The sequence below is a fragment of the Lichenostomus cassidix genome, chromosome 8, assembly GCF_008360975.1.
Source record: "Lichenostomus cassidix isolate B80296 chromosome 8, HeHo_3.0, whole genome shotgun sequence".
Classification (NCBI taxonomy): domain Eukaryota; kingdom Metazoa; phylum Chordata; class Aves; order Passeriformes; family Meliphagidae; genus Lichenostomus; species Lichenostomus cassidix.
In genome coordinates this window covers 30,077,718-30,214,757 of record NC_139489.1, presented here as the reverse complement: position 1 = coordinate 30,214,757, position 137,040 = coordinate 30,077,718, and the positions used below count along the sequence as shown (strand labels likewise).

Genomic DNA, 137,040 nt, shown 5'->3' with positions numbered 1-137,040 from the left:
ATTCCCAAACAGCTGGGCTTCATTCCTCCACATCTATGTGGTAGAGGGCAGTTCTGTAATGGGAACACATTGGATTCCAAACATTGAAAGCTCAGCTGGCTGCCCAGTGTTCACAGAAGTGTATTGACACAGTGGGGATAAAAAGCCTTCCAGCCCTGTTCCATTACCGCGTTTGATAAGATTCACCTTCCCACCTCCCCACTAAAGCCACTGCAGAACCAGTAATTATTTGTGCTTAATGGGATGTGGGAGATGGTGGTGGTTGCAAAGCAACTCCAACATTTTTTATATTCTTATGAAGAGTTCTTAAAAACTAGGTAAGGGTGAAGCATTGCTTTTTAAATCCAGCTCTGAATTACAGAGTATCGATAAGAATCTCCAAATTTAATTTTACTGGAGAGTGTGTATCATCTGCATGCTCTGCTGCAATAAGTCTCACAATCCTTTCTGCTGATGCAGGCTTTCCTGTATTTTGAAGAATGAACGAATGAAGAACTGTCACGCCATGCCACCATTACCAAAAGCATAATTATTTTCCTTTTCCATTTTGGGCCCATGAACAACCTATAGGGGGGTCAGCAGGAATGGACTTTGGAAGATGTGCTGTAGCATTAACCACCTTCCCTTTGCATATTTGTAGTCACTGCATCGAGACAAAACCTGCTTTCCTTGTCTTGTCCCACACACATGGTGTTCTCACTCACGTTACTAACACCAAACTGGAGGCGTGAAGCAGAAGTCCAGTGGTTTTAAAGACAGCTATATTTAATTTTAGTATCAAATTCACAAGTCTGAAGTATGATGTAATATCTGTTAAAGCCTTCTAATGTCCTCTGGCTGGTACTGGTCAGCATTTAAACAGGAGGCAAGAGATGGTTGCAAGGGGAGGAAGTAGCATTGGATACCAAGGATTATCAAGTATGTGTACAATATTCTATGATACTAGCAAAAAATGGTTTTACTGGGGTATTTGATGTTAAGTCCTAGCTAAAGAAATTCCCTTTTTAGAGTAAAGTTGATCTTTCTCTGGTCTATTTACAAAATTGATTCTAACCATAAAGCTATTATTTACTATTACTGGGAAAAAAAGACCAAGAAAAATGTTACCATTTATATCCTAGTGGTTGTCCTGGGAAGTCTTGCTCATTCTGGTACTGATGCAGTGATGACTTTTATAGCTCCCCAAGACGTTTGTGCTTCTTGGGTAGAGATCAACACCACAGGCCCATTCCATTAACATAAAGATCTAATTTGTGTGATCCTTGAGGTGTCCTATGCAAGGCCAGGAGTTTGGCTCGGTGATCCTTGTGGGTCCCTTCCAGTTCAGGATACTCGGATTCTAATTTCATGTTGCTTGTAAAAACTGGTAAAAAGGTTAATGGGCTCTCAAGGGAACAGTGAGGAGTTATAACAAATGGAAGTTTGTTGGTCACAGCCCTGCCCTGGGAGCTCAGCCACAGGTTCTGGAGGGAGAAGGAGCCATGGACTTCTTAGCATGTACAAATGATAGCTTGTGGTTTTATTTATGTGCTTAGTGCTTTACATATTAAGGAGTGTTGCGCATGAAAGTACTGCTTAACAACATTCAGTCTGGTTTTTAATATCTAATCCATCATGGCCAGTTAAGTGGGGAAGCAATAATCCTTGCCTGCACTTGATGAATAGCACAGTCTAAACAAGGATTGACATGCTAATGAGGAGCTTAAGCAGCCAGGATACAGAGAACCGAAAATTAACCTGAAATGACATGTATGCTTTTCCAGTGAAAATGGAGCCTGCAGTGAAGTTTACTGTGCCAGTGCATGGATCTGTGCTTTGCTTCAAAAAGCCAGAGTGCCAGAGCACTCATGGCTCTTGTACACCATGTTGAATTACTGAAATTCAAGAAGAACTACCTGAGCCATGGCGCCATTGACTGTTCTCTGCTGCACCCACCTGAGGCACCTTGGGTTTGAATATCACATATATCAAATTTTTTTGGCTTGTGATATCATAGAGTTCTCATAAGGGGATTTGGAAACAATCACGATTTCTTTTGGTTTTCCAGTTCCAAGTGGAAAAGGAGAAAAGTAATATTAACAATAGCCTCAAAACCATAATACAAAGGATAACACTTGTCAGTTCCTTGAATTTTTATCTTGCAAATGAGCCTTGCAGCTCATTAACTGATCTCTTTTTTCTGCCTCCAAATCAAAAGAGGAGTGAGGAGTGCTAGCCAGAGGAAAGCAAAGTCACAGGTGCAACTTGACTAAGGTGAGTGGCTTAGCATGGAAGATCATGAGGCTTTATTTGTGTCTGGAAGCCAAATGACTGAGATGACCCCTCTCATCTGGAACTGGTCTGTTCACCCAGAGCTTTGATGGGAGCAGTTTGTCAATTCAAACATTGTCATAAACATGTTATTTGAAACAGATTTGTCACTGATTTCCTGTTCTCTGTATTCCAGCAGCACAGTATTTTTTGCCTAGGTAATAGCTAACAAACTCCTCTGCTGTGTATTTTCTCACTGAAAGTTTTTTATCCTGTTGAAAGCCCTGGGGAATTTAACAGTTCTGTATCATTTGCTGAGAGCCATTAATCAGGGCTGTTTTGAGCTATGGTTCATAAAGGTAAATTAGAAGAGAATATAATACTAAGGCCCAATAATAATGTGTTTAGTTAACAGGGCTAAGCTTACAGCCTCATGTTACCCTGCGAAAATGACCTCATGGTCTCCAGGCTACCAGCTTACTAAAGCCACATTTAAATTATGTTGCTGAAATGGAGAGTGTGTAGGAAAACCTTTCACAGGGAAAGTTGAGCACCACTTCCTACATTTGAGTAACTAAAAACAAAAAGCAAAAGCAAAGTTTCCAATTCAAGAGCAATCTATAAATCTGCCCTGCCCTGTTTCCTGCAGTCAGCTCCTTTTGCAGAGAGGTTTTAGATACCAGAACTGTATTAGAGAATTCCAAGTTTTCCTCCTGTCATCTGCAAAGAGATATTCAGAAAGACTATACTGGAAAATACACGAAGAACTGGGTTTTTTTCCCATAACTACTGGTTTCATGCGTATCTCAACACCTGGCCTATAGTCAGTGCCTGATGTGTATTTCCTCACTTTCTCTCTTATCTTCTACTAAAGGAATTAGTAGCCACCTGGGTGTTTTGGGAGAAATGGGAGTAAGAGATGTCTCAACTGTATCAGTGCACTTTCCAAAGAAGGCAAGTGCAGAAAAGGAAAATCTCAATTATGGTAAGCAGAAAGAATAACAATATCAAGAAATAAAGTCATGTGGCTCTAAAGTCATGTGGTTCTCTATAATGATGGCCCAAAATTCCTACCTATGGATGGAGAACAGAAAGTCGAAGGTCCAAGTCATAAATCATAGAATCACAAAGTGGTTTGGGTTGGAAGGGACCTTAAAGATCATCCCATTCCACTGCCCTGCTGTGGGCATGGACACCTTCCATGACCAGGTTGCTGAAAGCCCTGTGCAACCTGGCCTTGAAAAGTCCTACCTAGCTGTCCTAGGTTACAATACAGATGTATTTATTATTCTATTACCACAAGGTGTGGGCCATTAGCTGTTATCTCCTGCTATGGTTCACCCCTGATAACAGACAATGGGCCATCAAGAAGCCACCACGGTGACTCATGGATTTATCCTATTGTCAGATGCTCCATCCAGGAGGGAGGAGCCAAGCATTCCCACATGGATATAACCTGGTCTTGGAACTGCCTAAGTTAGCCCTGTCTACTGGGTTCCCAGAGGACAAGAGTTACCACTGGACCTTCAGCTGGAGACTAAACTTTCCACAGGATCCCCACTTCAACTGAACTACTTCAGCTGGACTGCTACCACCACCCTAACAGGGTATCAGGTTGTATCTGACTTTGTCAGCGCTTTTTCCTTGTGTTATTTCACTTCTTTTTAATTTTCTCTATTAAATTTTAATCCTGACTTGCGATCACCCACAGGTTTGTTTTCAAACTAATACACTAGCCCTACCAGTCCTGAAAATAACTGTGGTAAGTGGTACTCAGGATCTTAGGAAGGATTCCAAGGAGGTAGAAGAGATACTTCAAGTGTTGTTTGTTTGTTTGTTTTGGGGGTTTTGTTTGTTTTGATGATGTTGCTTGTTGTAAAACACCTTAGAAAGTAATTTTTCTCTCAGTGTATAATTCCAGCACAACGACTTCAGTTGTTACTCATTTTGTGCTCAGCTGCTCAGTTGTTTGACAGATAGGACCAAAGTTCTTTTACGGAGTTTGAGTATCATATAACCCAGATCACCATTTCATAGTGGGTTTATTGGGGGGTTAATTCTATGCTTTCCCACACAGGGACTCTGCCCCATTCCATGCACTGAGAGGTGACCTTCCTGAAGAATTTTCTACATCTGTTTTCTGCTTGTCCTCTACTTTTCTCCCCTTTGTTCTGCAGGTCTGAGCAGTCCTGGGATTTGGTGGCAAGAAAGAATTTGAGGAGTTCATGTAATCCAAAATCTGCACAGTGGGAACAGTACAGCCATGTACAGGCATGACATGCGGGATGGTCTCAGACCAGAAAACTTCGGTGAGAAGCTCCCAGTGATGTCATATTTTTCCAAGGCACCATTATAAACTCTAATTTTTTAAAAATCTTGGAGTGAACTCAGAAATCTGGCACTGTCTGAAGTACAAGTTTGGCTGGTATGGGATGAGCATCTGCAGTAGGAGGGAGGGTAGGCTTTGACATTGGAAGTTCTAGTCCAGCTGAAGATGAATTTAGGGCACCAAGGTAAAAGAAAGAATTCATAAATACCAGGTGCTGGATCAGAGCTCAAAAGTCTCAGAACAACTAGAGGTCATGAATATAAAAGTTATTACTAAAACACGGTATGTTACCTAATACAAGGATATATTAAAGTAGAAAGAAAAAAAAATCTTTTATTACACTGTGCCAGAAACTAAATAGAATATTTTTCCCAATATATTTCTCCCCCACATCCCCCCTTAAAATACAGAAAATTTCTGGTACGTAATGACTCAAGTCATAATTAAGGAATTGATATGCTTATTTACACGAGAGAAGAGATTTTTCTCCCTGACACTGCCAAATTTCCCATGTAATTCCCAATAATGGTACATCTTTTATATTCTGTATGCTATGTGCAAGTCACTTGCTTGTTATCCCATGGATATGCAGGCAAGGAAAACTGCAATTTCAGAGTACTTATGAAGTGCTAAATAAACTGGAAAACAAGCCTCAGACTATTCAACCTAAACAATCTTCTTTCCCATGGAACGATTTTTACCTTAATCCTTACCTCTAAAATGATGGCAAAAGCACCATGCTCACTAGAAGTGGTGGAATGATACATTTCACTTTCATCTGAGAACTACTGAGAGATGATGCTGGAAATGTTAATTATATGTAATACTGCAATGAATGTAAGATTTATTTATGGAAAATATGTGAGGATGGTAATAAATCAGTGGAGCATTTAGTGAGTACCATGCAGGCTCTGTGTTAAACAAAGCAGACGTGATTAAAAAATGCATTTTTTTAATAGATCTGGGCACTTGTTAATAAGAAGTCCATTTTGAAAGATAGTAAGTGTTAAATGTACCTTGGATTTTTTACTTTTTTTTTTCTTATTATTTTTCCCCTAAATTTTCAGGTAGCTGATGACTCAGAAGGATTACCAGAGAAAGACATAGTTCCTCCACATCTTCAGTTTGGAGAACCTGACTAGGTCACTTTTTGCTGCATTTATCAGCTTCTCCAGCTGCCAGTTCTTCTTTACCATTACTCTGATAATTAAACCACTCCAAACACCAGATCTTACAGGTTTCCAGATATTTTTAACTTGGGACCCGCTGCAGCATGAGGAGTTCCTCAACCAGAACTGATTATTTCAAATTCCATCACCATCCCAGCCCCTCCAAATGATGTCCCTGAAGAATGCAAAGGGTATCATGGGTATCATCACATCATGGTAAGGGATACAACAGCCACAGAGAGTGGGAGAAAGTTGTCCTTTTTTTTTTAATTTATTTTTTTTTTATTTAGCTGACATAAAAGCTTGCAAATAATTTTCCTAATATGGGAAGACTGCAAAAAAAATATAACCAGATGAGATAAAATTCTGGCATAACTATCAATTATGGGGGAAAGGGAAGAGCAAGAAGCATTTTAGGACAATAAAACTTATCTGTTCTACTGCAGAACACAGTCAGTTGCACACAAAATAAGCAAAACTCTCTTAAAGAGAAGAATTTGAGATCCAGTCACATTATTGGCTGTTCCAAGGCTCTCCTGAATACATCTCTGGAGAGATAGAGGTGAAGAAAGTGAGAACCCATAAACACTCTGCAAAAACCACTGTGGGGGCAGAAGGAAAAGGCTACTAAACTCATAATACAAAAATAAGCACAGCAATGGAAACTGCCTGGAAACCTCCCTGCTCTTAAGGGAAGCCAAATGAGAAGTTTTCTAGTACATCCCTGAATGTGAGACAACTGTAGACTTTTAGATATTTATGATCTCCTGGAAGGCCCTATGCTTATAAATAAAGCAAGCCCCAAAGCCCTAGGCTTTGCAGGGATTTATGCAGGAAAGGCAGAATGTGTATTTTAAGTCAAAAGTTTTCAAATGTTACAGGTCTTGAGACCCATCTCAAACAGAATAACCACTGCATAGAACACACCCAAATTAATTAAATTAATTAATTAAATTAATTAAATTTTGCTGATTCTCTAGTTTGTAATGTGAGTCTCACAAAGCCAGGAGAGAATTTTGCACCTCTGGCTCTCATGTAAACCATGCACACATCTGAGCTGCTTGGATCACTGGGAGAGCAGAGGAGCAGTAGCCTTGCTACTTAGTCCGTGGCCTTTTACAGCTGCCATTAAATGGTTCATCCCCCTCCCTGAGGGCTAGTGCAGGCATTTGCTTTGGCTAGTGGAGCTGACAGTCTCTTCACGGGAGGCTCAGCAACGTTTCAGGAATGCAATTTGGCTTCGCTCATCCTTTGGGCATGGCAGCAGTCTGCCACAAGAAGAAAGAGAGAGAAGAGGGGGTAAAAAATATGACACCTGTGTCTGTAGAGGCCGGTTTTGGTAGAGTCGTGTGGGAGAGATGCTATTGTACGAGGCCAGCAGAAGCCCAGTGGCCCTGCTGTGCTGCTAAAGAAGATGAGCAAGGGCAACGAAGTAAAGATGGGCTAAGCCATGCTGACCAAAAAGAGCAGACCAAAAATAGACAGCAGTGGGTCAGCGTCTTCATCCTGCACCAATCCAGCCCTCGGCAAACAGTGCATTTCCAAAGGCTTGCTAAGGAACTTGAAACTTTCCTGTCCCAGGAGAGGCACTGGAGAGGCTGTCAGCCTCTTGAACATCTCTAGCACATCAGTTATGGAAGATACCGTTGTTATGTTGGAAACAATATAACTTTTAAAATTTTATTGTATCTCTCTAGTTAGTCTTTAACTTGACTTTACCTGGTGAAAAGGAGTTTTCTTTAGTTTTCTAGGAGATACAGTATTACCCTATGGAGATGGGATTAACATACCACAGATTGGGAGTGACCCCGAAGATAACCAGAAAGATAAAGATCATTAACAGAACATCCGCAGGGCATGTGGGCTATCAACGGCAACATCTGCAGGACATCACTGGCTATCACAAACATCCACCCCATATGGCACCTCCAGCAGGGATGAAGGCATCTGATCCGGAAAAAGAACAATAAGAAAAACTGAAGAATGAAAAATCTAATTAGCATCAGAGGCGAAGAGATTCGGATCCAATGAGAACCTGAATATCAGAGGTTACTCAACTCCGGTCCAATGAACTTTAAAACAATGTATCTCTACGGGGTTTTGACTGTATAAAATTCAGGCGAAAATTCTCTGAAGGCATGTGTTCTTGGAATACTTTCCTAGGCACATCCTAGCCAGCAAATAAAGTAATGCCTGATTCTCTATCACTTCAAATACAGTGTTAGAGGGTTTTTCTTTTTCCCTCAGATTCGGTGACAGTTATATAAACAAAGATAACTTTGCTTCCAAAGTATTTTCCTTGTTTTCTATAGGAATGCCTGTGTTCACACAAACACACCTGTAATGGTTCACAAAGCATTTACACCAGGTGACGGATATTAGGTAAAAGTTGAAGATGCAACACGCACTGATTTCGGTTTGATGTAAGTTGAGATAAACCATGCAGAAAGATGTTCCTCTGCACATGCTAATTACTGCTAAGGATCACCCTCATCACCAGACAACGGGACAACCAGAGCGAGCATTTACCTTTAATATCAGTTTGTCCCCAAAACAGCAACACTTCTCTGTTAAACAGATGAGTAGAGGTGCTGTAGGGCCCTTGACTGCTCTGCTGTGAGGTTTTGCAAGTTTTGAAGCTGGCTGTAACATATAAGAAAGAGAGAAAAACAAAGCCAAACCCTGAGCAGAAACATCAGGTTACAAGTTGCAGGCTGCTGTTTGATAATCTGTAGGGGTAGACTCCGTGGGGTTTAGCTATGGGGGTAAAAATAGAGACAAGAGATCTCCAAAGATGAGCTTCAGAGCATGAGGGTTTATTGCGAAATAGCGTGGGTGTGAGAGGCCTGCTGAGCCGCAAGACGCAGCTCTAAACAGGCCAGCAGAAAGGGAAAGGGAGAGACAGAAAGAGAGAGAGAGTGAGAGAGAGTAAGAGAGAGAGAGAGAGAGAGAGAGTAAAAGAGAGCGATTTGCTGTTTACAATGCAATAAATCATCTGCTCTGTTGAATATTCTAATTCCCTTTAACCAATAAAAGACAAGCTACAAACCCTACAGCATTTACATACAACCTATAAGAATCATCACATTACCGTATGGGGTCATGTCTCAAACCTTAAAAAAACTGCTTTTTGGGATCTCCACCAGGCAGGCAGGGTCTGCTTCTGACCTTTGGACTTGCCTGGGCAGAGGGCATTGTTCTATCAAGAAGGGGGATTACCTTCAGTAACCATCCTCTTTCATCTTCCCCAACAATAATCTTTATTCAAAGGGTGCAGCACCAATAAGCAAAACTAATCAACAGCTGAATGCGAAAGAATTTCCAGGTTTGCAGACTCTCAAGAGCTTTAGATCAATATTTCTTTTTCTTCCCTCACTCAGGACAAAGTCCAAGAATAAGTTTGAAATCTCAGAAGTTTTGTGTCTGAGTGTTCCCAGTCACATGCACTCAAAAAAGTTTCAAAACAATTTAGTTTTAATTTTTTCCCCCTAAAGAAACATCTCTGGGATTCAGACTGATTGTGTCACTTTAAGTGACTGTAAAGTGACTTTGAAGTGTCACTTTAAATTTATCGCTGGGACAAAGCCAATGTTACAACAACCTTTATCTCCCTGAATGGCTCTCAATCATGAGAGTCATCAGGATCCACGTCGATGTTGCCTACTTGATATTTTTGACCAAAAAGATGTTTGAAAACGTCCTGTCAGCTCTCGAGATGAATTGCTATGGCCTTAAAAATGCCATGCACTGAGCATACTAAAGCAACATGGAACAATGCCTCTGGAATAACAAGAGTAAGATGAAAAGACACACAGCTGGAATGAGGAGATTAAGGGCAGAGATTCCCGTACAGCCAAGGATGGAGCAACTACAAGTTAATGGGTATTTCTACAGGTGGCCAGTTGAGCCAGAGAAGTTTCTGAGCAGTGTGATGTTAACATGGCCAGGCACAGGAAGAACCAGAGAGTTGGACATAGCTCTATGATCTTGTGATTCAGCTCACAAAGATAATAATGGTCTATAATTGTGAAAAATACATATCATAATGTTGGCTTTTTGCTAATATTACGATGGATACTATGTGTATGATTTTAATTCTTTTCTTACAAAGGTAGCCTTGCTGTGAAAAATTGCTGTGTAATGATGACTAATGTCTTTCTTTCTGGTGCTAGCTGAGCTTAGACGAAGTAGTGAAATAGCTGTTATAGTTTTGTTAGAATGCTTGAACTGTCTACTTGAACTGGATAACATCCCACACACGGACCCTGCCACTGACACTGCAACTATCAGCACCTGTCGTCTGCAGAAACCACAATCTGGGAGTGATAACAGAATCAATTAAAGAGGGCTGCGCATGCTCCGAGGAGGCGGATCCAAGGTGGAGCTAGGCTAAGCAGCTCCCAGAGCATGCAAACTAGTTTGGAGGAAAGTATGAATATGCATAATTGTTTGTGAATATGCATTAGGCTGAAGGGTATGTAAAGCGTTTCTCTGTCCATACTAGGTGTGCTTTTTTGGCTGAATGCCAAAGCACCCAGTGCTGACCTTTTATCTGTTCCCTGTTGTCTTTTATTAAACCTTATTAATCCTAACAGGAGAGTGGACCCCGTTTTTCACAATAATGTAAACTACAAATCACATTGTGAGAACAGCATGTTACCCTCCTGCAATTCTTTTCAGGTAGAATACTTTTCCAGACACAAAAATATTATAAAATATATATTAAAAAGAATGGCTACATCAGATAGCCATAGAAACCAGTATCTACAAGTGAGTAACAAAGAGCTTTGAAGCTGTCCCACATGCTGGTTTTTGCGTTTACTTTTTAAAGAATGGCTCCTTCCCTCATTGCCTGTGACTTCACATATCCAAAGTTGTCTCAGCGATGCAAGTAACTTACTTAGCTTTCCCACACTATGTAACTTACTTTGCTTCCAGCTTCCATGGAGTTTCAGACTGAAGATTTCCAGTTTCAGCCTTGGTAAAGGTGACATTTAGACTGAGTAGAGACTCTCTAGAAGAGACCCATGGAGGAGGAATTACTGTAAACCTTATTATGGACTCAGGTTTGATTTGTAAATGTAAATGATCTGTTTCAGGAAATCAAGTTTAGTAAAATCACATCTGCAGAAGGCATTCTCTGAAGAGGGCTTAAAAATCATTGTAAATAAATAAGGGAAGACCTTATTTATGAAATTATTTTATTTAAAAAAGACCTGAACACATAGTGGCTGCAAAGATGTGTGTATAAAACATTTATTATATATAATTATATTACATTATATTATTACTTCTAAAATGTACCCAAATCTCACATTCAGCATTTTACACTGTTAAAAATTTGGAGAGAGTTCAAAGTGGTCACAAAGGATCTAAGGCCAAAATATATCTAACAAAAAGACTTCAGCCTCCACGAGAAGGCTGGGAACTGAATCTTGAGCTGGAAGTGTTTACATAAGAAAAGTCTTAATAGATAACATTAGCTGTCTTTCTAAGAAAAAAAGAATCTCCACCCTGTGCTTGGTAATGCTCATTTTATGCCAGGGAATTATAACTTCCCTCACTGAGAGAGACCCTTGGTGAAACCCTGTTCTATTAAATACACTACAGAGGTCATTAGCCTAATATGAGTAATCATGGATTGTCAGGATATGGATCATCACAGACAGCATCAAGGATACATGGGAGAGAGAGCCAGAGAAGTTATCTCCACAAGCGCTCCACTCTGCTCTTGTATTAACCAGGTGGTATCTTCCTATTTTAGGACTGGTACTGAGTTGGGTCCTGCCTCTCCATGGCTCCGGGACTGCCCATACCTAACAAGGGTGCTTGTGCAATGCCATACCTGGTAATCTTTCCTCAAACTATCCATTTACTGGAGAATTCTGACTCCACCAGCCCCAGGAAATGTGAACAAACAGGAAGTTAGATATGGTGTACAGAACCTGTAAAATGCTTGGAAGCATCTTGATGGCATTATACAGCCTCATGGCTTGAAAGAGCATTATGGGTTAGGCTAAGACAACAACAAAAAAGACAATTGGCTATTATCCTTGTGGTGAGGACTGGAATATTTCCAGTTCCAGACAGCACAAGGACACAACCCATCTATTAGCTCATCTCTTTGTTCCTTTTCTAAGCTGCTCCTAAAACACATACCAAATTGTCATTAGTTGAGATACTCAGCTGAACAATATCAGTTTTTATCAGTACAGTTCATCAAGTGTTTTCTTTCTATTAGAACCCTATCAAAACTCTCTTGGAATGTCTCAGGATAAACCTGTACATGTCTTATCTAGCAAAGAACTTTGAGTTTGTCTGTTGCAGTTAATCACACTAATCAATTTATAGTGAACTAGAATTGATGAGTCCCTAAATGCCCCAAATATACAGCAAAAAGAATTAATGGCATGTTAATGACCCAATAAAGAGTATGAACTATTTTTTCCTAGTGCCCTGTCAGTCATGCAGGACTGCAGGAGGCATTTTTACTGAGAGCAACTGCATGCACCTCTTGCTTTGCTCCACCAGATATGCCCTCCACCTCTTCACATTTCAGCTTCCCTGAATCAAGAGTCCAAGCGAAGCTGCAAAATCACCTAATGTAATTTGTCGCGGGATGAACAATTGCTCCATTGAGCTAATTCCACTTTGCACTCTGGAACCTGAATCAATCAGCAATCCCCACCACAGGATGCAAGGAGAGTAACGTACTGGGAGAACATCAGCCATCCCAGCTGTGACCTGGAAGGGAATGAGAGTGAGAGCATTTGGGTTCAGTATGAGAAAAATGCTGAATGTCTGCTATATACTTCAAGGGACTAAAAAAGTTACGTGTCATCTGTTTGTGCTGCATTGTTCATTCTGTTTTCTTTGTTTGGAAAGCCAGATGTTGCTAAACTGGGACCTGGCCATGTGGCTTCCAGTAAGGGAACCGTTGTTGTTGCCTCTTGTCCTGAGAAATGGAATTTGTTAAAACAGGGGGTACCTGTACTTGTCCACAGGTGAGCTGGAGATGAGGTGAAAATGAGTAAAAGCTTTCCAGCCCGAGTTCTACAGGTTAACTAACCAGAAAAGTCTCCTGCTGCTTGGCTCCTTTGGGACTTATGGCTTCACATCCAGGAAGAGCAAAGAATGGCCGGAAGACACAAACAAAAGGTGGGGCAAAAAAATAAAGAAAACTTAAAATGTTTTAATAGAATCATAAAGTCCCAGAATGATTTGGGTTGGAAAGGCCCTTAAAGCTCATGTTGTTCCACCCCCTGCCATTGGTAGGGACACCTTCCAGTAGACAAGGTTACTCCATGCCCGTCCAGCCTGGCCTTGGACACTTCACAAATTTAGGTGAGCTGAAAAGAACTCTTGATGATTACCTGGAAGCTTATGATGCTTTCAAGTACTGTGTGGGGAATTGCATTTATATTTGTCTAAATTAATTGGAAGGGAGCAACCCTGAGGGTGGTGCTGGCAAAACTCATTAAATCAAATTCACCTGTTGTGTGACCAACTTGACTGTATGAAGCAGCACAGATAGTTCAGCAAAATTAGGGAGAATCTGAATATTTTCGTGGATTTGTAAAGTCCCCAAACAAGGGTATAAAATTAATACAATTGTTATCTGGTGGTGTCAGCTAAATCAGTATTGAATCAGTAACATTCAATAAGGCAGCCTTCCCTGCTCATGGGCACACCTAGGGATATTTCCTGATTTTAGCTATAGGAAAATGCAGGACAAACAAGTATAAAATTTCCAGTACTATTTTGGAGCTTTGGGAGTCACACCAAAGCATTGGTGGCAATGGTATGCTAGGTATGTATTACTGCATAAAGATGTTTATGCTCTGGAGCCTTTTTGTTTTCTTAATCTTTGAAGCCAAACAGTTCAGGTGACAAAAACTTGGTTGTCACAAGCCAGTGGCTGATGGGGAAGTGTGAAATGTGTTTTGAGAATGACTCAAGTCAAAAAGTAGACCACATAAACTACATTCTAGGTTAAAAAAACATTGGGCAGTCACAGTGAAATGCTATTTTAAAGAGCATTCTGTGCTCTTCAGTATCCAAAAATCTCCAGTGTTGATTCAATGATAATTAAAATACCTTTCACTGACAGGAATCTGAATCTTTGTGAGAAAACAGGAGCAGAAGAGATTGACATTGTCATCCTATAAAGATGTAGGCTCTCCTCTGCAACCCCCCCGGTGTTTATTGTAAATTAACTCCATCACAACCAATCACAATTCATTGTTTAATAAATCAACATGCTATATCCTGATTTTGTTTCTTCATGTGATTTCAAAATAACGGGCTTATAGCTGGAGGTAAATTACTGTATCAAAGATGAATGTTGCAGTTGATCTACTTGGATAAATTATTTTAATACAATTAATATAATGCTTTTAATATAATCAAGCACATGATGTAAACATTTTCCTGAGCTACAAAATGGAAGAAATTAATAAAGTTGTAGAAGCTAGAGATTTTCTATTCTTTAAAGATCTGACAAGTAAAAGAAACAGAATACAGGGTTTAGAATTTCTCATCCCTTTGCAACCATTCCATTTTGCTGAACACCTGACTTTGTTCCTCTGATATTTCCATGAACTGAGCATCAGGGATGAAAATGTGTGTAGTACACTGAGGTTCCCAGAAAACAAAATGCAGCTTACAGCTATGAAACCTGTGTTTTTCTTGCCTATTGAGTTCTTATTTTAATAAGAATAATAATTTTAAAATCTCCTCCTTAGGTAGTTTGCTAGTGGAACTTCAAAAAGAAAAAAATGAGACTTTAGCAGGGGCTTCGAGTTCAGAGAATGTCTCTTCTGTCCTCTCGACTTGGTCATTGTCTGTCCATCCAACAGAATGATTCAGGGGAGGATGTACAGATCTGGGGATACCAAGACTAGAACTGGGACACACTGACAGACAGCCAAGGATATGGGTATGTACGCCAAAAGCTGCCCTGTAGGTCAGATTCCTTGAAGGTGTTCACCCTTCATTGTATCCTTCCTGTCATGTGTCAGAGAAGCAGCTCTGCCTTAAGTCCATGTGGGAGCAGAGACAAGTTGTTGAGGAGATTTGTGGGGAGGGACAAGCAGTTGCAGCAGATCAGTGATCTCCAGATCCCAAAATTACATGCTGGTGTTCCCAGCCTCCAGCTGGGCATCCAGGTTTAATTCTTCTGGCATAACAACAACCCATAACTACAGCTTGCTTATCAAGACATTTATTTAGAAGGAGAAACACAAGTGTTTCTGCTCATTCAAAGTCTGTCACCTGAGAGACTGGCCTTCTCAATTCACTGTCAGAGAAGCACAGAGTGATTTGAGTTGGAAGGGAACTTTAGGCCGTCTAGTCCACCTCCCCTGCAGTGAGCAGGGATACTAGATCAGTCCAGCCTGACCTTGAATGTCTCCTTGAATGCCTCCTCCATTGGTTGGTTGAGCTGACCTTGGATGAGTCCAGTGGCTGAGAACTTAGGCTAAGAGCATAAAGTATACAAGGCATTACAGGTTTTTTACAGGAAAATGAAAGATCTAAAAGAAGATGGAGTTTCTCAGAGACTGCTTTTTTTCTTCTGTTTTTGAAAAGCAAATGAAAGTTCATGAAAATTAGGCATAAAGAAAATCAGACTGACAAAGGTGAGCTCTTGTAATGAGGGAGACATTTGAACCAAGGTTGTTCTCAGTAGCCATCATGTCTGAAAAAACTAAGGGTTTTACAAATGATAGAACACCACAAATCACTGTTGATGAAATTATAGTCATGGCAAGACTGATCATCAGACAATGCCACAAAAAGACAGGCTGTGACCATAAATTCTAAAGAACTGAATGGGATGAAAATTTCACCCCTATGCTTATTGGGCAAAGGAAGTTATCCAGCTTTTTGTTGAAACAATCCTGGGAATTCTGCTGGAAAGCCAAGAAGGGTATGTGCTAAACAATTTCATTGCGGTGAGATACCCATGACTATCTCCAACACACACTCTGCTTCCTCAGGTGCATTTTATCAGTCTTGAAAGACAGATTCACTGAGAATGTTTTGGTGTAGTGTATACAGCCCCAGCTCATGCATGCGAAGGATTTACGTAGCTAAGCAAGTCGATGAAGAACAGGAGTCTAGCATTATCAAAATGGATTTGTGTAAAGGAGTCCTGCTCTTTGCAAAGCAAACTTCATTGGCATGTTGGAAACCTAAATATTGCTGGAATTTTTGGTGGCAGAGAATCCACCAGTGGACCCTTTAGTGCAAGGAGGTTAAATTCTCAGAGAATTTAAATTTAATACTGTACAGAAATAAATCAATTCCCCATGTGCACTTTCATCTGTGCAGTGCTGGTGTATGGGAAAGGAAAGGAAGGGAAGGGGAGGGGAGGGGAGGGGAGGGGAGGGGAGGGGAGGGGAAGGGGAGGGGAAGGGGAGGGAATGCTGAGGAACATCACTTCTCCAAGAGACCCATTGGATGTTTCAATGCTGAATGCACCTTCCATGCATGTCTTTTTTTCCATGGGAAAGGAACAGGACAGGCGAGGGAAGAGCTTGGAGTGAGGAAGGGAGTATAGTTTGGGTTGGCTCGGGTCCTGATGTAACTGCCACAGTCTAACATAGACTGCAAAATGTGTTTGATTAAATTCAGTGCAGGGCTACTTGGCAGAATAAAAGCAGAGAGTAAAGATAAAATATACAAATCTATTTCCTCAAATAAATCTTTTTCCTCTACTAGGAATAAGAGATTACAAATTCAGTTCATATACATGAAAAAAGTTAAAAGGATGGGCTGTGCTTGTATCCAGAATAGGAAGATGAAAAGCTGCACGGGCCTTTCATGTTTTATTTTTGTTTCAGCACATTTTCCCCAACATTACCAGTATTAAGAAGAGAAAATGATGCTACATCCTAGACCCCTTTGAGAAAAGAGATAAAATAATCCACTTATGTCTTTAATTTCTCCAGGGTTTGCAGAAACTTGTAAAGAAGCAGCTTACCTCACATGAACAGATTCAGAGATACATGGCTATTCACCTTTACAGCAACTACCCACAGTTGCTGTATAAGATTATTTAGGACTTTCTGCAAAAGAGCAATGAAGAAAGTCATACCTAAAAAAAAACATTTTATGAAACACCTTCTGCTTTCATGGCTGACGGAGTTTAGGGAAGGCCTGGAATTTTTGTCCATCACTGTTACTAAGCAACAAATAGTTGGGTGTTTTAGAGCCATCAAGTCTTTTGTAAAAGACAAAAGGTGTGCTTGGGCAGGGCAGGGTAAGGGACGAGCCGGCCCTTGGAACTCTCTCTCGTGGTTCAGACGCTGAGAGGAGAGGCTGCTCTTTGCTTTTTCGGCTATGACCAGAGGAAATCCAACTGTGCCCTGTTTTTTTTTTCTTTTCCTGGCTGGGTGAGCTTTGATTCAACCTTTTTTTTTTCCCACTGGGAAGTGCACGTTTCCCCGGGCTGTGTTTCCTCGCAGCTGCTGCCGGGAGAGTCCGGCTGCCTCTGCTGCCTGCCCCCGCCCTCTGCCGCACGAGACCGCGGCGTCTGCTGTGACTGCAGAAATCCTTGCTACCTCACTGGCTGGCCGAGAGAGAGAGCCGGCGCCCGCCCCTGCTGCCCTGCTTTCTCGCTGCTCCGAGCTGCTTCGCTGCCCTGCCTGCTTCTCAGCCTGCCCGCCATTACCAGCTGCCTGAGGCTGACCTGACCCTTCGCCACAGCGCCACCTGCAGCCGCTTGGCAGTCATCGCACCTGCCCTGCCTGGCCGGCAGCTCAACAGCGCCCCTGCTGCTTGCGACCGTGATTACACCACATGGCAAAAGGCTCGGCAGCTCACAAGTCATCTGCTATTGGTTTTCTGGTTCTAGTTGTGGTTGCTATTACTGTTATTGCTTGTTTATAGATACTAGTAAAGAACTGATATTCCTTTTTTCCCATACCTTTGCCTGAAAGCCCTTGATTTACAAATTAAATAATTCGGAGGGAGGAAAAAAAAAAATCACATTCTCTGTCCTAAGGGAGAGTTCAACCTCTCTTGGCAGACACCTGTCTTTCAAACCAAGACAATGGCTAACAGCTCTGTTTTTCAGTTCTATTGATAAGATTACAGTAAGTTTCTGCTTCCAAAAAATCATGATGAGATTTGAATATTTAGTAACTAGTATGATTGTATGACTTATTCTGTATTTGTATTGAATGTTGATACCTCAGGCCATTTACCAAACAATTTCACATTCCCTTCACACCTGCCCTTGATTGTGGAAGAATCTTTCCTAAGCAGAATGTCTTTAAGCCCTATTTTAATACAAAATTGCATATCTCATACATTGTAACATCAATCCTATGCTGTGTTTGTCCTCAGTGCACTACTGGAGACTGCAGAGGGGTTTCTTTTCACATCCCCTCTAAAACCATCTGAATTTTATCACTTAAGCCTTTCTGAATTTTGACTCTTCCACACTGACTCTTTGGTGGATCTGCTGGCTCGCTTTCTTTTAAGTCTTTTTGGCTGTTTGGTGGCCGGGAGGGTGAATGTCTCCTGCAATTACTGTTGTTTTGATTGTGTCTGTTGAGAAAAGCTGTGGGGCTGGTGGGAAGCCCCTGCATGACAGAGAGCAGGGCAGGAAGATACTGGACACTTCTTTTATTGCCCAAACCAGCCAGATTATGACAAGTGACATTTCCTAAGCTTGCTTATGTGGCTCCTATGCTGGCTGATAACTCCATGGAGCTGATGGCAGGCACGGGGCTTTTCTGCTCTTTATTTTTTAGTGTAAACTGACATCTATGTACTGGTGATGAAATGCTGGAGTGTACAACAGTTTTAATTTGTGGATCCTAAAACTATCTATTTACTTTTATTAGCAAGTGCAGGGTTTTCTCTGTGGGGATTACTTTTACCTATTCTAATAACTGACACACATGGAGCAACCAAGGTCTGCTATCGCAGTCTGAAATTTCTGAGGTTTTTCTTAGCATTTTCCTTTCCTATATGCATGCATATTGTCCTTGAACAAATGCTGATGCTAAATCAGTATGGAAAGACTGAAAATTAAAATGAGTGCTGCCCCATGACTCTTGCTAAAAACATTCTGGACCTCCTAAGCCCCAAATGGGTCAAATATCTTGGTGTATAGGTGTGCCAGCACTTGTTTTGAGCTGCTGTAGAAGGACAGAGGCCAACAGTGCTCTTAATTAATCCTTTCAACTTGCTTGTGGGCACACACCACATTGCTGCAATTTTTTGTTTTAATCAAAAGGAAAGAAAACATTGTGCTTTTTTTTTTTTTTTTTCTAAAAGGGGTCTGCTCTAAGAGTGAGACTGCCAGCCTTGGGAGTTCTGGCCTTCTGAGAGCTGACAGAATTTCCTGTGAGAGCTGCTTCTATAAAAGCTGTTTCCTATCAGGTTTTTATGTTGCTTTTCCTTTTTTTGCAATTCTTCTCTTTGTTCTTAGTTTCTCCCCACTTGTTCTCAATCATTTAACCCGATCTCTGTACTTCAAAAAAGAACTGAAGTAAGAACGTACCCATTTCAACAGCTAACTTGCAGTAACTATTAACTTACAGTCAACATCTGTGTCTGAGCCCAGCACAGTCATGAACCTTATCCACAAATACTCAAATTTTACAGCTGGTTAACAGTAGGCGTCCATCCTATCAAACAGTCCCTCCTTCCTTCTGGGCCACTCCAGCCACACAGGATGACTCACTCTGCATCAGGGGTGTTGCCAGTTGTAACAATTTATTTACCAATGCATTTTTGTTATTTTTCACCCTGTAAACATTGCAAAGTCACAGAAGTTCTAAAGGTTCTGTGCTTTAAGGCACAGTTTTTTTACATGAGGATGGGGTTTTTTCTGTGTTGGGAAGAAAACGGGTTTAAGGGGAATATGTTGCAATGCTTTGATAGATTATTTCAGTAGGTAAGATATGAAAAGGAAAGCACAAATCGTGTCTTCAAACGGATTCTGGTTTCAGTTAAATGAGTGTAGGTTTACTGAATGAAATATAACTGCATCACTTGATTTGTCAGAGTAATTTAAATATGTATGTTAAGGTAAAATTGCTTTAGGAATATGAAGTGGGTTTTGATGGCAAATAGTAAATATCAGCAAATATCTTTTTGTCAGCATTTCTTAGAATCACTACCATGGAAATGTCAGGGAGGATTTCACATAAACTGTGGAGCATGATTCTACATAGGTACTTTAAAATATTGGAAACTGAATAGTTAAAAAAGTCAAGTAAATTATTTGGTTTAGGTACTAAGACTGACTACCTTTAAACCCAAGAATGTTTTGTGAAGATGCATTTTTTCCATTACCTATGAGAACCTCCCACATATGGACAGATGATCTCACTGTGCCACTGGTAGGGACTTGTGGCAACGCCCTTTGATCCTGCTTGGAGTCCCTGCCATTTTCTCACCTCTATCTTAATCCTTCCCTTCTTCACACTGAGTGGCTCCATGTGCCTTCCTTGTTGCCCGTCCTGCCGTGTCCACTCTCATCTGTGGGCACCAGCCAGGCTGTTGCTGAACCTGAGTGCCATCAGCACACTGTTTACAGGACTTCTGCCCTGATGGCACCAGCTCAGCACTGCTTTCACAACAGACGGCTTGTTTTAAGAAAAGGAGGAAAAGCGGGGGAAGCAGCGGAAATCCAGCTTTCCGCTGGAGATGTGTCATTCCAGCACGAACAATAGCAAGGCAGTGGTGACTCTAGTGCACTGTGTCCCTTCTGCTGGTGCTTGGGGTACCCGGGGAACCCTCAGCACAGACATTCTCACCATGGCCAGATTAATGCTCTGTGGGGAGGCGAAAAGAGGAATCACCACACTGATGTGTAGCACCACATGTAATGAAAACATCTCCAGCAGCAGGATAATTTCCAGGCTTGCTGACCAGTGATTCGCCCCAATCGAGCTCAGAGACACTTCAGAGACCAAGTCAGAGAAGTGGGTATTTGCTTTATTCGGTGCACCGGATGTGTGGGAATTGTTTCCACCAAACACACACACACACCCCAGTACCTCTAAAGGCACAGTGTTATAGGTAAAATTCATGAATATTCATTACATTCTTCAGGATAGGAGTGGTTATACAAATTACTTCTCATAAGTCATTAATATTACTAGCGATTTCTTGTGCTTAGTGGCAAAAGGATTCTTCTTGCCCCCTTTTATCTTGATAAGATTAAGGGAATCCACAAGGCCAGAACTGATGGGCACCGTGCTGGTGGAAGGGGCAAAAGCTCAAAGAAACAAGAATGGTTGAAGTGCAAATAGATTTGGGTTTTCTATTTGACCACTCCTTTCTCACCAGTATGTGCTGTGCAGACCTTGTGAACAGGCCAGTTCAGGCTCTTAATGCAAGGACTTCTGTAGGATACATGTGTTTACTTTAAAATAGCAATGTGCATTTTTTCCCAGAACAGACTGTATTTTTTCAGTTCTCTCAGCCACAGGCTGCATTCAGGCTGTCTCAAGATATAACACAGTTTACAAAGCCTTTCCTTGACTCCCCTATCAATTTTGTCTCAAGGAGTTTGTTTACTGAGCAAGTTTCTGAAGGCACTTTCTCCTGTAAAAGAAGTTTTACAGATTCATAGAATGGTTTGGGTTGGAAGGGACCTTTTAAGGGTCATCAAGTCCACCCTCCTGCCATAAGCAGAGACATTTTGCATTCCTGGATTTCACACGATCTCTACACAATTCCTCAACCTGAAAAGTCGCAGGGAGATCTTATGATAACCAAAAGCAGTAATAGAGTCTATGGCCGGGTCTAACAGAGCTGATGCCTCTCAGCAACAGAGAGGTCTGGGTTAAGGTAGGGACATAACTAAAAGTTCATTAAAAATTACAGCAGCTGAGGTGGGTTCCCTCAGATCTGCTCCAGATCATGCCTTTGGATGGCACAAGCCATCCAGGTTTGGCCCAAGCCAGCTGGCAACCTGCAATCAAGAAACTTTTTTTTTTTTTCCTTATGAAAAGCATTTAAATGAAAAAAGGACCTGGGGGTGGTGTTTGACAGCTAGCTGAACATGAGCCAGCGTGTGCCTAGGTGGGCAAGAAGGCAAATGGCACCTGGAATCAGAAACAGTGTGACCAGCAGAACTAGGGAAGGGATTCTTCCCCTATACTCAGTACTGTTGAGGTACCTTGCATGCTGTGTCCAGTTCTGAGCCCCTCAGTTCAGGAACGACATTGAGGGGCTGGAGTGTGTCCAGAAGACGAACAGAGCAGAGAAAGGGTCTGGAGTACCAGGAGCAGCTGAGAGAGCTGGGAAAGGGGCTCAGCCTGCAGCAAAGGAGGCTCAGGGGGCACTTGGCTCTGCACAACTCCCTGACAAGAAGGGGCAACCGGGGGGTGGTCGACGTCTTATCCCTGTAAACAAGCAACAGGATAAGAGGACATAGTCCCAAGCTAAGCAGGGAAGGTCCAGGTTGAACATTAGGAAGAATTTCTTCATAGAAAGGGTGATTAGACCGTGGAAGGGGCTGTCCAGGGAGGTGATGGAGTTTTCATCCCCGGAGGTGTCCAAGGAAGGGCTCGACGCGGCACTCGGGGCTCTGGTCTCGTTGACAAGGTAGGGATCGGTGAAAGGCTGCACTCGATGGCCCTGGAGGTCTTTTCCAACCTGAATGATTCTGTGATTGTGTGAAAGGGTTAGCTTTGCGGATTGTGCCGGTGCGGAAGCGTTGACAAGCCCGGCGCTCTGTCGCGGTCACTCCTGTGCCGATTCCCGCGCTGCCGTGAGGCCAGAAACCTTCCCATCCACTCGGAGAGGCCCCACAGCCGCCATCGCCGCTTTAAGCCGGAGCATTCCGCGAGGCGGGGGCGGCTCCTGCCCCTCTCCTTCGCCGGACTCCGCTCCCGGCCTGCTCCGCGCCCGCCCCGCCCCGCCCCGCCTCGCCTCGCCTCGCTGGGCCTCGCCCGTCGCAGCCCGGGGCCGGCGCGGAGCAGCGGCGCCCGGCGAGCGAGCGAACTCCCCCGCAGCCCCGCCGGCTCCCGCAGCTGCACCATGGGGGGCGGCGGCGAGCGCCGCGCTCTGTGGCTGTGGGTGCTGTGGCTGTGGGTGCCTGCGCGGTGTGGTGGCGCCATGGACGAGTGCGCGGAGGAGCGGAGCGGGCAGGCTCAGCGCTGCATGCCCGAGTTCGTGAATGCGGCGTTCAACGCCACGGTGCTGGCCACGCACACGTGCGGGGCGCCGGCCGAGGAGTATTGCGTGCAGACCGGCGTCACCGGCGTCACGCAGTCCTGCCACCTCTGCGACGCCACCCAGCCGCACCTGAGCCACGGCGCCGCCTTCCTCACCGACTACAACAGTCCGGCCGACGCGACCTGGTGGCAGAGCCGCACCATGCTGGCCGGCGTGCAGCACCCCACCGCCGTCAACCTCACCCTGCACCTGGGTAAGGACGGGAAGCGGGGAGGGAGCGAGGGCGCCAGGGGAAGAGCGACTCCGGGCACCAGCCCAGGTTGGGGGTGACCTGCTGGAGAGCAGCTCTGCGGAGAAGGACCTGGGAGTCCTGGTGGACAACGAGCTGCCCATGAGCCAGCAGCGTGTCCTGGGCACAGTGGTGTCCTCGGGTGCATTTGGGAGAACACTGTCAGCTCTTTCGGGGCTGAACGTGCCTTTGTGCTCAGGCCTAGTGAGGCACATCAGGAATGCTGTGTCCAGGTCTGAGCTCCTCAGGAAAAGAGAGATGTGGAACTCCTGGAGCAAGTCCAGTGGAGACGATGGAGGGACTGGAGCATCTCTCACAAGGGAAGGCTGAGGGAGCTGGGGCTGTTCACCTTAGGAGATGGCTGAGAGGGGAGCTCATTCCTGTCTGCAGGGAGAGGCCAGAGGCTGGACCAGGCTCTGCTCCTTGGGACCCAGCAGAGGGCCATGGGCAGAAATTGATGCCCGGGAAGTTCCACCTGAACATGACGAAGAACTTCTTTCCTGTGCAGTGACCAAGCACTGGAACAGAGACCAGAGAGGGTGCGGAGTCTCTCTTACTGTGGATATTCTAGACCCATCTGGACACAGTCCTGTGCCATGTGCTCTGGGATGACCCTGCTTGAGCAGGGAGGTGGGACCCGATGACTCACTGAGGTGCCTTCCAATCTTCCCTGTTCTGTGATTCTGGGCTGACAGGCTGCCTGCACACTGGGCACTGCTGGGGCCTTGCCTGGATGAGTGTCAATAACAAGGCCTCAGATAGTCTGGGGTTGGGGGTGGTGTCAGCAAATCGCCTCTCTGCAGGTCCCCAGCCATGTTCGCCAGCTCTAAATCAAAGCTGGCCACGCCCCCCGGTTGTGTTGCAATGTCCTCAGCCAGGAGCCTGGCCCTGTGCTGGTTCTTCACCCCTCAGCTGATGGTTTACTCACATCTGCTCAGCAATGCTTGGTACACTTGATTTTCAACATTCTCCAGTGCATAATGTAGGGGTTGCTCCATTGCAGTCTGTATTGGAGGTGCTGTTGGTTTGTCAGAGGAGAGGCTGCTCTCCCAGAGGTAGCTGGCAGTGGAGTGGGTTGCAGTGATCATGTCCTACCCCATGCACCAGGAATCATAGAGTCATTTAGATTGGAAAAATACTAGAAAGAAATTCTTCTCTGTGAGGGTGGTGAGGCACTGGGACAGGTTGCCTAGAAAAACTGTGGCTGCCCCATCCCTGGAAGTGTCCAAGGCCAGGTTGGATGGCATTTGGAACAACATGGTCTAGTGGAAGGTATCCCTGCCCATGGCAGGGGGTGGAATGAGATGAGCTTAAAGTCCCTTCCCACCCAAGCTATTCTATGATTCTGTGAAAAGACCTTTAAGATCAAGTCCAGCTGGCAATCCAACGCTGCCAAGCCCAGGTTGCATTGTAGAGTTTTCCAGACAACAGGCTTGGGATCCAGGTGGGAGATGTTAGTTTTAAAAGTGTCAGGCACTGTGGGAAATCTGGGGGGCACATCTGCTGTGTATCCTCTTACCCCTGGGGCAGCGTTGTCCTTTAATTGCTTGGTGGGTTAGATGTGTCAACAGGCGCACTGCTGCTGAACTGTAACAACCAGTCGAAAAACAAAGGTGAATTTTCTGATCAGTGGCAATCCTAGAGGTTCCTTTGGGATAAAGAATTTTAGCCTTCGCTTTTCTTTGTGGACAAGCCTTTCTTCTGTTCATTCAGTGATTCAAGCTGTCATGACATGGAGGAAGGGTAATTGTTTAGAACTGGAAGACAAGCTGGCCAACAGAAAGTTTAAACCACAACTTCTATCTTCATGTCATTAAATCAAGTAAAAATTAAAGAAAGCCCCACTACAGCCATTCACAGCTTCTAATCGAGAGCAGCTGTTGAGCATTAAGTTCAGCATCAATAACAGTATAATTCAGGGGAAAATAGGCATTAGTGCTTGGAGAGCTGGATCTTGTGAGCACTCCCACCTGCATTGGTGGAATGGAGCTGACAGCAGCAGGTCCTGTACCAGGGGTCACCTGGTGAGCACATCCTAGTGCCACAGCAGCCTGGAATGCCTCTCTGCCCTGAAGTGTTTCTTTGTGTTTGGAGCTTCAACATAAATATACCACATAAGCCTCCTATCTAATTGTTCCGATAAGGTGAGGTAGTTACTAAGGCCTCTTTATCTTCTTTTCTTTGTACATTGGGAATTTTTTATTCAGGACTCCTGGAAAGCTAAGATTGGATCTCAACTTCTTTTTTAATAAGAATCATTGTAATTCTCATTGTCAAGGCAAAACTTACAGACCCATCTGTGTTACTGCTGTCCTTGGCTTTATGCATCCATGTGTATATGGCTGTTCTTTGAAAAACAGTATATTTCTAAAGTCCTGGGAGCAGTGTGCTGTGTCCTGGGCTTTGAAGAAATTCACACATTTCTTTGCTGAAAACAACTGCATCTTTGAAATACTGTAGTATTGCAACACTTTGACTTGGGTTCCAGATTCGTTTGCAGGCCCATGGAGCTTTGGGAATTTGCTTTACCATGTTTTTCGAGTAGAGTACAACTTTTAAGCAGAAGCTGCCTGGCAGACTTTGATATAATTGAGGTTTTTTTGGTCTCATTTTTACCTACTTCAGTTTTTGTGTGGGGTATTTTTAGTATGAAGCCTTTTAAGAATCAGGAGCTTGTTGTGGGCATGGTGATGGTGGAGAAGCTGGTTTTAAGACGACCAACAGCAAAGCATTAAGCATTCTGTACATGTACTGTATTCATGGCAGGTTGAAGAGCTATCGAGTACTGAAAATGCCTTTTTAGTCTGAAATGCCCCAAACTGCTCTTCAGCATTGCTCTTCCCTACGTTTGTGGGGTCTTCAAACCATCTTCGTTTGAATGAGCTGCTGGGTGCTGCGTTTGGGTTCTGTGTTCCCGCTGGCACTTAATTATCAATGTCACTAAGAGAAAGAGGCAGAGCGCTCGACAAGTGAGACAGTAGGACATAAAGGCATTCTGGGGCACAAAGCCCTTTTATGCTGTTAGTTCTGCCTGGTCTTTGAGGATTAAGTTCTGTGCTCAACCCCATATCCCTGTTTGATGCTGCAGTCATCCTAATTTCTGAAAGCACTGGTGTCCTGAATGGCTAGTGCTGCTTTGCACCTGGTCAGGACCATCTGCATCGACTCCATGGTTCATGCACATGCTGCCCTGTGCTGAGTTTTTTGGCAGTGTGAGATGTCTTGATTAACATCCAGTGACGTTCAGTCCATACAGAACAACATTAACATTTCAGAGGGGCCTGCAAAAGGTCAATAAGAACTGCAGGTCTGTTGCCAACATGCAAATATGGATTTCTTTGAATCTTTTTACAATTTGCAGTTCAAAACAAGTTTAAAAACCTTTAGTTTTGGGACTAGGTGCCAGCACAAAGCCTGGTACAGAAAAAGAGAGCGCAGATCACTACTACTGAGTTAAAGGCTCAGATCCCGGGAGTGTTTGGAGATGCGATCTGTGCCTGGAAGTTAGGGTGTTCCCTGGGGAGAAGGGAATTGGGGTAATTACCACTCCCTGCACCGGGAACATCTGGAGTTGTAAAAGCTGTTTCTCTTTGTATGAGAAGGTATTAAGACCCTCTGAGTAAGAGGCCTGGAGACATGGAATTTGAAGCTGTAAATCGGGAGAAGGGGGAGCTGAACCTGTTCACAGGGTGGTGTCTAGATAATCAGGTTAGTGAGTGAGAGGAGGAGGAAGCACTGCTGTGTCCTTTCTCCCACTTTTCTTAAAAGTATCCCTTGGCTTTCCCAATTTTCCATTTCCTCAGAATTGTTACTGATTTAGACTTGACCCAGCCAGTCTCTTTTTCTTCCAGTACTGCTCTCCCACTATGTTCCCATATATTCCCAAAATAAGGAACTCTGGGGCAGCGGTGCCAGCTTTCAAATAGAAGATGGAAGCCAAGGCCTTACAATATGTAGTTAGTTGTCTGCTTCTCTTTTGAAGCCAGGGTGTCATGTTATTTTTACAGTCTGTGCTGTTTGCTTGTCGTGGGAGCATTGGGGTAGTTCTGGCATCTCCCCAGTGTTTTGTGTGCGTATACTTGACACAGCATTGCTGTTTGGACCCCTGACACATGGAAAGAAAGCTGTGTGTTAAAGATGCTCTCTTGAACACTAGAAGGGGAAAAGAGACAGCATGGAGGTACATGGAGTATTTTTGGTGCTGGGTGCTCTTGATGGGGCAAAGGCTTGCATTTTTCAGAGCAGATTCTCACTTTTTCCTTCTGCAGCTTTAATTTCTGTGTGCTTTCTGTTGTTTCTACTTTTTTTTCTTTAATCCACTTCTTCATGTGCCTTTGCATTCCCTTCCCAACCAGCCCTGCTAGAGCCCTCTCTCATTTTTCCCCACTACTTCTACTTTCTGGCCAGATCTGCTTGATTTCAGCTATTGTGATGCCAGTGTTTTGTTCCTTGGACAAAGAGGCAGCCTCCTCAGCGTGCTGGTGGCTGTTCTGTAGTGGGGTGGCTCCATCTCCCCTAGGAGCAGCCATGCTTTTATCAGCAGCCTGTGAGCTTGGAGTAGTCCACTGGTGTTCCTGGGGCGCGTAACTGTCCGCTGCATCTCAGCGGGGATGGTGTCCAGATATGCTTGACTAATGATGCTGGTGGCCTCAGCTATGAATTCAGGACTATCTGGAAAGCAGAAAAGACCAATTTCTACCTCTTCTGTCATTGTCTCAGAAGAGGCAAAAGAGGAGTGTTTGGTGCTAGAAGTCGTCCTCTAGTAGGCTGCCTTTCAAGGAGAGTGATGAAATTGCTGGTTCCTTCATTAAAAACATGCCGGCTCCTGAAAGCTTTACTGTTGACCAGCCTGGCAACTCATGTCACCAAGCTGGATGGTGTCTTGTATATATAAAATACAGAAAAACTTGTGAAAGCTGTTAGTTGCTAGAGAAATGGATTGTCCGTCTCCTTTGCCTCCCCCTTTTCTACCCGCTCAGTCCTTTATTTGGCTCTGAGAAGAGCGATGACGCTTTGTTATTTATACTTAGTTGGCAAAGCGTGGTTTGGGGCATGACTGCCATTTGAAGGCATTTACAAGGAAACCCAGGCGAGTTGCCAGTTCTTTTGCTCAGCCCTGGTATGATTGGCCCATTGTTTGTAACAGAGAAGAGTTTTTTTGGAGTTAGTACAGAAAACCAGGGTTGTTTTTTTGGTTTTTTTTTTTTTCAGAACAGAGAGCTATAAAATGTGACTTAAATCAAGTAGGTTGTTTATACCACTGGGATGCATTTGCTCTGTTTTATTCAGTGCAGTGGTGCCCTCAGTTTGCCAGTTATCCCATTAAAATTTTATGAGGCTGCGGTTCACTGCTTTGCTTAGGGAACCGCTGTGGTAAAACCAAGTGCAAGCAAGCAGGGTGTATGCATGTGAAGCTTCGCCTAGCGTAGCTGCAATTTAAAAACTAAGAGAGTGGTAATTAAGGCGTTGGGAGAGCATTTCCGGCTCCAAGGCCGGTGTTTAGGGTGTGTCGGGAGCTTGGGCTTCACCGTGGTATTTGCAGAGCCCTGGGGGAGACACTATTTTAGTTGGTGTCGCAAAGGCTTGATTTACATTTTGCAGGTTTCAACATGCATAGTGAAGAGATCAGGGCTTTTCATGGCCAGCAGTTGTTCAGTGCAGTTATATAAAGGTATCACTTCCTGCATACTCTTTAAATTCCCAGGTTTTTCTCCTATTCTGTCTTGAGATACTGATGCCACTGCATGACACCTTTGGGAATACTGTACATGGCAGAGGACTTTTTAGGGGGTAGAGAGTGCTGGAACTGTGTGGTACTTTGCTGCAAAACCAGCTGCTATTTGTGGTGCTTGCCTTGAGTTGGTAGAAGGATTAATTGCTGGTTTTCACACACTCAAATCGTCCTTTTGTAGGTTTAAACCTTTGAAACTGTTTGCTGCTCAGAATTGTTAGTGGGCTGAAAAGTTTCTGGCTTATAAGGTAGCATTTCTCTTGTAGCCCGAAGCTTTGGGAGGCTCTTGCAGCCTCTCTGGGTCTGCAAGTGGAAATCTCAGGATGCCACTTCCCACGGAAATGAAAAACGGGATTGCTCTGCAAACAGTGCTTAGAGAAAAGAATTTCCAGTGCAGATGGATGTGATGGGAAGCTTGGATCTTGGGTTCACCATAATTCTTAAAAGCAGGGCTGTGAGCATTATCCTTAATCTTACCACCTTTTCCCAGCTGAGACCTCCCGCTTGTGTCCCACGGCCCTAATTCAATGCTCACCTCCACTGGTGAGGCCATGCTGAGTGATTTCACTGTCTGGCTTCATGTTCTTCTTGTGGGTTAACTGGAATATGGGGTCTGGCGTATTAAATGTCACATCTAAAGTCAATCTCTGGTCCATAAGAACCTTTGGAAGCTCAGCCTGGGCTGCTGCCCCCCACATAAGATCCTGCCTGTGAAGAACCATTCCAGCCTGCTTTTACACATCTCTTAACCATGGGACCTTGCTTATTGGTGGCTACCACTGGGTGTTTTGATCAGAAAATAACATGAGTTTCATAGTTTTCCTATAAACTGCAGAAATCTTGCTGGGTCTGTTGTCCCACCACACAGAAGGGAATATGTTTTTCCCCCCTGCCAGATACAGCATAGCCCTATGTGTCTCAAATCAAGCTTCACAGCCTTTAAATCAGGGAGTAACGTGGCTGTTTGTGCTGAGGACATCACTAGCTGTGTTTGAAAGTCTTTGTAATATTAGGATAATCTTAGCCATTTCCAAAGGATGTCCTGGGGATTGCTCTCGTCGTCCACAGTATTCCATGAGTAACATTGGGTTTTTAGCAGCATGCTGGTGATGTTGGTTGTCGCATCAGCATTGATGAGAGCCTGAGGTCAGATGCTAACAAAGCAGCTGTGCCATGAGATTAGAGAGCTGCTGCTAGTAGACATGTGCAGTTGTCAAGCACGACCAGGAATACTGAGAGGAGAAGCTGCCTTTTGTAGCCTGACAGACTTGTAGGTGCAAGCTGCTGGTAGCCTTGGTGGGCCTTTAGGTACTTTTGAGGTAAAACATAATGATTTCTAGGAATTTTTCTCATGTAGAAGCTTGGAAAATAGTGAAAACTCATCAGTTGTAAAAGGATCTGAAGTGACAAGGTAATTTTATTTAAATTTAAAGAAAGCCGCAGTCTTTAATCTTCTTTTCTACCAGCCCAGCCCTATTTGAGAGATCTTTCACCAAAGAAAAAAACCCAAATCTCCAACAACCCTCTCGTATATTATTCAGTGGTCTTCAGCATTCTGTTTTGAAACTGGGTGGCAAAGCACGTTTTGTTTCCATGCTTCTACTTGTTTTAGATATTCCAGTGTGATAGTCATCAAAGAGCTGTTTCCAGTGGTAATCATGCCTGCAGTTTTGACACAACACAGCTGTGTTCAGCAATGGAGAATTTCAAAATTTCCTCTTTTAGAAATAGTATCCAAAAACTATTATTGGACTTTTTTTTTTTCCTTTGGTAGGTAAGCTAGTACCATCTTGTACATGGGAGGTACATTTCCAGGGAGCTTGAGGGCTTTTTTGTACAGTTAGTTTGGGAGTTTGGTGTTTTTGTGGGGGAAGGGGAAGACTTTTAAGGTGTTTGTAGAGATGATATATTGAGAACTTGAAAAGACCAGGGTTTGTGGGTTCTTGGCTCAGCTTTCTGCAATGGTCTCATTTCTGCTGCAGACTTTGGTGTGCTTGGAGAACTGTTTATCTGCCTTGGCTTTGTAGTGGGTCCTGGGTTTTACAGGAGAATAAGGTAAATGGCTGTTTCATCCTCAGAGGCTTAAGATGCTCCTGTGGGAAGGTCAGGGTGTAGAACTGTTAAATGGCTTCAGGAGTGGCACCTGACCTGAAGTTCTAGAAAGCAGGCAGACCTGATCCTTACATTGCTCTTAACCCTCTGTCATGGAAAGATCACCTCTTAAAAAAACACCCCCAATCCCCTTAAAGCTACCAAATACTAAAACCAGCTTGATAACAGAGATTGTTCAGTACATTTGTGTTTAAGTGGTCAGTGGCCCGGCTGCATGTGGTAGCCCTTGACTTGCCAGTGAGTTAGTTGCCTGAAATGCTCATTCCTTTGGGTGCTCCAAGGCTGAGGGAGTACTGTGGAGTTCGGGCTTCGCCCGAGCCCAGTTCTAAGCACTCTGCTTTCTTCTTGCAAGTTTTTTTTCAAGGTGTGCTTTATAGCTCAACCTACTTGGCATGAGAAAAGACCTTGTTCTACCTCAGTGAGCAGCTGCTTGTGCAGCATGCTGCAGTTGGGCTGGTTTGGTTTATTTTGGTGGGGGAAGAATATCAGGGTTGCTGAACAGGTTGTTTTTTCCTTTTCAAAAAGAGATTCTTTCTCTTCTTTGTATACTTTGTTTCAGGAAGGTGATTCTTTCTTACGTTTGAACTAAAAAGTAATGTGTCTTGGAGTCCTTTTAAGGAAATGGTCGCATTGAACCTCTTCAAGCGGGATAAAAGGCGCTGTTTTCCTGGTGCTTTTTTATACTGTTACGATTATACTGTTACACTTACACACAATACTGATACACTTATACTGTGCTTTCTTATACTTATTACAAGGTTGTGGAGTATAAGCCACATGCTTTAAAAGGCTTGGTTTGTGTTGGGCGTATCTCTTACTCAGGATAGTGGAATGAAAAATCAGTCCCTTGTGGAAAAAGTACCATCAAATGCTTCTTGATATCAGTTTTAAGTGGGACTGCTTGACTGAGAGAAAAAAAAATGTTCTTGTCCTGGGACTTCAGCGGTCAGCTCTGACCATGATGATTATTTATAGTCCTTTCATCTGCAGTCCTTTGCATGCTCCCATCCGGTGGGGTTTTGCAATGGGATTTTCTTCCCAGCAGCTTGCAGGGTTGGTCCCTGGAGAGCAGCCCTGGTCAGGCTGCCCTGCCTGCTGCCCTTGCCTCTCAGCTTATAAAAAAACATGGTTTATTTGTGACGATTCAGCACGTCTTCCTCTGTCCTGTTCCTGCCTGTGGCTCTCGAGGTGCTGGGCTCGGCCCAGCAACCTTCTTTTATTGTGTGTCAGCAGCTGATACTTCCAGCTGCTGCTTCTTCTGCGTTCTCTGGCTGCCTTCCTGGGTCTTATGGCTCCTGCTATCCTGGCTAGAGTTACATAGGACAAAGGGATTTCTCAACACTGAAGCTACTTGATAAACTTGCTAAGAAGCTGTTGCTGAAATCTGTGGTTGCTCTAAGCTTGGAGATTCTTTGTTTGATTTACTTGCATTTTCTGTCCCCCTTCTCCCTTTCTTCTCTATTCTGAAGCTCCTTGCAGTCTTCCTGGACTTCCCCTCCTTCCCACTCCTGTTTTGCTGGTACTGAGATGTCCCTGGGCCATGAAGTTTGGGCAGGTTATCCCCTTCCTGGGATGAGGTTATTTAGCTGAGATCTCCTGCAGTTCTGGTCCTGGCAGCAGCTTTGGCCTGCCTGGGTAGCATTGCTGCTGCCCTCATACACTCACTGCTTTAATACATGTGTACAGACAAGGTGCTGGTGGTTTCATTTTGGTCAGACTGAGAAATACAATGCAAGTTCAAAATCCTTAAGTGCTCAATATTATTCCGTAGTTTCTCATCTTGCACGTGTTAGGGACTGGGGGGGATGGGAACCCCTCATCAAAGGACAGTTACAAGTTTTCCTCAACTGAAGCAATTTCCTTCATAAAAACAAATGTTTGTCCCTGTAGATTCCCAGCAGAGTTGTGAAGAAGGTATTAAAAGCTTGTACTAAAGAGATTTGGGGCTGCAGGGATGAGGCAGCTGCTGGAGAGCTGCAAGAGTGAAACGTGAACTCTTAATAAAGGGAGGACCCACCATCTTCGTGCAATGTTTACTTAATGAAATTAGTTTTTGCCCTACTTCTCCTCCCTGTTCCCACCTTGCTCTTCGGGGATTGCAGGCAGAGCTGGGAGGGTTGCTGGGCACTTCCATGCCCTCCATCCGCTCTCTGCAGGCATGAGTTCACTGATTAAATTACCGGTATTACACGAGTCACCACCCTTCTGCTCTCTAAGCAGAGTGACTGCACACATCCGTGTGTGTGCTGCCCCTTTCCCTCACCCTCCTTCCCAAGGGCCGGCCCAGGGGCAGCTAAACCCCATTTCCTTATGGAACAAAGTATGGATTATTTTGTAAGTCATGATACAGAGGTGAACTTTTCCAAAAGCTTCATAGCAGTTCAAGGAAATAAGAGCCTTTTTTACTGTTAGCAACTTAAGGTGTATTTTCTTTGCCACAGATTTCCTTGTATCCTTACTTTCCTGTAGTTCTACTCCTTGTAAGATGTAGGAGCTGTGTCAGGAGAAGCCCACAACTTTCTTGAAAGATGCTGGAAAGGCTTATGGGAATCCTGAACTTTGGGTACCCCTTGCACCCCAGATTGCTTCTCAAAATTCCCTGGCAGACTGCCACCAGTCTTTGAGTACAGCGCACACAGTTTCATAAAAAATAATCCAAGAGGCACTCTTAGATCTTTAATTTGGTATCCAGTGAAACATTTAGAATTCTCTAGGAAAATGCATTTGTCTGTGGCTCTGAAAGTATATGGGTAGCCCTGGTATCACAAGATTCCCAAAGCTGGGTTTGTTGCTTTTCTGTGTTTTGATTTTCTGCGCTTTGATTTTCTGCAAGTTTAAGCAAAAATGTGGCAGTAACTTGTTTTTTTGATGATAAGTCACGTTTTACTCATAATTCATAGCACCGTGGTGTTGAAAATTGCTTGGAGCAGCTATGGTGCAGCTCTGGCACTGGCAGCTCATGAGCACCAGTCACCAGCAGAGACTGACAACTTTGGGCACAGCCCTTGTAAAAACTCTTGTGTCAGGGAAGGTACTTGGGCTAGTTTTCTGGTGCACAAGAGGCAGTTGGCTCTGGTTTTGTTGTACTTATTCAACAAATTAATGGTTAATTAATCAAGGATTTGGATATGCAGTTAGAACTGTGATGTGGTCTGACACTTATCTCTGCCTGGACAGTGTCACTAACTATTATGTGGAAAAGGTTAAAAATGTTCATAGGAATCTCAGTTCTTCCTGTTGTGAAACCTTGTACTGAATATGTCTCCTTTTTAATTTGTCTTTGTATTTATCACCTTTTTCATGTCAGCCATTCAGTGTGTTTTGTAACTTCAGGGCTGTGGTATGTTCTTTTGTGAACTGCATGGTAGAACATTAACATGCTGGTCTGGTGGGTGGGAGGGATCCTGTCTTCCAGCCTTTCTGTCCCACAAATCCTGATTTTCTTTATTGCTCTCACCCAGAAAATGTCGAAGATGACTTGAAAGCAGTGGGAAGGAATGAAGTGGTTTGAAAGGGTGATCCCATCGATGGGAGTGGTAGTGATTGCCGGGATACAGAGAGGGGTTGTGGGAAGAGAGGTGATTCAGCCAAAGGGATAGAATTTGGAATTGTTAATCTGCATCATTAGTGCTGTGTACCAGAAAATTTGATCTGTGCCTGGCTCAATTGTGTGAGGCTTTGAAATTCACAGCTGTGCTGGCAGCCCTGCTGGCGTTTTTCCTTCCTGCAAACAAACACACAGCTGCTTGGGCCGGCATCCCTGGTGCTCAGCATCCGCGGTGCTCAGCACCCCACTGCTTCCTCTGGCCCCCTGCAGAAAGCTGCTCATGGCTTTTGGGAAACCTCAAGAGACCAACGGGAAGAAACGTCAAGAAAATGAGTTGGTCTTGCCATTGGACTCGTGGAGGATGTGAAAGCATGGAGAATTCGATTCACATCTCCACTCTCTGTGTGATTAGTGTAACAGGGGGAAACATTCTCTGTCACCCCATTCTGAGGAGTGACACGGGTCCCCGGGCTTGCTTAAAAAATTTACTGGTAGGAGTCTGAAATGTGAATGGAGAAATCAAGTGTGTGTTCCCATAGCAATCTCTGGTCTTGCTTTGTTCAGGTATCTGTGCTCAAGGGAAGCTTATTTTAAGGCATACTATTGAAATCTATCAACTTTTGCTTTTCTCTTGCTGGTTTTTTAGAGTCAACTTTTGGCAGAGGTAACTCTCCAGAAATGGTAATGGACTGCAAGAGATTGTGGCTGGAAAGTAGGCATGGAGCCTGTGAAAAGTGTCTAATGTGTAGCAGTAGCTCATCAAGTTACATGATGTTTACCCTTGGAAAAGAAGTGGCAGTTGCTTCAGTGGTCCTACAAGGTGTCTCGTCAGGTGTAAAATAAGGAAAGCCTCAAAAACAAATAGGAAAAAAAAATTCCATGATGTCTTTCTGCCTGTCCTGCTTCCTGAGGTAGATGCTGAAACCACTTTCTTATTCTTGCATCTGCCTGCAGAGAAGAAAGAGCCTTCAGGACAAGTGATGATGGTTTGTGGAGTGGAATATCATATGCTTTTTGTCATAGAGTTAATGATTAATTAATGAAGTTCTAGTAGCGGAGGTTTGCTTTGAAGAGTAAACAAGCATTTGTAGTTAAAAGAGTGTGTAACTCCTTGGTCTGTGTGCTTTCTTGGCATCCTTTAGAAAGGCATGTTTTAAGATTTCAAAGGGAAGATTCTTATCCTATTGGAGAAGATTACTGGTCATCCTGAATGAGTAATTAAAAAAAGATTAATAAATAATTGGTAAGGAATTCCTGGAACATCTTCATTTACCGTGCCTAAACAACCCATGCCACTGCTTTTCTGAAGTATATTACCAAGGTAAAAAAATTAAGTCATCAAACTTCTTTCTTTCAATACTTAATGGGAACTAATAAGAAAGGTGGGGACAGACCTTTTAACAGAGTCTGTAGTGATAGAACAAGGGGGGATGTTTTTAAACTAAAGTAGGGTTCATTCAGACCAGATATAAGGAAGAAATGAGGGTGGTAAAACAGTGGAACAGGTTGTCCAGAGAGGTGGTGGATGCCCTCTCCATGGAAACGCTCAAGGTGAGGTTGGATGGGGCAACCTGCTCTAGTTGCAGATGTCCCTACTTATTTCAGGGGGTTGGACTGGGTGGCCTTTAAAGATCTCTTCCAACCCAAACCATTCTGTAATTCTCCAAAATGAAATATAAGCTGTAATGATGAGCTGGCAGAAGCTTGGATCTTCAGTCAGGACCTGCTCCACGTTTGCCATGTAGCACTGTACTTTATCTCCAGATCATTTTCATGCTGCACATCTACTGCTTCCTCTCTCTCCTCTTCCACTACCCAAGGCTTTCATGCTGACAGTCATGCTTTGTGTTCGGTTGCTGTGACAACGGAGTACAAGGCCAGAAGCATTTTGTGTGTGAATCGTGCAGTGTTCTTGCAGAATAGCTGCCCTGGGGCTCAGTAGACTGCTTAAAATCTGGGAGTCAAGGAATGAAGGTGTGGCTTCACAGTCTCTCAAGGTATACTCGTGTCTCTCAGCCCTGCCCACCTCAGTGCAGCTGAAGGAATGGAACCAGGCAGCCCTTGGCTGGTTGGATCAGTTTGCTTGCTTAAGTGCCAGCATTTAATTTGATGGGAAGATAACCTTTTGGTGGCCTTGGTGATACTGAGGTGTGCCTGGGGCCATTTAAGTGCTGGCTGGTGGGAAAGAGGCACCAGGACACACAGCCCGGGACGGGGGACAGACTTACACAAGTTGCAGACGATTTTGAAAATGTCCTAAGCCATTTTTTAGAAGGATTCTTGTGATGAGTATTGAGGAAGAAATTACTTCCTGTGACGGTGGTGTGGCACATTCTTCCCAGAGAAGCTGTGGCTGCCCCATCCCTGGAAGTGTCCAAGGCTAGGTTGGATGGAGCTTGAAGCAACCTGGAATAGTGGGAAGTGTCCCTGCCCATGGCAGCTGGTGGAACGAGCTTTAAGGTCCCTTCTAGCCCAAACAGCTCTGGGATTCTCTGATGCTGAGACAAACTCAAAAGTGTGGACTTTGGATTATGAGAAGCTACTTTGAGCTCTCAAAACTCAGACTTCTGTAAAAGGAAGGAAATCAGCAATTTGAAATTTCCACTTTTATGTCTTGCACATGGAAGCAGCTCATTAGAGAAACAAGAAACAAGACAAGAAGGTTGAGAGAGATCAGAGAACATTGGTGAGCGAGGGCTTTCATAGGAAAGACATTCATATGTGTGTTTAAGTTAAAAAGCTGAATTCTTGTAGAGCTCTAGTTTACTCAAAACCTCTTTATTTGGAGACTTTGCATAAGGAGTAATAATGAGATATGTTTTTGTAAATTAAAAACCCACTAAGTGGGCAAAGTGATATTTATTCACCTGCTTGACTAGCCTGGAAGCAGATTCAAGGGCAGCAGATTGATCTAGAGTGGAAAAATCACTTGCTAGACAGTCTTTTTAAAGCTTTTCATTACAAAGAACTATTAAAAAAATAACATAAAAGTAAATATTTCCCATAAATGATGCTGAAGATGGAGGTAGTGCATTTCAGTGCAATTAAAATTACAGGCTTACTCATTTTAGAATTAATGACACCATAATAACTTGCTTTTCTGTTTGTGGGCTTGAAGTTCTCACGATAATGGATGAGGTAAAGCCCATGAAGGAGTTTTACACCTCTGATACTCATTGTATATTTAAGAGTTAAATATAAGGAGAGAGGGAGGCTGAAGTGATATGGGCTAATTACTAGAACAGCTCTCACAGTTGCATCAGCATTTCTTTCTTTCTTTTCATCTCTTAGGAAGCTTTTTAACAAAGGTTGACATATGAGTCTTCTAGGAGGAGGTTTTCCTGCAAGTCATCTGCTACCTGTACAGCAGGTGTCTCTGTTTGCTCTTCAAGCAAACAGAGACAATCAGTGAATGGTGATAAATCTTTGCATTTTATAGCTATAAAAATGGTAATGCCTTCTGGTTTTGGGGACAAAAAAAGTGTTCTTTGATCCTGCAAATGAACTGTATTTATTGGTCCTAGTGAGAGGGTTGAAGATTTTTATGCAACTTTCACCTACTTGCTTAATCTTCAGGTGCCTGGAGGAAGGGAAAACAAGTTTGGCATACCTGAGGGCTTTTCTTACTGAGGTCTCCCTTTAGTTCATGTCCTGCCCACAGAGAGATAATGAGCAATAAAACCCCCAGAGTGATGCATTTTTGCATGGGTATGCAACAGTTCCTGCCCAGTTGATTCTTGCTGGAAGGATCCAGCCCATCTGCTGGCCTGGAGCTGCCTCTGATGTGCTGGGAAGAGGTACTGGGATCACCGATGGGGTGTTCAAGTTGTGGGGGTGCTTGTGTACAGTGTGCACCAAGGACATTTCTGGTTTATTCCTGCTTGGAAGCAGAGCAAGTGGACAGATACTCTTGCATCAGATGAGGGAAAGCTCCTTTGTAAGGCCAGGCACAGTATTGTAGCGCAACTACATCTTTCCTTTTCCCTCCCATTTGGAGGAAAGGTGGTGAAGAGTCAGCTCCCTCCTCCCCAGATAATGCTTGAAAGCTGTCCAGTGTGGGTTTGGTTTCAAAAGCAGTGTGAAGTCACTGGGATATGTAAGCTGCAGGGTCTTGCTGGGGCTTTTGGAGTGTTGAGCCCCACTTTCTCCTTTCTGCTGGGAAAGACTGAAAAACCTCTGGATCTTTTTATTTTTGATGCTGAATGCATCATTACCTCCCAAGGCAGTGGGTTTATGACTGCTCTGGGGCAGGGTGTCTCCAGCACAAGCTGAATCCTGCCAGCAAGGCAAGCAAGGGCTTGTTGGCTAAAGATAGTCTGCACACTTGTACACAGGCCAGGGGGGTTAAAGAGCTCTGCAGGCACTCTGATTTTCAGTCATCCTAGACATACTCAGGGGACCAGATGCATCCAATAAATTGCCAAGCTTTTTAAGGTAAGCTTTGTCCTTTATAGCACCTATTCTCCGTGGCAGCCTTACCAGATGACAATTACTGCATCACATAAGCATATAGTGCACCAACCTTTGCATCAGATTCAACTCCACCATGTGCCCCCAGGCAATCAGGCATCGGTTTTTGGTATCTCTCTTGCCTCTGAGGCTGGTATATATGTGTAATTCAGTAATTCCTGTCACTCGTTTGGGCTGCCTGCAGTTGTGGCTCGTGCTCATGTTAATCAAGCTGGCCCTGAAAAAAGTTCTGTTCTGCTCTCTCTCACTGTCATTTGGTTATACTTCCTTTAGATTTATTAAATAGTTGTTTTTTGCATGGATGGAAAATGTTAAAAATAGAGCACTTAAGGCAGTGCTGTTGTGTTGGTGTTGACAGGTTCACTGAAAGCTGAAGCATGTCCTGTATTTTAAGAAGCACCAGCTTTTGGAAGCAGTTGTGCTTGCTGATGTCCTCTTGACCCTGTACTAAGGAGCTGCTTTTCTGAGCTAAGAAGAGACTGTCTCTTGGATAAATTGGGGTTTAGTGTGCTACCATTCACTACGTTGTATGATTATTGTAAGTAATTGAGTGGGCTTGGGATTTCTGAAGAACTGGGTTTTTTCTTGTCAATTGCTGTGCAGGCATATAAAAGGGAACAAGGCGCAAGTGATGATACAGAGGAAATAATGTCAATGTACTGATCTGTACCATACAGAAAATAAGTTTCTGCAATTTCCCTCTCCTCAGAAGTTGCAACTGCTGTAAAAAACAGATTATCTGTTTTCAGGACCCCTAACTTAGCCAAGTGTGCCCCAAACCAAAGCCGTGCTTTTCAGATAAGAAGGTAAAGGCAGGCAGGACCTTTATTTGGTGGGAGTCTTTAACTATGAAGCTGTGTCCCCAAACATAAACCTGAACCACAAGTATCTCTGGCCATTGTGGTTGCAGAGACAAGTTTCCAGATGTAAATAGTGCATGGAATGATGGAGAGCAATTTCCTCAGCCTCCCATCTCAGGCTGTTTTCTTTACAGCAGCAGTCAGCTGTTGGTATCTGTGTTTTGTCATCGTGGAAATCTAACAGTGACCACACAGCTTTTGTTGTGCTATGTCTGATGGTACGAGCAGATACACCGGCTTATCTCAGGCCTGCGTAGGCACTTGCAGGTATTGTCCTGTATTCATCTGTCTGTCTCTTATGCAGCTGTGAAAGTCACCTGTAACTTGCATGGAATTGCAGTTCTGCAAGAAACTGGGACATGGGACAAACATAAGGGAAAGCTGTGAGGTTGTGCTTTTTTGTTTTTCTTTTTTGTTGGCCTTCCTAAAATGGTAGAAATAAGGGGAGGTTTTCTGAAGTTCAGGTTTTGGCAATATAGTGATTGCTCTGTTCTTCCTTCCATTTCACTGCACAGATGTCTTTTTTGCTTCCTCAAGTGATGAGAATTCCCCCGATTTAGTAGGATCATCTAATCTTCCAACTCCCAGCTCAGCAGAGGAATGTGTATTTTGATAAGGAGCAACTAATGATGCTTCCTCACCCAGACTTGGAATGATCTCAAAATCAAATCATACATCATCAGGAGGATGCTCCTTTCTACACAGCTTTGTGCTTTGTGCAACAGATGGTCTTAGTAATATAAGGAGATGTTAAAAACTGTATCTGAAGAAACTTGATAAAAAGAATTGGCTTACTTTGTATTGCTTACTGGTTGTGCCTTTGTTTCAAAAGTGCCAGGGTTTATTGCTTTCTTGGCAATGGTTAGTGTGTGGCAGTGGTGGGGCTGGAGCTGGCGGGAAGCACTGCTCCCTGACTTCACATGGAGCACAGAATGTGCTCAGAGTGAGTGCATACATTTACTTTCCATCTTCAGAAGTTAATTGTAAAATGATTTCAATATATCTAGAGGTTGTTAGTTGAAGAGCATTCAACTTTAAAAAAATAGTAGAGACTATAGATTTCTTTTTATGAGAAAATGTTGTTATTCTGAGGCTTTTTTGGAGTTCAAACGAGGAGTGTGATTCTGTAAGCCTTTTTTTAAAGCTTCTATTTATCCTTGTGATTGTAAGTTATGAAATATTCACTGTCATAGGTCACAGTATTTCTGTACTAAATTTGGGAATGTAACTGGCAGCTTGTTTTTTCCTGGGAACTTTGTTGTCAGGTTGGTATAGCAAGCTTCAGCTTCTTAGTTGTTGGGGGGAAAGAGATTCTTCATTTCATTATTTTTTCTTTTAATTTTTTTCTTTTATGCTTCCAGTGCATTTCTATGCACTACCCTTTCAATAGTTGTGAAAGACTTTGAGACTTGAAGTGGTAGAGCTGTTGGAGCCACTTGGTTTTAGTGTTTGTCTTGCCTCTCATGTCCAAGACTTCCTTTCTTCTTCGTGGTTTCTTGTTGTGTTTTGCCAAACCCCTGTATTTCAGAGCTGCTTCCTGCTTGTGGCTTTGTACCAGCTTGGGAATCTCCACATAATTATTCTTTGCTTTTAGTGTGTGATAAAAGCAAAACTGTGCAGGAGGTGAAAGTGTAGAAAGCAATGGAAATCTGTGGAAAACACGGGTTTTCCGTGTTTCTTTCCAGCTTTTTGCATATGATTATTTAGTATTTTAAAACCAACAAATAACACTTCTGATTTTTTTTCCCCTATCATATGATAGCTAGCAAAATTTTTATTAAAATAAATAAAACTAAGAAAGGCAGACCCAGAGATCAGTGGTCTTCACCTGGCTGCGAGTGCCTGGACATCAATAGCTGTGGCAAATGATTTGGCTTCTCTTGCAAAAGCACAGTAAAAAGCCAAGCTGCTCTTCATGCCTTCCTCTTTTGTTTACTGGTGACTTCCCCAAAATTAATTAAGCGCTGCTGACAAAAGGGATTATTCAACACATTGAAGTGTGTGTCCCACTGGGTCTGTAGATGATCTGCCCTTCAGGCAGAGGCAAAGCAGAACACTTAGTGACCAGTGGTTGGCTGGGCCACAGCTTCCAGCTGGGGCATGTTGGAGGTGACATGTGGTCCAAGCACAGGTGACCTGGGATGCTCAAGCATGAGATGTTTTCAGGGGTACTCTGGTGTAAAAAGTGTAAAAACAGTACTGGATCAGCCTCAAGGCCAGGTTCATGCTGTGAGTAGATGGTGAGTGGAAAACCACCATCTCTGGCTTGGTGCCCAAATTGCATGGTGTTGGGTGTTCAAGTGTGCTGCAAAAAGTTCTTTATATGCTTTTCTATTCTTGGGCTTTCCCAAGGTGTCATCTTTGGCTGCTGCCAGCACCATGTTGCACACCTGGAAAAAAAGGCACTCAACCCCCCCAGATTAGGTTCACTTTATCCATAGTAACATAAATGCTGTCCCTGTTAGCTGGAATACCCCTTCCCAGGTTCATCACGGCCTTCAGAGGCTTGTAGGGTATGTTCCAAGGGTCTGCTCTCCAGGCCGGCTGCCCTGTGATTGTCCAGCACACTGTTGGAAGCTAATAGTCTTTTCTTGAGGATTTCTTAAGCACATAGGCATTCAAATTCTCTCCAAAAGCACAGGGAAGCAATTAGGGGTAAAACCTGGAAAAGGAACCTGGTTGATCCTATTGTTTCTGGGATCTGCAGCTTTCCTGTTTACTCGACTGAGCTTTCAAATGCTTGTCCTGCTCCTTAGATGTAAAGTGCAACCAAAACCAGTATTTAGTTCCTTCTATTTTTCTTTTTCTTTGTATTTCAGGGACAGCACAGCCTCTTGAAAGGTGGCTTTGCAGAGGTAGAAATTGCCAGGTGCTGATTGTTACTGTGCTTTTCTGCTGGAGACTCATTGCCTTTGAGGTGAATTAAAATGTTTAAAAAAATAATTATATGAAGTCTTCGATATGTATATATTGGGAATTGACATACAGATTCATTGCCTTATCCTGCTCTAAAAAAGTTTAATGTACAATGGAGAAACAGAAGATCAAGAGGACAGATTGAATGGCCTTTAGAGCTGTGTAGTAACTGACCATCAAAATAGCCTTTGCCCCTCTGATTGACTTGGTCTGTGTGGGCAAGGAGAAGGTTGTGATTTCTTGGGAGGTGGGAGTGGCAGGCAGCTCTGAAGTTGAAGGTTTTGTCAGCGAGCCAAGATATAACTGGGTGCTCTCAGCTGGATGCTTCCTTCCTAACCTCTTCAGTGGAGCACTCCCAGCTAAACTAAGTTTTGCCAAAATAAGCATTCCTACTTTATAGCAGTATATCACCAGGAATGAATCTGACTTTAGAGATGTAGGAAGAGAAGTTGGTCTGGACACTGTAGCAGGATAACATTTTTATGTACTTATTTTTTAAAGCACGAGCCTGGAATGCAGAGACAGGGTTTCAAGTTCTTGATCTGAAGTGAGCCAACAGGGAAAATGCCAAATTATTTTTCTGGAGTGAGAAATGTTTTGTACCTCTACCCAGCCCACTCATGGGGTGATGCCCCTGGAAGGAACAAGGTGCTGATCTCCAACTGTGAAAGCTCATTACAGTTTTGTTCCTGAAAAATGTCAGGGACATTTTGTTTCTGTCCCAGAAAAAGAACAGAAACAAACTTCAAAACCTTGGAGGTTGCTATGAAACAGAAGTATCTTCTTGGCTCTATTAATAAAGCCTTTTAATATAAACAATGCTGAGTTCCCTTGCCATTGCTGGTGGGGTACAGTGTCATGCCTTGCCATGGCTGGTAGGTACATAGCTTCTCTTGTCACCAAACATGTCCTTGGTTGTGGATTCATTGAACTACTTCAGTCAGAATTAGAGTCATGTGTGCTGCTTGTCCTGTGGTACAGGTACAGAGGAGGGTGGTTTTCTGTTCCTATTTTGTGCAGGTGGAGGAAAATAATTTTGATCTTCTAAAACTCAAAAATTTTTGAAAATATACTTATTTTAGAAAATACAACTCTCCTGCCCATAGCACTTTTGGTTTGGTTTTTTTTTTTTCTTCTGGCTCCCACATTTTCCTTAAAAGGGTTTCTGATTTCTTAGTGACTTACCTATGGAAAGCTCAATGCAGTTTGCAGGGAGGACTGTGTACCACAGACACTGCCCTGTGTATTCCCTGCAAGACCCAAGGTAGCTGACACTGCCTTTGCATCTGCTGCATGCAGACATCCTGCAGGGGCAGGTTTGGGTTTGTAGAGCAGAGATGAGCTGAGGGTTGTGGAGTGAGTGCAAAGGATGCAGCATCTGTTTCCATCTGCAGTGCTCAGCAGCAGTCCTGTTCATTTTGGATAATTTCTGTGAAAATCAGACCTGAACAATCTATGCTATGAAGCACAACAACCCAAATGAGGAAACCTCTCTGTGTGCTGCTAAAGTCTTTTGGAGCCCTGTGTGTACTCAGACATTTGTCCTCTGCATGGAGGGCTGTGGCAGTGAAGCATGTGGGCCAGCAGCTGTAATGTGCTCTGGTTGTGTTACTTGGGCTGGATCCCTTCCCATGGGTGGGTGTCCAAGTGGAGCTTAGGTGTAGCTTTTGGTCAGTGAACCCCAAGACCCCTTCAGCCAACTGTTTCAGTGTGGTTGCTCTCCAGTCTCCTGGCTGCTTCAACTTGGGTGCCACTGACTCTCACAGAAAATCAGTCACGTATATTCTGATGAATATACGTGACTGATAGACAAATATCAGTCACGTCTGATATTCAGGCTTTGCAGAGGTAGAAATTGCCAGGTGCTGATTATTACTGTGCTTTTCTGTTGGAGACTCATTGCCTTTGAGGTGAATTAAAATACTTAAAAAGTAATTATATATAGTGTTCTATATGTATATAGCCTTCAGCCTGGACCTTAATCCCTTTCTGCTTCTGTTCATAGGAGAGGTGAGTTTAGAAGGGACCACAAGACCTCTAGTCCAGACTTCTGCTTAGAGTAGGATCAATGTCAAATTCAGACCAGGTTACCTGGGATTTGTCCAGTCTCATTTTGAAAACTTCCAAGTCATCTCCTGATGTTTCTTCATGCAGTGATATGGTAACTCACATTGGTGTTGATGTCAAGGGCATCTCCCTGTGCAGTTGTGCCTCTCAGGATTTGTAGTTTCTTGCTCATGACAATAATGATTTTCCAAGTAGCAATCCCAAAGCAGACTGCTGAGCCCCTGCTTGTTAAGCATCAATTATAAGATGACTTTTCAGAATAGGTTGGTTTGGTTGCTTACATTTGTTTAACATGGAGATACTGCCTTAAGAGAAAACACTTAAATGACTGGAAAGAAGAGGAAAGGAGAAAAAGGAGTTGTTGAATTGGTGACCTCTCTGCTGAGTCACTCATTTCTGTAGCTGACTGCCAGAGAACATCTTATTCAGTGGTTGTGCAAAGCACTTGCTGGGAAGGGTCAAGGGATGGTTTGTTGCTCCTGCTGGCTCCCTTGGTAGGATGTGCTTGCTTTGAAGGTCTCTGGACTTGATGCTTCCCTACTTGTCAATTTATATTTTCTGCAGAGCTTTGTGCCTTCTTTCAAGGAGCAAACACCAAATTGATGAGTTTACAAAGCCACATTAAGAAGTGTTCTCTTAACCTTGGTTGCAGTAACTGAAGCAGTAGGTGAAAGGTGGGAATTGTCCTGTGCTCCTTAAAGAGTTATTAAAACCAACATCTGAAAGACAACAGTGGTGTTTGGGCCCTGGAACAAGAGATTGCTCCTGATGTGGCAGAGACTACCATGCAAGGTGAGTGTTGCACAACTGAATTTTAAGAAAGAGTAGATGGGGTTGACCCTCCTTATAGGTGAGTGTAAAGGAGCCACTGTTGCATCCTGCTACTGGAGCTTGGAGAGGCCGTGAGCTGTCCTGAGTAGCCTAAAAAGCCTTAATTCTGAGTCTTTCTTCAGAGCTTTGAAGTTTTAAAATGTTTGAAAGTAAAAAGAGTAGAAAAAAACTGGAATGAGATTTCCCCTTCAGACAGTTTAGAAGCCCTCTCCACATCACATCTTTCTGGGCTGGTTTCTACTACTGTCAGTACCAAGCTGATCTCTGAATTTGGGTTTTTCTACTGTTTTGCAAAGCAGAAACTATCGTAGAAGTAATACCTCAAGAAAAGTAGGAGGTGTGCATAACTGTTGCCCAAACAAGCCTGTACTTTGTGTGTGGAGGAGAATGTGATGCAGAAGGCACCTCTCCACATCGCGGGAGCCTAGTTGAAAGAACTCACCCAAGCTGGAATGGAGGGTTGAGTAGCCCAGAGGATCAGATGGTGCTCATTTCTGGATTTGCAGTGTTTCCTCCTCTGCCCCCACCCCCACAGTCATATGAAATTACTTACCTTATTAATTCCAGAGACTTCTCTGAACAGAATGTGTAAATACATATAAACATCTGCTTGAACTGCTCTGGTTTGCATGTCTAGGAGCAGTGTTTTACAAAATCTTGCTCCTAATCTCTGGGCAGAGGAGGAGGGGTGGGAAAAGGAGCTCAGGCATGCACTTCTGGTCTTTACTCAAGTCCATTGCTCTAAAGCAGCCCCTGAGCTGATCTGGTATGGCAGCCCTTGCTACCCAGGGCAGGGTCACCCCAGCTGTTTCAGCCGGGCTGGGAGGCTTAAAGCCCATCCCTTTTGAAGCTTGGGACAAAAATGGTCTGTTGTGATGGAGTGGGAATGAACCTTGGTCATGGTTTCATCTGCCTTCTTAGCGTTCTTGGGATGGATCACCATGTGCTAGTCTCCCTTTCCAGGTCACAATCCTTGTTTTTGCTGATATTTTGATTATAGCTGGTGATGTTGAGCTCATGAAGAGTGGATGTCATTAGTTGAATGGGTTTGTGCCACTCAGCACTACGGGTGTTGGGAGGAGCCCTACTGGGCAGATGCTGGGTCACTTTAGTGACCATCTAGTTGGAGGCTAGACTTGGTGTATGTAGAGCAAGTGATGCAAAAGCCGTTTTCTGCTCTTTGTTGCTGAGCCTCAGGTGGTGTATTCTGCCAGATGCCAGTGTCACCAAGGGAGGGTACTCACTGTTCTAATGAATTTAATAGGGTTTGGGTGCAGTTATCTGTACTGGGAGAGCAGAAGCATCACCTCAAAGTTGTTGTTCCAGTGGTCTTAAGGATTTTCAAAATGAAAGAAAGGAAAGCCCAGTCCCTTCCTAATCCTTATCTGCAGCGAGGGAGGTATTTTGGTGATCAACAGGTTTTCTAGGAGAGAGAGGGAAGAGGTTCATGGCCAAGTTGGGCTGGGACTATGGTATAGGGCAGATCATTGCAGTGATGCTTCTAAACTCAACTTGCCCCTTTTCAGTGAAACTGAAAAAATAAGAAGTTGTTTAAGGTGTGTTCTGGGATTAAAAAAAGTTATGAGAGCACTTGCTGGAGCATGGGGTAGACTTGGAAAGCTTTTACAGTCTAGGCTCTGCTTGCGGTGACGAGGGAAAAACTAGTGCAGTCACTTTTTCATTAGAGGTTAGAAATAGGTTTCTCAAGAACCTCTGTTGGCATCTGTGGTTTTTTATCTCTTTAGAAAATGAAGAGGTAATATTTTCAGATAATATAGCTACTGAAGTTACTGCTAATGAAGTTAGTTATGTGGTTTCTGAGGAACAAAAAAGGCTGCAGCCAGGATCAGATTGTTCAGTAGTACCTCAGCAGATAAAAATACCCCATGGACATGTTTTGTATGGCATGCTGGAAAGGAAACACTGGAGTTGTTCACTTCTGTTGACGAGATCTGAATTAACTTGAGATAAACACTTAGCCATGCATTATTTGGTGTAGCTCCAAGGGCAAGTAGGATTAATGGTATCTCAGCTCTAATGTTAGTAATTTCCAAGTGAGAATGGGAATGTCCAGTGGCTCAAAACACCAATGCCACAGTGACTGCTCCACAAGATTTGTGTGAAATCTGTAACTCTCTCAAGAGCACTCTGCTGGTTGGATTCAGTGACTGAGTTTAAGAAGGTTATTGGGGAGGTGAGGGAGGTGACAGCATGGATTCAACTTAAAGAAATTGAAGAATAAGGGAGAAAAATTAGAGAGATGGGAAGACCCAAAATGAAAACGTTGGTGTGGAAGTGGCAACCACCAGTATAGGATGTTTTTGGGAATACCAGAATGAGGTTGTATATCACTGGAGTCTCACTGCTGAGGTTACTGGGCTCTGGTAGCATTTGGCAGAGTATCTGGTGCAGAACACCTTATTTCCCATGGACCACTGCAGTAGATCATTTAAACTCTGCTGACTTCTTGTGGAATATCAGTTAAAGCTCCTTGGACTGATTCTTTTGAGAGACTATGTGCCTGTATAGTCTCAAAACTCCTTCCTACCTTCCTCCAAAATTGAGATGGAGTGGATGGTAACTCACTGAAAGGAGCAAAACATCTTAAAACACTGAAGGGCTCCAACTGTTAAGCCAGCAGCACAACACTCTGATATGCTGGATAATGCCCTAATAAATGTTAAACATTAAGTGTGTCCCGGGTTAATGATAAAACTCTCTCTCCTCCGAGAGCGAAGGGCCCCGACACCCCCTCCCCCACCCCCAACAGAACCTCTTAGATGGAAGTGAAGAAAAACCTATTTATTTAACAAAACCACGCAGAGTGCCCTGCAAGGCACAGGGGAAGGGGAAAACCAAGGTGAAAAGGAGTTATTCAACCTGATAAAGTCTTTTTCCTCAGACGCAGCCCCTCTCCTCTTCCCCCCCCCGGGGCCGGGTGGAGCTCCCTGAGAGCTCTGCTGTCCTCTGGCCCTCCTGGGTCTCCGGGTGACAAAGCAGACTGAAGAAAAGGGGTCCAAACGAGGAAAAAAAAATGAGAAGAAAAAGAAAAAAAAAAAAGAACCGGAACAGAGCTCACTCCAACCGCCGTCCAGCGCGCAGTTTCTGCCGAGCCAAGAATCCTCCCCCGAAGCGAGGCTTGGGGAAAAAGCTTTCAAAACAACCCGCGTTTCTGTCTGCAGCATGAATATAGTTAAAGCGACACGACCACATATTTTTCTTGAGCATATAAGCCAACGATAGGGGATAAAGGATTATCATAACATCAATCCGAGACAAGTGCTTGAATGAATACAAAGTCTTCTATTAATGTTTTTTGGGGGTAAAAAGGTCAACCCCACTACCGCCTACAAACACATCTCCTCAAAGGAGTTGGCCGTGAGGGCAAGCGCAAAAATCTCCCTTGGCTGTCCTGCCACTGCTTGTGGGGAATGTGCAAGCCTGGAACACACTCTGGCTATAGCACTGGCTGTTTTCCTGTCCCTGATCTGTACCCTGAATTGGCTTCAGCTCTCTGCGTGATTGGTAAAGGGCCTGCAAGCTGAAGCTAGAGGAAAAGGGAAGAAGCGTGTGCTTCTCATGTGCAGGGAGGGATGGGGCATGTCCTTTATGGTGACACCTCTTTCATTTAATCCCCAAATTTAAAGCACAAGTGATTTATCTCTTGCTCATGGCACTTGGCAGCTGCCCCGTGAAATGTGGTCCTGGTGTCAGAATGGGTTTTGGACCCTTGAGTGGGAAGCTTTGGATCTTGTTTTCAGTGGGGTGGGGTGAGCTGTGGATTTGGAGCTGACGCATGGGAGTAGAGATGCTGGATTTACTCTACGTGCTGTTCTGCAACTCATGGCCCGGTGGGGCTTCTGTGAGGAGGAGGAGAGACTTTCCGCTGCAGCTGCAAATTTAAGGGGTAAACAGGAGGAAAACCAAAAATATTAGTACAGTTTGTGCTGGATTGGGCTGTCCAGACTGTGAGCGATCAAAAGCGAGCAGATGCGGTGTGTCTGAGTGGATTTGGCAGCCCTCGTCATGCACCACAGCCCTTCCTGGGCTTGCACGCTCAGCTGGATGCAGGACATTAAGCTTCTGCCTTTGAAACACACTGCAAACCTGAACTGTATTAATTTCTTCTTAATTTTTTCAATACTTTCCCTTTGGGGGAATAGTGACTATCTTGAGGAGTGGTGGCGATTTGTGTGAGCAGACCAAAGACTAAACCAGCTCTTTGCCTGCAAGTTCCTTACCAAACTTTTGCTGTTTTATAATTTCCTTTTACATAGGTTTGAAGGAAGCCATGAATGATGTTTTGTTTGAGTACACTTTTAAGGTCCGTGGCTAGTGGTGGGTATTAGGCTTGAGAGATTATCTGGGGAGCTGTTGGAGCACTTAATTGTTAGACTCAGAAGTGGGAACAGGGTGAATTAGTTGCTCTTAAAAGGATTTAATAGCAGTGTGGGGAAAGGGGGAGCTGTGAGTTTTGTCTGTGCTGGCAACTCAGCATCCACCCAGGCCTGGAGAGCAAGCTCAGGGTTCTCACAACCAGGACTTACTGATAACTTTTTTTTTTAGGTTTTTTTTTTTTTTTTTTTTTAGTTTAATGCTCATTTAAACACTATGTGGAGGCTATCCTGTGCAAATAGACCTGGCACAGCACTGTGTTCATTTGCTATACAGATAGAAATATTTAGGAAAACTTTGCTTGGCAAATCCACCTTTTTCAGTTGTAAAAGTGTCTGTGTCACAGGTACCTTGAAAGCTCGGTATTTTTTGGAGGGAAGGAAGCTCTTCTTGAGAAGAGGTGATTACAAAAACCCAATTATTTTCTGAATTGTACTGTAGTATGTGACTGCAGGCAAACAGCACAATGATTTTTCCTCTGCATCTTCATGCTCACAGATTCACCCATTGACGTTCATCCTATTTCCAAAGCTTATGGTATGTCCATGAAAAGGCTGGGAAAAGCCTGGCTGTGTTTTCCCAGGAGCTGCGGGAGACTCAGCTGAGGGAACACAGATTACTCTTCAACCAGCAAGTTTGGGGGAGGATATGCTTATGTTGGGCAATGTAGTTTCAATTTGCAAGCTATTACTGTCTAGTCACTTGGTTAATGAAACAGTGAATAATTTGTGTACTTAATGTTCCTGGGAGATTGGAATGTCCTTAAAAAAGCTGATCTGTACAATTGGCTTGTCTTTCTGCAACATAAATTAGCATAGAGAGTAACCAGACCTGGTTAGGTGACCAGCTCAGTAATACCTGAGGAAATGAAGCAGTGTTTGATCAGCTTAGTTACTTATTTCTTTATCAGTGACCTTGACACAGATGAAAAATGCTTTGTGTAGACATTTTTAGCTGCACTCTCTCCAACTTGATTATTTTGTGGGTTTTTTTAATTATTTTTTTCTCCCTGCTCATATTTACTTACCTTCAGTATTTGGGGGTATAAGTAAAAGAAGACTGAGAGGAGGAAGGAAATTCCACTCTTGTAGCTGATGTGAGAGGTAGGCAGCTAAGCATGAATGCATCCTAAAACTCCCTGAAGGTCTCTTCCCATGTGTTATCCATAGTAAGCTCTGCTTAGTCTAGCAGTATTTTACCAGAGTGATATTGCACTGCAAAGTATAGGGGAAGTTGTTCCCTTATCTTCAGCAAAATCAGCTATTCCAGGAAAATGTTCCCTGCTAAGTTGTCAACCGTGTCAACTTCTTGTCCAGACTGTCCTTCATCTCCACCATCATAACCATCCTTCAGAAATCAGCAGCGCAGATCTGGGTTTCTTTATATACTTGTTAAAATAAATGTAAATTGCTGTGTGTTAATGGACTGAAAACTAACTTTTTTGTGCTATGCTATCCTTAGCTTGGCAAAAAGTAATTGAGATAAAAGTTTGAATAACTTCTTGTAAAAGTACCCTAATGAGATCTGGAAGTGATTAGATTATTGCTGGTATTGATTTAAGGCCTTCTTGTCATCTGCATGAAATCTAGTGTACCTAATCATGGGCCCATAGCTTTTTTTTTTTTTTAATAGCAGTGCTTTTCTCTTTGCATTGGCTTGTATAGGGAGACCTGAAATTGAACTAGACTGTACTTTAGCCTTTTTTTGCGTGTTAAGAAAATTCAGCAAGTATTGGGTGGTATGATGTGCTGGTAGTGGAAATGTTGAATGAACTTAAAAATTAATTTTCCTGACTTGTAAAAGAAAATAAAATATTTAATAAAAATTATTTTTAAGGTAAAATAGTATTTTTTAAAAATAGTAATACAAATAATCTACAACAAATATAGGGTCATCAGACCTTGGTGGAAGGAAATCTGAGCATGCGTGCAACTTGTCCTTGCATTTGAAGTACTTGAAACGTTCTTTTTTGGAAACTGGTAATGAATCCTTTTACTAAAACTGCTCTCCAAGTCTCCGGAGGAGTGAGACATCCAAGACAGTTATCACTGTCCATTTACTCATCCAGAGCGAGGCCATTCTCGCTGCATAATGTTTTATGCTGAAGCTGCATAACGTTTTATGTTGAAGCTTTTTTCCTGACGATGCCCTGAGAGGCTTATGGAGCTTTTGCAGTGACTCATGCAGGCATGGCTATTAGCTGACTCTTTGCAAACAGTAGGCAGTGTTCCTCTTGCTGGAATGCATTGCCCAATGGAAGTAACACTCACCTAAGAATTTGCTCTGCGCCCTGTCGTGTCTTACATAGTTTCTGAACCCTTTGCTCTTCTGATTGAATGGGTAGAGGGAAGAAGCTCTCTGCAATAGTGACAGTTCGTTTTAGTGTTAGGGAGAAAGTCAGCCAAACATGCATCTTCATCTCTCACAGCTTTTGGCTTCTGCAGTCAGATGTGACTCTGAAGATATTCTTGTTGTGGAGTTGAGAAGATGCAAGACTTCCCTCCTAAAACTCAACCAAGAAGCTGGCACATAGGAAGCCATATGTCATTAATTCCTCTGCTCCCAGGGCTCCTTCTCACCCACCTCTCCTCTTTTAGCAATACCAGGAATTGAATATTATTTTGGGTGATTGGCTGCAAATGTCTCACTTTGCCCACTTGGATCTTGGCAGTCATTTGCGGCAGCGCGGTATCACGATTCACAAACGGCCACCCCACGCCGCAATGTGGAGGGGGCCGCCCGTGGCCAGAACGCGCCAGGCAGACACGTGGCTGTAGCAGGCAGTGGAGCTGCGGGGGACGCGAGACTCCGTGAAGGTGAAGCGATGGAAGAAATGCAGGATCACCATCTGAAGTTTCCAGGGATTTATTAGGGTCCACAGTTGAGGGTCAGAGGAGGGTGGAGAGGGGCGGATAGGCAGGGGAGGATTCGGGGTGCTGGAAAGCCAAAATGGTGAACCCCGAGGGAGGTTTTCGCAGATGGTTATCAGGAGAGGGAACACAGGTGGTTACTCAGAAGAACCAACTAGGGGAAGCCAGAGGCGCGGAGCCAGGGAGAAGAAAGGGGTAAACCAATAAGATTACAGCATGGGATGGTACCGGTTTCTGCTAGGGAGAAGTCTCTAGAGCAGCATAAGCACACTACAGCAGTTACTGGTATTTCTTCTGTTTGTCTTGTGTCCATCTGCTGCCTTGAATTTAGGATGGACTCCTTCAAAAGCTTTTAATCTCTAGCAACTCCTCTTTTCAAACTGAAAACACTGTAGAGCAAGGCTTTTCACTTTTAATTTAGTATGAAGTTCAATAAGGAGAAGTTTGAGGGTAGAAGGCAGTGTCAATGTTACGTGTGTTTGTGATGAACCAAGGTCCTTCCCCCATTGCTCCACTGCATTTGCAACATTGCCTTTACATGCACAGACCCTGGGTTTGACTAATTTTCTCCTTTCAGAGCCTCTTGCAACTGATGCGTCTCCTGTTTTGTCTCTAAATTTTATGTCATTGAACTAGAGACCCAATATGAAATGCATTGTGCCAAAAGAAGACAGCTGTTTACCATGGCTGATGTATGCTGCTGTTGAGGGTTTAAAATTAGGTTTTGGGTTTTTTTGAAAGTGCACAGTTTTGCCCTATTAATTGCTTTAAGGATGAGGACTGGTATTCATTTGATATCAGTTGATATCAAAAGAAGTTAACTGGGAAGTGGTAAACTTTAATTTTCTGATCAGGCCATGAAGGAAGCAAACCTCTATAATTTGTACCATTTGGTATCTTTTGGATTTTGCTCCATTTCTATTGCACTGTTGTACAAATTTTTTTTGAAGTGTTACTGTGAAGATTAATGTTTGGGGTTGTGTGGTGGTAGCTTGCCGTGACTCCTGAGTGAGGTACCTGTCTAGGCAGGTATAGAGGAACGGAGACATGGAATACTGTGGAGCCTTGGTAGTCTGAGCTTTCAGAGAAGCCAAGCTCTGAACTGCAGAGGTAGATTGAAGAGTGTGATGCTCTTTAGCTTTCTTGGGATGTCTGTAGCTTGAAGGACCACAGGTAGGTTAGTTTGGGTTTGACTTGTCACTAAATTTAAGGATTCAGTGAAACCAAAGCCTTGAGAGCACAGTATTGTTTGAGATTTCACAAAGGCAGAGGCTTTACAGATGGGCCTAAGTGGCTGTTTCTTCCACTTTCCCTAAAAAACGCTATCAAAAGTGTCAGCATGCAAACTAAGGACCCTGAAAGGAGAGAGAAAAAGAATTCTCTTGACCCCTACTTTGTGGGCTTTTACTGATGGGTAACAAATTACTTGAAGTTTTAATGCATGTTATTTTACATTACAAACTGAGTTACGAGAGTTGTCATCTAACTTTAAAAAAAAAAAAAAAGCTTTCTCATTACCTAGGGATTCAGCATTTTTAAAATGAATGTCACTGCCTTTGCAGTACTAATCAGAAAATGAATTTTTAAGTTTCTCTCCTGAGAAAAATACCTTCTCTCTGGTAGAGTTCCTTTAGGCTTCACAGTAGTGTAGTGGGCCTGAAGGGAATCTCATCACTTGGCATTGAGTGCAGATGGTTAAACTAATTTTCTGTGCAATCGCCCTCTTTTGGATAATGCTGTTACCTAAGGAAACCCCAAGATGTTCTGCTTGAAGAAGATGTGCGGGACTGGGGAGGGTGTGGTGTGATCTAACAAGCTGTGGCGTGTGCCTCTCAACACAGGGCTCAGGGAGGGGAGGTTTGTCTTCTTGTGTGTACAATGCTTCTTGGCGCTTGTTGGGAGGCTCTGAACCATCTGGGAATGAAATGCATTTCTTTGCATAGCTTCCACCAGGCTGCTCAGCCTGTTCTTCACAGCACAGCTACCTCACTGCTCTGCTGCTAATAAGGTGAATTAATTGCACACCTGGAATTCCCAGGGTTCTGTTGCATTCCTGCCACTGGGAACCAGGTGCTAACATTTAGCTTCGTACCACACTGTATGGCCCAAGTTTTGACATCATCACACAAGCTCAGCAAATTACAAGTTCCTGTGGAAGGTCTTTTAAATGCATTATTGTTTAATTTTTTTGTGTTTGCTGGGGCTGTTGTAGGAAAGCACTTTTTCATTTGATGTTGTACTGTCTCAGCAGTATCCCAGGTGGTGTTTGGTCCCACTTCAGCAACTCTGTTGATACTTTTTTCTCAATTCTTCCCTTACAAAGGAGCAGCAAAGTAATGTCTCAGTTCAGAAATCTCTCTCATACAAAACGGTAAGGAAAGACTGTGCATGTACCCATTCTTTTTCTTTTTCACAGTTTTCTCTGTTCCTAGATGGGCAGCATTTAGCCTGTAGAAGGAGTTTTGATCTACAGCTAGCTCTCTAAACTGAGGTTTGGTGTGGATACGTTGTGTTTTGGAGCCTGATATGAAGCAGATCTGGCTGTGTTCTAATCCAGCAATTAAATCAAGAGCTGCAGGTTTTGCAGCTAGAAGTATCAAGAAACCTGGACTTAGCATTACCATTGAAGAGTCGTCAGGAAGCATCAAATTTTAATTTCTTTGTTCATGATGTTCCAAAATAATCTTACAGAATTGCTTCTGTCCCTTCACGCTAAGCCATACTACTTTCTTGAATACGTGTGGTTTTTGGCTAAACTCTTTTCCTAGAAATAGTCACTGCAGTTCGTAGTACTTTGTCCTTCATGTGTCCCAGATGGGATGTGTGGGTGAACATGAACTCACACATCTGCGTGTTTAACAGATCTTTGCGACTTCCGTGAGCGCTAGTAGTGTGTGCAGGTTATTCTCCAGAGGCAGAGTTGAAGGCACACACTGGCTATTACTTGTGAGTTGGGACCTGGAGTACAATTCCTTCTCTCCTTCAGTAAAAATTTGGAAGAGGTTTGCTTCTGAGTTTCCAAAACGTATTTGAAACAACTCAGTGGCAAGCTTTGTTTTGGAAATGGCTTTGCTCCAGCAATAGTTTTGTCAAGTCTGTTTATCCCAATTTCTTCCCCAGCTTAATAGGCTGAGAAAGTAAAACTGTTGTGTGTGTGGGTGGTTGAAAATGGACCGTATAGATATTGCTGCAATTTATGTTTCATAAATAATGGTACTTTGTGCATTAGCCTGTAATTGACTGAAAAAGCATTAAAAGTTAGTACGAAGGCAGGTCAATTGCTGCTTAAAAATCCATTGCTGGAGTCTCTTGGGAGGAGGGGAAGATAAGGACGCAGGAGATGTGCAAACTGTGCAGCGTTCACCAGCACAATTCAAACGTGCTCAAAGTTAGTTTTCTTAAATGTTTATGGAAGAGGGCAAAACTTAAATACTTGAGAAAAGAAGGCTGTTGAGTCTGCATCAGGCCAGGTGATGGATGCTTGCAGCAACAGTATTATTCCCAAATAACAGTGCTGTTAATTATGGCCTGTGTCTGAAAAAAATCTGGGGCTGATGAGTGGGAGTTGGAAGGGTTGGAGGGAGAGTAAAACATGAAAATTCCAGAGAATTTAGTGTTCTGTGCAAGAAACATTTCTTGCCTCTCCATGGCTGTATAGTCAGCAGTGTGTGTGTGTGTGTGTCAGTCTGGAGGGTTGTATTGCTCCCAGAGCTGCTGAACTTGCTGCTGCTTATAGCACTTAGAGCACATGTCATTGTATATAGACATAGCAGTTAATTTGCTCTTAATTAAGCTCAACAATGTGATCTGTGTATTTTTGGTATGTAATTCAGATAGGAGCAAAGCCAGCTGGTAGAGTTGTTGGTGACTATGTGTGGATCAGGGGTGACTGGGGAAAGTGCTGCCCTTCAACAGGGGAAAAGGCTTCAAAATGTTACTTAACAGAAATTAGTGGCTCATTATCATAAGTGGTAGAGCCATTGAACTGGTGGAGCAGCAGCACTCCAGTGGGAGCTGATGTGCCCACCTCCAGGGGTGCTGGCTCTGGAGCAGAGGGTATCTCGCCTGCACATATGGGCACCATTCAAAATAATTTTCATGCTGCCTTTGGCTAGGACATCTTTGACTCCAGTCATTTGGGTTTGTTGAACTTCTGGAACTGAAGCAGCACACATGCTTTGGCTTTAGGTGGGCTGGTTAAAAGAGCAGGAGAGTGAGGCTCCTGGGAGGGCATGCAGAAGGAAAACAGGCCTCAGGAAAACCTGCTGACATTTCTGCACTAACAACATTCACTAAATGCTTTTTATTTGATTTTTTTTTCCCCCTTACTAGTCAGTAAAATCTAGTTGTCCTTTAATGAACCACTTTCCCAATTCTCACCTGATTATCTGATATGACATTTCATGCAAGGTGTACTGCATTACAGTCCAATAAACTTATTTTCTTTTTACAAGAAATCATGTTTTTGCCAATTGGCCAAATACAATATTTAAAGAAGCTTAGTTTTCTTAAGCTGTTTAAACTTTTGGAGTTTGAAAGTAGTTTTTAGTCTCTTTCTTCTCAGTCATTCTTCCATCCTCACATCTTCACCTCTGAAAAGGTACCGTGAGAGCTGAACATCAGGAATACTCCCTCTAACACCTCCTATTGTCAAACTAAAATTTCTGAGGGGAAATTATCCAAAATGCTTTTCAAGTTGAATATTTATGAGGATGACTTGAAAGTGGGTAAGGTATGTTGCTGTTTTGTGATTTCTGTGGAAATGCAGTCTTACACAAGAAACATTCATGAGAGATGCTTTTCCGTGTTGCAAAGGATCGAGGATGGAAAGTGTCCAATGTGACTGAAAGCTTGTTGGTGAATCTTCTCTGGCCTGCTGCTGCCACCAGCTCTGATCTTCAGGGGGCTGTGGTGGTGGTGGTGGTGGTGGTGGTGGTTGCTTGCTTCAGATTTTACTGGCTGATAGTTGTATCTCCAACACGAGAAAAACTCTTGGGAAACTGTAATCTTGCTTGGACACCAAGGTCCTGCAGTGACTTGGAATGGGTGGGAATTGTCAGTTTTCAAGGGTTATTAGTGCATGTGCTGTTGGTATTGTCATTGAACAGTAGTGAAAGGATGGTAACTACTGTGCATTCTTCTGCCAAGAATAAAAGGCAAAAGACAACTTTTTTGTCTTTTCTGCATACATAAACTTTTCTGATCAACTTTTTTTCATTTCTTCTTTGCTTTGTGGGTAAAACTTCTATTTTGTGGGAATAAGCTCCCATTTTCCTGTGTTCCTTCAGTTGTGGGAGTGACCTGTTTTCATACATACCTATTACGTATGGCTCATGGAGGAGTTTCTGAACCTTTGATACAAGCAAATGAACTTTCCAAGGATCCCAACCCACAGGAACCCCGATCCGGCTTATCTTGCTGCTGAAACTGGTGGCAGGAGGTAGCTTCGCAGTCCAGATATGTGAATGAGATGGAGGCCTCCCCAAAATGGCCTATGGCATCCTTGATCATCTGTGATCCGCTGTGCTTGCCAAGCATAAAGTGCCTTTTTAAAATGAGTTTTTATCGTTTGTGCTGAAAAAGGACTTTGTGTCTTCCTGTGCAGATAGGACTTTTGTGTTGGACATGGGATCTTTGCAGTCCCCAGGGAATAAACACAGCTGGCTGTTTTGGGAAATGGGCTTAACATCTTTGCATCAAAGCTGTACAAATAAGGCAGCAAGCTGTACTGAATTAATGGATAAGATTTGCTGACTCTTACACTGACTTAAAAGTGATCAAATGAAAAAATGTATTTTTTGCAAGACTGCCTTCAGCCCAGAGCGGGGGGGGAAATAAGCCTCCCTGCTTTGGAAACATGACTAAAACAAGCAGCCTTGATGACTTATCAATGTTGGATTATCATGCAATAAATTGCTGGGCAGCCTTTTGCTGTCCAGAGCCTCCCACGCGCGGGAGTCAATGATGCCTTTGTTCAGGAGCACTGGAAGAATGCATGATCTAATGGGGTGGTGGGAGTTTGCCTTCGTTCCAGCATGCTCCAGGCTGTGTGTATTCCCCCGGTGTCCCAAACATATTTCCTTCCTCTGTCCCTGTCTTAGAAAAGGCTCCCAGAAAAAGCAATCTGTGTTTGTGTCTCTGTCAGGCTTTTTTAAGACCCCAGCACCCATCTGTGGTGGAGCTCCACATGCCAGAATCTTTGGTTTGGTGGGGCATGGTTTAGGAGAAGACTGTTAAAATTCTTCAGGCCCTTCTTGTTCATGTTAAATGGACATAAATCTTGGGTCTCTTCAGGTGAGGACAAGAAAATAAATCTAAGATTTATTATTACTAGTTTCTGTTTCTGTAAAGGCCACAAGTTGGCACTTGAGAACTGTCATCTGTGCTTCTGCTTGGAGTCATTTCCCCAGTGGAATTCCTCAGAAAGTGGAAATCCTTAATTTTCTTTCTTCAGATGATGGATATTCCATTTGCTTGTGTAATACCAGTGCTCTCATCTTCCTCCTCCTCCATAAATTTTCTCAGAAAAGCTAGGGTGTAGTTGTAAAGGACATTTGCTTGAGACCTACAGAAATTTCTTGGTTTTGGTAATAAGTTTGGCTTTTTCATGCACATGTGATGCAAGCGACATAACTTAGCGCTTGTGTGTCTTGCAGGTGTTGGGCTGTTGTTTAATGAAAGTACTTTATTCTAAAGGAACAAGTGTCTCAGGGTGTTTCTCACTCTCCTCCACTCTTTACAAAATCTGTCTTGCTCTTGTTGTCCATCTGCATGCTGAAAAATCCTATGCCATTCCATTAGATGGGATAACTCATTCTCCTTAAATATGCCCTTTCATTTGCTGTCCCTATGATCCAGGAGGGAAGGCTCTGGCGGGGTTTCTAGCTGAAAAAGGCTGCAGTAGCTGGGAGCTTGGAGCAGTCAGTTGGCTCAAGATGCAGCAATTGGTTTTGAACGAGATCTTGTGAACTTGCTGGCTTCTGTCTGCTGACATCCAGGTTTTTACCCCCTGCAAGTAACACATTGCTCGTGTGAGTTTCTGGGATCTGTGTGTCTGGAAGCATTGGAGCCAGTCTGTTTGGCTCATGGCTGGTCCAGCATTGTGCTGGGTTTTGGGAGAGCTGATGGTTTAAGAAGGGCAGAGTTGAGGCAGGAATAAGGGTGAATGGCATGGAGCATGTTTCAGTCTAGTGACTGGGAAAGCTGGCATGCCTTCCTGGGAATGATGGGGAAACAGGTCAGAAAAAGGGAGCAAAGTGAAGTACCAGTTGTAATTGATTGCTCTCTGCCCTGTCACTCCCAAATGGGAATGAAATCCATTCAAGAAGTACTAAGTAGCCTCTACGTGTTACTAGGTTTGTTTTCAATTCTTCTAACCTTTATTAAGACATAGGTTGTCAGCAAGTACCTGTGTGAGAAAAGCTGCCTTGAAACAGGAGTCAACCAAAAAAGAAACACTAAAGTTTAACCATTTCATTAATTGCCCAATGGATTTTGTGGAAAACAGATCTGCAAAGGTTTGGTTCTTTGCCCAGTGCAACCTTCTCAGATGGATTATTTTTTTCCCCGGCCTGCAAAACTCTGTGGCTGTACTCAGGAGGGGTAGCATCAATTCTTCCCATTTGCAAGGGATTCGAGTGGACTGATAATGAAGGAGGCAGAGTGTCCTCTGGGCTTATCTCACCCAGGCATCTGCTCACAATTCAGCACTTGTAGTCATCATGCCAGCTGGTGGGACAGTTTTCCTGATGTAAATTATCCATCCGTTCTGAGGGGCCTGAATACAAGGAGGCCTTTTGTGTGTAGAACAAATTCCTAACTTGGGGGAAAAGGGAGGAGTTCCTAAAGATTTAAATGGCATTTGCTTACATTTTTTTCCAGTCTCTTGATGGGTTTTAGCATGGCACATTTCCTGGTGGACCTTCGGATACTGAATTTGGCAATGACCCAGCTGAGGGAGGGCTGTAATTGCTGATGACAGCTGGCCAAGCCCAGCAATGTGAGCAGGTTGTTTGGGGCAGCATCCCCTGAATCAAACAATGCTGAACGTCTTCAACACCACTTCTGCTGCCTCTCCAGCCACCCAGGACTTGCTCGCTCCATTGAATCTGTAATTGCAATATTGGCCTGAAGGCTTGCATGTGTGCTTGCTTACAATACAGAAAGGTATTAAAGGTTTTCTGCATCATCCTGAATTGTCAGAGAGGGCTGGTTATCTTGTCACTTGCTGGTGAACAGCTCCATGCCTCAGAAAAGATGCAGTTTTAAAATGTGTGGCTCATGATTTTGAGCTCTGGATGCTCTAAACACATCAGGTTGCACTCGTGAAGCGCTGAGCTCATGGTCACTAATTCCAACATCTGGAATTCTTCCTGCAAAACAGATCTGCCACTTCTCAATGCACATGGGGAAATACTACCTGACACTTGACACTATCAGACAGTTCTAAGCCAAACTGAGATCCAAGTCAGTACCTGTGGCTAGCACAGACCTTTCTCATGGGAACTTTTTCTCTTTTCTTCCTGTGTTTTATAAACAAAGATAAAATTTGGATGTTATTAAAAACAGTTTCTCGGATATGGACAGTTCAGGCCTGGCCAATCAGGCCTAGGGGGAGGCTTCGAACTGACCAATCCGGGTGACCTTTGAAAAGTCTATATAAGATGGAATTAAATAATAAAATCTCCTTATGGATGCTACCTTTTGAACCCGGGGTTTCTTACTCTGTTAGCGGCTCAACAGCGACAAGTACCAGCTTCTAGGAACAGAAGAACAATGTCTTTTTGTCTTCTAAATGTAATGTTTAAACTGCCTTTGACCTGGTTATTGCTGTCACCTTTTCTCAGCATAATAGCTGCATACGTTTATTCAGCCCTGCATGATGTGAAAGCAACCTGGGCTGCTTATCTTTGCTAGAAAAAGGATCTGCAACCTCAAAGAACTGCCAGGCTGCTAAGCATATCATTTATGTTCAGTATGAACAGTGGGGAAACACATTTCCACTCTGTGTCAGCTGGTCTTGGGTAAACTCCATTGTTCCAGCAGTATTTACCAGCCACTCTCTGTGCATTAACTCCATTCCTCTCTTTACTGCCATTAACTGGACTGCTCGAAGTTACACTGCTAGCTGCCATAAATGTCTTTTTTCACCTGGGTTGCTCAGCTGGGAGGGGTTTGAATGCATTTTCCTTGGCCTGCCATGTAAAAATGGAGGTGAAAAAGGGAGGGTCCTTGCCATTTAGCAGAAGGGGTTTCCATGGAAAACATTTCTGTGTTGCCCAGAGTGCAGCTGGCATGTGCTGTGCCTTTACCTGAACTGGAGCTTTCATAAGGAACTGTGGGAGACCTTGTTGGGAAATGGATCATAATCGAGTTATAGTGGAGAGGGGAAAAAAACCAGTTCTTTTCCGGGGCAAGCAGCCTGTGACCTGGCCTTTCATCCAGAGCAGAAAGTTGTGAAGTTGTGTGTGTGTGTGTGTGAAAGCACATGCTCAGCCCCTTCTTCATTCCCGGGATTCTTTTGAAGCATTTCCTCCCCAAATCCATCTTGATGAAGCCTAAAGAGAGAGGGGTTTTACTTCACACTAGAGGAATGCAGTATTAGTAGAAGAAAACTAACCACCCCAATTCAAAAGAGCAGGGTATGCCTGACAATTCAGCTGACACAGTTTAATGAAGTGTCTGCCATTCTGTTGTCTCTGGCTTATTTTTTATCCCCTCTTGACTCAGGGAATGGCTGCTCTTGCCTGATGTTTTCATATTTTCTCTTGGCATTAAAGTTGCCCAAAGAAATCCCACCAGAGCTGACTTTCAGCCTTAGATTTTTCTTTATCTTATCATGTTAGCTCAAGGAAAACTTTCTCATTAAGCTGATGAAACTTTTAATAGTGATAAAACCATGACAGTAGTTCTGTGTTTTGGTTGCTCTCCATCCAAGATGTTGTTGAAGTTCGGGGTTCCAACTGGCTGCCCAGTTGTAGGTCAACACATGCTGGGATATTCCTGCAGAAGAAGGAGGAGGTATTTGCTTCTGGGACCCCTTTCCTTTACCTGGAAATGATGAAAGTATCTCCTGGGTTTGTTTACCGTGGACATGAAAAAGATGTTTGTGCATGTTCAGCCTATTGTCTTGTGCCCTCCTTCAAGTTCCTGTGTGTGCACGTTGTTCACCTCAAGCATATTTTGCCTTCAGTGAGGAGCTCTCTTTGGGAAGAGCCTATGTAGCAAGACAAACAGGAAAGTTGGGAGGGCCTGACTGGTACGTGGGTTACCTGTTTCTTCCCTTCATTATGATTCATGAGAAAAACACTCCCAAATACATGGAAAAAGGATTCATCTCATGTGCTGGGCAGCAAGGGGAGGGAATTACTAAGCTGAGGTAGTGCTGAGTGTTGATCCTTTGGAAGGAAGCAGTTTGGCAATAACGGTTTGCTTGCTTCTCACTTATCTTCTGTGTGTAAGATCTTATTAAATAATCAACCCCCAAACCAACAGTGAGCTGGTACTGAGCAAGAGCCATGAATGTGAATGTCTGTATTCCAGTCTTGTGCTTAGGTCATGCATAACTACACACATGATATAAATAGGAAAGGGTATTTTGTGAGAAGTATCGTTGGGGCTTGTATCTGTACAATGACGTAGCTGTCCTGCATGTCACACACAGACAAAACAATTTGGTGGGTGGTTTAAACAGCAGATTGATCTTTTTCTGTTCTTGGGACACGTAGTCTAAGTTTTTCAGGTGCTGTATGTCTTGATTTTTACTTAATTTTTTTCTGGTATGTTGATTTCTGGACCCTTTGCTGTGCTTCTACTGCTGTTTTGGTTCCTCCCTTGTGCTAGCCAGGCTCTGGGTGTGACATGCCTAATGCAGGCTGGCCCCAGCCAGTGGGAGGCTTGCAGGGCAGAACCATGGTTCCTGACCTGATTCATGGCCGTCAGGTTGTGCGTGTGTGCTTTGAGGGTGCTCTGTTGGTGCCTGGTGCTGTGGTCTGCTCTCTCACATGTGAAGGAGGTGAACACTTCAAGTGCAAAGCCTCACATTAAAATTTAACATGATACATTTAATTCATTTTACAAGTTGAGGTTAAATCCATGTGAATTCCACAGGCTGAAAAAACCTGTTTCTCAATCAGCTGATGGCTGCAAGTTCTGCTTAGAGCACTGTTTTTCTTGGAAGTGGTGAGAGCATAAAAGAGCATGGCAAGGACTAAACACCCAAGGTTTTATTTCAAACAAACCCCATGTTGTTTTAGCAAGCTCCCTAGGTGCCCCAGGGCGTCCTGATTGTACACAGTCTGCTTGCTGAAGTGGAGCATGAACAGCTGGCACACAGCTGTATGCCTCCTCCTGGGAATCCTTGGCCAGTCCCTTGGCCAGTGTGGATGTGAGGTGAAGGTGGCTGAAGAGTATTGTGGCCCTTTGCTCCTAATGGGTTCTCTCAGGGGTGTGACTCCCCTGGGCAGTTGGTTTGTGTGCATAGGAGCAGATGCTCAAGTCACTGGAGAAGAGTCATGAGGGAGGATGGTGTGCTGATTGCCACAGACCAGTTAGGAGGTGAACAGAGGGCAAGGAGGTGGATTTTCTTTCATCCTTCTAGGAGATGGAGAGCATGGATAGCTTGTAAATTATTGCACTCTGATCTGAAAAGTGCCTTGGTGATTTTATTCATATGGTGCAGGAAACTTAAACCTTGTTTTGTTTTTCTCAGGGAATGAGTAAAAGAGAGCTGTACTTGGTAGTTCAGTGCTGGAGGAAAAGCTTTGTGTGCTGTAGAAAGAGTTTGAGGTATTGTCTATTTAGGGAGGAAGCAGAGGTACAAACCAGGCTCTACAGTGTGACTTATACCTCTCTGGTTAATACTGTTTCCCCCACACATATATTTGGGAGAAATATCATCAAATGTCATGATTAACTTGGGCCTGGCTTTAAATACACATGAACTACTTTTGGGTCTGATATAGTCTGTCATCTGTTAGGGATGTCTGCAGAAGAGAATTGCAGCTTCTGAGATGTGTTTAGTTGCACAGAAACTTGTAGGTCTCTTTATTTATCTACTTAGCCTGCCCTCAACTTCTGCTTTCGGTTCCTTCACCTTGTCTTTGCTTGGAGATACAGTACTGGACTGGAAGAGATACTTCTGGTGTTGCTGGACACACTCATCCTTCTGGATGGTGCTGGGAGATGTTTCTGCAGAGAGAGAATTGCAGTGCAGCTCTTTCCATTCTTTCAGTTTGAGTCTTTCTCATGTGTGTCTCTGCTCCCCTGCAGGAAAAGCCTTTGACATCACATACGTGCGCCTGAAGTTCCACACCAGCCGGCCTGAGAGCTTTGCCATCTACAAGCGCACGCGCGAGGATGGCCCCTGGGTTCCCTACCAGTACTACAGTGGCTCCTGTGAGAGCACCTACCACAAAGTCAACCGTGGCTTCATCCGCACTGGGGAGGACGAGCAGCAGGCGCTCTGCACCGATGAGTTCAGCGACATCTCCCCTCTCACCGGAGGCAATGTGGCCTTCTCCACGCTGGAGGGGCGTCCCAGTGCCTACAACTTTGACAACAGTCCTGTGCTGCAGGTATGTGAGCAGGACTACATCAGTCAGGTGCTCTGAGATGAGCCTTCCTGTTGAGTCACTGTGGATGGTGGCTTTGTGAAAATTGGGCTGCCCTACAGCCCTTACTCATCCTGAAAGGCTCTTGCACAGCTACAATGGGATTGACAATCCACAGAGATGCTTTTGAAGGAAGAGTTGAACTCTTGAGTCTATTGATAGTAATTTTGTGGCACAAAAAAGCAAAACTGGTGGCATTAAGGGTGATTTGTCATTAGGCATCATGGAAGTGTTCAGAGGATGAATGCAAATCTCTGCCTGCTTCGAAAGCAGCTGTGGGCATTTTGTTGTTGTTTCAGATACAAGGACTGAGGAAGGTAACGTCTCAGTCCAATTGGTATTTGAGGCATCTGCATGTGTATTTCAAGCAGAAAAATGTAAGAAGTGTAAAATTCTTATAAATACATAAAGTACTACAGGAATCCCTCCCCTGTTCTCTTACATGTGTGTTGAAGCAGAGGAGTTTGATTTTATCTTCAGTATTTTTCTCTTACAAGTGGCTTGACAAGGGTGTTTTGGTGGAGCTTTTTTGTTGTTGAACATTTTTGAATGTTTTTTTGCATTCATAGCAGTGGTTGGGCAGTGGTCAGGAGCATACTAGGAGCACCAGTTGATCTGATTTAGTTGCCTCTTTCTGTGTTTTGCTTGATGACTTCTCCAGTTTGTATTGCGACAAGGAGCTAAAGCTGTGGGGTTTGCCTCCCTGGGGCTGGTTGTCTTCCTTTCAGAGTTGTAGTTGCCATCACTACCCTTTGCTCTTAGAGTAGCAGAAGCAGACTGAGATGAGCACCCAGCAGACGCAGGGCTCACCCATCTCTGAGTCCCAGGCAGGAGACCAGAATCTGGTGGGGGTGCTTCTGTGAAATGGAAGTGAAATGAAAAATACCAATTAATGGGAAAGAGAGAAGAACTTCTGAAATGGAAAAGAACTGGTTTGGCCCCCTCATTGACGTAGCCAAGCCTTGCAGAAAACTGTGTCTTATCGTTAAGGTGAACAAGGAGATTTCAAGTTACCAATGTGTGTAATTTTCTGATAAAATTCTCTATGTAAGGAATAGAGATCTGACCGCCAGTTTCCTAAAATATGCACCAACCCCTTGTGTAGCTTTTCAGAACTGAAGTAAACGTGTACTTTGTGGTTGGCATTTCTATGTGTTTGTCAGTGTTTTTAATTCAGTAAATAAACACTATGTTACTGGTTAAGCAGTGACACCAGTGCAGCACAGTTTTACATACAGGGATGTTTTCTTGTGTTCTTTTTTATGGTGTTTGAAGGAAAATAGCATTGTAAAAGGCATAATATAACCAAGGAGGTTCCAATGCCAGTGGCTGGCAGAAGGTGACATGAAATTTGGCAACAAGCTGTGTTTGCTGGCTGCTGCTGCAGGAGGTCAGGGCAATGTGTTGAAGACGCTGTGTAAATATTATTAAAAACTCTTGTGTTTCAAGTCAGCTCTGTCTGTCTGTCTTCCGCAGTCTCCACTGGCCTCACTCATTTGTCTGTCTGTGTTTTTTAGTGTGGTGCAATATGTCTGCAGACAGATGTACTCTAACGCTTTCTCCATTGGTGCTGCATAGCTTTGCAGGAAAACTGCAGCCAGGCAGATACGTACAATTAGCAGGCTGGCATAATTGCCCACCCTGCACTTTTTGCTGGAAAGAGCACTCAGTTCTTCCCAGCTGAGAGTGGTCAGGATGTGAAGCGACATTGGAAAGGATCTCCAGAGAGGAGCTGGGTCAGGAAAACCCATTTGAACCAAGAGGATGTGGCAGAAGGCCTCTTGGGCAGGAGGCTGTTCGCTCCTGAGGTGCAGAGGAGAAAACGATGAGGAAGGAACAGGCTGATTGGTGAATGACTTCATTGATAGGACTGCTAATGACTTGTACTTTCTCAAGGGGCATCTTTGGTGTTTCATCTGATGGGATTTTTGTCTGCTCTAGGAATGGGTGACAGCTACAGATATTAGAGTGACCCTCAACCGTCTGAACACATTTGGAGATGAAGTTTTCAATGACCCAAAAGTTCTCAAGTCTTACTACTATGCAATTTCTGATTTTGCTGTGGGTGGTAGGTGAGTAGACAGTAAAACCCTGTGCTTACTAAAGCTTTTTGTTAGTTTTAGTAGACTGCTTTGAAAGTTTTGATTGCATTCACATGATACCATTAGGCTCTGGTCTTTATTGACTGTCCTAAATAAAAAATGTGGTTAGAATGAATTTTATGTAATTTGCAAATATTGTGTGTAACCTTTTATGGCTATAATTCCAGGGCTGACAGAAATTTTTTCCCCCCTTGATTAGATGAAATATTAAGTGACTTGGGCGGGTAAATAGTAAAAAGAGTAACTAAAATAAAAAAAGGAAGAAAAATTTTTCTGCCCTGTGGTTTGTGTGGTTTTTAATGTGTTTTTAAATTGTTCTCTGCCTGTATCTGTACTCTAGAACAACAGTAAGTAGAAAATCTCAGTGTCTCTAGTTCGCATGTATTTAGCAAGTTATTTCCTTTGCAGGTCTGGAACATGGTACAACATAGTTATGGGTGTCAGTTCCTTTTGCCAAAGTATTGCAGAATGTTTAAACCTTAAGTAGTTGATGATAAAATGTTTTAATTATCAGAGATGAGACCAACGCAGGGTTTTGGACTGTTTGCAGACAGCAGTCCTGAGACTGGGGTTTGGCTACATGGGGTTTTGTATTGGCTGCACCACCAGTCTGGAGGTCCCTGGGATTCTATTTCTGCTATTTAACACCTTTGTGCTATTTAATTTCCTACTGATACTACCATAGCCCACACCCAGTGAACATACCATGTTCTGGGCTCTCACGAGAGAGAAGCTATGGAAAATTTTCTAATCTAAACCCAGCTAAATCTTTGCTTCTACTCAGCTTATTCTGAAGACTGCAGAGTTGTTAGTTAACTTTCTTCCATTTCTAAATGCCTATGTGGAGCAGGCTGCACCTCGTTGTTTCATAGAATGGTTTGGTTTGGAAGGGACCTTCAGAGATCATCCAACCCCTGTTGTGGGCAGGGACACCTTCCACTATCCCAGGTTGCTCCAAGCCCCATCCAGTCTGGCCTCGGGCATTTCCAGGGATGGGGCAGGCACAGCTTCTCTGGGCACCCTGTGCCAGGGTCTCACTGCCCTCATTGTAGAACGTTGCATCCTTATGTCCAGTCTAACCCCACCATGTTTCAGTTTAAAATGACTGTCCCTTGTCCCATCACTACAGGCTCTGATAAAAAGGTTCTCTCCATCTTGTAGACCCCCATTAGATACTACAAGGTCTCCATAAAATGTCTCTGAAGTCTCCTCTTCTCCAGGCTGAATGACAGCAGTTTTGTTCTCAATTTTGTTGTGATCATCTACCTTTGAATTTGTCTCATCTTAGATTTTCAGATCTGGGCCCTGTTTTTTGGGGTTGCTTTGTGAGTGGTCTGGAGCCCTGGTGTTTTTATACCTGTTCCTTGCTTCTGCTGAACCAGGTGCAAATGCAATGGGCATGCGAGTGAGTGTGTGAAGAACGAGCTTGGGAAGCTGGTCTGCAACTGCAAGCACAACACCTTTGGGGTGGACTGTGAAAAGTGCCTTCCTTTCTTCAACGACCGCCCGTGGAGGAGAGCGACTGCGGAGAGCGCCAACGAGTGCCTGCGTACGTGCAGTCACACCCAGGGACAGCCTGGCTGGGGCAGGGTCCCCTGCCTCTGCTGGCAATCACAATCTGGCCCTGCCTGGTTTTGACTTGTCTCAGTTGCAGTTAGCCAGCATTAAGCACAGTTCATGGGACTATTGCTCATTCCACTGCTATCCTGTAGGAGCTTTCTCTTAGATCCCTAGGAGTGGGCATCTCCTTTCAGGAGAAGCGTGGGAGCCACCTTAAGGAAAGAGGTGTGCTGCAAAAATGCACAGGCTTGTACGTTATGGGACCTATAGGAAAAAAATCTGTTTACTATGCTGGAGTATAATTGCCCTTTCAAAAGCTCCTCATTTAGCATCAGCTGATTTTTGTGTTTGGGTTATTGGTTTTTACAGTTCCTTTTTGATTATTTAATCTAATTTCTGAACTGCAAATGCAACTCTCTCTCACAGAACACCAATTTGCTTGTTTTGTCCCAGACCACAGCTCCTGGTAGTTTACTTTATAGGGGAAGCTTTTTCAGACAGGAAAGCTTTTTTCCTGTCTGATTTCTGTGTGTCTAGATTGGTCCCAGCTGTCTGTGGCTTCCCTCAACAGGCTGGTGAAATTGGGGTGTCCTGCTGTCTAGGTATTTGCAATCTGGGAGAGAAGCTCTTGTTACAGCATGGAGTAGCCTCATGTTACCTTCTCATGCATGTTTGGATGATGGAGATCGGTGTTGCTGTGTCTGAGGGCAGCATTTTGGTTGCAAGTGGCAGCCTGATGTGGAAGAAGTGGGGTAGAAAATGCTGGGTTTGTTTTGGGCATTGATGAGGATGGTGTTGAGTTTGTTTCAGGTCTCAGAGTGGTTAAAGCTCCTTGCCCATCTCCTCTACAGCTTAACTGTGCAGGGTGGGTTTTGTGCTGCGGGGAGGGGCTGATGGTGCCCTGTCTTTGCAGCGTGTGACTGCAGCGGGCGGTCCCAGGAGTGCTACTTCGACCCCGAGCTGTACCGTGCCACGGGCCACGGTGGCCACTGCACCGCCTGTGCTGACAACACGGACGGACCCCACTGCGAGCGCTGCCGGGACAGCTTCTACCGCCTGGCCAGTGACAAGGCCTGTCTTCCCTGCAGCTGCAACCCCGTCGGTGAGCAGGGCTGCAAATGTGGCTGCTTGCAAACTTCCATGCACAAAACCCACCTCTTCTTTTGGTCATGAAGCTCATGGCAAACTCTGGGGTAAAAAGAAGGGATGGGATTGTTTGGATTTCTTCTTTGTTTTGGTTTTTTTTCCCCCTACATGTTGGAAATGTTTATTGGGTTGTATTTTGGTTTAAGTTATCGGTGGATCTAAATGGGATTAGGGTGGCAGGGGCAGATGGGTTGCCTCTGCCCCTTCCTTCAAATATATTCTGAAATAGATTATTTTTTCCATTGCACATGTGTTACCCTGGATGCTTGTTTAAATTCTTAATAACCAAGATGATGTGATTGAGTATTTCTGGAAATTGTTCATGCTGAGGAGTTGTAGTGAATTTTAGCTGCTGCATCAGTTTCTCCTACTGAGTATCCAAGCACTATAAATATAAACCAGTGAAACTTAAACACAAAAGGGGGTGGGGTGACATAAGTAAAGTAAGAGTAAACTCAAAATGTGTAGTTAAACTCCTTTTAAAAAAGCGGGGAGGGGGGTAATTCTGGCAGGAGAACAAATCTTTTGTCGTGAAAGGAACCACTAAACCTGTCAGGTGTGATCCCATAACTGCACCAGCCCACAGCAAGTAAGGGGGAAGGAGGGAAAAGGGTAACACATAGTGAGATAGGATGTGAGGTTTCAAAAGAGTAGCTGGAATAAGTAATTGCAGCATGCCCAAAAAGCAGCCAGGGAGAGGTCTGCCAGGGTGCATCTCCTGTCTAATTTGGTCAGGGAGTCATTCAGTTGTGAAATTTTTGACCAATGAAGGCCCTTTCTTCTTCTGACTGCTCTCCTGGGTCCTTGTGTCAGACCTTATTTTGAGAGGGGTGAGGGTTGGTGTCTGCTGAGATGGTCAAGAAGATGCAGGGAGGTGACTTCTCAGGTCTTTAAGGACAGCTCTCAGAAAGCTTTATAACTTAAGCCATCGGCTTGTATGCTGTGGCACACTGGCACCTAGGGCATATTTGAATCTCCTGGATATGTTTGGATTGTTATTTTTTGTCCAAGTACTCTTTTTTCCTAAATAATCCTAAGTGGGACTGCAAAGGGGATTTGAACTTTGGCTGTATGTGGTAAACATTTTGTGAATTCTTCTGTCCCATCCAGCCTAATCATTTTATAACTCTTCACTTTGCTATAATCTTCTGGTGTGGATTGAAGTGGAAACAAGCAACTATTTCTGTATATTAAAATATTTTTCTCCTAGTTTAACTCTTACAGTGCTGACACCTCTGAGGCTGCCAGCTATATGGATGCTTGGGAGAAAGCATTTTGCTCACTATAGATAAAAGAAACTTGCTACCACTTTTTGTGCAAGACCACTTGAACGGAGCAGTACTGAGGAAGGTGTCCTTCTAAAAATGAGGGTTTTACTCAAGAGTTAACTAGGATTCATAGCGGCACATGCAGCCTTGCTCCAAGAAGGCAGTTTAGTCTTTAAATTCAACTTAGGAATCAAGGGGAGAAATTGGAGTGTGAAAGGGAGAGTTCAGGGAAAGCAGAGATGGTGATTAGGGGGAACACAAGGGATTCAAGTAATAAAATCTTGAAAATTAGGTATTACAAAGTAGAACAGACATGGAATTGGAGGCATGCAAAGGGTAGCACTGAGGATGAAGAAGTAGAAGGCAATTTGAAGTTAAAATTGTAGTTTACATATAAAAAGGTTGGCTTGTAGGAATAAAAGACTGCATATAGTTTGGGAAGACTAGATAACAATTCATCTGTCTAGAGCTGCCAGGGGAAAAATCCTTGTGAGCTAGAGGCAGTCTTTAAATAAGCTGTCGCTCATCAGCTTGAGGTGGTGCTTCCCGCTTTCTTCTTCCTTATTTCTTGCCTGTTTTGTAAAATTTGGAGAGCTGATGGAGCTCTGTGTGCGTGCTGAGGTGCCTGTCCTGCTGTCCCCGCAGGCTCTCTCAGCACACAGTGCGACAGCTATGGCCAGTGCAGCTGCAAACCCGGCGTGATGGGGGACAAGTGTGACCGGTGCCAGCCAGGGTTCCACTCTCTCTCTGAAGCTGGGTGCAGGTAAGGGGGATTGCAGCTTTCTAAAAGGAAAACTAGACTTTTTAAAAAGCTTTCTCTATGTGGCTTTTACTGTACTGTCCTCTCTCCTGACTCTCCCAGGCCCTGTTCTTGCAATGCTGCAGGCAGCACAGGGGAATGCAACATTGAAACAGGGCGGTGTGCGTGCAAGGACAATGTGGAAGGATTCCACTGTGAGAAGTGAGTTTTTCTTCCTGTGGCTTTGTTTCAAAAATGAAAAGCATTCAAGCGATGACCTGGGGTTAAGCATTAGGGAAAATAATTCTCTTTCCTTCACATTTTCAGATGCAAACCTGGATTTTTCCATCTGGATTCCTCCAATCCCAGAGGCTGTACCCCCTGCTTCTGTTTTGGACACTCTTCAGTCTGCACCAGTGCTGTGGGCTACAGTGTCTATAGCATCACCTCCAACTTCCAGTTTGGTAAAATTGAGCTTTCCTTTGTATCTCCAGTTGGGCTGTAGACTGGAGTAAGAAGTGATTAAAAAAACCCAGCTTCTTCCTTTCTATGCAAGACCACAAACCTTGGGCAGGCAGATCTAGGATCCCACTTTCGAAAGTGCTGAAGCTACTTGGAGCTTCCATGTCTGCAGCTTGTTTGTTCAGATCAGGAAGAATGAATTCACAGCTCTGGCCTAGGGCACAATTATTTTACATGGTGCAGGTGCAAGAGGGAATTGCAAATAGATACTTTTCTAGCCTGAGAGGTGTGCTGACAAAGCAGAGTTTCCTCAGTTGTAGAACTAAATCAGGACTTTATGATTGAGAGGATCAAAATCACTTTAGATTTGGGGTTTACATGGCTGTGAAGGAAACACAGTTGTGTTTCCAGTGAGTCTGTAAGCCCAGGAAAAATCTGTTTTTTCATGCAGTCAGTTTCCTATGTATGCATGTTTTCATGCTGCGTGGTCTGAAAAGAACATCTTTTTAATTAAAATTCCACTGGAGAATAGTTCGTACAAAGTCTGCAATTAAGTTGTAGGGGACTGCAGGTTTTTCCATCTCTGCTTAAGCTCTTTGTAAAAGGAGGTTTTGGACAAATAGTCATCATAGGGTTTGAAGTCCAGAGGTTTCAAGTCAGCAGTCGAGTTAGGGGCTCAGATTGGGAAGATGGTGTTTACTATCTAAATTCTTCTGCACCGTTGCTTTCTGCAGCCTGTCAGTGCCCATGCACATTAGATGAACTAAGGCACAGTGTGACACAAGAAGTGTGTGCAAACCTCTATTTTCCAAGGGTATTAACTCTTGCCTGTCTGATTCTTCAGGAGAGGATGAGTGGCGTGCTGAGCAGCGCGATGGCTCGGAGGTCTTGCTCCAGTGGAGTGCTGAGACCCAGGACGTCTCTGTTGTCTCAGACACCTACTTCCCCATGTACTTTGTTGCACCACGTAGGTCATTCTAAAAGGATTGCTTTCTGTGCTGCTTGTGCCCTTTGTGTTCTGTCCCCTAATTGCAAGGATTTCTTCCCCTTTCAGGCAAGTTCTTAGGCAACCAGGTTTTGAGTTACGGGCAAAACCTAACCTTCTCCTTCCGCGTGGACAGGCGGGACACACGCCTCTCCGCAGAGGACCTGGTGCTGGAAGGGGCTGGGCTGAGAGTGTCGGTGCCACTCATTGCCCAGGGCAACTCCTACCCCAGTGAGAACACGCAGACCTATGCCTTCAGGTATGGTGGGAGCAGCTGGCACCTGACCTGGGCTGTCTTTGGCCTCTGAGCTCTTGAGGAAGCAGATACCATTAATTTTAAGCTTATATGGGTGATGTTGCAATAGCACAGTGCTGTTGCAAAGTGGGGTTTGAGAGGGTGCAACTGTTAGCAGCTGAAAGCTGTGTTGATGATGCACGGCTCTTCTCCCCAGGCTCCATGAGGCTGCAGATTACCCATGGAGGCCTGCTCTTACAGCATTTGAGTTCCAGAAGCTTCTCCACAACTTAACTTCCATCAAGATCCGTGGGACATACAGTGAGAGAAGTAAGTCACTGAGCAGAACGTTGCAGAAGAGGGGGCAAACCAATTTTGCTACTGCTTGGGCTGCTTCATTGTAGAGCCCAGACATAAATAGCTGTGGCAGCTTATTTGGCAAAGCTTGTGCCAATGGCTTTTCACCTGGCCTTCCTGTGTAACATCATCTCCCAGGCCTCCTGAAGAGGATATGGGAAAGAAAAGTGCTGTCTTTGAATGTCTGGAAGCAGAATGCTTATCAACTGCTGATTCCTTGCTCTAAACATGGGAATTTTGCTTTGTTGGATAGCCTTTGTCCTCCAGTTGGTAAAAATACATAGTACAGAATCCTGAAGGACATGATAGGATGTAGGAAGTTTACAACACTTAGCTTCAAGTTTTGCTACCCTGGGAATGGTTACATCCCCCTTCTTTCTGGGTCTTGCCTTGACTTGACAAATGGGAAGGAAAAGGTCCTAAAATGCTGCATGTACAGAACCTGAGTGAAAGTTCCTCATAACTAGGATTTATAAAAATAGGCATGAATTTGAAGCAAGAATATGTTCTTAGATATTGCTGTGTGATGAAGAATTTTTGCACGAAGATGCACAGGATAATTTGCATTTGGGAATTTGGGAAAACTGCAAGTGTTTTCAGAAGGGTGGCCCATAATGAGAAATGTGGGGTTGTAAAATGGAGGGGTGGAAAGATGCGGAGTAAGCAATCCCTGAGTGCCATAGCCACTGCTAATATGTGGGAGCTGTGGCTCTGCTCAGTGCACTGGAGGTACTGCTCCAGTGGTACAAACACAGTGTCATAAGTTAAAAGCCAGCTGTGTTGTGTCTGGGCTCTGTTTTGCTACAGGGAAGGGGCTGGGAGTAGAGGGGGGAAGTGCTGAAATGCGAGAGGAAGGAATGACTTGAGAGGAATAGCTGAAGAGTTTGTCCTGAGGCATGATTTACAGACAGTATATTAAACTTGCTGGAGAGATGGTCTGTTCCATCTTGAAAGCCAGGAATTGGTTTTGTTATTTGATTTGGGAATGGAAACTGTACACATGTAAAATATAACTTAATTTTAACTGACTGTACTTGCTCATCTGCTGTTCTCAGATTCTTCTCTGTATTGTTGTTCTCAGCTTTCCCGCCCTGCATGTTCCTTTGGTGATCTCTAGTGCATCTTTTCTCATCTGTCTAAACCTCCCTGGAGGGGTTTGCGTCTTGATTCACCTCATCAACTGCAAGCACCCACCTGTCTGTCCCTTGTACTGTTCAGCTCTGTTTGGGGAGGCAGTGATGAAAGCCTTTGTGACTACAGGAAGTTTGCCCCTTGATGCTTTCTAGGTGCTGGTCACCTGGATGATGTCACCATCACAAGTGCTCGTCCTGGACCCGGTGTGCCTGTGGCCTGGGTGGAGAGCTGCTCATGTCCAGTAGGATACAAGGGACAGTTCTGTGAGCGCTGCACTTCTGGGTACCGGCGAGAGACCCCAAGCCTCGGGCTGTACAGCCCCTGTGTACCTTGCACGTGCAATGGGCACAGCGAGACGTGCGATCCTGAGACAGGTAAGAGGGGCTGACCAAACAGGGAGCAGCAAGAGGGTAGTTCTTCTTTTCTGGGTTTGACAATGAAGCAAAACCCATGTCCCTCTCTATTGCAGGCATGTGCAACTGCAGGGATAACACAGCGGGGGCTCACTGTGAGAAATGCAGTGATGGGTATTATGGTGATGCCACGGCCGGCACAGCCTTCGACTGTCAGCCCTGCCCCTGCCCAGGCAGCTCGAGTTGTGCCATTGTGCCCCGCACCAAGGAGGTTGTGTGCACCAGCTGCCAGGCTGGCACTACAGGTGTGTTCCTACACACAGCATCTTTTTCTACAACCACATGCTTATGAAAATGTGTCTCCTGCTAGTTCTGGTTCTCTGATCCACAATGAGCAGCACTGAAAGCTGCTGTGTCTTCTGGTTCAAATCCTTCTGCCTTCCTCAGCCCTGTTTTCTGTGTGAGGCTCAGGGCTTCCCATGTTGTTCTTGCCTGTTTCTTGAGAACAACAGGCTTGACCTTTGCAAAGTCTGACCATTTCTGTGCGGTGTAGGTGAGCCATGCTGGCTTCTAGTAGAGCTCTGGTGATGGCATGGTGTTGGGCAGAAAATAGATTTAAAAGAGCCAGGAAGGTGGGTCAGACTGAAATAAAATTAGAAGGTGCAGTTTGCCAGCAAGAGAGACACTGCAGGATGCTTCCTAGGAAGAGCAGGAAGGATGCAGTGACTCACAAACACTGCCCAAAAAAATACAAGATCAAACTAGTGCTCAGCAATTTTAAGAAGAAATATGTGAACAGATACAGATCTTTTTTTCTTAGCATTAAGCTGTGCAGTGCAAGCATGTAGCTGAGTTGTTAAGTAGACACTTATGTTCTGCCTGCAACAAGCAAGAAAGCCATAGGATGGTTGGCAGCCTTCATGCTTCTCTGCTGATTTTATGCTTGGCATGGCAGAGTCCAAAGTACAGAATACCTGTAAATTCTTGAGTGCTTAGGAAAACCTCTGATGAAGCACAGAGGCAGCTTGTGGGGGTTCCCGTGGGTGCCACTGTGTTGTGAGCCAAAGCAGGGCCCAGGTTCCTTTGAGCTCAGGTGGCTGCAGCAGCTGATCTTGGAGCTGTGTGATTGCTCAAGACTTCCTCCTGTCTCACACCACCTTTTTGGGATGTCAGGGAAAAGGGATGTGTATGTGCAAGAACTGCCTAAGAAATGGAGCTCATAACTGGCTAGGGAGGTCAGATCTGCAGTAAGTGTAGGAAACTGCTGAATTGCATGCTTCAGTGGCTTCCCATGGAGGTTTGGCAGGTCTCATTGGCAGTGGAGCTTCCTGGAGCAGTGATGCCCCATGGAGCTCTACCTATTGGGATTCTTAAATTAACAACAAATTACTGCAAATAGGCTTGGCTTAAAGAGATAGGAGGGGAAGGAAGAGTGGAAATAATTAATAATGCAAAGTTCCAGTGAAAAATCAGCTTGAATTTACAGATAAGGAGGGATTTGCATCTGGCCCCAACAGAACGGTGAAAGGAAAGAGGCTGGAGAGTTTACTTTTCAGAAGGGACTGCAAAGGTGCATCCTTGTGAGATGGCAGCAAAGGGCTTTCCTGCTGCAGCACCTGTGTCTGTGTTGTGTCCCAGGCAAGAGGTGCGAGCTGTGTGATGATGCCTATTTTGGAGACCCACTGGGCGAAAATGGTGCCGTGAGGCCCTGCCGCCTGTGCCAGTGCAATGACAACATTGACCCCAACGCCGTGGGCAACTGCGATCGCCAGACTGGCGAGTGCCTCAAGTGCATCTACAACACTGCCGGCTTCTACTGCGACCGCTGCAAGGATGGCTTCTTCGGGAACCCCCTGGCCCCCAACCCTGCTGACAAGTGCAGAGGTGAGACTTGCTTCTTTATGCATTTAAAAATGGTTTTGTCCCCAGAAACTGCTGTCAGGCTCTTGCTTGTGCCCGTCAGCAGCAGTATGTGGCTTTACCCTGGTTTGGTGGTTCGAGCTTGCTAAAATCCCTGTGTTTGTGGGCACTTAGTGCTATTGAAGGGCTGGATGGCTATGTGGTTTGGTTCCAGGCCTATTAGGGTGATTACCAACACCACAAGGGATTTCTAACTTCGTGCGTGTTTCTCCATACCTTTTTATTTTTTCAGCTTGTCACTGCGATCCCTACGGCACCATGAATCAGCAGACGATCTGCAATCAAGTGACTGGGCAGTGCGAGTGCTTGTCTCATGTCACTGGGAGGGACTGCAGTACCTGTGAGCCTGGATTCTTCAACCTCCAGAGTGGACGTGGCTGTGAGAGGTGAGGTTTTCCTTAGCTTGTGGCAGAGAGACCCTGGTTTTGGAGGGTCTGTGTTTACGTTGTGCAGGAATGTGATATTTGTCACAAGTAACAGGTGTGCCTCAGTGCTGCTGTGGGTGGGGAAGAGCAGTGGTCAAGAAGCAACTACTGAGGCTGTACAAAAAGCCTGACTTATAAATAGCTTTATAAAGAGCTCTAAATCAGGGTTTTAAATAGAAAACTGCCACATGACTTTGTGATTGTGTCAGGGGCTCATGGGTTCCTTTTTTAGTGCAGGCAGCAAGTGACCTTGCATGGTTCAAAAGCTCAGTGCCTCGCCTGCAGCATCTGCACAGCAAGAAAACAGATTTTTTACAAATGTGAATGTTGACCTGCACTCTTCAGAGAGGCACTTGCCCCATGTGTCCCTTGTGTGTCATATCTGACATGTGCCTACCTCCCCCAGGTGCAACTGCCATGCGCTTGGGTCCACCAACGGGCAGTGTGACATCCGGACGGGGCAGTGTGAGTGCCAGCCAGGCGTTGCTGGCCAGCACTGTGACAGATGTGAGGGCAACCACTTTGGCTTCGGCTCCAAAGGCTGTAAACGTAAGTCTGAGGGGCCAGAGTGAGGAAGATGGGAAGGATGTTGCACACCTAGCCTTGCCTTTGCTTTCCATCTGCCTCTAGGAAGGTACTTTGTCACATTGTTCTTCATCACAGCAGAACTTGGCACTTTTATGTCCACACTGTGCATGACAAAATTTAATTGCTGTACTATAGCTTAACCCCTTCTTCTTTTGTTACCTTTTTCTTGTCTGACTTACTAGATATCCACCTTAGTAGATTCCTACTTCTCCTTGATGTAAAAACATTCTCTGAATCTTGGCCTCCAACAGCCCTATTTCCTAATGTGTTCCTTCACAGCTGCTCTGCAGATGGCCTCTGTATACAGATTTTGTCTTGAGGAGCAGCCGATCTTGTAAACATGATTGCAAAGCAGGATGATCGAAACTTTTCTCATTGATATCCCTGCGTGTAAAGAGCAGGAAAACTAACTGCAACTGGTTACAATGAAATGGGGTAGAAAGATGCTTTGTAGGAGAGGCAATATCAACACTGAACACACAGAGTCAGTGTTGGATCCTGCTTGTGAGTAGAAGCACTGTGATCAGGAGTGAGGTTCAGCTGTGGGTTTGTGCCCCATAGATTTGCAAATGTTTTAGGGTATTAAGGATATCCTCTCATCCTGTGAGTTTTAGGCTATTTCTGCCTCTTCTGCAGTCTGACTGAGGTTTAACTTCCCTGCAGCCTGTGACTGTGATCCTGAGGGCTCGCGCTCCCTGCAGTGCCAGGAGAATGGCCACTGCGAGTGCAAGGAAGGCTTCGTGGGGAGCCGCTGTGACCAGTGTGAGGAGAACTATTTCTACAACCGCTCGTGGCCAGGCTGCCAGGAGTGTCCAGCCTGTTACAGATTAGTGAAAGATAAGGTAAGGCCACAAATACTGCTGTCAGTACTGCTGGAGACAGTGGCCCACTTTTGCAGCATTTCGGCCCATGGCTGTTGGTGGTTGCTGAAGGCAGAGAGGCTCAAGCTCAAGGTGCTTTGCTGTGTCATAGCTGTGCTCTGTCCCTCTCACGCAGGTGGTGGAGCAACGTGAAAGGCTGCGGGAGCTGGAAGATCTTATAGCAAACTTGGGTACCAGAGAAGAAACTGTAACTGATGAAGCCTTCGAAGAGAGGTTAAAGCAGGCAGAAAGAGAAGTTATGGAATTGCTCCATGAAGCACAAAAGAGCAAAGGTGAGTTGACCAGATCAGACAGGGACCAACTAAATGAGTTATTTGCCTGATGTTCTTGTTCCCTTTGGAGACAGCATGTTTTATTTCAAGTCTGTGCTGTGCTCAAGGACTGACATCTATTTCAGGCATCACTGAGTCAGTGAATGTTATTATCAGAATAACAGTGCTTATGCTTTTGTCCATGCTGTTCTACACAGCAGTTCCTGTTGTACATGGAAGTAAAGATCTGCCTCTAGCTCTATATAGATGCAAGTGTTTTAATGTGTTACCCTCTTCTCTAGATGCAAAGGAGGGTTTTATTTGTTAAATAGTAAGAAAACCTTGCAGTATACTTATTAGGCTTTAAATTTGCTCAGACATCTTAGGGTTAAGTAGTTCTTGGTGGGATATCATCACAAAGTGTAGAATGTTCAGAAGAGTGCTGTTTTTCCTGTTGAGCTCTGCTTTAAATTGATTCTTGTATTGTCACCCCTACTACGGGATGTCTGTAAGCAGAATGTTTGTCATGTCTGTGATAGTGGGTTGTCTTTAGGGTCTCTTTAATGTGTAAGATGATGCATGTTTTGGAAAAGAGAATCTTGATGAAGACTATTGACTTTGCAGTAAAAGATGTTGCCCTGGGAGCTGGTTTGGTGATTTCAGACCACTTTGGAAAAATTTGTCCCCTTTGTGTGAAGCTGGGAAAAAGCGCACACTCATCTAATGCTGGTATTTGCTTGGGAAGATTCCTGCCAGTGAGAATGGTTGCTTAAGCTGTTCTCAGCTTTAGCTGAGGTGGGCTTACACTGCCTTCTTGGCATCTGTGCCTGGATAATAGTCCCACATAAGGGGGTAGCAGGGTGGGGACTGGAGAAAGATGAGGTAATAGATTTGGTATTGTGGTGGAATTTTTGATCTCTCTTTTCATGTTTTGGAATCATAGAATGATTTAATGTGGAAAGACCCTTAAGATCAAGTCAAATTGTTCCCTGCCCCCCAGCACTGCCAAGGCCACCACTAACCTATGTCCCCAAATCTATACAGCTTTTAAATCCATCGGGGGATGGTGATTCCACCATTTCCCTGGGTGGCTGTACCAGGGCTGGACAGCCCTTTCAGTGAAGAAATTTTTCCCACTATCCAACTAAAACCTCCCCTGGCACAGCTTGAGGTCGTTTCCTCTCATCCTGTCCCTGTTCCCTGGGAGCAGAGCCCCAACCCCCCTGGCTGCCCCCTCCTGTCAGGGATTTGTGGAGAGCCAGAAGGTCCCCCCTGAGCCTTCTATTCTCCAGGCTAAGCCCCCCTGTCTCCCTCAGCTGCTCCTCATCAGACTTGTGCTCCACACCCTTTCTCAGCTCCAATGTTCTTCTCTTACCTAAGAGAGCAAGTTAAATGCAACAAAAATTACCCTTGCAAAAATCTGTGCACACCTGTAGGAGTTATTTTTGGTTTTCTGTGGTAGTATGTTTTTGAAATGTGTCGAGTGTTGATGTTCAATACTTAAAATGTGCTGCAAGGTCAAGGAAAAATCTGGGAAAAATCTTAATTTTGGAGTTCTGCAGGCTTCTGCTTGCACTTTAATTCTTGGTAACACTCTCAGCTTTTCAAAACAGCCTTGGTCGTGAGACACATATCTGTGCTGTGATGCCTCCATTATTAGGCTGCTAATGTGGGGAGTTACCTGGTGGTCCAAAAATGTGGGGAAGTTTGGGTGCCTTATAGGTCCTATGTATGACAAAACCAAGGCTCTATCCTGCCAGCTTTTGTCAGCCCTTTGGTTTGGGGAGAATTTGGAGTGGGTTTGCTATTCCACAGAGCTCCTAGCTGCTTGCTGTGTAGCTCCCTATGTCTGTCTTGGGAGTAGCCATTGTTGCCTCAAGTGTGGAAAAATGCACATCTGCATGATTCCTCCATCTCCGCTTAATTTCTAGGAGTCAAGCTAAAAAGAATTCAAAAAACAGACATTTCGTACCCATTGAGGAGCAGCTCTGTTGTCATTTTAAGTCAATGACAGAAGTAAAACATTATTCTGAGCACACAATCCCCCATCAGAGTCAGTTCCAACACCCAGTGGGATTGTCTTATTAGTAGTTAACGGCTTTTCATTTCTCCTGTTTGGTTCACGTTCTGATGATGACTTTGACCTCAAGCAGAGTGACTTGTGAAATGGCTTTGCTGGTTCCCTTTCAGTAGGGGATTAACCTACCAAGACGGTGCCTGCAGTGGTAAGCTGCTGGTCCAGCTTCTCTTCCTGCTCTAATTAATTTTGCTTCCTCTCTTTTCTGTTGTATGTTTCAGATGTAGATCAGGGCCTCATGGATCGTCTCAAAGACATCAACAGCACCTTAGTGAGTCAGCTCAACAGGCTGAGGAACATCCAGGGCACAGTGAGGGATACAGAGAACCTGGCGGAGCAGGCCCGGGTGCGGGTGGAGGACACTGAGGACCTGATCAGCTTGGCTTCTGATATGCTAGAGAAGGCCAAGATGGCCGCTGACAACGTGGTGAGTGTGCTGCTGAGACCCTACACTGCTGCGAGAGGGTGAGGGCCTTTCTTTCTGTGCGTCTGGTGTGTTTCTCCACTTGCTCTCTTCCTCATACTGCAAATTTGCATCAAGATCGTGGGAAATCAGGGAAGGAAGTTCACCAGTGTCTGTCACAGATTGTATCTTAGCCCAAACCAACATAAAAAGTCCTAAACAAATATTAGCACTGTTGTTTTTCAAGGGATAACCATTGGTGGAAACTGCATGGGCTTAAGAAAAACAATATGGAGAAGTGAGAAGTAGGTTGGACACATCTCTAAGCATTTAGATCATGGCAATAAATATTTATAGCAAAAATGAATAAAATATGAAAAAAGAGCTTTAGGGGTTTTTTTTCCCTTCTTTTTCTTTTCCAGTCCATTACACCTCCAGAGCAAAGTGGGGACCCCAACAACATGACTCTGTTGGCAGAAGAGGCCCGTAAGCTAGTGGAAAGGTAGGCTGTGGCAAGACACACTCCTTGTGGCCTACATCAGGGCTCTGCTCTTCCATGTAAGGGGGAAGCAGAATTTAATTTGCTGGGTAGGAAACACACACCCTTTTCTGTGTAAGACACTAGTGCTGTGGGATGATGGCTGTGTAGCACTGAGGGCAAACATTAGACATGTGGATGAGGGACATGGCAACCATCTTCCATTGCAAATGTTTCAGTATCTCCCATATGTAAATCTGGGGGGGGGAGGGAGGAAGGAAGGAAGGGTAAGAGAGAATATAATCAAGACCTGAGGATAAAAACTACTGGCGGACAAATCCAATGGCATTATTTTTCTTCTGTCATCTTGTCCAGGCACAAAAAGGAAGCTGATGAGATTGTTCACACAGCCAAGGCTGCAAATGATACTTCCACGGAAGCATATCAACTCCTGCTGAAGACCCTGGCTGGAGAAAACCAAACTGCAGTTGACATTGATGAGCTCAACCAGAAGTGAGTTAGTAACAGAAAATTGTTTTTATTTCCTGACTTTAGAGCAGTGATTAAAACTAAGACAACCTTCTGTATGCTTTGGATTTTATAGGTGTTGATTTTCAGTTTCTTAGCCTCTCTACTCTTACTAAGTTCAGTTCTACAAAAAATACTGTAACATAACTGGATCCTTGGGGATTTTTTAGGTACAATCAAGCAAGGAATATTTCTCAAGACCTAGAGAAACAGGCCAACAAGGTGCTTGCAGAGGCAGAGGAAGCTGGAAACAGAGCCCTGCAGATCTATGCTAATCTCACCAACCTGCCTACTGTGGATTCCACGGGGCTAGAGGTACATGCGGGCACCATCATGTGCAGTATTTCCTGAAGATTGCTAGGTTGCTGACACACCTTAAATGTACGCTGCTAATGTTCTCTGCATAAGAATGGTCTGTGGGATTTTTGTCCATCTGGGCATAATCCAGCTTTTGTGCAATTCCAACATTTATGCAGGAGGTTTAAATGCAGAAAACCACCCACATAAACCCCACCTCCCCCAGTCTCTGAAGGACAAAAATCTGAGTGAAATGTTTGCCAAACATCTTGGCTTGAATGTAGAAGTGCAAAAATTTGCCACCTGTTAAGGAATTCTTTAACATTCAGGTATCTGTGTGTGTGATTTCCAACTGCAGAATGAAGCAAATAAGATCAAGAAGGAAGCAGAGGAACTGGATCAACTAATTGCCAGGAAGCTAAAAGATTATGAGGACTTGAGAGAAGATATGAAAGGAAAGGAGCTAGAAGTAAAGAACCTTTTGGAGAAAGGGAAGACAGAGCAGCAGGTCAGTTCCACTTTGCGTAGGCTTTTGTTCCTTGGAAAAAAAAAAAACCAAGTAACTGGCCAGATGTAAAATATTTCATCTTATTGCATCTTAGTGTTATTTATTAATTATGAGAATGCTGAAGAATGGCCCCAGAAAGGAGATGCAGAAAGCTGTTAAAAGCAATGGCAATGAGGTTGGGAAAATAGGCCATATTTGCCAGATGTGGTGTCAACTTTGTATTCAGAACAGTATTCCCAAAGTACATACAGTCACCTGGTCTCAGAGGAAGCACTGCTGTTCTGGGAGGCATTGTTGTTTGAGGCTGAGCAGTGCTTTTTCATACATGTACACGATTGTCCTTCAGAAGGTGGGAATACATTGATACATGTCATGTCTCCTCAGACTGCAGACCAGCTCTTGGCTCGAGCAGATGCAGCAAAAGCCCTGGCTGAAGAAGCTGCACAGAAGGGCAATGGCACCCTACAGGAGGCCAATACCATTCTCAGCAACCTGAAAGGTAAAGAGGAAGCACTTGGAGTGAATCCTTCAATTCCAGTGTGGTGACAAGTCACTTGGCAGTAGGATGTTCTGGTTAAAGAGGCCCTGCTATTGCCTTTACCTGAGTGTCGGGTGTATTCTTTTAGCTTGTTTTTCTTAAAAGAAAAAAATACAAGTGTTTTCAGGGACTGGAAATTTCCTTCAAGTTCCTTATTTAGCATCAGAAGATGTGAATTAGGGACAGCTAAACCCAATTTGCTCTTGGTCCCTCCAGTGTTACAGCACGAAAGCCTTGGGTATCTTGGTTACAGGAGCATCCCAAGACTCTTCTGGAGCACATGCTAAGGATCTGCTTTGCCCCCTTAGACTTTGACAAGCGGGTGAATGATAACAAGACAGCGGCTGAGGAGGCACTGAAGAAGATCCCTGCCATCAGCCAGACCATTGCAGAGGCCAACAACAAGACGCGCCAGGCAGAGCTGGCGCTGGGCAATGCTGCTGCTGATGCCCGTGAGGCCAAGGCCAGAGCAGATGATGCTGAGAAAATTGCCAGCTCTGTTCAGAAGGTGAGTCTGCTGCAACTCACCCCCTCTGAGGTGCTGTTGTGTGACTACAGAAATTCCTGCTCCAGTATTTCCTAGTGAGCCCGTGTGCTCTCTGCTGTATTCCCTGCTGCGAATGCAAAATGTGACAATATAGGAAATCAGTGCATTTTGATGAGAATGATTAAAGGAAGTTCTGCACCTTCATCACCTTTTTCCCATTCTCTCCCACCTGTTGGCTGCAGAGTGCTGCTGCTACCAGAGACGAAGCCGACAAGACCTTTGCTGATGTGACAGGACTGGCCAGGGAAGTGGATGACATGATGAAGCAGCTGCAGGATGCAGAAAAAGAGCTGAAGCGGAAGCAGGCGGATGCTGAGCAGGATATGAAGATGGCAGGCGAGGTAAGTAGTGTTGGCAGGTGCAGCAGTGGCCAGGAGCAGCCTTCTCCCTGCTGTCCTGGCAATGAAGGCTTTCTGCCTGCTCTCCTCTTGCTGGACATTGCTGGGTCCAGCCAGTATGCAGTCTGTTCCAAGGTTTAAGTGGGACTGAAAAGGAGACCAGTTCTGGTGCCTTAGCATAGGCTCCCTGCTGGCATTTGAGAGCTACTTTTCTTCCTTTTATTTTAGCTAAAATCTGACTGGGGCCATATTGATTCCATTCTGGCTTTTACTGCAAAATTCTGCTCAGTTTTCAGGGATCCCTGTCCTGAAATATGAAAAACTGATTCAGAAAACTGATTACTTGAAGATTGTCCCAGACTTCTCCCCAGCCCTGTGATAAAAATCTTTGTGCAGGGTTGTTATCCTGAAGTGAGGAGGCAGCAATGTGGGTAACTAACTGCAGAGGAGAGGCACCAGTTTTGTAATCCCTGCACCTTTTTTGTGCTCTCACTTACATTTTTTTCTATCTTGCAGGCCTCACAGGCTGCCCAGGAGGCAGAAGACAATGCAAGAAAAGCAAAGAACTCTGTGAACAGCTTACTCACTGTCATTAATGACCTGTTGGATCAACTAGGTAGGATTATCTTTCATGTGCTCTATACCCTTGAGTGTTTTTCTGGTGTGTGCTGGCTTTCCTGCCAATGCTGTGTGAGGAGCCAGATGGATCTGTTGACCTCTTGAAATGGAGTTTGTGTGGTTTTGGTAAGGACCTTGGATTTTTTTCTTTCCCACGTAGCCTCAGAGCTTGTTGTGCCATGTTCAGTGCTGGTTTTCTGCAAACTGAAGCCTTTGAGGCAGTGGAGATGTCACCCATGTGGTTGGTCCTGTTTCAAATGTTGTCTCTAGTGCAGAGATGGCCCAATGGAGGTCTGTGGCCCAATGGTGGACTCAGCTGTGTGAGCACTCAGGGTGTCAGAGGGGTTTTAATGCACTTCACTATTTGCTTCTGGCTTTTCAGGGCAGCTGGAGACGGTGGACTTGAACAAACTGAATGAAATTGAGGGTACCCTGAACAGCGCCAAAGACCAGATGAAAGATAGTGAGCTGGACCAGAAAGTGTCTTTCCTTGAGAGAGAAGCCAAGAGACAAGATGATGCGATACAGGCCTACAACAGGGACATTGAAGAGATCCTGAAGGACATTAGCAACCTGGAAGATATCAGGAAGACCTTGCCATCTGGCTGTTTCAACACCCCGTCCATTGAGAAACCCTAAGGGAGTGGTGGGGGTGGGGGGAATCGCCCTGGTGAGCAGTGGTTTGACCATGGAGTGCCTTAACACACATTACCTTCTCCAAATCCCCAACTCTTCACTGCTCACAGCCACTGTTTTCTTGTCAAATCAGGATAAGTTGAAAGGTTTTTTTTTTGTTTTTTTTTTTTTTGAGAAGGAAATTAAATATCCGTCTTTGGGCATCAAAGGGTTTTTTTAATATAGATTGGTCTCCTGAGCACTCCACCTTTGCCCCTTTCTCAGACACAGTTTCCCTTTGATTAGTGCAAGGATGAGAGATGCTCTGGGCTCTTTATACTGTGGCTCAGAAATGACCATGTGAGCTGTGTACAGCAAGGCAAAACTAACCCAGCTTTCTTTCCTGTGTTCTCCCTTTGACTGTAAAATCCTCAGTCCTGGAGCTCTTTGTCATTATGAAGGAAGGGGATGGCTACCAAAGTATTACTGTAATGGCCAGTATAGCTGCACTCTGTTCAGATCCTTCTTCCCCTATGTCTAACCCTGTGAATATATTTTTTTCATCATTACCTAGTGGCCAATCCAACAGTGTTGGTAGCCTTTGACAAAATAGCTGAGGCCTCTTTCTGAAATGCTTTCTGTCATGATATATCACTCTGAGAAAAAGGCAGCCTCTGATTGGAGATCTTTGGGAAGGTGGGATACTGGTGGAGTGGTGGGTCTTGTCAGTCCCACTCCTGTTCTGTAGAGAAGTTTTGGGTCTGATCTGAAAGCTGCTACCTGCTGGGTAGTCCAGACTGCCAGAATGTGGAAGCCAGGAGCTGCATTCCCATCTGTTGCTACTGAATTGCCAGAGCATCTGGTTTTCTGGGCTCAGAATGTCTGACTGACAGATGAGTTTATTGAAGCAGGACAAGTCTTGCTGAAGAGGAGAGCTGCCATCCAGAGAGCTCTGACAGCTGCACTGGCCTCCATGCTGAATGTCTTTGGGTGGGGAAGAAAGGGGGCACACGAGTAGAAATGGAAAGGTCTTTCTTTCTCCCCATCTCTTTCCTGAAGGAAGACAGTGGCACTTTTCTCTCTCCTGTCATTGCTCTTGCCTTTTGCCTGTTTTTAAGCTGGCAGGAAGAGCTGGAATTTCCTGGTGTCCTCCTTTCCTTTTGCCTCCAGATCTCCTGGTCACCGTAAAGCCACTGCAGCACAGGGACCTCGGGCCGGCCTCAGGTGGCAGCTCTGCCTTTCACGCCGCTCCTACCGCCGTCCTGCAGGCTCCCTCCCCAGGCAGTGCTCACTGGGGCTGGGTGGGAGCGGTGGGGAGCCCCTCACTTTGAGGCAAGAGCATCCTCTGCAGCTTCCTCCTTGCCTCCAGCCTGCATCGCTCCCCTCTTTTCCTGAGATCCAGTATATATCTATCCTTTAAACACTATGCAACTCTGTACGTTTGCGTAGAGGGGAAGAAATTACTATCTGACACACACTGGTGCTATTAATTATTTCAAATTTATATTTTTTGTGCGAATGTGATTTTCTTTTTCTGTTTTTTTTAATCATGATTATAGTGTGAGGAAGTCTCTCGTGTGTATGTATGTGTGTGTAAATATATTCAGCCATATTTCCAGAGTGGCGTAGCCTGGCCTCCTCTGTGTGCTTTGCTCTGTACCTATCGGGGCATGTGCACTGTGTATCACTTCTCTCCATATCAGTCCCTTAAAACTTGGGATTTCTCCTAGCCGGGCTCCTGCTTGCTTCCCTCTCATGTATCCCCAGCACCCATCCATAACCACTTTTCCTGTTGGGTGGATGCTCTCCAGCCCTGCCTCCAAAGCCAGCCCTGCCTCAGGTGCCTGCAGTACCCTGTTCTGTGTCCCTTTACCCCTGGGATGCTGTGCCAGGAGTGGGACAGGAGCTGTGGCTTTGCAGCTGGGCTATGAGGAGCTGTAGCACTGCTGGGAGACTGGACCCAGTGCTGAGGTAGTCGGAGAGCTGCATTTGGAGACATCTTGATACCACTGTGCGAGGCAGGAGGCTTGGTGCAGACAATGCTGCTGGGCAGGGAGTGTTGCCAGCAAACTCCACATTGCTCTTGTATCCCCTGCTTTAATGACTGTGGGATTTCCTTCCTGCCTGCAAACACCCCTGGAGGAGAGCTGCCTGTGCCTGCATGTGCAGGGACATTGGGTTGCTCTGGGGAGATGGCTGTGACCATGTCACCTCTGCCAAGGCTGTGAGAAGAGCAGATGTGAAGATGTGCGCATGCCCTGGCTGACCTTGGACCTAAGGTTTCCTGCTTTCTTCTCATGTTTTGGTTTTTTTTCCTTAAACTGTTCTTAACAGAATTTTTTTAAAAATAATAAATAAAAAAAGAACTTTATAAGTGATCTCTTAATCAGTACTGCATTACAGCCATTATTCATTGTATAAGTCCAGTTATTTCTTTACATAATGTGATGACATGACAGCTGCTGGTGGAGTGCTGGATGTCACAGACAACATGTGACATCCCTTCATCACCTTATTCCTGACTGTGGCCCCCTCAGTACGTGCCTTCACTCCAGCTTTTTTTTGCCTTAATCTGTGGTCTTGCTGTCTGGGGCGGTGAACAAAATGCAACACTTGCAGTTTTTATGTATAAAACAGTATTTCTTATTTATAATAAAGTCTGAATATTTGTAACCCCTTATACCTGGACATTCTTTTGAGTATTACTCTTTTTTTGGTAGTGGGGTATTGATGGGGATGTGTCTCAGTTGCAAGATTCACATCTTGCTCCTCAGACAGCCTGGTTTGGGATGGGAGAAAGGGAGAAGGAATTCAGAAATGCACGTGGTAGGAAACAGATAGCCATAGAGATTATGGTTTTTCTTTGTGTCCACTGATACACTGCCATGGCTATGATGCGTTTTAAGCTGCTGGTTTTCCAGGACTAATAAACATTCGGCTATATTGTTGGTGCTGATGCTATTGGAGTGGCACCGTCTTCCTGGAAAGCCCTGAGGAACAGGGGGGTGTTTCTTTACACTGTAAGGGTAAAATCCTTTTTACTAAACACATGGAAAAGGATGGGGCTCTTGGGGGAAAAAAATCCCAGAAAATGAAAGCCCCAAGTAAAGAAGCTGAAATTTCTCTACTGGGAATTGCCACAAATCTGGGTGCTCTGTCCCTGGGTCTTGTCTGCCACAGCCTGGGATAAATTTTCTTCCTGAATTAAGCAAGTTTTTAAGGACAAATTGGAGTGATAAGGTTGTTCTGCATTCACACACTCTTGCAGCTCCAGCTGGATTTCTGTTATTTCTCTCAGCAGAGGAAAACTCAGAGGTCTCATTAACTTGCATCAGAGCTAGTATATCAGAGCTAGTCCCATCTCAGCTGATGAATTCTTTTTAATTTCAGTTTGTATACTTTCAACCTTTCATTCTTCTGTTGACACTAATGAATTTGTTTACTAAAATACCTCATGTGTTTTTTTTATTGCCGGTGTTTTTGTGGAACAAATCCCAGCTGGTAAAATCTGGCTGAGGTTTCAGCTGGAGCGTGGGGAGCAGTCAGGGAGCAGAGAATTGGGTGGTGGGATGGTTCTGACCTTGCATGGGCTGTAGGTTGACATGGAGCCTCTTACCATTTTGAGGCTAAAATACTTCGTTTAGGAAGCAAGTCTGTGTCCTTTATTTTATCTTCAGGATTTTTATCTCCTGGAGTTTTTTGTGGGCATTGTGCAAATCTATCTGAGAGGTGATCTGGTTTTCAGAGGTGATTTTGAAGGAGGGTGAGCTGTGCATTCATGTAGTTTTCAGAGGTGATGCTTGAGGATAGTGGAGGATGATGAGGTAAGAGTAACCTAATTAAATACTCATAAATCTGTCACAAGGAGAGCAGACCCAGCTCCAAGGGACCATGATAATGGCTTCCAGGTTGCCAAAGTGTTTCACCAATGTTTTGAAGCCCAGGTAGAGATACCTTCCTCAGACACCCTCACCCGCAAGGTGCCGCCTCTTTTTCTCTTTCAGTTCCCTGTGTTTCTTCTCACTGCCCAAGTTCAAGATCCATCATCTCTCATGTGCTCTCTGAAGAAGCAGGAGGCTGGCAGGGGGCAAAGGGGCCTGATGAGCAGGTGGCTGTGGGGAGTACTTGGACAGACCTGAACTGGGTTCTCTATCACTTCTGGGGAAGACAAGATATTGTTACAAGTTTAAAAATTCCTGGGGACAACTGCCGGGAAGAGACAGCTCTAGTGTGTTTGTGTGGATTTGAAGGAGGAGGACATACAGCTGTCACATTGGGCTGGCAGTGTTGTATGCTCCCCATCTACAGCCATGACATGTTGGACCACATTCTGATTAGTTATTTTTTCTAGCTGGCTGCTGGCCTGATGCCTTCAGTGTGCCCCCATCCCAGAAACATCAAGAATACCAAGTAAAAGTTATCCCACAGAGTCTGGCCATGGGGACACAGAGGGGAATGCAGTTGGATGGCAATGCCTTCTCCCTTCATCCCTGTCTGTTTCACCCCTCACTGGTCCGGGCAGGGCACGGGCAGGGCACAGGCAAGGCAAGGCCAGACATGACAGCACTTCCTTGCTGTGCCACTGCTGCTGTCCTGCCCTGCCCCACTTGCTCACTGCCGGTGTGATCCCTACCTGCTCCCTGCCTGCCTCTGCCCATCCTGGCAGAGCCGCTGCCTGGATGATCTCCTCTGCTCCAGGTGGCTCTGGCCGTCATGAGGTCTTTTTCCCACGGCACCCAACTGGCAGAGCAGAGACTGAAGTCCAGGCTCTGTAGCTGCAGCAGTGTTTGGTGCTCTCAGCACATAATGATCACTGATTTTCCACACTGCAAGGAAATCCCAGAGGATTTCCTCCTGGAGGGTGTTGCAGATCAAACGGTCACTTGCAGAAGGAGGCTTAGGGATGCGAGGGTTGACCTGAGCTGCAAGGACACCCACAACATCGTGGTGCTCATCTGGCATGAGACACCAAAATAGGTTTTCTCTTTTGGTTACATCAATAAAACTATCGCTTCAGACTTTTTACTCATCCATAATTTTTCACCAGCAACCATCAGCTAAATTTAGATTATTATATTGTTTCAGACTGATTTTGGAGTGGTTAATTCTGCCACGGTCACATCCTCAATGACTGATGATCTTGTGAGCCACGGTGGTCTGCTTTTGTGGCTCTGTTGTGAATGAACATAGAACATCTTCAGAAGAACTTTTCTTGTGGTGCAGATTAAAAGACAGAGATTCTCCAGTGAAGAAAAACTTTCTCTGCAGTGTCCGATGAGCACAACTGTTCTTTATGTCTCCCTTTGCTTACACTTCTGCTTATTCTAAAAGGTAAAACATTTCTGTTAACCATGTTGGTGTGAGACTTTTTCCAAAGGGTGCTGCCATAGCGATGGGTTGCAATGGGACATTTCCTCAGTGGAGGGTGGTGGGCAGCTGTTCATTCCAGATTGGGTGTGTTTAGAAAATCCAGGCCCCAGGAAATATTTTTTTGGTAGTCTCATGGCATATGGATTTCAGAGGCGATCTTGAAGGATGGTAGTGGATGATGAGGTGAGAGTAACCTAAGTCAGTAAGCAGAGATGACTGAGGAGTGAGCTGTCAGGGCATTGTTTGCACAAATGGAGTGAGAGGTGGGGTGGCAACGGTGAGATACAAGGGATCACATGGAACAGGCAGATAAGGGAAAAGCTTCCTGATGGGGAGGGCTGGTTTTCCAATGGAACAGTCAGCCTATGATGTGGTCTGGGTGAGGTCTAAGGGAACTGCTGTATGGACCATGCTGCTGGAGATGAGATTCCCAAGGAGAGGGGTGTCAGCAGGTAGGAAGGACACAGCAGAGGTGTTTTGGGCAAGTGACGTATTTCAGAGCAGAAGAGATTGCATTCCCTTCGAGATATAAGTGGATCCTAAGAACCGCTGAATTGGTGGGAACGCCATAAATAATTTTATCTCACTTTAAAAAAAAGTAATGAAAACCAGATAAAACAACCTTGGGTGCCAAAACCCACCATGCCACCATTGCGTTCAGGGAGCTGGAATCCTTGTGAGCTGCATTCAGGTCCAGCAAGTGAAATGAAAAGGAAACCTCCTGTTTATAAAAGTGAGTTGACTCAATCAGCAGAGGCAGGTATGGTTGGTAAAGGGAGGTGCAGAGACATGATGAGTTCGGGCTGGCTGCACCCATGAGATCAACAGGAGCCACAGAGGAAAGCCCTGAGTCAGCTCCAGGTGTCTGGAGTGTCTGGAGGCTGTTGGGCAACATAAGAGGCTCAGACAAGAAGCTCGATGTTAATCATCCTGGTCTGTCAGGCCTGAAGCAAGCAGTATGTCAAGCTTCGGGTGGAGCTTGAGTCCCTAATGCAGAAGGGGACCTAAAGGGCAACTCGTGTCTTTGGGGACAAAGTTGTTGGGACAAATTTGTTAGGACAAAGTAGAATGAAAACACTCTGGCCACTCGTGACAGTGGGAGCCCCATGGCATTAGGTAGGGGAGCTGCTGTGATGCAGCATGAGGGCCCGTCCTTTGCTGTGCCCCTCTGGTGGGCTGCTTTTGCAGGGCAGGTGAATGCACTGGAATCCCACTTGTCCTGATGTGTGCAGGACGTGGAGAACCCCACCTCTGGATTGCTCCCTTCTCCTGTAGAAGTGGTCATGTCCTCCTGCAAGACAAAGGCAAGGAGTGAGGTAGAACAGGCCTTCATGCCCTGTGTGGCTCGTTGGCTACCTTCGAGAAAAAATTGCTATTGAGTCTGGGGCTGTGGAGTCTGTCATCTTCCTCCTGGCTCTGCCTGCAGCCTCAGACAAGCCTTTTCCCCCTTCCTGTCTCCACTCTTCATCCTGTTTCTAGCACAAAAATGATGTAGTAGGTGAAGCCAAGGACCCATCTAACCTCATTTTCCATCTCAGGAGCAAAGGCAGACAAACGTGTCATGAGTCTTGCCTCCATCTCATTTCTGGGTCTGGGGATTTCCCGAACTTGATGCTTATCTAGTAAATCTCAATCGATCTGCTGAGTACTTATCCAAGCTGACCTTGGGTCTCTTTGCATCTCCAATCCTCCTAGTCACCCAAAATGAGCCCCGCTCTTGCAGGTTGGCTGGCTGGACCTGGCTTGCGACCAGGCAGCCCCCATCCACCCTCCCCAGGCTTCCTGTGAGCTCATCCCGTTTCATTTCGTTCCCTGCAAGCCGTCTGCGTGCCTGGACAGCCCGGCCCTCCCCAGCCAGCACCGCTGCCCTGCCTGCGGAGGCAGCGGCGGCCGCGGGGACGGAGCTGGGTGAGCGGGACGGGCAGGAGGGGTGTCTTCAGGAGCTGCAGCTAAATTTTATTTCCCTAGGAGGGTGCACGCAGGAGGTCATTGGGGTACTGTGCCCCGCCAGCGCCTCTCCTCCCACGGGGCAGGCGCCTCTCTGCCCTCTCTGGGCTGGGCTCTTGCTGTGAGTCAGCCCACAGCACAAGCGCTCTTCCTGTTGGGAGTGACTCAGGTGGAGCAGCCGATAAAAAACGCACGGAAAAAAGGCACCGGGCAGCCGGTGCGGAGCTCCGCGGGAACGGGAGCCTGGTGCTTCTCGGCACGAGAAATGGCCGGGTGCTGGCTCCTGTGCCTCGCTGCGTCCCTCCTGCCCTCAGCCTCGAGCACACGCAACGGAGAAGGTGAGGCTTCGGGAAGGGCGGCTATTTCTGCTCTGATCCCGCCGGCAGATTGGCTCACAGCTCTCCCGCAGCACCGGTAACCGGGAGCTGGCTTGGGTGTGCAGCGCCCTACTAGGGCGCTTTTCCCCATCTGCCTTCGGGATTCATACTGGGTCTGTAGGTGTTCCTTCGTTTTCCTCAGAGGTTAAATATCCCATGAGCAGTTGGTTTTTGTTTTGTGACTGGCACCCTCTTTCAATAACTTATTTATGTGCAGTTACTCTATTGCTTTTGGGATATTGCCTTGCTCCTGGGGAGGGATGCAGGTGTGAGCATCACCCAGGCTGTGGCTGATCTGCCCATCACTGCTGGAAGCAGATGAGCCTGAAGAAGAGCTGGAAGCATCCAGGATCCAGTTTGCTGTAATAACATGGTGGTCGTTGGCTTTTGTGTGAGTCTAGGGGGCTCACAAGGTGCCACAGCCCTGCCGCATCCCATGAGAGACAGGAGTCTCCTGCAGTCTGTAGACTGATGGTGAGATTTAAAAATCCAGCATATCCTCTTGCACGTGTAAATCTCACGTGGTGGAGAGTGTAATGAAGGGAGATTTATACATGTTCAGCTCAGTGGTAATTCAGCTATCAGGGTTTCTGTTTCATTGATTTAAATTTTTTTGGTCTGCAGTAGTGGTGTTCTGAAATAAGCTTGCTGGACTTTAAGTTGAATTTTATCCATTTAAAGTGTGGTGCAATGGGAAGTAAGTGCTGAACAAGTGTTTTGTTTTGGGATTTTTTTCCAAAAAAAAAAAAAAGACTGGCTTTGCTTTACTTTATGTGCTTAATTATTACATCAGCCTTAATGACATGCAAGTTTTAAAATACCGATGTAGATTCTTCCCCTGCTCCTTCCTGGCAGCGTGTGGGAAACTGCTGCTTTTCCAGGGACTCTTGAACCTAATTCTGTGGGTGTGTAAAAGTGACGGTCGATACTGGCTGTGGTTTTATGCTGCAGCAGACTTCGAGTGTGTTTGGTGGTATAGCTCAGTCTGCTGAGAAGTCCCAGGCAGGTCTTCCTGCGAAGAGAAATCTGAGGCTGGGCAGTGGGGACACCCCGACTTTGGGACAGCAGATGGGACAGCCTTGTGGGTCACTGTCCCGAGAGCACAGAGCAGGCAATGACTCGTGTTGACATGGAGGCTTCGTTGCATGCAAAGCTCTGTTTTTCTCCTGATGGAAGGAGGAATCGTTGTGGGTCAGCTCATGTGTATAAGGCTGTTGGATCATCACAGACTCAGGGCAACCCTCCTTTTCTGGTTTTGTGAACTTAAGAAGATAATTTAAGAGGCCTGAAGCAGCCTGTCTGCTTCTCCAAGCCTTTCTAATGTGAGAATTCCTCTTGGCACAGCTATCAAGCATTTTTCATGCTTTATTCTGTGGGTTGGAGCTGGGGAAATGACATCCTGCTGGACATGTGCCATGGACCTCTTGCATCCTGACAAAGTGCTGAAGAAACCCAGCTGCAAAGCTTCTCCTCCATGGAACCTGTTCTTTGTTTATGGATGATCTCAGGGCAGAGCCTCAGGGCACCTGGATACAGAAGTGACCCTGTCCTCAGTTGGTCCTCATCCTCCAGCAGCTCCTCCACGCTCCATCTCCTGATCAGTTCCAGTGCCTTGCTCTTGGTAAGGATTAGCCTGCCTGAGCTCCTGGGTTTCTGGGAGATGATCAGGAGCAGACACACCAGCATGGTGGTGGCACTAACCTGTCACAGCATCTCAAATGGCTTTGAATCAGTGAGACAGGAATTTGTTCAAGGGCTGGAGAGCTGGTTCCTAATATGCTGCTGCAGTAGAGCAACACCTGAAGAAAGGTTTTCATTCCCTGGGGGAATGGTGCTCATGCCTGTAATTTAGCAACCCAGTAAATCCATTGGATTGCATAGATATAGGGTGATGCACAGGTGGAGTTCCACTCAAAGAACCTTATGGATTCCTTCCGACTTGAGATCTAGCTGGAGTGTGGAGGGATGTGTAGTGGGATCAACCCCAGTGGGATATTTCTGCTATGAAGGTGAGCACAAATACTTGAAGAAAATGGGTCCTTTGTGCTGTCCGTGCCCTTTGGTCACTGGTGATGCTCTCTGAGGCTGGAGTGGCTTTCCCACACCCTAGAGGCAGAAATTCTGTGCCCACAGGTCCCCTCCCAGCAGGTTGGGGTGGCAGATCTCCTGAGCTTGGTCTCAGTCTCCTGGCAGCCAGAGTGCGAGGGAAGAGCCGTGTTTGCTGGAGTTGGAAAAACCTCTCTCCCTGTTTGCTGGTGCATGAGGTCATCTCTCCTCTTGGCAGAGGCTCTGCTGAGTGCCTCCCTCTGGAATGCGGGTGCCGATGGGTGTGTGGGAGGGCGGTGCCCAGATGTGAGCTCTGAGAGCAGGAGGCTTTGCCTGGTCCCAGGAATCACAGATGCAGAGGACAGGGATGTTGTACCCTGGGGCTAAGCTGTGCCAGGAAACAGCTGGGAAGGAGGAGGCTTGGTGTGTGTGAGTGCAAGGCACTGTCTGCACCCATGCAGCAGTTTTCTGCCTGTTTTTGGATTCTCTCCACCTCCTTTGCTCTCAGAGGTGACCTGAGCAGGGATTGGGCAGCTGGGAATAGCCTTTCCTGTCCCAAGGAGGCCAGCAGTGAGCAGAGCTCCTCAGGGGGAGGTTGAGGCTTCTATGGCAGCATCAGGGTGGTTTGGAGCCGTTCCTCAGCAGGCTCTGTGCCCCTGAAGACCTGGCTTTTTTTTCTTGGGATGTTTCTTTCTCCTGCCTGGCTTGCCAAACATTCTCTCAGCTGTGCCTGCTCTCCTCAGCGATCCTGAGGAGCACATCTGGGATAAAGGTCCTCGTCATTAAATGCTCCAGTACTGGCCACTGAAGGACTGCCAAGTAGGTGAGAAGTGGCTTCAAGAGAGCAGCCGGACTAGACAGTGCAGTGCTGGAGTAGGCATGTCTGGTGAGATGCCTGAGTCTGCTCTCCAGAGGGATCGTCTGTCCTGGATGTAGAGGGATGCAGAATTTCATGCCTGTTGGTCCTGCCATCCCTCATGCAGCAGTGTGGGCAGCTGCAGCTTTTCTTCACGCTGGGTGGGGGGGAGGGGGGTGAGGTGACCTATCCAATCCCACCCAAACCTTTTTTGTTAATCTCCCTCTCGGCTGCCATGCTTACACCAAACTCCTTGGATCACAGACCACTCCCCATCACCCTGCACTGCAGACCTGGGTGGGGAGACCTGGTGGAAGTTGGTTGAGCTTTTCCTGCTGAACTCACTCCTGGTCAGAGGCTGGGTGAAACAACACATAACCTTGGGGATCTTTCCTTTCTCCCCAAAGTCTCCAGTAAGGTTACCCATGCTTTTCTCAGGAGAGGATTGGGGTTTTTTTGAACCATCTTTTCTAATTCAATGTCCTTATTATGTTGCAAGTCCTGTGAAAGGATGGAGAACAGCCCTGGCCATGATGTTGTGCAGATTGCAGTTGCTTGGCTCAGTTTGTCCATCCTGAGCAGTGAAATGGAAAATTGCTCCCGAGTGTGGGGGTGCAGAGCATGGTGTAGGCACCAGTGGCACTGGGGTGGCTGCTGAACACAGACACGGGAACAAATGTAGAGACGTGGGGAAGGGGCTTCTTGTTAGCCTAGCAGGGAGGGCAGATGGGATTGCACCTCAGGGTGGGATTGCAGCTGGTGCCCTCATCTCCAGGCATCATCTGAGATGTCTCCCTGCTCTCCTCTCCCCAGTCTGTGACTGCAATGGGATGTCCAGACAGTGCATCTTCGACTGGCAGCTCCTGAGGGAGACGGGGAACGGGTACCGCTGCCTCGGCTGCCTGGGCAACACGGAGGGTGTCCACTGCGAGCGCTGCAAGGACAGCTTCTTCCGACGGCAGGGGGAGCAGTGCTGCCTGCCCTGCGACTGCCACCCCTGGGGTACGTGCATGGCTGCTGGTGGGGCCAAGGGGGCTTCAGACACCTGCTGAGCACCTGCCCAGGTCAGGCTCTGGGTTCCTACACACCAGATCAGAGGCTGCAAGACCCAGCTGCCCCCTGAAATAATCAGAGACTCACAGAATGATTTGGCTTGGAAGGTTCCCATCCCAACTTCTCTCTCCTGTCTTTCTGCAGGTTCCCTCAGCTCACAATGTGACAGCAACGGCCGGTGCAGCTGCAAACCTGGCTTGATGGGGGACAAGTGTGACCGGTGCCAGCCAGGCTTCGAGTCCCTGTCGGAGGCTGGGTGCCAGAGGAGCAGGCAGTGAGTGTTGGCCACCATCGGTGGCATGGGGCCAGAGACAGGGCCAGCCTCCAGAGCTCTCCTGGGGCCTATGCTGTATGAAAGCATCCCCTGCAAGGGCAGGGTTGGTTTCATGGCAGCTCACAGACAACCTTAAGCCAACCATATTAGGAGAGAGTGGGCTTGAGTGAGACCGGACCTTCATGCCAGCCTGCAGGGCTTGCTGTCCTGCAACAGCATCAAAATCGGAACCGCTCTCTAGGCAATAGTTTTATTACTCAGATAATGCCCGACAGACAACAACCACGTAGAACAAAACCTGCCCACCGTGTGGGTGTCTGGTGTCGGTGCCACACACAAGGAGATGTGCATGCAAAGGTCAGCCCCTTTGCATGAAGCCCTGTTTAAACACCTTTAGAAACGTTTCTGATCTGAATTCCTCAGCTGTGTTTTCTTTCTCCTCACCTCACTCCATCACTGGTCCTTTGGGGCCACTGGCAGGCAACGGGTGCTGGTGAAAGAGAACTGCCTGCAGCCCTGCTGCCATGCCTGACCTTCAGCCCAAGCCTCCCTGGGGTGCTGCTGCTTGGTGGAGCTCAGCCAAGGTCTATTAAATTTAGCCAGGGTTTATTAAGCTCAGCAGAGCTTCACTTTGCTCTTGTAGGTGGGTCTGATGCTCTGGGATGCCCTGGGGCAGTAGCAATGGGCACTGGCTCAACCTGGCACCCACAGTGCTGCAGATTCTGTAAAGAGGTGGCTCTGCTGCTTATTTCCCCACTTCTTGCATGGGAATAGTAGTGGGGAGGGTTCTCCACTGTCTGGTGTAGTAGCAGGGAGCACTAAGCTCCCAGGCTGAGCTGGAAATCCAGGTAGAGGTTCTGGCTGGGCCTTTGCAGGAGCCTGCAGTGCAAGTGTGACCTGGCGGGCAGCACAGGGGACTGTCACTCTGGCCACTGTGTCTGCAAGGAGAGTGCCACTGGAGAGCGCTGCCAGAGGTGAGTGTGAGGAGGATGCGCTGGACACTGCCCAGCACAGCCCCCTTATCTTTGCAGTTGCATCCCTGGCAGTTCACCAAGTCTTAGAATGGCTTGGGATGGAAATGATGTTAGAGCTCATCTCATTCCACCCTGTGCCATGGACAGGAACAGCTTCACTATTCCAGGTTGTTCCAAGCCCTGTCCAACCTGGCCTTGGACAGGAATGGGGAAGCCACAGATGCTCTGGGCAACCTGGGCCAGTCCCTCACCACCCTCAGAGGACAGTTTCTTCCCAGTATCCAATCTTGCTTTGCCCTCTGTCAGATTGAAGCCATTGAATGTGCCCATCTCGCCATCTCAGCCTGGTGATGACCTCGGGCAGTGCCAATGGCTGTATTGCATCAGAAAGATGGTTGTGTGGGCCAGCAGAAGGACAAAATTACTTGAACATTGTCACCTTCTTGCATTTTCCCAGATGCAAGCGAAACTTCTATAACCTGGACACCAGAAACCCTGCGGGATGCTCCCCCTGCTTCTGCTACGGTCACTCGGTCACGTGCGTCAGCGCAGACAACCACAGCGTCCACAACATCACCTCTACCTTCCAGCAAGGTGAAGCCCAAGCAGGACATCTCTATGACTCCTGGGCATGCATGCCATCCTTTCTCTTCAATGGGCTGGAGGAAACATGTGGTTCACAGCCCTGCTGGAAGTCAGCCTTGGGCTACACTTAAATCTTGGGTGCTCGTCCAAGCTGCCCATAGCTGCAGCAACCCTGTTCTGATGGATGGGATGGCTTGGTCATAGGCAGAAGTAGGGTCCAGGGGTTGTGGGGAGCATAGAGTTCCTTCATTATGTATTTTATGCCACTTGGAAGGAGGCCTCTGTGCCCAGCCTGGCTGATTTACAGCTGTGTGGGCACTGGGATACCTGTGCTGCCCCCTCAGAGGTCAGGGGTAGGAAGCTGGAGACTTTTGATAAGACACAGATCAAGAAAATTGCTAGTGTCCTAGAAACACCTTTACTGTCCACACTGACTGCTCCTTGTTGGTGCTCTAGGTACTGAGGGCTGGCGGGGTGTCCATGAGGGTGGCTCCCCAGCCCAGCTACAGTGGTCCCTGCGCCACCGAGATGCCTTCATAGTGGCAAGGAGATCGGAGCTCATATACTTTGTGGCACCTGGTAGGTGTGGGATCAGTGGTGGGCAGAGTGAACCCTTTGCTTGGTCTGACCCTGTGAACTGAGCTTTTAGGAGGAAGGCAAGATTTTAAGCCTTTAGTTTCCCTTGGCAGCAAAATTCCTTGGGAACCAGCAGCTGAGCTATGGCCAGACGCTCTCCTTCGATTATCGCCTGGATCAAGGGGGACGCCAGTCATCTCCACATGATGTGGTCTTGGTGGGACATGGCCTGAGAGTCACTGCCCCCTTCTTGCCCCAGGGAAAGGTCCTGCCCTGCGGCATCAGCCAGACATACACATTCAGGTAAAGTGGGAAGCTGGGGTATTTGGGGCAGGGGGAGCAAGAGCAATTGTACCTTCAAGGAGATCCTGGGTTCAGCTGTGATCCCTTGGAGGTGGCAAATAGCTGCCTGGTTTGGACTGGATGCATCTCAGGTGATTCTGTCCTGGATAAGGAGGTTACTTTGTGAGAGGGGCAGCATAAAATGTGGCTTGAGGTTGGGTTGGGTTCTTTGTTTGGAATCAGTTGCATCTGGTTGTTGCCCAAAGCCTTGAGCTCAAGACAGAGTTTGGCGAGGGCTGCTGTGTTTTCTTGAGGAGGAACCTCATTTTTCTGAAACCAGTTCCACTTCCCCCCTTTCCCTCCCTCTCCCACGGCAGGCTGGACGAGAACCTGAGCAGCAACTGGAGCCCGAGGCTGAATCACTTTGAATTTCGCAGGTTGCTGGGAAACCTGACAGCCCTCTGGATCCGAGCCACCTTTGGGGAGTACAGTAAGTGCAGAGAGAGCTTGCAAGCACAAGGTTGGCTTCTCCTCGTTGTTGGAGACAAGTCTCTGGATGGATACACCTTTGTTAAAATTTATGAAAAGATAAGAATAATAATAATAAGTGTTCTCATGGGGCAAAATTAAATTGCAAAGAGATTGGGTGAGATGACAACTGATATTTGCCCATAGGCATTGCAATAGAATGTGCGACTTGCACAGGTCTTGGCTGTGGGGATCGTGCAGGCTGAGCTGCTGTCCCGTGCGGGTGACTGTCTGTCCCTCCCTCCCTCTCTCCCTCTAGGCACCGGCTACATCGACAACGTGACCCTGGTATCAGCACGGCCCGGCCCTGGCGTCCCTGCGCCGTGGGTGGAGCGCTGCCAGTGCCCGGCAGCATACGCGGGGCAGTTCTGCGAGAGCTGTGCCCCTGGCTACCGCAGAGACGTCCCCGGCCAGGGGCCCTTCAGTATCTGCATGCCCTGCAGTTGCCAGGGGGGAGGAATTTGTGATCCTGACACTGGTAAGAGAAGCCACCACTGCGCTGTACATGTAGGGTATATGGGAATGCAGGGAACGTGCCTGTGTTCCAAGAATAGAGCTGCTGGGGCGAAGAAGTGTGTGTGGGGGTTGTCGAGTTTACTGACTTCACAGAAATTTCTTCATGGAAGGGGTCATTCGATATTGTAAGGGGCTGCCCAGGGAGGTGGTGAAGTCCCCATCCCTAGAGGTGTCCAGGGAAGGACTGGACATAGCATTCAGTGCTCTGAACCAGTTGACAAGGTGGGGATCAATGATCTTGGAGGGCTTTTCCAACCTTCATGATTCTGTGATTCTGTGACTATGTGACTCTGTGATTCTGATGCTGTGACTTGGGTCTGGAATGTGGGTACCATGCAAGACAAAACTCCCCAGAGACTAGAAGCATTGCAGTCAGATTCATTTGGATCAAATTTGATTTAGATGATGCGTGTTGGAGAGAGAAAAAACATCTGCTGCTGCCCAGATAGCAATATTTCTTCACTTCTGACTTCTTGTTTTAACGTTAAGTGTGGCAACACCTCCAGGTAGACAGAGCTTGAGCAACCTGGTTTAGTTGAAGAAGTCCTTGCTTATTGCAGGGGAGTTGGACTTCATGACCTTTGAAGGTCCCTTCCAATGCTGACTCTTCCATGATTTTATGTGGTGCATGGTATGGGCATGGTGCATGGTGGGGATCTGAAGAGATCTCATAGAGGATGCGGGACCACAGGTGCTTGTGTTGCTGTGGCTGGAGTGGTGGAGGATGTCCCACCAGGAATGTGAGTAAGCTGCCCTAAGCCCTTTCCTCGTTCCTCCAGGTGAATGCTACTCGGGAGATGAAAACGTGGGCAGTGGTGCCAGCTGCCCCTTCGGCTCCTACCGTGACCCCCGTCAGCTGCACAGTTGCAGGATCTGCCCCTGTGAGCCTGGCCAGGGCTGCTCTGTGGGGCCAGGCAGCGAGGAGATCGTCTGTGACCACTGCCCTCCTGGAGCTGCTGGTAAAGCCCTTCTCTTTGCTTCTGCTCTGCCTTTTCCCAGAGCTTCTATCCTCTCTACAGGGTTGCTTGGAGCTGGGCAAATCCACCCCATCCTCTCAGCCCAGCTTGCCCATGACCCTGCTGCTCCTGACTGTGGTGGGGTGTTTGAGCCCCAAGGGCTGGGTAAACACACCTTGTCCTGCTCCGAGAAAAGTTCTCATCTAAACGTAACATGGATGGAGAAAGGATGGGTGGGAGAAGGAGGAGAAAAAGAATAGGGAAAAAACCAAATAGGAAACGGCTCGTCCAAGGTCAATTGTGGTACCCAGCTTTTGAGAGCATGTGTGGGGGATCGTGTGTTGGCCATGGTGGTGATGACAGTGGAGCAGCCATTGTGCCAACCCTGATGGGGCTGAACTCCCCCATTTCTGTGGGGCAGACCAGTTAAGCAGCCTCCGCCCACCAGGCACGAGCGCGAACTTCTGCTCATCTCTCCGTTCGCAGGTGCCAGCTGTGAGTACTGTGCTGATGGTTATTTTGGAGATCCAGCAGCTTCCCAGCCCTGCCAGCTGTGCCACTGCAACGGCAACGTGGAGCCCAATGCCGTGGGTAACTGCGACCACCGGACTGGAGAGTGCCTCAAGTGCATCTACAACACTGCCGGCTTCTACTGCGACCGCTGCAAGGATGGCTTCTTTGGGAACCCCCTGGCCCGCAACCCTGCTGACAAGTGCAGAGGTGAGACCTGGGCACTGTCTGAGCTGGGGATGAGTAAGAAAATCCATGATTGACTGTGGAGCGGTTTGATGAGAAGGAGGTTGCTGCAAAAGCCAAGGCTGGAAAGTGGGAGTGGTGAGCAGGAACCAAAGCACAGCGCTAAATGGTGGGAGGAAAGCAGGGAGAGATGTGCTGAGGCTTGGAGATGGGGCCAGGCTCCTTTGAACCTGTGTTGCTCCGACCTGCAGCCTGTGCCTGTGACTTAGTTGGTGCCGAGCCCCTGAAGTGCAGGAGTGATGGGAGCTGCATCTGCAAACCTGGTTTTGAGGGTCCCCGCTGCGAAGAGAGCGAGTGCCCAGCTTGCTATGGCCAGGTGAAAGTGCAGGTGAGCATCTGTGCTAGCCCCAGGGCCACTGAGCAGCAAGGAGTGCAGTGAAATGTGACTTTGAACTTTGGCTTTGTACCCAATTCAACTGATCCTTTGAGCCTCATCCTAAAATGAGCCTGCATTTTGGTCTCTGTCCTTGGGCCTGCTGTGGCCCTGGTTCCCACCCTGGTCTTCCCCCTGTGGATTTGCTGTCCCTCTGGCTGATGGCCTGGTCTGTGGCTGCAGGTGGAGCTGTACCTGCGGCAGCTGGCGGAGCTGGAGCTGCTCCTCTCGGAGGTGCAAGCTGGTGGTGGGGCTGAGAGCCAGAAGCTGGAGGGGAGGATGCAGGTGGTTGAGGAGATGCTGCGGACCATCCTCAGGGAAGCCCTGAGCACGCAAGGTACCCCCTGCCCACCGCTCTTGGATGGGGCCACCTGGGCTGTGTCAGGGAGGGTTTTTCTGCCTTGGCTTTTTTGCTCATCAATGGGTTTCTCTTCAGCCTTTCTTTTTCCTTCTCACCAGCCTCTGACAGGTCTCTGGAAAGCCATGTGGCCAGGATGAAGGGTCAAGGATCCAGCTCCCAGAGCAGCTTGGATGAGATCAAGGCAATGGTGGAGAGACTGATGTCTCTAGGGAGCCGGTATGAGAGGCAGGTGCAAGAGACCCATCAACTGCTGGAGAGAGGCAAGCTGGACCTGGATCACAGTGGAGCCACTCTCCATCGGGTGGTAAGAACATCCTCATGTGACATGCCCCTGGTCTAGCCCAGGGCCAGGAAAAAATCCACGGAAGAAAGCAAGGATTTAAAGAATTGTAGATGTTGTTTTGTTAATGTAGGTGTTCTGGTGGTCCTTTCTTTGGGGTTGGGACCTTGAGAGGAGCTGGCAGGGATCTTTGGGGGTGGTGGAGATTTAGCATGCTGTAGTTGCCTCTTTCACTGCCAAATTGGGTGGAGAGCAGGGAATAGTACTCACACTTCTCTTCCTTCCTCCCTCCTCAGATCATTCCTGTTTCAAGCTTTCCTGGGGGCTTGAATCAGTTCTTGCTGCTGGCCCAGAAGGCTCTGAGACTGGCTGACAGGTGAGTTACTCCCACTGTTAGCCAAGAGAGAGGGGAGGGGTACTGAGATTCTGTTGGGCGCCCAGAAAGTCCTTTTTGGGAGGTCCATGCCTAGGTTCCAATTGACAGCTAGCACAGCCTCTGCACCAGCTCTGGAGCAAGGGAAGATGTAGCTGCTGGGCTGTCTTTGCTGCCCTGTAGTGCTGTCCTCAGCTGTCTTTGAGGGCAGAGTTGGATGTGATTTAGAAACATCTTTGGGATCAGAACTTGGCCCTTGAATGTCCATTTGCAACAGGGAACTTCTGCGCTCCCCAGGGCTCCTCTACCATTGGGAAATGCAGGAGGGACAAGCAAAATATGGGTCCCCTTTGCTCTACGCTGTGTTTCCCAAGGGGGTGAGATCCAGCATCAGCAACAGCAAAGGAAGTCAGTGGAGAAAAACCTTTTCTGACAAGCCCCCTCTGTGCTCTGCAGCCACACAGAAGCAGCCAATGCCATCGATCAGGCTGCCAAGGCGGCACAGGAAGACGCGGGGCAGGTGCTAGAGCTGCTGCGCGCAGCCACCAGTGGAGAGGCTGCCTCAGGCTCCCTGCCAGGGTTGCTCGGGAGGTGAGCAGGGGCTGCCTTGGCCTGAGTGTCATGGGGGAACATGGGAGGGACAAGGGGCATGGTCAAGAATCCAGGCCCCCTTCCCCACCTCCCCACCTGAGCTCCAGAAACATGCAGTTGGAGGCAGGGAATTCACTGGCACATCTGAGGGGTGGAGATGAAGGGTCAGCAGCTCTATGGAGTATTTGCTTCCCATCTCACAGCCCGCAATGCTCCTGAGGACCTGTCTGCAGCTGGGGGAAAGAGATTTAACACTGCCTGTATGAACAGGCTTCTGGGGATGATTTCCACATGTGGTTGAAAATCTGGGCTGGGTTTAGCATGAGGGTGAATTTAAGGCCGTGATGGCTCTTTTGGTTGGACTTGGGCTCTCCAGAGCCCACCATGGTGGTGCTGGCACTTTGCAAACCCTGTATGGGGTGTGAGCAACAACCCTGAGGGAAGTTAAGAAGTTGAACAGGGATGTGCAGGGGAAAACATTCAGTGATTGGGCAGGGATTAGCAGAGCAACTGTGGAGCCTGTGAGGGTTCAGCTGTGTGAAACAGCCTTTGGTTCTGGAACAGAAGTAAGGAGCCAGCAGATGCTCTGCTCATTAGAGGGACTGGAATGTAGGGAGTGTTTGCAATTGGCTTTTTCTGTGTGATGAATCTTCATGGGGCCTTGGAGAATGTGAACTAATCAATGTAGATAGTAGTATTTGTGCTGGGGTGGGAGGTTGGCACCTTGGTGGGTACCAGCTTCTCCAGCCTCACATCTGTACAGGTACGAGGAGCTCAAGTTGCTTGCTGGAGGCCTGAAGGCTGATGCTGATGGAATGGCCTCCAGGGCAGACCAGGCTTATCAGGGCAGCCTGGTGCTCCTCAGCTCCCTGTCCCGCCTGACAGAGATGGACACCAGATCCTTTAAGGTGAGGTTTTTCTGCCTGTCAGATGAGGAGATCCACTTTTGCTCTTCCTGATGCCCTCCCTGCTACCCTACCAGCAGCTCAGCCATTCCCAGGGCTCCATCCTTCTTGGAGAGCCACTGGATAGGCATCATCCTACCCTTTTTCCCCTTTTGCCTGTGGTTGCTGGTGGGCAGTGGGGAGATGCTGGGACCCCACTGTATCTCTGTTTCAGGAGGAGGCCTTGTGGCTGAAGCAGGACTCCAGTGCCCTGCTGGGCCTGGTGGACACCTCCATGGCCCAGTATCGGGGGCTGCAGAGTCGCGTGGGGCGCTGGGAGGAGGAAGCCAAGCAGCTGCTGCGAGGGCGAGAGGGCGAGAGAGCGGTAAGGGGTTGGCTGGGGCAGGTGTTGTCCCCAACAGGAGCTGCAGCCTCGAGGGGATGCCTGTGGCCCCAGTGCTCTCCTTGCCTGGCTGTCAAAGGCAGCTCTGCCTGCTTGGAGCAGGAGTGGACCCTTCCCTGGGGCTGGTCGTCAGACCTTGGTGTATGCAGGGAGCTGCTGATGCAGGGTCTCACTTGCATGCCTCCTCCATGTGAGGCAGGTTGAAGACCTGCTCCTGCAGAGATGAGAGCTGAGATGACTTGGGATGGCTGGAGCTCATTGAGGAGCACCAGCACAAGCTTTGCATGGCAGATCAGGCTGTGGTAGCCTCAATTAAGGGGCAAGAGTGGGCATTTGGGAACAGCCTGATGGGTGTCTTCCATCCCAGCTCCTCCCAGGCTGCTCTGGGACTGTGTGATGCTCGTGTACTGTGTCCTTCACCCACCCTTGGTGTTCCTTGGCCTGTTGCAGAAGCTGACTCAGCTGCTGTCCCGAGCCACCCTTGCCAGGAGCGCAGCCCTGCAAGCTGTCACCTCTGGCAACGCCACCTTCTACGAGGTGGAACAGATCCTCAAGAGCCTCAAGGGTAGCATCCTAGGAACCCTTTCTTTCCCTTTCCATATGGGATCTCAGAAAGGTAGTGTGGCTTCATTTCTACATGCGTTTCTTCCAGAGTTCAACTTGCAAGCAGGAGACAAGAGGAGGGAAGCCGCAGATGCCATGAGGAGGCTGCCCATTATCAACAGCATGGTCACCAGCGCCAGGGAGAAGACGGACCAAGCTGAGGGGATCCTGGGCAATGCCGCTTCTGAGTCCAAGGCAGCCAGCAGTGCAGTGGGGAAGGCAAAGGATATCACCATGGGGATCCAAGAGGTGAGGATAGGCTCTGCTGCTATTGCTGTCAGAAAAGGATTTGGAAAGGGAAAACCCTGGAAAAAGAGGAGATGGTTGGCAACTTCATGATGGACCTGACAGGTTGATTTTGAACTGAAGTTTCTCTGCAGTGGGTCCTGCAGATACTAGTTTGGCTGTAGATGATCTCTGCAGGCACATTTCTTCCACAAGGATCTCTGGCATATCACTGTAGCTGCCTTTCAGAGACCAAGGGGATTTTTCTACTCCTGCAGCCAGAGTCACTGGCAGGCTTGTGAGGTCCCAAAACTGGTGTTTGTAGGTTCAGTGTCCAGATGTGTGTTGTAATTCCCCAGGGATTTGCTGATGTATGCAGGAGCAGGGGTTGAGCTATGGACATAAAAACAACAGTCTGGAGCAACTGGTGGGAGAACATGAGGACAGCTTGCAATACTTTTGGGTCCCTCTGGAAGGAACCAGTTTCTACCAGCTCCCCATTCCAGTGCACCCAGAATGATTTTGGCTGTGGTCTGTCCCTCTGAAAGTGCCTTTGCCTTCCGTAGGAGATTGCCCGGCTGAAGGTGGAAGCCAACAAGACTGCCGATGGCATCCTGGCCCTGGAGAGGGCAGTGGCCACCCTGCAGCAGGAGGCCAAGGAAGTGCATGATGAATTTGAGAGGAAATTCTTGGAGATTGAGGCGGATGCTGCTGTGATACAGAAGGTGGGTCCCCATCTGCCTTGCCTTGTCCTCTTCCCTGTTGACTTCTCAGCTTGATTTCATCTGACAGCTGCTGCCTTTCCTCCTTCAGACAGCTGAGGAAGCTCAGAGGGTCCATGACAAGGCTGGCCAGGCAGGGGTGGCTGTGCAGGAGATGCTGAGTGCCTTGGAAGAGCTGCTGCGTCTGATGAGTAGGTTTTGCGATGCTGCTGTGGCATGTGGATGGAGACAGGTCCCCACTGGTGTCTAGGCAGGGCTTCTGGGAGTTTAGTGGGAAGCTGAATTATGTGATGCCTGTGAATAGGCTGGGCAGCAGGGTGGAGAAGTATTTAGAAAGATCTAGTCCTCAGTCTCCGTCCATGCTTTCCTACTCCTTGTTTTCCTTCTGTCCAACAGACCAGCCTGGCAGTGTGGATGAGGATGGCCTGAGGCAGCTTGAGGTGAACTTCAGCAAAGCCAAGAGCAGAAGCAAGCAGCTGAAGGCAGAGATGTCGGAGCTGGAGCAGACAGCCACACTGCAGAAGGCCCGGGTGCACACGCTGGAGAGCAGCATTGATGACATCTTGGCTGATATTAAGAACCTGGAGGGTATCCAGAGGAGTCTTCCTCCAGGCTGCTACAACACAAAAGCCATTGAATTGCCATGAGCAAGCTCTGGAAAGCTGCAGCACCTGCCAGGCTGAAGGCAGGAGGGCTTCCCCAAACCTGGCAGAACTGGCTGCATTCGGTTGTGTTGAACTGATCCTTACCCTTCAAGTTCGGTGTGGCAGATGAAGTTCACAGTGTCCCGCTGGCCCTGGAGAGTCCCTGATTTTTCAAAGTGCTCCGTCCCTTGCTCGTGGGAGGAAGAAGATCCTAGTTTGTGAAGGTGCTGCTGTCCAAAGAACAGCCCATTGCTACAATATTTCTCTGAGGTGCAGGTGGGCCTTGGTTGGTGTCAGCCTTGTGAGTTTGCACAGTCTGGAGCCTGAAGTTCATGACTAAGAGGTTCTCCATCCCCTGGGGATGCCCTGTCCTGGTCTGGCACACACAGAAGGGCTAGTCTCTGTCCTTGCTTTTGACACTGCCACCACCAGCTCCTCCTGTTCTCCACGGGGTTTTCCTCATGTTCAGCAGCTCAGGAGGCAGGGAGCAAACAGTATGAGAGGCTGCTGGGGATGATGGGTTCTGAGCTGTGGCACTGGTGATGCTTGATGTGGTGTCTCCCCCCAGGCTGGCAGTCCTCGCCTTGCTGGGAGTGGTGCTGGCATGCTGTGGCTCTCATCCCTGAGAACCCCATCCCAATCATGCTGCAGTGCCTGTAACCCAGTTTGATTAGTTTAAAAATACTGAAGATGTCTTGAATGTGTCTCCATCTCTGGTTTGGTGCTGCCTGTCCTCCCTCCCTCCTTCCCTCCCTTCCTCCTGGTGCTGGATGTTTCTCAGAGGCTCCGGGGTTTCCCACTGTTCATGTCAGCAGACCTCAGAGGAGCCAAAGACCAGTGCTCCCTTCACCCACCTGCAGCTTTCATGTGGGTCCAGATCCATTCCCACCTTCCTTCAGATGCCATGCAGAGGAAAAAAAGATTCAGGGAGAAAAAAGTACTACCAGATGCTGACAGCTGAAGCTCTGCTGAAGCCCCTGCCCTGCATAGTAGTGAAAGAGGAGGTCCTAGATGGAGAAGGACACTGGGTGGGACTCACTCACCTCTCCTTATCTCTCGAGTCTCTGACAAAGCAGCATCTGTGCTTTTGCTTAATGATATACCAAGTATTATGTCTGCTTTACACTTTTATTAAAGTGAGATATATTTTAGCCCCTGGCATGTGTCCCTTCTCCTGTTGTACAGCATAGGGACAGCTATTATGGACCTGACTATTTTTCCATGAGTTGTGTGTTTTGAAAGGTAGGAGGTCAATAAATGATGAATACTCTTGGCTAGATCTTGCCTACTGATTTATTTTTTTAGGCTCCCTGATTTGAGAGGGTTGGGGTGTGGGTTATCCCATCAGTGCAGGCATTTGCTCTCTTAGTGCTGACTCAGTCTTGGGGCTGTTAGGACTCCAGTAACGTCTCAGTTTTGTTTTGTTTATTACATAATTTAAACATTTTGCTGATAAAGTACTTTTTGTCAATGACCTTTTTCTCATATAGCAACAGAAAAAAAAAGAAAAAAAAACTTCAAAACTTCAGACAAAGGTGAAATTGGTGGCATGGCAACATCAACCCCTTTCCCTCCCCCCTTTATTTGTTTTTCCCCAAAAGGCATCTGAAGTTCATTTCACTTTCAGCAAATTGCACTGTTTAAAAGTGGAGGCTCAAAGACCAAAACCCACGAGCTGCTTCTGACCCCTCACCCACACCCTGGAAACCCCAATCCTCACCTCCCCAGTGGTCACATGAATCATCACAGATGATTATTTTCTTCCCATGCCCACCCAAAGACATATTTTCAAACCAGTCCCAGAGCTGAAGGCCCCGTTAGAAACACCCCATCCCTCCCCCCATCCTGTGAGTTTTACTGAGCAGGTGCACAAAGGTAAGAGCAGTAGAGCAGAACAAACTCATCATCCCCACCACAGCAAAGCCTTGCTGTCCCGACTATGTGGGGCGGGAGGCCACAGCATCCCCACATCCCCTCCTGTGTACCTGAGGGAGGACCAGAGATGGCTCTCAGACATGACATCTCCCTGCTCTCTCCATCTCCTTGGTTTAATTTCCTGTGTCCTTCCTTGGGAAACACCCATTGTCTTTCCTCCCCCTTCAAAAGCATCACTCCCCAGGAAGCTCAGTCCCCCTGAGTGCTGGAGGCTGGTCACCACCATTGCTGCTTTTCCTGCTCAGAGCGAAGAAACACAGGGGACATCTGTCAAGGAGGGGAGGCTGCTGTCTGGGATAACTCATGTGCTGGGGTAGAGAGGGAGGGGAGGCTGACAAACAGAAAGTGTGAGAGCAGCGGGCGGAGAGGAGTCCAGTGAGTGGCTGACACACACTGGGTGTTTCGGGATGAGGTGTCACCACCGAGGGAGCTTGGTGGGGTGGTGGCGGTGACCAGCTCAGACTGGCTGAAGCACAGTCCCCCACACATCTGCCACCCTCTTTGCTTTGGCATCTCCATATCTCCTCATCCTGTGGGATACGTATGCAACCACCTGGAGATGCCAGAGCTGGCACTGAGGGATTCAGCTTAGAATAGTTCCCAAACAAACCACTCTGTGCAAAGGGAAATCCCTGGCAAGGAAAGACCTCTTCTGGCCTTTGGGCTAGTCACATCACTTCTGTCCCTCATTATTTCTCTTCTGGGAAGGGCTATGCCCTCCTGAGATGTCATCATCTACTGCTGCTAAAATCCTGCCTGCTGCAAGGACCCTGTGGCTGTGGACTTCCTTGCTTGTCCAAAGCTGCTTGCTGTTCCAGGGATGCCAGCAGCACCCAGCAGACCACCAAATTTAGCACAAAGTCCTACCTTTGGAGCTTACATGTGAGTTACTTGTGACCCTTTGTGGACTTCTAAGGGACAAAATAAAAGAAATTTCACATCTCTCTTTGAAACATCCTGGAGGACTCAGCTACAGGCAACAGGGCTCTGCCCAAAGCAATACAAGGTTACAGGGAGCAAAGGGAGAGGTGAGGGCTAAACCTTCCTCCTTGCAGCTGTGACCTTCCCCAGGAGCCATTCAGGGTCCTTGTGCCCTATGGATGCTCAGCAGGACAAGGGCCTGCTCCAGCAACCCTCCTCTCCACAAGACTTCAATAACTGCTTCATGTTACCTGTCCTGCTTTTACTGTGAGCATCTCCACTAGGCTCCATCCCTGGAATCTGGGGGCACGTCACAGGCAGGAGCTGGAGCCTGGCTTATCCCAAGGGATGTGCAAAATAACCATGGCTGGTTTGGGAGGGGGAAATTATCATGCATCTGATGAACTCTTCAAGGAGAGGAAGAGAGTAGGAGTGGTGGGAGAAGATGGACCAAGCAGAAATGGAGATCTGCAGGCTAGAGGATGGGGATGGACCTGGCCAGGTTTTGGGGCAAATTCTCACCAGAGGCTTCAGCTCACCACCTGCTTCTTTCTACCTCATTTCCATAAACAGCAGATTGCTTTCTAGGTGCTCTGGGATGCTCTCTCTGACACTGGGTCAGAGTAGAGCATCATCCCAACTTCAGTTGCCTAGAGAGCAGCTTGAGTTCTTGCAAGCAAGAGGAGGTGAGCCATGACATTCTTTCCATAATGCCTTGGCAGCAGTGCTTGCCAAGGCCTCTGCTCCCCTTCAGAAATACCCTCTCCATGACTTTTCAGGGGCAGGAGGATGATTTTGTTAGCTGGGTTGCCCTACAGCCAACCTCAGGACGTTCCCTTGCCTTGGGGCACCGAGCTGGTTGGGCTCCAACTGCCTGCTGCCAACAAGGGTTTGGTTGGTCACTGTGTTGAGAGGCCCAATGGGATCACACTAAAGCTACTTAATAAAAAAAAGCCACCCAGATTTATTGATCTTAAGTTGCATAAGATGATGTGGAAGAGGCAGCCCCTGCTCTGAGCATACTGGGAGGACAGACTGAGGGCATCATTTCTCAGGGACATGCTGGGAGCACATGGAGCACCCTGACCAGCCCCTCCTCCCTCCCCATGCACACAGGGCAGGACAGTGCCCCAGAAAAAAAGACCAAACCATTCCCTGGACATGGCTTCACAACAGAGTGTTGGTGCTGGGGGTGAGAGGCAGACACAGGCGGGAAGCCATGGGATGGGGAGAGAGATGGAGACACGGACTGAGAGAGAGAAAAAATAGTGATGGAGAGCTGTAGACAGGCAGGGCTCGAGGGCTGTCTTGCTGCAAGGCCTCTGGCACTTAGCCAGAGGCATTGATGTAGAGCTGGCTCTTGAGGATGTAATCAATGACGGGCTGGCAAAGGTAATCCACGACGTGTCCATCCCCGTGCTGCAGGGCCAGTCTGGGGGCGCGGGGGGAGGGAAAGGGGTCAGAGCCCACTTGGGTGGGTCAGGTGCCCCTGCAAAGGGAGGGGCTGGTTCGGATCACCCCACTCCCCACTCTGTAGTGGGAGTAGCCCTGCTTCACCCACCTGCTTTTGGTGGAGCTGACGACCGACATGGGGTGGTTTGAGTCATCCTTCACCACCAGGATATTGTTCTGCAGGGGAAAGAGGAAAACAGGAGTGAAGGGATGGCTTGAAAGTGGATATCTGCCCTTCCAGCCTCCCCACCTGCTGCTTGGTGACACATTGCTCATCCTACCCAGCAGCTGAGAGCACCTGACCCTGAGATCTTTTGTGTTCCATGACAGAAGTGTCCCCCTGGGTGAAGAGAGACTGTGGGTCCTCTTGCAGCCCTCCCCAGCTGCACATGCACCCACTTACTTTGTACTTGCGGAGTATGGAAGAGTGGTTCATGATCCGCTCGGGGTCTGCTCCATCCCGGGGCACCACCACAATCCCGAACTCCCCGACAATCACCTCCATCTGGGAGCAACACAAAGTGTGGAGAGCTTTACAGACACCCCATGCACAACCTGCCACTGCCGGCCCCACCCTGCCCCATGAAAGCTGGACCATGGTCTAGAGGGAGATGGAGAGTGATTTTGAGCCTTTGGCAGAAACATGGAATTATCCAGGCAGGTGGTCAGCAGTAGATGAAATAAGAGGGACAGGTTTAAATCCTATTAGTAGATGTTGAGGTCAGGCTTTGAGGAGAATTTGTGGTAGAAGGAGGTGACAGCAGAAGAGCTTGCCCAAGGAGAACACGACCTCTGCCTTGTTAGAAGGGTTCATGAGCAGGATGGATGTGCTGGTTCTGACAGAGATCTGGGAGGATTGTTCTTCCAAAGTTGTTTGGCCAAATTTGCTACTGCACAGGGACAGCTCACAGTCCTCACACCCATGTCAGGTGAGACAAATCAGGCTCATCCAAAAGAGCTTTGGGTCAGCAAATTCTGGTAGCAGGAGTCCATGAGGAGGTGCTGCTGCAGAATGCCTCTTCTGCATCTGCTTTGAGATCATTTCTGCATCCTTTGTGCTGGGCTTTAGGGCTTACCTCATCTCAGTTTTTCCAGCCTTTTAAAGGAGATACCTGCTGCCTAATTGCTTCAAAAAGCTTAGGATTGAAGATGTGATAACTGATTTTTGAAGGCTGGGATGTTCAAGGAGGGGGGCTTGCACTGACTGACTGATTTTAGTGAGGAGCCAGGGGAGCCACTGTAGCCAGCATGGCTCCTATTCCCGGGATCAGGTGGTGGGTTGGTAGCCTAGCCCTTCTCCAGGGCTGGTGTTCTCCCATGAAAACATGGTTTCTTGCAGCAAGGACCAACAGTGAAAGCTGTTGATTTGGCTCTTATTGTGCTTTACACCTAACGTCTGGACCGCTTTTGTAAATACCTTATTTCCTACCTGCACAACTCACTCTGCTGGGATTGGCATCTACTTGATGCTGGCTCTTTCCAAGGGACAAGGAGTGGAAGCACAGCCTTTGGGAATCCCTTGAGACAGGCTTACCCTGCCACCCCGGGTGACATCCTCTGCGTGAACAGTGAGTGTCAACAGGACTTGGGACCATGGAAGCCCTAGGGAAATGTGTAGGGAAGATGAGAGTCAGGATTGGAATGGAAGAAGCAGTGGAGATGGTGGGCACAGCTCCTGTCAAGGGATCAAGGAACCTCAGAGACTCCCAGAAGCACTGGCTGTGGGAAGCAGAGGAGGTGGAGCATGGAGGGGTGCCTAGCAGTGGTGACTCACATCTGCCTCGTTCCAGAGCCCAGGGATGCAGAAGGACTCCAGCAGGTCGCTGCCACAGAGCAGCAAGATGCGAAGCTCTGCAAAAGAGAAGAGAGAAGCTCAGAGGTGGGAGCTTCTTTGAGGGTTGGTTTTGCAGCTCAGCAAGAAAATTGTGCTGTGGGGAGTTTTCTGCTCTGAGAGGCCCATAAGTATTAATTTATTTGCACAACTGCCAGAGAAAAGCCATAAACCAACCCAGAGGGGTGGGAAGGGGTGGGTACATGGGAAGAAGCCTCCCTGTTTGGCATCCCCAGCTGGCCAAAGCCTTTGGGCTCTGTGTGGTGCCAGTGCTAGGATGGCTGTAGTGCCAGGCTGTGTGTGATCTAGTCCATGAAATGGGTCTCAAAAGCACCAGCAAGCTCCCCATGCAGAGCTCTGGCTGATGTCCAGTGGGACTAAAACCCCTAAAGGTCTTTAGAGCAAGGGTCATCATGGCTGGTCAGGCAGCCAGGATCTTTCCTGCTGCTGTGTGAGGCTCTGCAGGGCTGCAGGCAATGTAAGGATGGGGTGACACCATCATGGCATGGGACGCCAAGTCTTATGGCACTTGAGAGACTCTCAAGATAGGGTGCCATGGCAGGTCTGTGCCAGTGCTGGGAGCTGCTTCCCTACTGCTCACTCCCTTATTTCAGGCTCTTGTCTGTCAACAGGACCAGGCTCAGCCCAGTTAAGCGCAGTTTGTGTTGTACCCCTGAGCTCCAGTGGCTGGCACCATGGTGAGATGATCCCATATCTGCCAGAGCTGTCATGCAGGTGCTCCCAAGCCATGCAGCACTGGCCCAGAGGAGTGGGAGCAACGTGGAGAGGTGCCATGTACTTACCAATCTCCTCATACCTCATCACCGTCCCCAAGTTAGCATTTTCATCTGAGAAAGGGAAGCAAAAAAGAGGTGCTGGTGCCCAGCCTCAAAGAGAGCTTGGGAGGAAGACTGGGGGCTGGAGCTCTAGAGGTGATGCTGGACCTTTCCTCTACATACCTACAAAGGTGAAGCGCTCCATGGGCGGGCGAACGCAGCAAATCCGGCTCAGGCTTTCTCCCACTTTCCCCAGGATCTTTGCTAAAGCAGAAGAAGGAAAACTAATGGGAGAGGCTGTGCAATTAATCAGTCCAGGTGCTTCAGCCCTCCTGATTCTGCAAAATTCTCCTGTGCTGGGGTGTGGAACTACTCCCAGCATCCCCCACCACCTTCTCTCACAGTTTTAACGCCCTAGAGTGCTCCACTGTGCCTTGAAGGGACCAGCTAGACAGCTAAAATCACTAGAAAAATCATAAGATATCCATTTTTATGGGATTTAAGTAATGTTTTCTCTTCTCAGCTTATACCTTCATAGTCCACACTCCACTGTCTCATAGGGGATCCTGCTACATTGTCTCTACTGCCAGTTCATCCCCTGCATGCATCCTGTGGGTACCAGGTAGCCTTTCCTTTTGCTGCTCTCACTGCCTAGACATCATCCAGCTGAAGTCCAGGGTGATTTCACAGCCATTTTAAGCTGTTCTTGGCTTCTGCCCTTGCTGTGCTGGATTCTGACTCCTGCATTGCACCCCTGCCCCACCCTGGACTTGGTGCACAGAACCTAAGGAGACACCAAAAATCAGGTGATGAAGCACTGTTCTAACATTCAGCAGCCCTGGCTGGGATGTGGGGTAAGCAGTCATCCCTGTCTTCCCTACGCCGCTGCCACCTACCCGCAATAGGCTTGTTGGAGACGTTGTTATTGTTCTGGTAGATGTTCTGAGAGGACTCATTCTGGGACTGGCCAATCACAGGGGTGATGGAGGGGGTGTTCACATTGGAGAGGATGCAGCCAGTCACTCTCTGCAATCAGGGAAGGATGTCATTGGAACAGTGTCTTCACCACAGCAACCTCCCAAAACCTTTCTGACCCTGTATCAAGCCTCCGCACTCCTGGCTGAAGGTCATCTTCCATGACAGGTACATCCAAGCTCACTTTAAGGTCCCCAGTCCCATCTGACCCCACCAAAGGGGCCTTGGGCTAGCAGGACCCTGTGGATAATGACGTGTGATTAAAGTGGTATCAACTTTTTTGTGTGGGCTAGCAAGGAGCAATCATGTCCTCTTCACCTCTACCCATCCCTGCACGAGAAGGAAGGCATTGCCAGCAGCTCCCTGGCTTCAACACCACAGTCCCTGGATGCATTGGCCATCCTGCTGGGCTCCTGTGCCTCCTGTCTGGGCTGCTGGTGAGTTTGTACAATGCTCTTTCATCCATTTCCTATCTTTGATTTTCTTCCTATATCCAAATGTACCAGCAGCTCTGCTTCCCTGTCCCCATTGTCACCCAGGGGCAGTTACCTTTCAGCTTGGCTTTCAGGCCTGCCTAGAACTCTTCCTGCTGGGGTTTGTGCTCCCTGGGAGCTTCCCAGATGCTGAATTTTCCTGTCAAATCTCTGATGGGTTCATACAGCAGTTCTGGCTCAGCTGGTGAGTGGGGAGGCCCCTCCACCCCTCCTTCCCCTCAGGAAGGAGCAAGCAGGGTGTCACTAATGATGTGGCTTATGCCCACCCCTGCTTTGACTCTGCCCTCAGCCCTGCTGCCCTCCTGGTGTTCCTGGGTCCAGGATGGCTGCTGGCTCCAGCTGGAGGGCTCCATTTCCTTCTACCATCAGGGCAAGGAGCTCAAAGCAGCTGTGATGAGGTCTCACCCCTTCAAGGTCAGGATCTCACTGTGTTCCTGCAAATCTTCTCTGTCAGCCTCAGGTGTGTTTTGGTTGTTGATGGCCATGTGCTGGTGGAAGAGCACCCCCACTCCACTCTCCCCACGCCCTCCCCCCAGTGTGTGGCTAGCACAGGTTTTTTCCCACGAGAATTCTTCTTGTGTTTTATAAATAAAGATAAAGTTTGGATGTTATTGGAACAGTGTCCCAGAACTTGGACAGTGCAGGCCTGGCCAATCAGGCCTGGGGGAAGGCTTCTGACTGACCAATCTGTGTGACTTTTGAGAACTCTATATATGTGATGAAATCAAAACAATAAAGGTCATTCCTTCTTGCCACTGAGAACTGGTGTTTTCATTACTCTGCTAGCTGCTCAACAGCGACACCAGTGGACTCACAGCACGGGACTGTCTCACCTTCATCAGGTCACGGTGGTGCTCCAGCACACTGCAGGTGGTCTGCCAGGTGTCCTGGTAGCACTCCCAGGGGTCCACCCTTCAGGGAGCACAGCAACACAACAACGTCAGCTCATGGCCACTGCCTGGACCTCCTGGTCATGCCATGTCCTCCCCACTGGGCTGGCCAGCAGTGTCATGAGCATCCACCTTCGCTCCCCCAGCCCTGCCATGGACCATGTCCTTCCTCCAGCCCTTCCACACAGTGATCCCCAACAGCTCTGGGAGCCTGAATGTGTGTCTGGGCATCTTTACATGCTTGGTGCCCAATTAACCAGCTTTTGTTTGTCTTGGATGTGGCTGTGTGTGTCACAACCCTGTTTTTGAGGGCAGCCCAAGGTGCTTCTGGTATCACCTCAGCCACCAGATGCCACATGGCAACGGTGGAAAGGTGAAAGTCTGCAGGCTGGTGCTACATATGTGTCACAGCATGAGGCTGGAGTGAGCCAAGTGACTTTGGGTCTCACCCAGACACCACAGGCTCAGTGAGGGGCTGGAATCACTCCCCGAACCCTGAGGGCTCCCTTGGAGGGTGCTGTAACCCTCCTCATCTCTTCTCCACTGGATTGGGAGGAGGAAGTCTCTGGTTTTTAATCAAGCTTGGGCTGGGAGAGAGAAAGTTCATCCTGGAATTCTAACTGATGGTATCTCCACTTTACATGCAGGACTTTACATGGTGCAGGAAAGGGACAGGGGCTGCTGCCGACATGGTGGGTGCTGGCTCTGCCCCTCACCTGATCCAGTCGGAGGACTGCACGGCCAGCTGGCACATGGTCAGGCGGTGCCGGCTGGAGACCAGCCCCTGCAACAGAGGGTGAGGGAAGAACAGTTACAAAGCATCATGCTTGGGCCAACCTGGGCTTGCAAACCTTCCTGGAGCAGAACATCAGGCACACTCATATGAGACAGGACAGAAGGATTCCTTCTTGCCTACAGAGGTTTATTTAAGCTCCTGTCTGCTGGAGGGGAGGAGCCCCTGCAGGGCTCAGTCCTGGCTATGTGCTGGGTGGTGAGATTTGCTCTGCACTACCACTCCCAGACCTGTGCTGCAGCAGGGCCAGACCCGAGGGGGTGGTTTCTTGATGAAATTCCTCCAGCTTTCAGGAGACAAGGAAACTCACCACTCTTAATTTGACAAGTGCTTCTAAAGATCACTTGTTTGCATCATTTTGATCCTCACAAGAACAAAAATATTCGCTTTGAAATAATAATTAAAAAAAAAGCTCCACCGACCCACCACCACTGTTTTGGGTGGGAATGTTTCTCTTTGCTGTCTAGTACTTTGGCTCATTTTAGGGTCTCACTGCAGCTTTTATCTATAGAGCAAGCAGTTTCATCCTCTCTCTTCTCTCCGAGACTTTCCCAAGGTCAGGAGCTGCCCCAGGCAGAGGAGAGCCATGAAGGCACCACTGGTCAGGCAGTGCTGCCTGGTGCTCACCCCTGACTTCAGACGTACCATCTCACAGAGGAGGCATAAGGGGGAAATGCGGACAAACCCACCGTCTTCCCATAGGAGTCGTGCACGGGCGAGACGATGCCGCCGATGACAATGAATCGTCCGGTCTTGTGTAGGTAATCCCGGGCTCGCTCTGGAGGGGCAGGACAAGGAAAAGGGTGCAGGGGGATTTAGCAGGACCCACTGAGCTCTGCAGCACCATGGCACCCACCAGCCGTAGCCTGGCCAGTCCCTCCACAGCTGCACAGCTTCTACACCCCTCCCTGCCTGTGTTAACACCATGTGCCACCCACATCCCATGGTGTTAACAGATGTCCTGTCTCAGGCTGGTGTTTCCAAAAGGTGGCATTTGAGGATAAAAATGCTGGTGACAAATTGCCAAACTCACTTGGTCTCCTTTGTACTTATCCCAGCTATTGAGACAGTAGCAGGGAAAAAGAAGAAAGGGAAGGTAAAAGCAAAAAGGGAGATGAGATTGATGAGCCATTAGAAAGAGCATTTTTTTCTTCAAGTGGAGGATCTATAAAATATTTTGGATTTGAAAATAAAAGGAACATTTCTGAAACAGAGGTGGTGATTTCAGGATCTCTCAGCCATCCCAAGATGTCACTGTGCATCACATCCTTCAGACACTATTCAGCAGCCAGCGCTGCCCCAGGGGATGGAGGGAGGTCCTTCCTGAAGGGCTGGTGCTCCCAGTGTGACAGTGGCTGCTCCATCCCTGGAAGTGTCCAAGACCAGGTTGGATATGGCTTGCAGCAACCTGAGACAGTGGAAGGTGTCCCTGCCCATGGTAGGGGGTGGAACAGGATGGGCTTTAATGTCCATTTCAACCCAAACCATTCCAGGATTCTAAGTCACTTAGGCAAATTTTTTTCCCTCCAAATTTTGAAATCTCTGCTAGGGAGTGTTGTTCAGCTACTGTGTCAGTTAAAAGTCAATTAAGGAAATATAATTACCATGGACCTTTTTTTCCCCTCGAGGGCATTGAGCAGCCCCCAGGCCTCTGTGACAGCTTGAGGGAAATTTCCCAGCCTCAATACAGCCTCTTCCGCAGACTCACCCAAAATCCTCCCTTTGGCTGCCTTCCCAGCTCTTGTGCCCTGGACACACCAGCCTCCAGAGAGGGAAAATCGGGCTTAAATAATTTGATAGGTGCAGGGAGTAAAATCTGATTGCCTGAATTAGATGCACCAAAATTATCCTTCCCTGTACTCAATATCGCATGAGAACACATGCAGAAAAGCACAGTATGCTTGGGTTTGGGTTGGTTTTTTTTTATTCCCATGGGCAGGGAGAAGCCAGGAGTATGGATCAGCATTTACCTTTATATCATAATGCAATTTAAAATCCAAATTAAAATAAAAAAGAAATTCCCTAACAAAAAAGATGCCTTCGAGTTTTAAATGAACACATCCTTTCATTACTTCCTGATTTGTCCTGACTTGATTTTCCTTGCCAAAAGAAGATTAAAACCACTGATCGGTTCTTCTTCACATATGGCCCCTTTATAGAGTTCATTTTTCAGAGGAGCTGAGCTCTTGAAGCTGTAAACCCTGCTTCAAGCTCTCAAGGGCGGCTGATGGTATTAATTTGCCTTGAGTTCTTGGTGGCAAAAGCCAAAGGTTTTTCCTCATTGCCAATATGTCAAGGTCTGTATTTAAACAGCCTGGCATCATCTCCACATCTTTAGGCAATGTGACCCATGCTGCTGGCATGTCATCTCAGCTCCAGGACCTCACACCAAATACCCACCACCACCTTCTGCCTTAATGAAGCACTTTTTCTGCAGAAAACAGGCATTGGCACAGGATGCCCAGAGAAGTTTTGGTACCCCATCTTTGGAAGTATCTAAGGCTGGGTAGGACGGGGCTTGGAGCAGCATGGTCTAATGGAAGGTGGTTCTACCCATAGCAGGGGGTGGAATGAGACTGTCTTTGAAGTCCCTTCCAACTCAAACCCTTATGTGATTCTGTGAAAAAGAGTATTTTCCTATTTCTGCAGAAAAGAGATGCTGATGGCCCTGCAGCACTCAGGGAGGGCTCTACTGCTGGCAGAAGAGGGAGGCTGCTGCTCTATATTGCCATCAAAACTGCTTATTTGGGTTTTAACCTGCACGACTTTTAGAGAAACCTGTAAAAATGAGGCTGCTTTCTAACTTGGTATCTGCATTTTCAATAGCTTGTTTTCTACCTCAGAAACACCAAGTATAATTTAAATATGCATGGAAAAAAATGTGTATTTTTTGACAATTAGATCCCTACAAGGGAAGTATTTGGGCAAATGTGGGCTAAGAAGCAGCAGTACAGTGTAGAGAATGGGAAGATCTGTCTTCTGGTTCTGCTTTGCCCACAACTTGAAGAGCACCCTTTCACATCCCAAAATGGTCTGTTCTCACTTGGTTTTGGGGCAGAGCATATTGTTTGCTTTGCAGGGCTGTGTCCATCAGGAGACTCTACTGTCTCGCTTGTTCATGCAACCGTCAGCTAAGCCAGCCCTTCATAGCTACCCACTTCAAAGCAAAAGCCTTTAAAAATATTGCATTTTCTTAAATAACACATCAAATCCTGTTTGGAGAGGAGCTGTGTCACTGGTAGGGCTGGCACAGTGACAGCAGCAGCTGCCCTTACTGCTGGGATGGTGGCAGAGGATTTGGGGCAGTGTGGCTTCAAGATGGCACAAGAAAGGCCCTGAGGTGCTGTAACAAGTCCAGAGAAGGGAGCAGAGCTGGACAAGGTCCTGGAGCATGAAGAGTGGCTGAGGGAGCTTGAGGGGCTCAACCTGGATAACCTTCTGGCTCTCCACAATTCCCTGAGGGTGGAACCAGGTGGGGGTCTGGCTCTGCTCTCAGAGAACAAGGGACAGAACAAGAGGAAATGGGTTTAGATTGGATATTGGGGAAAATTTCTTTGTATAAAGGGCTGCCCAGCCCTGGCACATCTGCCCAGGGCAGTGGTGGACTTCCCATCCCTGGATGGATTTAAAAGCTGTGTGGACATGGCACTTAGGGACAGGAGCTGGTGGTGGCCTCGGCAGTGCTGGGTTAACAGCTGTACTCAATCTAAAGGGTACTTTTCATTCTAGATGATTCTATGATTTTACGATTCTAAAATTGCAGTGTTAGTTAGCAGTATCTACATGCATCTTCACTGTAATCATGCTGCTGGGGTTATTTTTATTTTTTTTACGGTTTGAATCTCCTTAGACTGACATATTCTTCAGGGGCTAAATGGAGAGGGCAGTGGGCTGCTGTAGCCAAGCCTATCCTGGCCAGGCATTAGTTCATCAAGCCTTGAGTCCTGCCCTCTGCAAAAGGCCAAACAAAACTGCTTTAGCTCTTGTGAGAGACCTCAGGGATGTTGTTGGTTTATGTCCCACCCTGGGCTGAGGGTGCAGTGCCTCCTGCCATGGTGTGTGCTCCTGGCACAAGTAGGAGGTGTGGATCTCAGCAGCAGTCATTCCTCTGGGTTTCTGGAAACAGGATGCTGGATTTGGTAGATCATTGCTTTAAACGCTGTGGCTGCTTTGATCTTGTGGTGTTTCCTCCAAGCCCCTAGGTCCATGTTCTCAAAAAAGACCTTTTTCCCCCCCACAAGATCTGTTATGCCTTTCATGCAAAATATGCTGCTTGTGGGGATCAGGTTCATGGTCTCCTTGCAGACATGGCTAAATCCAAAAACACCGCAGTAGCTTTGTATTCCTCTTCTCACACATAATCCTTATGGTCAGCTGTCTGCAGCTCCCAACCTTCCCCTCCCTTCTTGTGCAAAGATTTTTGCTTGGGAAAAAGCAGATTTTGGTCCAAAAAGTTGTAAGTTTCTGATATCTTAGTTCCACTTTTCTGCCAATTAGTTTGGTTTCTGGCCCATTTGTTGTCCTTAAGCTCAGCCCTCTGTCACAGCTTTCCAGCCCTTTCCCAGCCCATTTCTTGCCTGCTGAGTACCTGTGATGTCCAGAGACTGTGCCAGACCCCAGAAAGCCCCCTTCAGTATTTTCATTTGCTATGAGCACTTTATATCCTGCCACACCAATGTAAGGATGTCAGCTTGGAAGAGAAAAGCTCATTCCTTTTCTGGTGTGGAGTGTCCATAATGCTCCAGGCAGTGTTGATGGCTTTTAAACATTGTTGATAAAAACAAACTCAGGGCGATGGCCCTGCCAAGACATGCATTAGCCCCCTGGCAGCGGTCTTGTGGGGTGGAAAGCTTTCAGCTACGGCTCTGTGCCTGGCAGCTGCTGGACAGCTTTAGACTTGCTGTGTTGGGGAGGGAAGGGACAAGGGTGACACTTGGACCGTCTCCAAGCACTGGTGACACTGTCCTGCCTTCCCAGCCCAGCTTTGCTCTGCCCTACAAATGCACTTCAAGTATTTTCATCTCTGCTGCTTTCCTGAGAGATGATGGTGGGGCAAGACCAATCGGAGGAAATGCTCCAGGGCTACAAAACTGAAAAGTGATGGTTTTGTCCAGTTTGAATGAAAAAATAGCATTCCACTTCCCTGATAGGAGATCAGTCCTTATTTAAGAGATGTTTCTTTTTGGAGTTTCTCACTGAGTATGTTCAATCACAATGTTTCAGCTCCTCTGGCACTGCTCCATCACCTAAATTGACATTAATGAAATCAAATATACCTCATGTTCAATTTCTCAAGGCATAATTTCAAATTGTATTTTCTTTCCCTTTGCATTTGGTTCATCTGCACCCCTTGGACAGGAGGTGAGACCTGGCTGTGAGGTTCTGAGGGCACGGCAGGCACTTTCCCACTGTCTAAAATCCCTTTTCCTGCAGGGGAGAATGACCCATATACGCCAGCACACTTTGTTTGCTTTATTCTCAAGCTAGCAGTGCTTGCAGGATGTAAATGGTGCTTCCAGAGCCCAGTGTGGGCAAGGAGCCAGCAGTTAGTCTAATTGAATGATGTGTGTGTGTATATATATATATATATGTATATATATATGTATATATATATATGTATATATATATATATATATCCACACACCCTCTGAATGCCAAATCACAGATGTATTCATCAGAGGTGTCCTCCTCTCAGAGCCCAGCTCTCCTGCCTGCCCCAGAGCCTTGCTCTCTGACTCAACCATTGTCTTTACCAGCAGTCACATGTTGGTTAGAGCTGGGGGAACTATTGGCATCTTCCTTCTCTTGGCTTCCAGAAGGGACCTCTCTACTAGAGCAAGCCCTGGCTGCTCTTCAAGGGAGATTCCTCCTTCGGGAAGAAGCAGGAGAGTGATTCTTCACTGTGGGGTTGACCCTTCCAAAGGCAAGCCTGGGGAGATCCCAGTGTCCCACTGACCCAAATAGCCTGTTCTGCCTCATGCTCAGTGCCTCTTAGACAATCTCAGTCAGATTCCCAGGAGACTTCTGGTTGGAGGAAAAATCCCATTAAGTCCCCTAATGCTTAATGATTTTCATCTCTGAGCTAATTGCTCTGTTGCACTTTCCCCTACTCCATTAGCTGCACCCAGGCACTGCGGAAATAACAAATTTGAGAAGGACTTCAGGTGTTGCAGCACATTTGTTTTATCAGCTTTTCATAAGCACAAAAAAAAGCACTGGCCACTAAATGCCTCAGGATTTGTGGTGGAAGTGGAGGTTGTGAAAGAGGTGATGATGCAGAATCTGACCCTCCCAGCCCATCCAGGTTCCCACCGGTGCCCAACTCAGAGCCATGCAAGTAGTGACTGATGAGACTCATGCTATCACCATCTGTTGACCACTCCTGGCTTCAAGCAGAAAAGTGAAACTAGGTGTTTAAAACAAACTAAAAATAATAAAAGTAGGGGACTGAGTCACAGTGAGCCAACCTAGAAATAGCAGAGCATTTGCTGGAGCCCCAACTAAATGGGGCCTGGGCAGGGGACCTGGCTGGTCCCAGTGGATCTGGGTTTCTTCAATGAAGCAGTAGAGGGACAACCTATTTGATATCGCTAGAATTGAAAGTGAAGACACCCTATTTTTCCCTCTTTTATCAGAAGTGGAGTACTGCAATGGTCAGTGTGTCCGAGAGGTTACATAGGAGCCCAGGAATAAGAGCTCTCAGGTCCCAGAGCTTGAGAACAAGCACCTGAGGAAGAGCTGGCAAAACAATCCAGGCCAAGGCGCTTTTCTCTCCTCCAGCTGTCAATCTTGCTGCAATGGAACAGGAGGGAGCAGATAATGCCCGTCAGGTGAGCAACATGAGGCGAAGTACAGGGAGCTGCTTCTTGAGTTGAAGTGCCAGCAGCTCCTCCAGGTGGGGACTGGACCTATTTTTCTGTCAGGCAGGTAGGTGATAGACACAGTGCTGCCACTCTCTGCACTTCTACAGAGAAGCAGTGCAACTTATTACTGGGAGATCTCCATTCTGGTATCTCAGGGAGAGCAGGAATATTCTCAATACCATGCTGGATCTCACATAAGGGGTGGGCAGCTGAGTGGGTGGATGTGTTAATTACCTCCATTTGGTGTTCAACACCCAGGGCTGCTACCTGAGCATTTTAGAGGTGTTGGGGCTAATGAGGTGAGGAAAAGCATCTAATGAGGTAAAAACAACTCTTAGCAGATAGCTGGATGGGGCTTGGAGCAACCTGGTTAGGGAATGGTGTCCCTGCCCATGGCAAGTGTATTGTGACAAGATGATCTTTAAGGTTTCTCCCAAGCCATTCTGTGAGTCCAAAAATGAACGAAGAGGGTTTCAAGTAAAATAGATTTTTTGAGGTCTATTCCGCAGGGCAGTACTGAAATGGCTTGCCTTGAAGCCCTCACAGAAAGATTAAGCACCTCTAGGTAAGATGATTGTCTGTATCTGTGATACTGAAGTGGAAAGTGAAAGGTCATGTACCTTTCTCTGGTGCATTAGCTGCCACCCCACAAGTCAGCAAGAGCTGTGCATGGTGTAATACGGTTGAAGGGAGCGGATTTTCTTCTTCCAGTGTAGTATTTTCCTTGGTTTTAGGAAGAAATGTACCAAATATGGATTTTCCAGTGCTTAGTGTAAAATGTCCCTTTGAATGCCAGGATTTATTTAAGCACAAACCAGGGGAGTGAACATCACTGTGGCTAGGCTGGGAGAAAGCAGTCAGAGATACTTTGGCTGAAATCTGTCCCTCTGGAATTTTTGAGGCTAAGAGCTCTCCAGCTGGTGTAAGGTGACATAACATGCCACCCACAGTAAAGCAACATCAACTTGTGGTGTGAATCTGGCCCAGAGATGGCATTTTGTGGTTGTATATCAACTTTGACGAGAGCCTAAATATCAGGAGCAAAAATAAACTGGCAAGAAAAGGTGAGGATATTCCAGATAGTCATGTCTGCTCCACTTTGAAGTGATTTTTATTATCCTGGGACCATGGATAGAGTCACACAGCAAAAGGGTAGCAGCAAAAGGCAATATTTTTATTCTCCTGCCATGGTTTTATATGTTGCTTTTGTCAGAATGTGGGTGGAACATCCAAAATAGGACAGGCACCTTAATGTACATCCCTGGAGAGGCCCTAGTCCCCATCTCAGTCAGGGAAATTGGTGTCACTCAGAGCCTTTATAAAAATATTAAGGGGAAATAAAACCCCAACAGATTTCCACACTTATTCTCAAGTTCCCTAATTTCCCCGTGGAAGCACTCTGTCTGTTTTCATATCCGAGCCATTGTAGCACATCGAAGGCAGTGCTTTTTATGTCCTGGTGTGTGTCGTGCTGTTCCTTTGGGCTCACATGCAGCAGGATCGCGACTCTACCAGGAGCAAAGGATTTATGGTTCTCAATTCCCCACAGAGAAGAGATGAGGAGCCGTTGCCCGGCAGCTCTTGGGCTACCTCCACATGGGGCTGACCCCTGTGTGCATCTGACCCATGGCTTGCCTGTGCTGGCAAAGCATCTGAAGATTCTGTCCTTGCCTGGGATCTGTGTTGGCTGAACTAGGACTGTGCAGGCAGAAAACATTCCACCTACAGAGAGGCAGAAAGGCTGGGAGATTCTGGTGATGGCATGGGGTGACAGAGCCACGGTATGATTTCAGGCTTGTGCTGACACCAAAGGGATGCCAAATTTCTGTTACTGCAGCTGTGTATCAGCTAAACCCTCTCTTTGCAGAGCCATTGCCAAGAGCCCATTTTCCCCAAAAAGAAACATGAATGATGTCTTTGCTCAAAGCAAAGGCACCAGAAGCAAAGTTATGCATTTAAGCATACCCAACCCAGTTCATGCTGAGAAAACTGGATTTTCTGCTTTCTCTTGCCAGTGAACCAAAGCAAAACATCATCTCCTCAGAGAAGGCTTCAGCTCAATTAGGAGCTATTGTATTTTCAGTGAAAATAGAAACCTTTGTGGAGCAGGGGCAGAGCAAGTTCTTCCTTGCCTGGCTCAGAGACGGGCTCTCCACCCATCCCATGGGGAGTTCCACTGCCTGTGCTTCCTATTCCAGCCCTGGAACAGACTTATCTCAGTTAATCTTCTCCTGGAGCAAGCCCTACAGTGGCTTTTGAAAATGTGTATTTCTGAAGAATCTAGGTTTTTCTGTTCCCAAATATTGATTAAGCAGATTTCTGCTGGTATGGCCAAGATACATCCAGTGGCTCAGGCTTACTGAAGAAAATTAGTTGATGCTGGAAAGGGAGAGAAAAAAAAGTGTTTCTGACCCAGGTTGCCTTCTCCTGCAACAATGGTGATTCAGTGCAAGAGCTTGTGCCTTGGCCCTAGTTTATTTTCAGGGTTGTGATGGGCGCTACTGACTTTCTCCACACAGCGCATGCCAAAAATCCAGCCCTGCTTGGCTGGGCGCTGGTGGCATCATGGAAATGCTTGGATTGAGGGGTTATAAATACCAGAGAGGGCATGCTCATCTCAAAATCCAGAGGTGCCCTGGCTTTATCTCTATCTCAGGCTGATCTTTCAGTCTTTAGAGGTTGTTAGGTCTTCTCATAGCTGCTTTGGGCTCCCTGGTCCCAAGTGGGTTTAGGCCAAGGTTTAGGTTTAAGATTGGGGTTACTTGTGCTACACATTCAACACAGCTGGACTTCCTTTGTTCAAGGGACACCTTACAGCCCCCCAGCCTTGCTGCCAGAATGGATTTTAGAAGCCAGAGTTTGCAGAGATGAGGATTTTAGGCCAGTTGCCACTCAGATGCACAAAAATGAGCCCAGTTATGATCCACTCCTACCCCTGCCCCCCATCACTGTGTTACCCGACCCAACAGCAGCCTGGCAGGGAAAGGATTTGGCTCCCCCCATTGTACCACTCAAGCCGTTAAGTGAGCTGCCCAAGGTCACACCAGAGATGTGGGTTGCCACTGCTGGTGTTTAGCATGCAGCTAATTGATACCCTTTGGCATTGCATGGGCTGCTGTTAAAAAGCATCAGAGAAGACAGTACAGGAGGTGAGAGCATCACAGTGAGTACAAATGGGTTTTAAATAGAAACAGAGCCCCTGTTTCTTTCTTGAATGAGGTTGTAGGACTGGATTTCTCACTGCCAGGTTTGTTTATAGTCAGTGGAAAAAGGTCCGTGGCACATTTTGGGAGGTGGCATTGTCATAGAGACAGTGTGATGTCTCACAGACCGTAAGAAATACTGCTAAATATTTAAGAGCTTATAAATGTTTTAAAAGAATCCCTGAGTAGATATTGATGGAGTTTAATCTCATGCCCGGGAAAACTCCTCTTTACTTTGGGTCATGAAGAGGAGATACTTGAGATGCAGGAAGCTGATGACAAAGGCTGTGAAAAATGAGTCTGTATGGGGTGCAGTGATGGGAATGTGACATTAACCAATAAATAACGGCTCCCAGAAGAGCCATGTGTACTGCAGCCCTGCCAGTGCTGCTCTGTCCTCCCAGCACAGCACCCAAGAATCTGCATTTTCAGCATGCTGTGGGCGAGGGCTGGGGATGGAGGTGTGTCAGTGACTCACCCACCGCGGCACAGGGCTGGGCTGGCAGCTGTCTCTGCCACGCTGAGCCAGAGGCACTCGGTGCTGGGCACAAGTTGCCCTCCCAGCCCCCTTGCACCGATGAAACGTTTCGGCTGTTTGCTGTCATTTCAGCGGCTTCGATGCCAGTGCAAGCTCCTCCGCTGTGTTGCAGAGGGCTGAGCGGAGATGCTGCAGCTCCCCATGTCCGATACATCACCCCGGGGGTTTTAAGTGAGGTCTATCCTGGCTCTGCCCCGCTCCAGTCGTTCCCGCTGCTCTCTGCCGGTGCTGCTGAGCCCCAATGCCGTGTGGAGCCAGGCCGGAGCTCACTCAAGCTCTCCCTGTCCGTCACGTCCTCCCAGAGTCCCATTATACCCCCCGCTCCATCGACCGATCCCTCCAGCTAATTACGCATTCAGATTTCAGCCGGGGATGAAATGGAACCAGGAGGCAGCCTCACAGGGGCCCGCCATTCTTACTCATATTTCAGACAGCAGAGCAAAGTCTCTCTCAAGCTCCTGATGAGCTTTTGTTAGATGGAGGGTGAAGTAATTTTGCTTCTGGACATTTGCTGATGTATTCCCATGTAAGCAAAAGCGGAGAGGTTGAGCTGTCATTCCGCTCAGGCATTTCTCCCAGCTCTGTCCCAGGCATCGACACTCTCATTAAACTGCTCTGTAGTTCAGTCATCTCAATCAAATACGAAAAAGTGATTCTTGAAATTCAGGATATTAAAACAACTCATCATTAACAAAAGCCTCAGCTCCCCCCTCTTCATCCCACTTTACTGACAGAACTCCATCCCTCCATCTCAAACTCCTTGCTATGGGATGCAGCTGCCCTAAGTGCTGCTCATCTACAAGGACTGCAGTGTATAATCAAAGAACAGCCAGCTGGGATTTTTAATTACTCAAGTTTTCTTAAGAAGAGAAGCAAGAGTGTTTTACTTTCGATAGCAGAGTCCTCTTTCATTGTTTTCCATCAGAAACGGTTTTTACCCAGCTGTTGGTTGGGATATTAACTCTCTCCAATAACAGATGCACACAGGATCTGAGGAAAATTTAATTCTAATTAGACAAAGAGGGAAGAGTAGTGGAGATTTACAAGCAGTGTTCTTCTGCAAGTCTAGGTGCTGGCACTGTTTGAAATTAGGTCGGTGGGGAAACTCCATAGCCAAACTGTTTAAAAAATCTGAGGTACCAAAACTGCTTATAAGTGGGCCACATCTGAATGACATCTCACAAATCTCTTCCTCCCATAGGAGTGGACTTGGAGCAACCCATCACCCCATAAATCCATGAGCAGGAGGTGAGGCAGTCAGGATACAGGCAGATGCTACAGATTTGATTAAAATAATCTGTTTGCCATCAAATGCTTCATAGCAAAAAAAAAATAGCCATCAAAAAAGCTTGTGACTGGGTCAGATAATGTCCCAATAATTTTTCTGGGGGGAAGGGGGTTACCCAACCTGCTGCCTCTGAGCCCAGCTCTGAGCATCCCCAGGGACCCCAGACTCCACTTGGCTGAACCTCATGGGCACCATGCATCCAGAAGAGGAGAAGGCTGAAATCTTCCTCTGCAAGAGCAGGGAGGCCCCTGTGGAGCTCTGCTACTCGCAGGCTGATAAGCAGAGGTGGGAAGGGGAATGGAGGGGTGATCCAATCCCTGGAGATGAAGCTGTTTTTAGAGCTGGGCAGAACTAAATCTGTGGTCGATGAGAAAGGCTTTGTGGTTGAAGTTAGAAGTTTGCATGTGAAAAGATGGATTGTGAATAATTTCAGAACCTTAAAAGGGCAAGAAAAAAAAATGCTGAAAGTGCCAAAAAGGGGAATGTGGGCAATTCCATGGGGGGCTTTTCTTCTACAATTTAAGAAAAATTAATAAAATAAAATAGAGGGAAAAAATCAGTATCACATTGATCAGCCAGATCCCATTTCTCTGCACCAAACCCCTCATTTTAGTTTAAAGAAATCATGAGAACAATTCTCCAATTTTCACATATCCACAGGACAGTACAAGCCCTTTCCACTGCAGAACCTACAAAGAAACTAATCTCAGCACCTTCCTTCCAAATTCAACTATTTGTGTGCTCCCTCTCCAATCCTGAAACACCATGACAGAGAACCTGGAGCCTCTGACCTAGTTTGATGATTCCTTTAATCCCAGTATTTTGCCCCAAGACCATCTTCAGAATGAACTATATTTTTTTAATAGAAAAAAGTTCTATTTTCTATTTAAAATTTCTAGCAGCGCTGCCTTTTGGTTTTCAAGCTCTGGACACAGTTGTATTAGGCCTCCCTGAACTGGGGCCACATGGGGAAGTGATTTAATTGTCAAAGCAAGCACAAGCTCGTTGTCTGACAGAGTGCCAGCATGGGCTTTGGCATGTTAGCGGAGCTGCATGGATTAGGTTTTGCTTTTGACATTGGTGCCTTGGCTTTTGTCCTTTGGGTGGCATCACTTACACAGGAAGGAACCAGGAGGCAAACTGTGAGGTGGCCAAGATGGATAAGATGTCCTCTAGGCAGCAGATTCAATTATTAAGACTTTTTGCATGGGCTGTGCTTTTTCTTCTCCATACCTCTTTAGAATATAAACGGAGATTCATTTTGGGTTAAAGGCCACCAATGTTTGTGTCAAGCTTCAGAAACAACCTCTGCCCTCTCTGTCCTTCCATCTTCCCCCACCACCACAATAACAACCTAAACTTTTTCTCATAGCCAAATAAAACTAAAAAATAGAATCAAAATTTTTGACTCAGAACACTTCTCAAAGCACAGCTGATACCACAAATAAGTCGGGGTGCTTTCAGGACTATGTGGGTATTTGTCTCAACCCCTTGGTAGGGACGGCTGTACTTCACAGTGTCTCACCTACTTTTTTGTTATATGTTATATATCTTAGGCAAAGTATTAATTTATATTTACGATATTAATTTTGTAAACACAGACACAATTCAGCCACATCTGGGGAGTCCCAGTGATCCAGAATTGTAGTTGGCAGAGGAAGGAGGGAGCTCTGTTGTGGTAAGTTCAGCTCCTCACAAGGGTCAGCAGTGGGATACAGTTGCAAATTTGGGGTTATAAGGAGAATCCCAGCTTTCTGGGATCCCATGGATAATGATGCGTCTTAAATTCATATGACTGATTGAAAGAATAACCCAATGCAAACCTTTCCCCCACTAAAAGAGACTTCCACATAATTAACTAATCCCCTATTCAGGCAAAAATCCTAAGGGAAAAGGTTGGCTCCTGGTCTGAATAAAACATGCTGAAATCCGCACTGAGAAAAATGATGGTTGGCATACAATAGTGTGTCTACAGTGACATACCCATGCAAATACTGTACTTCCTTTTGGCTTAATTAGTGTTACGTGTTAAAGACATAAATAGTTGCTCCCTATGTTAAGCAAAAAATCCTCGTATTAGGCTCTCAAAAAAATATTGTCTGAATGATGAAGACAATATTTTTGCATAAATTCAGCTGTTTGAAATGCAACATTCACAGGACAGAGCAGTGTTTTGGTTGGACTCTATAGTACAGAGCTGGAAGAGTTACACAGATTTTGGTTGAGATTCCTATGGCTTCACAGGATTATTCTTTTGGGCTTGGAGGGAAGGTGTTCCTCAAACAAAAATAATCGGGGATTAACTTAAATTCTGTGTCCTTCCCTCATGGAAGTCTCATTTGTCCCTATCAGGTATCTCATATATTGTATTACAGGAGCTCTACAGGATGCATGGATAGAAAATTTCCACATCAAGCCACCCTATTTGAGCTAAAACATGTCTTCCTGAAAGATGTCTGAATGTTCATTTACAGCCTTAATGTGACACAGAACCCATCACGTACCCAGGTACTTTCTCCTGCTACTAGATTACCTTCACTCGAATCCACACAACATATTTGTAGTTTGAAGTGGTGCGGGATTCACTTTTCGCACCTCACCAGTCCTTATTCTGCTGAATAAAGTTGCCCACTTCCATCACGTATCACATATCCCTCCCCCAAGCAGATCAAGTAGCCCTTTAACATCTTTAAGGATGGATCTAGACTGAGACTCCCTAGTCTCCTGCCACAAAGCCTGGTTTCCGGAGCTAATGTAATTCTTGTCACTGTTCCTCAGAGAGGGGTTCTGCTAATGATGTACATGAAAATAATACAATCTTTCTTCTTCTGCTTGATATTCCCCTGCTCGTATCTACAAGGATCACGTTTGCTACTTTATTTACAGCACCACACAGAGTTTGCATTCAGTGGGCTGTGCACAATATCCCCTCAGTCCTTGACGCCACCGCCGTTAGGCAGAAGACATTTGCCTGTTTATATTTGACGTGTGTTCTTCCTCGCTGGACATATGACTTTGCATTTGACTTCACTGTTTGAACAAGCCCTTTTCATCAAACAATCCAAGCCAGGCAGAACAACTGCCTCATTTACCAGCATGAATTGGTTTTCTGCCCACTTTGGGGTCATGGCCACTTTTTGCCATCAGGGATTATATCTTTGATAAAGACACTGAACGGTACTGAGCAAAAAAAAAATCTCATTGCGAGTCCAAGAACACACACCGCATACTAATATCTCACTGATCCTTATTTTCTAAAATGTATCATGTTACTTGTTGTTAGTCCACTAAATATGGGCGGCACCGATATCTTTAGTATTACTTAATCAAAATAGGACTAAGTGTAAATTACAGAAATCTTTTTCTTCAGTGGTTGCTTCCATCAACCAAGTCCCTGTAATTTAATTGAATTATTGTTTTTATTTTTAAATAGTTCCTCTTGAGCATCATTGGCAATTTCTTTTTGCTTAGGGAATAGGATTTTTTTTTAATTGCAAGTATATTGTTGCCCGGGACTACATTTTGCTGGTACTTATGAAATGGAATGTGATCATTTTCTAGCCTGCTGCCCAACTCTACAGAAACAAGGTCTGACGCAGAAAAGCCCCAAGCTGATTTCAATTGTTTTTATATAGTTTATGTACTTAGAAACTTATATGCAGTTTTCAGAAACCCCAGGGATGCTTGTCCAGTGGTAGCACAAGACCTTCAATATCTGCTCCTCAGCCTTAAATCTCCTATCAGACATAAAGGATGAATGCTGTCTCTGCACTCCAAGAGAGGATATTAGAGGAACTGATCTTCCTATTCCCATTTTTTCAGTGGTCTGCAGTGGACATATCACCCTCCTCCCCAGCCAAGTGAATCGCTGTTTGCATAGGAATCTGCAAGCATTTTGAGCTTTACTGAAACCGTTAGTATTTGTGGCGTCTCAGACTACCTTTGATGGAGACTGCCCTTTCTCCCTCCCTCCTCCTCCCCCTCCCTCCCTCCCTCCCTCCTTCTTGTCTTGCCTGAGCAGGCTGTAGCAGTGATTCTGGCATCCCCATCATCTGTATCATCACACGGATGCTCAGTAATATCCATCATCTCATACGTAAATTTCCCATTCCTTTGACCTAGTAACAATCTAACGGTTGAGTACTCCAACACCTGCATTAAATGCCTGCATTTTTGTTGACTTTTGTACCTAGCTGTGTCTGCCTGGCTCTGTCTCCTCCCTGGCCAGAGGAGATGGAAGTGCTGCAGCGGCCGCAGGCTCGCAGACCCGAGGGCCTGGGGACAAACAGCGCCAGGACAGACCGCGGGGGCTGCGGGGACGGGAGCCTGACATGGTCAGTGTACAGGGGGAACCCAGTCATCGGAGGGGGACAGCCCCAAGGGACTGGGGACGGCCGCCAGGGATGGGGGACAGGTACGGGAGGCCCGGGCGGTCCTCTTCCGCAGAGCTTTCAGCACCACCAGCTGCGGACAGCGCCCGGCCCCGCCGCGGTCCCCGGGAGCGGGGCTGCGCCCCCGGATGCCCCCCTAATGCCTCCATCCCCGCCCCGGGGTGCAGCCCCCAGGCCCCCTGCCCCCCGACTTCACCCCCCCCCCCGCTGCCGCAGGCACTGACCGAACATCTGGATGTGGCCCTTGGTGATGGGGTTGAAGCTGCCGCAGGCCAACAGGATAACGTGGGTCTTGGTGGTCTCGGTCATGGTACGGCCCTGCCCGGCCCCGCCGCGGTCTGTGGCTCGGTGCGGCTGCGGGAGGGAGGAGGGAGGAGAGAGGAGGGAGGAGAGAGGAGAGAGGAGGGATGGAGCGGGGCCGGGCGGGAGCGGGAGCGGGGGCGGTGCCGCGGCTGCGGGAGCGGGGCCTGGGCCGCCCCTCACCAGCACGGCCCGGGGGCGCTCCCGCCGCGGGGTCCTACACACACTCGTGTGCGCGTACACTCATGTGCACAGCCCCTGGGCACTCATCCGTCCCCGCGGCACGGAGAGGGGCATACGGCCCGGCACAGACGCACCCGTGCACACGCGCACAGATGGGCACGCATTCGCATATCTCTATGCACATACACGCACAGAGGTGCAGCAGGGACGCGCTGGCATCCCCAGGACTGAGGAGATGTAACAGGAGGTTTGGCGTGGAGATGAGAAGGCTGAAGGGTGACCTTATCACTCCCTACAACTCCCTGAAAGGAGGACATAGCCAGGTCGGGGGACAGTCTTTTCTCTCAGGCAACCAGTGACAAGACAAGGAGACACAGTCTTAAGCTGACAAATATCAGGAGGAATTTCTTCACAAGAAGGGTGATTAGACATTGGAATGGGCTGCCCAGAGGGTGGAGCCACCATCCCTGGAGGTGTTTAAAGAAAGACTGGACGTGGCACTTAATGCAATGATGCTGTTGATAAGGTGGTGGTCAGTCATAGATTAGACTTGATGACCTCAGAGCCCTTTTCCAACCTAACTGATCCTGTGATCTGTACGACTCAGTGCTCATGAGCAGTTACATGTCTGTTCCCTGTGTCCTGCTCAGGTGATTCCAGCTTGGGACCTGCATAGGCCTCCTAGCTACTCCAGCCACAGCACA

The 137,040-nt window shown here is 46.5% G+C and overlaps 3 protein-coding genes across 7 annotated transcripts; 2 read left to right on the top strand and 1 right to left on the bottom strand.

Moving 5' to 3' along the window:
* The first annotated feature begins 22,631 nt into the window (after window positions 1-22,631).
* Window positions 22,632-89,628, top strand: LAMC1 (laminin subunit gamma 1). Its single transcript, XM_085068725.1, has 28 exons — window positions 22,632-23,149; window positions 65,255-65,559; window positions 67,537-67,667; window positions 69,080-69,246; window positions 70,171-70,359; window positions 72,317-72,434; window positions 72,534-72,632; window positions 72,738-72,874; window positions 73,717-73,839; window positions 73,927-74,116; window positions 74,310-74,422; window positions 75,736-75,957; window positions 76,053-76,241; window positions 77,575-77,820; window positions 78,089-78,242; window positions 78,688-78,830; window positions 79,533-79,711; window positions 79,866-80,022; window positions 82,300-82,505; window positions 82,904-82,983; window positions 83,335-83,472; window positions 83,658-83,802; window positions 84,143-84,292; window positions 84,677-84,791; window positions 85,139-85,338; window positions 85,560-85,718; window positions 86,232-86,331; window positions 86,716-89,628. The coding sequence occupies exons 1-28, from the start codon at window positions 22,759-22,761 to the stop codon at window positions 86,970-86,972; spliced, it is 4,803 nt and encodes a 1,600-aa protein (XP_084924851.1). The 5' UTR covers window positions 22,632-22,758; the 3' UTR covers window positions 86,973-89,628.
* A 4,802-nt stretch (window positions 89,629-94,430) lies between these two features.
* Window positions 94,431-110,780, top strand: LAMC2 (laminin subunit gamma 2). 4 transcript variants are annotated; one of them, XM_085068719.1, is made up of 23 exons: window positions 94,431-94,603; window positions 98,358-98,546; window positions 98,742-98,871; window positions 99,747-99,845; window positions 100,303-100,439; window positions 100,887-101,009; window positions 101,120-101,309; window positions 101,666-101,778; window positions 102,076-102,294; window positions 103,112-103,291; window positions 103,775-104,008; window positions 104,236-104,372; window positions 104,601-104,754; window positions 104,877-105,082; window positions 105,355-105,434; window positions 105,888-106,022; window positions 106,786-106,930; window positions 107,142-107,291; window positions 107,760-107,874; window positions 107,962-108,161; window positions 108,704-108,862; window positions 108,951-109,050; window positions 109,256-110,780. In XM_085068719.1, exons 1-23 carry the CDS (start codon window positions 94,531-94,533, stop codon window positions 109,504-109,506), a joined length of 3,519 nt encoding a protein of 1,172 aa, XP_084924845.1. In that variant the 5' UTR covers window positions 94,431-94,530; the 3' UTR covers window positions 109,507-110,780. The 4 variants fall into 4 exon arrangements, with proteins under 4 accessions (XP_084924845.1, XP_084924847.1, XP_084924846.1 ...); XM_085068721.1 differs by lacking the exon at window positions 98,358-98,546; XM_085068720.1 differs by lacking the exon at window positions 99,747-99,845.
* Window positions 110,781-113,299: 2,519 nt separating this feature from the next.
* NMNAT2 (nicotinamide nucleotide adenylyltransferase 2) lies at window positions 113,300-136,264 on the bottom strand. 2 transcript variants are annotated; one of them, XM_085068723.1, is made up of 11 exons: window positions 136,078-136,257; window positions 120,260-120,348; window positions 119,494-119,561; window positions 118,721-118,799; window positions 117,315-117,444; window positions 116,602-116,682; window positions 116,446-116,490; window positions 115,586-115,662; window positions 114,215-114,316; window positions 113,921-113,988; window positions 113,300-113,791 (listed from the first exon to the last, which is right to left on the bottom strand). In XM_085068723.1, the coding sequence occupies exons 1-11, from the start codon at window positions 136,160-136,162 to the stop codon at window positions 113,689-113,691; spliced, it is 927 nt and encodes a 308-aa protein (XP_084924849.1). In that variant the 5' UTR covers window positions 136,163-136,257; the 3' UTR covers window positions 113,300-113,688. The 2 variants fall into 2 exon arrangements, with proteins under 2 accessions (XP_084924849.1, XP_084924850.1); XM_085068724.1 differs by having other exon boundaries at window positions 113,717-113,848; window positions 136,078-136,264.
* Between the last annotated feature and the right edge of the window lie 776 nt (window positions 136,265-137,040).

Excerpts from the sequence above, each read along its gene's own strand:
- NMNAT2 (XM_085068723.1), bottom strand. The coding sequence starts at position 136,162 with ATGACCGAGACCACCAAGACCCACGTTATCCTGTTGGCCTGCGGCAGC. Across the intron at positions 120,349-136,077 it reads GGGCCACATCCAGATGTTCG|AGCGAGCCCGGGATTACCTA; the intron begins GTCAGTGCCTGC and ends CTGCCCCTCCAG. Across the intron at positions 114,317-115,585 it reads GGCTCTGGAACGAGGCAGAT|ATGGAGGTGATTGTCGGGGA; the intron begins GTGAGTCACCAC and ends TGTTGCTCCCAG.
- LAMC1 (XM_085068725.1), top strand. The coding sequence starts at position 22,759 with ATGGGGGGCGGCGGCGAGCGCCGCGCTCTGTGGCTGTGGGTGCTGTGG. Across the intron at positions 80,023-82,299 it reads TGAAGCACAAAAGAGCAAAG|ATGTAGATCAGGGCCTCATG; the intron begins GTGAGTTGACCA and ends TGTATGTTTCAG. Across the intron at positions 85,719-86,231 it reads ATATGAAGATGGCAGGCGAG|GCCTCACAGGCTGCCCAGGA; the intron begins GTAAGTAGTGTT and ends TCTATCTTGCAG.
- LAMC2 (XM_085068719.1), top strand. The coding sequence starts at position 94,531 with ATGGCCGGGTGCTGGCTCCTGTGCCTCGCTGCGTCCCTCCTGCCCTCA. Across the intron at positions 98,547-98,741 it reads CTGCGACTGCCACCCCTGGG|GTTCCCTCAGCTCACAATGT; the intron begins GTACGTGCATGG and ends GTCTTTCTGCAG. Across the intron at positions 107,875-107,961 it reads GATCCTCAAGAGCCTCAAGG|AGTTCAACTTGCAAGCAGGA; the intron begins GTAGCATCCTAG and ends CGTTTCTTCCAG.